General features: G+C 37.8%; 1 protein-coding gene and 3 long non-coding RNA genes across 5 annotated transcripts; 1 reads left to right on the plus strand and 3 right to left on the minus strand.

The window, feature by feature from the left end:
- Positions 1-30,041: 30,041 nt before the first annotated feature.
- LOC140845264 (uncharacterized) lies at positions 30,042-61,938 on the minus strand. Its single transcript, XR_012124076.1, has 4 exons — positions 61,827-61,938; positions 51,809-51,891; positions 45,966-46,096; positions 30,042-31,535 (listed from the first exon to the last, which is right to left on the minus strand). It is a non-coding gene; the product is annotated as an uncharacterized lncRNA (long non-coding RNA).
- Positions 61,939-93,042: 31,104 nt separating this feature from the next.
- Positions 93,043-102,338, minus strand: LOC140845265 (ankyrin repeat domain-containing protein 26-like). 2 transcript variants are annotated; one of them, XM_073219258.1, is made up of 3 exons: positions 102,235-102,298; positions 99,332-99,475; positions 93,043-93,373 (listed from the first exon to the last, which is right to left on the minus strand). In XM_073219258.1, exons 1-3 carry the CDS (start codon positions 102,283-102,285, stop codon positions 93,167-93,169), a joined length of 402 nt encoding a protein of 133 aa, XP_073075359.1. In that variant the 5' UTR covers positions 102,286-102,298; the 3' UTR covers positions 93,043-93,166. The 2 variants fall into 2 exon arrangements, with proteins under 2 accessions (XP_073075359.1, XP_073075351.1); XM_073219250.1 differs by lacking the exons at positions 93,043-93,373; positions 99,332-99,475 and adding an exon at positions 99,519-101,550 and having other exon boundaries at positions 102,235-102,338.
- A 2,287-nt stretch (positions 102,339-104,625) lies between these two features.
- On the plus strand, positions 104,626-114,896 carry LOC140845266 (uncharacterized). Its single transcript, XR_012124082.1, has 3 exons — positions 104,626-105,013; positions 106,429-106,596; positions 113,288-114,896. It is a non-coding gene; the product is annotated as an uncharacterized lncRNA (long non-coding RNA).
- A 12,613-nt stretch (positions 114,897-127,509) lies between these two features.
- LOC140847917 (uncharacterized) lies at positions 127,510-142,802 on the minus strand. The gene is made up of 4 exons (XR_012128194.1): positions 142,483-142,802; positions 142,147-142,320; positions 130,931-131,037; positions 127,510-129,690 (listed from the first exon to the last, which is right to left on the minus strand). It is a non-coding gene; the product is annotated as an uncharacterized lncRNA (long non-coding RNA).
- Positions 142,803-144,179: the final 1,377 nt, after the last annotated feature.

Raw genomic sequence — 144,179 nt, forward strand, 5'->3', positions numbered from 1 at the left:
GAAGAGGAGGGAATACTTCCTAACTCATTCTATGAAGCCAGCATCACTCTAATACCAAAACAAGGCAAAGACACCACAAAAAAAAAAAAAAGAGAAAACTACAGACCAATATCCCTGATGAACACAGATGCAAAAATACATAGCAAGATATTAGGAAAGTGAATTCAAAGATACATCAAGAGGATCATACACCATGATCAAGCGGGATTCATCTCAGGAATGCAAGGACAGTACTACATTAGAAAATCCATCATCAGCATCCACCAAATTAACAAAAAGAGGGACCAAAACCATACGATCTTTCCGTAGATGCTGAAAAAGGATTTAACAGTATTCAACATCCATTCATGATAAAAACTTTCAAGAAAATCGGTATAGGAGGGTGAGTTCCTCAATATAATAAAGGCCATATCTGACAAAACCACAGCCAACATCATACTTAACAGCAAGAAGCTGAAAGCTTTTCCTCTAAGATTGGGAACAAGACAAGGATTCCCACTCTCCATGCTTTTATTCATCATAGTACTGGAGGTCCTAGCCACAGCAATCACACAACACAAAGAAAGAAAATGCATCCAGATTGGTAAAGAAGAATTCAAACTGTCACTGTTTGCAGATGACATGATACTGTATGTAAAGAACCCTAAGGACTCCATTCCAAAACTACTAGAACTAATATCTGAATTCAGCAAAGTTGCAGGATACAAAATGAATACAGAGAAATCTGTTGCATTCCTATACGGTAATGATGAACTAGCAGAAAGAGAAATAAGGAAAACAATTCCATTCACAAAAGCAGCAAAAAGAATAAAATACCTAGGAATAAACCTAACCAAGGAAGTGAAAGACCTATACTCTGAAAACTACAAGAATCTCCTAAGGGAAATTAAAGAGGATACCTATAAATGGAAAATCACCCCATGCTCTTGGAGAGGAAGAATTAATATTGTTAAAATCGCCATCGTGCCTAATTGAATCTACAGATTTAACACAATCCCTAACAAAATACCGACAGCATTCTTCAATGAACTGGAAGAGTTCTAAAATTGATATGGAACCACAAAAGAACCCGAATAGCCAAAGCAATCCTGAGAAGGAAGAATAAAGCAGGGGGACCGCGCTTCCCAACCTCAAGCTCTACCTCAAACCACAGTAATCAAGACAATTTGGTACTGGCACAAGAACAGAGCCATAGACCAGTGGAACAGAATAGAGAGTCCAGATATTAACCCACGCATATGTGGTCAATTAATGTATGATAGAGGAGCCATTGATATACAATGGGGAAATGACAGCCTCTTCAACAGCTGATGTTAGAAAAACTGGACAGCTAAATGTAAGAGAATGAAACAGGATTATTGTGTAGCTCCATACACAAAAGTAAATTTGAAATGGATCAAAGACCTGAATGGAAGTCATGAAACCATAAAACTCTTAGACATAAGCAACTTCTTCATAAACATATCTCCGCAGGCAAGGGAAACAAAAGCAAAAATGAACAAGTGGGACTATATCAAACTAAAAAGCTTCTGTACAGCAAAGGACACCATCAGATTAACAAAAAGGCATCCTGCAGTATGGGAGAATATATTCATAAATGACAGATCCAATAATGGGTTGACCTCCAAAATACAGAAAGAGCTCAGGCACCTCAACAAACAAAAAGCAAATAACCCAATTAAAATGTGGGCACAGGATCTGAACAGACACTTCTCTAAAGAAGAAATTCAGATGCCCAACTGGCATGTGAAAAGATGCTCCACATCACACAAATCAGAGACATGCAAATTAAAACCTCAGTGAGATATCACCTCACACCAGTTAGGATGGCCAACATTGAAAGGACAAAACAACAACAAATGATGGTGAGGTTGTGGAGGAAAGGAAACCCTCCTACACTGCTGATGGGAATGTAAATTGGTTCAACCATTGTGGAAAGTAGTATGGAGGTTCCTCAGAAAACTAAAAATAGAAATACCATTTGACCCAGGAATTCCACTCCTGGGAATTTACCCTAAGGATGCAGGAACCCAGTTTGAAAAAGACATAGGTGCACCCCTATGTTTTTGGCAGCACTATTTACAATAGCCAAAAAATGGAAGCAATGTAAGGGTCCCTCAGTAGATGAATGGATAAAGAAGATGTGGTACATATACACAATGGAACACTATTCAGCCATAAGAAGAAAACAAATCCTACCATTTGCAACAACGTGGATGGAGCTAGAGGGTATTATGCTCAGTGAAATAAGCCAGGCAGAGAAAGACAAGTGTCAGATGATTTCACTCATCTGTGGAGTGTAAGATCAAAGCAAAAAGTTAAGGAACAAAACAGCAGCAGACTCACAGAACCCACGAATGGAGTCACAGTTACCAAAGGGAAACGGACTGAGGAGGACGGGTGGGAAGGGAGGGATAAGCGGAAAAAGGGGCATTATGATTAGCATACATAATGTGTGTGGTGGGGGGAGACACGGGAAAGGCAGTTTAACACAGATAAGTAGTGATTCTATAACATCTTACTACACTAGTGGAAAGTGACCTTAATGGGGTATGTGGTGGGGACTTGATAATGGGGGGAATCTAGTAACCACAATATTGTTCATGTAGGTGTATGTTAATGATGTATCAATAAATAAATGAATGAATAAATAAAAATAAGCAAATAAAAAGGGAATAAGTAAATATAAACCTCTTATAAATTCTAATTTAAGTCAAGCCTATTCCTGAGATTAATATATGACGTAAACTCTACATTGTAAATTAATACAAACCATCTCAAAAATCTTGAATATTTATCAAAAAATACTATAAAATAGTCTAACGTCAAATTGTAACCTCCAGTGTTTATAGAGGGCAAAGTAGGTGACTCAAGGAAGTAAAGACCCCAGGTGGGGACAGGGGAACAGAAAAAGGGGAAGCCCTCTGCACAGCACCACACCTCAGAGTAGGCATGATTCCACGTTGCAGATATGATCCTTTAAGAGAAGCCTGAAGCCCAGATTTCTACATGAGTCCCCTTCATTTTAAATATTGACTCAATTTATTGGGGCAAATTAAATGTATTCAGGGGCCACAGTTAGTCTATAGTTCACTTGTTTTACATTTTTCACATTTCCCAGTGGTTGTGTATAAAACAAATCGGTGTATGCAAAAATCTCCCCTTTTTTTAGTATCATATGGTTTACCAAAACACTGGGCCCAAACATGTAATAAAAATTGCTATTAAGATTCATAATACCCAGAAATAGGATCACTCCTACACTGTTGGTGGGACTGCAAGTTGGTACAACCACTGTGGAAAGCAGTATGGAGGTTCCTCAAAAGACTAAAAATAGAAATACTGTTTGACCCAGGAATTCCACTCCTGGAAATTTGCCTGAAGAAAACAAAATCCCTGCTTCAAAAACATATATGCACCCCTATGTTTATTGTCACACCGTTTACAATAGCCAAAATGTGGAAGCAACCTAAGCATCCATCAGTAGATGACTGGATAAAGATGTGGTACATATACAATGGAATATTATTTTGCTCTGAAAAGGAAATCCTGCCACTTGCAACAACATGAATGCATCTTGAGGGTATTATGATCAGGGAGATAAGCCAGGTGCAGAAAGACAAATACCATATGATTTCACTTATTTGTGGAATATAAAAAGAAGAAAAAGAAAAAGAACAAAACAGCATTAGACTCACAGACACTGAGAAGCGTCTAGTGGTTACAAAGGGGGAGCAAACTAGGCAGGGATGTTGGAGGGAGGAGGAGGGGTACTATAGAACCATCGTGCTGTACATTTGATAAAAACCAAAAATGATTCATAATACCACCTCAAAGAATTTTTCCAATGCTTATGAGAGCTACAATCTATTTTTATTTAATTCTCCCAGATTGTTAATCAAATGGATAACTAGTTCTTAGGACTGCTGAACCTAAACTATTAAAAAAATTCCCATCACTTTTGTCACTAACTACATGGATTTCGATATTTAAAATTGCAATTCTAATTATGCCAGGGATCTGTGAATTTAACAGACATACTGAGACACTCTATCACACGGCTTCAGCTAAAAAGAAGGTCCATGATTTACTACTATTGCCATCGGAGAACCCTGCTTGTGATAACCAATTTGTTGGCCTAATGACTTTAATGATACCAAAAGATGCAAAATCCTTCAAGGGTCAGCCTCTACTTATTAAGACTATCCAGAAGCAAATTACTAAAGACTCTTTGAGTGCTAGGGAATAACTGATGGCTGGAAGGAAAAACATGTTTTGTTTAGGCCAACAGATATCGCCAGTAATATTCTTTTTAAACTTCTCAGTCACAGAGGTAGGGCCAGATGGAAGTCAGGCTAAAATTGTCAGAAAGGAGAGAGCTGAAGGAAGTAGTAACCTATCAAACTCCAACTCTTCTAGGGATTTCTTAAGTTTGTGAGATCTGCAAATTTATATATTACACTTATCCATTCAGTAGTTGTTAAGCAAGAGCTGTATCAGTACCTCAAGGAAATATTTCCAAATATACATACATATCCAGGCCTTACTGGACTTGGTTTTTTAAAGTTTCCCAGGCAATTCGATTAACCAGCACAACCCTAGCTGAGCACTGGTGCACTGGACAATCACGTCATTCTCATCTCTCACATATGTGGTCAATTCCTGCTATCACTAGAGGATTTTATCAAAGAAAGGAAAGCACAAGAGATGAGTCACTTAGCAAAACTGCATTCAATTTTTCTCGGTGGGGGCAGAACAGGGACTTGTAAGGAAACCCAAAATGTAACTTGATTTCGTTATTCATAAACTCCTCCCTTCCCATCAAGATGTTCTAGATCTGAAGGCAGAGTTTAGCTCCCGTCTACATGGCTGTTTCTGAGAGAACGGGATATATCAGTTCATTACATCATCTTCCCTCGTTTCCCACCTCATCACCAACTGCTCCCTGCCAGTCTGGTTCCTCAGAGTCCTCCTAATGTTGATCTCTAAGCAAGTTTACAACCCATTCATCCTCTTTCCCAAACAAACAATTATTTTCCCTCAAGGCTGAAGACATCTTGCCTAAACAGAGAAAAGCAAGAAGGACAAAGCAAACACAAAACACCTCGTCTTGTTCTTTCCCTTCATGTGCCCAAATTCCAAATTGGCCTCCATATTTCTGATTGCACTCTCTCTCCTTTTCCCTTTCCTTTTTGCCTCTGAAACTTTAGCCAGTGAAAGAGGAATCGCTTTTACGTAAGTCAGTTTTTTTAATAAAATAGAAACTCGTCAAGAGTAGCCACAATTTCAGATGATAAAATGCATTTCTTTTGTTTTCTTTTTAGATAAAGCCTATTTCCAAAGCAAACTTGGCTTTCCTGTGTTGCTTGACACCAAGTAGAAAAAAACTTGGGTGCGGAAAAAATATTTGAAAGAAAAGCTGTACTTCAGCAAATTCAGTGTTTTCACAAACATCTGCCATGAACGCATGTAACAAAGCTGTACTCTAATGCTTTCTTAGAAGAGCCATTATTTTGAGTGAAATCTTAGTTATTTTAAAATATTTTCAGTCAGGAAATGCTTGATTTTCCAATTATGTATAATTGATCCTAACTATATTAACCTGTTGGGGCTGCCGCATGGGAGGTAACGTACGTCCAGAAGAAACAGCAGGCAGATCAGCTTCACCATCACCTGTTCCCTACATGCAGCTATAAGCTGGTGAGGAGCTGCATGAGGCTGAGCAGGAGCTACTTTGTGATATGAAAACCCTAAGGTGGTACATGGCTGGCAGAGCAGCTGCCAGTACAAGGGAATTGCCCTGCTGATGTCAAGATGTGACCCAAACCCCTCACTGGATCTTCAGAGCCCTGGGGTCCCAGAGTGCCCAGGTCCTGTGGTGTGCCGCTTCCACATCCCACATGCACTCACCCAGCTCCTCTGGCCTGGTACCAGTTCTCCACCTCTCCTTCCACCCATCCCCAGCAGCACCCATTTCCTAAGGCTCTGCAGAGCAGTCAGCCTCCACCATCACCTCACAGCCCCTCAGCCTTCAGTCCTTTGTGGGCTCTGAGCCTACCACCCCCTCCCAGGCAGTCAAGGGAAGGTCCTCCTCCTCGGGGAAAGCAGGGCCAGGAGACTGTTCTGCCCTCTGTATGGGCATCCTTTCTCTAGCCCTCCCTGACTTGGCTTTGGAGGTGTTTCCATGGTGACAGGGCCCGATGTCGAGTATGCAGTATATGTATGTGTCTACATATACACACACATACGGATGTATATGTAAAAGAATTTTATACATCAATGGCTACTAAAGAAATTAAAAACATGTTATTCAAATTTTTGTAGATAAAGGTGGTGGGTGCATACCTCATTGTTTGCCTCAATGTCTGCGTTGTGCGAGAGGAGCTGTGCCACTGTTGTTACACACTCACCACAAGCTGCATAGTGTAAAGCTGTGTTGCCATAGATGTCACTTACATTGGGATCGGCACCATGGTTTAAAAGAATATGTGCGCATTTCTCTTGCTGGCATTGCACGGCCTGTAGGTATTACACAAAGAAACACAGTATAAATTCTAGGATTTCAAAGTAGACACTCTACAGGTTTCACCAGTGAGTTATACTTAAATGAGAGAAATTGATTTATCTTCTCAGCTATTACATCAAATCCATCTCAGGCTGGCATCGACAGCTCCTACATACCTTGATCAGGGGTGTCCTCCCTAGGTTGTCACGGAGGTTAAGCTCACATTTTCTCTGTAGCAGAACAGTTACCACTTCTGCATGGCCGTTGGCACAGGCCAAATGCAGAGCAGTCCTAGGAAAGTGAGTGGACTTGTTAGGAACAATGCACTCTTCTCAAAACATACAATTATTCATGTAATTGTGAACATTAAAGAGCTAAGTCTTCAAAACAAGTCTACTTTTTCTGGAGAAGGTACAATATTTATCAGCCTTATTACTCACCACATTAATGAAAGTGCAGACTACTTGATAGAAATAGCATGACCTGGGGATTCAGCTCATCTTAGGTTTGAATCTTACACCTTAGTGATCAGTTGGCCTTTTGGTGCCTCAATTTCCTCATCAACATAATGGGGATAAAAGTAAGTTATCTCATGGGATACTACTGTTATATTTAAATAAGAATCTATGCTAAATGCTTTAGAACAGTTCCTAGCACAAACAGCAGGTCAGCAATTATTACACTATTGTTATAATTATTACTATTACTACTCCTTTATAAAGGGAATCCAATTTAGTAAAATGATATAATTGTGCCTACTTTACAAAAATGTTTTAATTAGAGCACTGTGTTTGAATCATTTTAAGATTCTCAGTCCCTCACATTTTAACATCTCACATTGGAATGCAGTATAATTCATAACGCCTGATAACTAATTGGCAGCATTTAAAACGTTTCTTATTGGTGCATAAAATAGTACAGCATCAGACAATCCACTGAATTACATTAAATGAAATAATGGTATACACAACAGATCTACTGCAGTTCACATACTTGGATTTAAATAAATTTTAGTTCTTAAAAGCATTATGATATTCATAAATGACAGATCTGATAAAGGGTTGACATCCAAAATATATAAAGAGCTCACACACCTCAACAAACAAAAAGCAAATAATGTGATTAAAAAATGGGCAGAGGAGCTGAATAGACAGTTCTCTAAAGAAGAAATTCAGATGGCCAACAGACACATGAAAAGATGCTCCACGTCGCTTGTCATCAGAGAAATGCAAATTAAAACCACAATGAGATATCATCTCACACCAGTAAGGATGGCTACCATCCAAAAGACAAACAACAACAAATGTTGGCGAGGTTGTGGAGAAAGGGAAACCCTCCTACACTACTGGTAGGAATGTAAATTAGTTCAACCATTGTGGAAAGCACTATGGAGGTTCCTCAAAATGCTCAAAATAGACATACCATTTGACCCAGGAATTCTACTTTTAGGTATTTACCCTAAGAATGCAGCACCCCAGTTTGAAAAAGACAGATACACCCCTATGTTCATCGCTGCACTATTTACAATAGCCAAGATATGGAAGCAACCTCAATGTCCATCAGTAGATGAATGGATAAAGAAGATGTGGTACATACACACAATGGAATATTACTCAGCTATAAGAAAAAAACAGATCCTACCATTTACAACAACATAGATGGAGCTAGAGGATATTATGCTGAGTGAAATAAGCCAGGCAGAGAAAGACAAGTAGCAAATGATTTCACTCATATGTGGAGTCTAAGAACAAAAGAAAACTGAAGGAACAAAACAGCAGCAGAAGCACAGAACCCAAGAATGGACTAACAGTTACCAAAGGGAAAGGGACTGGGGAGGACGGGTGGGAAGGGAGGGATAAGGGCGGGAAAAAAGAAAGGGGGCATTACTATTAACACGTATAGTGTGGGGGTGGGGGAGCGTGAGGAGGGCTGTGCAGCACAGAGAATACAAGTAGTGATTTTACAGCATCATAATATGTCGACGGACAGTGACTGTGAATGGGTATGTTGGGGGAACTTGGTGAAGCGGGGAGCCTAGTAAACATAATGTCCTTCATGTAATTGTAGATTAATGATACCAAAATAAAACTAATAAAAAAAGCATTATGAAATAGTGGTTCTTCTGAAATATCAAAACAGAAGCAGAAATTTTAAAAAAATAAGTATTTTGATTTTCATGAAACTTTAAGCCAAAGGAAATTCAGGATTCAGTGATAAGGATAGCTGGTTTTACTCAATATTTACATTTACAGGTTGTAAGAAAATTAGATATGTGCGATGATCAACTTAGGACTGAATACTATTATAAACATTCTAGAAGGCAGGCAAACATTATCTTTTACAATTTTGTATGATCAGAAGTGCTTTTGTTTGAAAGAGTAGGAAAAGCTTCAGTTGAGATTAGATCCTAACACTTCAACTTAAAAATTTTCATCTTGTTCACATGGGAAACATGAAGTTTTTAAGAAGGAAAGAATCCTGAGAAGAATTTGTTTGCTGTTGGAGAATTAAGTATTTTTTTTGGAGTTTTGTGTGTTTTATTTAACAATTTAGGCCATAATATTTGTAACTTAAAACTCTCTATATACTATGTGCATGTATCAAAGAAACCTGAAGTAAATGCTTGATAGGAATGTCTTTCCATGGCTTCTTTATAAAATCCTCAGTTATCTTCTCCTTTTTACATCAGGATTATATCTAAAGAGATCATCAGCAAGGGATTCTTCTTTTGCATGTTGATTTTGCACCTCCATTTCCTGCTTTAACCACTCTTCTAATTCACTATTCTTCCGAGTATGATGGGCTATTAGATCTGATCCTCCAATGATGTGTGGAAGTTTTCCTGCTCCAGGAAATGTGACCTTTCTGAATTTCTTGAAGTTCTTTAGTTGACCATAATCATCACTTCCACCAGTTGCATTTCTGGAGGTAGAGTTATTGACCACCAGTGATCTAAACTCAGTAACACCTTCCTTGGAAGCATCTGAGCATCATCCAGAAGTTCATCATTGTTAGAGAGTTCTTTAGTTGACCATAGTGAATCTTTCTTGAGCTCCCATTTCTTCCCAATTCCATCTCCTTCAGATACTTTGTTAGTTTCTGCTTTTACTTCATCATTAAAAATAAAATGCTATCTATACTCCGTTTTCCTATTAGTGATGTTTAGTTAAATGTCTGCCAAACTGTCCATAAGTGCTCTGTAATAATTATGAGTTAGTCTGAAATCACTTGTTTTTGTCTCTTCTTCTCATACTGTGGGCATGGGCACCAGGTACCCTTTGTCAGGCTTCCGGGACCCAGGTCCTGTGGGGCCTTGGTGCCAGGAGGCACGGCTCCCCAGGTGAGCCTGGAAGGTGAGCGCTTTCCCAGGTCCACCCACCTCCTCCCAGACCGCCTCTGGCCTCCCGGCCCCTCTTACCTATTCTTCTTGTCCGTGTCATTCAAGCCATTTTTCCCCATAAACAGAATCTGCTGCACTCTGGCTACTTTGCCCTTACTGGCAGCCATGTGGATCTTTCTGACATCTTTGCTTCGGATATGGTACTGGGCCTGAAAGTTGACTCCCCAGCAGTCAACCTCTGTGTTAGTGGAATGGTTTCTGAAGGAGCGCAAAGATGGCCAACACTTCAGGCCCTGGGATCCAAATATCCTCTCCATCATAACAAAGCCTCGGGCTTCAGGAGACCTCAGCTCCCCTGCTGCCGTCCGCTCCACAGCACTAGTGCTGTATAAGCCAACCTAGGGGCCACAACAGCCCAGACCCCTGTCAGCAGTTAGCACACAATAACTCCAGGCAACACAAGTGCCCCGCCCAGATGACATCACAGGGCAGGGCACTCAGAGACCAAGGGTGTGGAGAGTGTATGTGCTGGGCCCAGACAAGGCTCATTTCGGCTGATGCTTGAGAGGAGCATTGGGGGGCGGTGTGTGTGTGTGTGTGTGTGTGTGGCTGAGTTGGGAAATTGGCAGAAGGTAGACTAGTCCATACGGAAAAGCTGTGTATGGGGGCAAGAGCAGCGTGAAACTTCAGGATGGTGAAAGCCTCCTCCCCACAAAACTAGACCTAATATTGGAATTGAGCAAAGTTGCAGGATATAAAATTAATAGAAAGAAATCTGTGGCATTCCTATACACTAAAAATGAACTAGCAGAGAGAGAAATCAGGAAAACAATTATTCATGCCTCAGAGCACACATTATCCTGGATTATCTAGGTGGCCTCAATCTAATCACATACATCCTTCACAGTGGCAAATGGAGGCTGAAGAGCCCATCAGAATAATGTAGCACAAGAAAGAACAGAGATTCAAAGCATGAGAGGGGCCTCAAGCCACCATTCCGAGTTTTGAATATGTAGGAAGCCAGACAAGTAATACAGCAATCTGGACAGCTAGCAAGGAGCAGAGGATCTCGGATCTTTGACTGCAGGAACTGTCCTCCGCCTACACCTTGGAAAAGTTGGAGAAGGAAACAAATTCTCTTCCTGAGCTTTAGTCAATGAGACCATGTGAGACTGCTCACCTCCAGAAATGTGAGATAATATATCTGTATATTTAAGCAGCTAACTTTGCATCAATTTCCTATGGCAGCAATAGAAAACTAATACAACCATACTACATTTCTACAGACATACCTAGAAGGGAGGCTGATGAGTGTGAGTCACTACAGTTCAAGTAGGAAAGGGTTAAATCCAGGGCCCATGAAAAGAAAAAGATAAATGGGAGTTTAGTCAATGTCAACCGCCCAAGGAAATGCCCACTGTGAGCCATGTGTCTTATACTGGTCGCGAGATGAAGGCAGAGAGAGACCCTCCTGAATTGTAAGACTGCAACATCCTTTTTGGGACCCAGTTTTACTATTACTATCAAAAGAACTGATAATATTCATATGTGAAAATAAAAACACATTTCTAAAATACATTTAAATTCATATCTGAAACACTGAACAATTTGTATGAGCCATGATGTTTATTGGAGTGTTATTAGTGAGAGCACCATAGTGTTCTCATTAGAGCTCAGTAATAAAGAATCTGCATAATAGAGAATTGAAACATGCATATAATACAAAGTTTAAATTAATCCCTCTGTCTTTCCGATTCTACTAAAACTACTAAAAGGCACAAAGCTCTATGTGATGATTTCAAAATACAATATTAAGCGTTTATTTCCATTGTAAACTTTCTACAATGCCCATTATGTTTTCATTTGTGCTTTAGAAATTTAAAGGTAGCCCAAAAGTAAAAGAAATACATTTAGTATGGTGTAAAATGGAATACCATAGTCATTTATTTTATGCCTTTCTTCTAATAAATTTTCCAAAAAGTTGATTATCATGCTAGATGGAAACCAGTCAGATAGGAAGCTGCTTAAAAAGTATGCTGTATGAACCCCCAACAGAAAGGATCCAAGGAGGACAACACCAAGACACATAATAATTAAAATGGCAAGGATCAAGGACAAGGAAAGAGTTTTAAAGGCAGCTAGAGAGAAAAAGGTCACCTATAAAGGAAAACCAATCAGGCTAACATCAGACTTCTCAACAGAAACCCTACAGGCCAGAAGAGAATGGCATGATATACTTAATGCAATGAAACAGAAGGGCCTTGAACCAAGGATACTGTATCCAGCACGACTATCATTTAAATATGATGGTGGGATCAAACAATTCCCAGACAAGCAAAAGCTGAGGGAATTTGCTTCCCACAAACCACCTCTACAGGGCATCCTACAGGGACTGCTCTAGATGGGAGCACCCCTAAAAAGAGCACAGAACAAAACACACAACATATGAAGAAGGGAGGAGGAGGAATAAGAAGGGAGAGAAGAAAAGACTCTCCAGACAGTGTATATAACAGCTCAATAAGCGAGCTAAGTTAGGCAGTAAGATACTAAAGAAGCTAACCTTGAACCTTTGGTAACCACGAATCTAAAGCCTGCAATGGCAATAAGTACATATCTTTCAATAGTCACCCTAAATGTAACTGGACTTAATGCACCAATCAAAAGACATAGAGTAATAGAATGGATAAAAAAGCAAGACCCATCTATATGCTGCTTACAAGAAACTCACCTTAAACCCAAAGATAAGCATAGACTAAAAGTCAAGGGATGGAAAAACATATTTCAGGCAAACAACAGTGAGAAGAAAGCAGGGGTTGCAGTACTAATATCAGACAAAATAGACTTCAAAACAAAGAAAGTAACAAGAGATAAAGAAGGCCACTACATAATGATAAAGGGCTTAGTCCAACAAGAGGATATAACCATTCTAAATATATATGCACCCAATACAGGAGCACCAGCATATGTGAAGCAAATACTAACAGAACTAAAGAGGGAAATAGACTGCAATGCATTCATTGTAGGAGACTTCAACACACCACTCACCCCAAAGGATAGATCCACCGGGCAGAAAATAAGTAAAGACACACAGGCACTGAACAACACACTAGAACAGATGGACCTAATAGACATCTATAGAACTTTACATCCAAAAGCAACAGGATATACATTCTTCTCAAGTGCACATGGAACATTCTCCAGAATAGACCACATACTAGCTCACAAAAAGAGCCTCAGTAAATTCCACAATATTGAAATTCTACCAACCAATTTTTCAGACCACAAAGGTATGAAAGTAGAAATAAATTCTACAAAGAAAACAAAAAGGCTCACAAACACATGGAGGCTTAACAACATGCTACTAAATAATCAATGGATCAATGAACAAATCAAAATAGAGATCAAGGAATATATAGAAACAAATGACAACAACAACACTAAGCCCCAACTTCTGTGGGATGCAGCGAAAGCAGTCTTAAGAGGAAAGTATATAGCAATCCAGGCACACTTGAAGAAGGAAGAACAATCCCAAATGAATAGTCTAACATCACAATTATTAAAACTGGAAAAAGAAGAACAAATGAGGCCTAAAGTCAGCAGAAGGAGGGACATAATAAAGATCAGAGAAGAAATAAACAAAATTGAGAAGAATAAAACAATAGCAAAAATCAACGAAACCAAGAGCTGGTTCTTTGAGAAAATAAACAAAATAGATAAGCCTCTAGCCCAACTTATTAAGAGAAAAAGAGAGTCAACACAAATCAACATAATCAGAAATGAGAATGGAAAAATCACGACAGACTCCACAGAAATACAAAGAATTATTAAAGACTACTATGAAAACCTATATGCCAACAAGCTGGAAAACCTAGAAGAAATGGACAACTTCCTAGAAAAATACAACCTCCCAAGACTGACCAAGGAAGAAATACAAAAGTTAAACAAACCAATTACAAGCAAAGAAATTGAAACGGTAATCAAAAAACTACCCAAGAACAAAACCCCGGGGCCGGACGGATTTACCTCGGAATTTTATCAGACACACAGAGAAGACATAATACCCATTCTCCTTAAAGTGTTCCACAAAATAGAAGAAGAGGGAATACTCCCAAACTCATTCTATGAAGCCAACATCACCCTAATACCAAAACCAGGCAAAGACCCCACCAAAAAAGAAAATTACAGACCAATATCCCTGATGAACGTAGATGCAAAAATACTCAATAAAATATTAGCAAACAGAATTCAACAGTATATCAAAAGGATCATACACCATGACCAAGTGGGGTTCATCCCAGGGATGCAAGGATGGTACAACATTCGAAAATCCATCAACATCATCCACCACATCAACAAAAAGAAAGACAAAAACCACATGATCATCTCCATAGATGCTGAAAAAGCATTTGACAAAATTCAACATCCATTCATGATAAAAACTCTCAGCAAAATGGGAATAGAGGGCAAGTACCTCAACATAATAAAGGCCATATATGATAAACCCACAGCCAGCATTATACTGAACAGCGAGAAGCTGAAAGCATTTCCACTGAGATCGGGAACCAGACAGGGATGCCCACTCTCCCCACTGTTATTTAACATAGTACTGGAGGTCCTAGCCACGGCAATCAGACAAAACAAAGAAATACAAGGAATCCAGATTGGTAAAGAAGAAGTTAAACTGTCACTATTTGCAGATGATATGATACTGTACATAGAAAACCCTAAAGACTCCACTCCAAAACTACTAGAACTGATATCGGAATACAGCAAAGTTGCAGGATACAAAATCAACACACAGAAATCTGTAGCTTTCCTATACACTAACAACGAATCAATAGAAAGAGAAATCAGGAAAACAATTCCATTCACCATTGCATCAAAAAGAATAAAATACCTAGGAATAAACCTAACCAAGGAAGTGAAAGACTTATACTCTGAAAACTACAAGTCACTCTTAAGAGAAATTAAAGGGGACACTAATAAATGGAAACTCATCCCATGCTCATGGCTAGGAAGAATTAATATCGTCAAAATGGCCATCCTGCCGAAAGCAATATACAAATTTGATGCAATCCCTCTCAAATTACCAGCAACATTCTTCAATGAATTGGAACAAATAATTCAAAAATTCATATGGAAACACCAAAGACCCCGAATAGCCAAAGCAATCCTGAAAAAGAAGAATAAAGTAGGGGGGATCTCACTCCCCAACTTCAAGCTCTACTACAAAGCCATAGTAATCAAGACAATTTGGTACTGGCACAAGAACAGAGCCACAGACCAGTGGAACAGATTAGAGACCCCAGAAATTAACCCAAACATATATGGTCAATTAATATTTGATAAAGGAGCCATGGACATACAATGGCAAAATGACAGTCTCTTCAACAGATGGTGCTGGCAAAACTGGACAGCTACATGTAGGAGAATGAAACTGGACCATTGTCTAACCCCATATACAAAGGTAAACTCAAAATGGATCAAAGACCTGAATGTAAGTCACGAAACCATTAAACTCTTGGAAAAAAACATAGGCAAAAACCTCTTAGACATAAACATGAGTGATCTCTTCTTGAACATATCTCCCCGGGCAAGGAAAACAACAGCAAAAATGAGCAAGTGGGACTACATTAAGCTGAAAAGCTTCTGTACAGCGAAAGACACCATCAATAGAACAAAAAGGAACCCTACAGTATGGGAGAATATATTTGAAAATGACAGATCTGATAAAGGCTTGACGTCCAGAATATATAAAGAGCTCACACGCCTCAACAAACAAAAAACAAATAACCCAATTAAAAAATGGGCAGAGGAACTGAACAGACAGTTCTCCAAAAAAGAAATACAGATGGCCAAGAGACACATGAAAAGATGCTCCACATCGCTAATTATCAGAGAAATGCAAATTAAAACTACAATGAGGTATCACCTCACACCAGTAAGGATAGCTGCCATCCAAAAGACAAACAACAACAAATGTTGGCGAGGCTGTGGAGAAAGGGGAACCCTCCTACACTGCTGGTGGGAATGTAAATTAGTTCAACCATTGTGGAAAGCAGTATGGAGGTGCATCAAAATGCTCAAAACAGACCTACCATTTGACCCAGGAATTCCACTCCTAGGAATTTACCCTAAGAACGCAGCAATCAAGTTTGAGAAAGACAGATGCACTCCTATGTTTATCGCAGCACTATTTACAATAGCCAAGAATTGGAAGCAACCTAAATGTCCATCTGTAGATGAATGGATAAAGAAGATGTGGTACATATACACAATGGAATACTACTCAGCCATAAGAAGTGGAAAAATCCAACCATTTGCAGCAACATGGATGGAGCTGGAGAGTATTATGCTCAGTGAAATAAGCCAAGCGGAGAAAGAGAAATACCAAATGATTTCACTCATCTGAGGAGTATAGGAACAAAGGAAAAACTGAAGGAACAAAACAGCAGCAGAATTACAGAACCCAAAAATGGACTAACAGGTACCAAAGGGAAAGGAACTGGGGAGGATGGGTGGGCAGGGAGGGATAAGGGGGGGGAAGAAGAAGGGGGGTATTAAGATTAGCATGCATGGGGGGGAGGGAGAAAGGGGAGGGTGGGCTGCACAACACAGAGAGGACAAGTAGTGACTCTACAACATTTTGCTAAGCTGATGGACAGTAACCGTAATGTGGTTGTTAGGGGGGACCTGATATAGGGGAGAGCATAGTAAACATAGTATTCTTCAGGTAAGTGTAGATTAAAAATTTAAAAAAAAAAAAAAAGAAAGAAAGAAAGAAAAGGGGGATTACTCCTTAACAGGATAAAACTATTGGTAAATCAAAGATCAACGCATGCTTTAAATATCCTTAATGTTGATCACTTAAAGGGTGTCAGATGATCAGGTATGGAGGTACTCTTTTCTGATAATATTCCTTTCTCTTAATTAAAAAAAAAAAAAAAAAAGCAGTTACTGTGTGCTGACCTCCAATGAGTTCTGCACAGTGGTATAGAGGGCATGTCAAAGTGTGGGCAAAGGGTCTGTTTGTTTCTACGCAGAAGATCAAGGCCTAGCTTGGATACCCAGAAAATGAACTAAGATACGATATGAGGAGGAGCTTCCGGCATCAGCACTCTCTGGAGGACTCGTGCCGGGGGATGATCATCAAAAAGCCTCCACAGGGATCCGGACGATGCTGCGGTTGTGGCTGCATCCAGCCCACCATCTCCTGGACTTGCCATAAGAAGGAGGAGGGAGATGTCTAGGCTGGCATGTGCATACAGTGAGACAACGAATTTGACTGGATCTGTACTGTTGGAACTCAACCAGGAGTTGGGAGGGGTGCAAGTTGTAGCACCCCAAAATCTCATGACTATAGACTATCTATGGTTAAAAGAACATATGGGATGTGAACAGATCCCAGAAATGGGCTGCTTTAATTTGTCTGATGGTTCAAGTACAGTTGGAAAATATCCATCATATCATAGATAAATTTTCACAAATGCCTAGGGAGCCTAAATGGTTTTCTTGGCTTCACTGGAGATGGCTGGTAATTATAGATTTGCTTTGTTTATGTCACCGTATTCCTATTATGTCAATATGTGTGTGCAAATTAGTTAGTAGTTTAAAACCTATACATACTTAAGGTACTATACAAGAAGATATGTCAAAGAAATAATCAATCCTCCCAAGTTTCCTTCATATGCTACATCTATAGCTTTTCTTCTTCCTTCCTAATTACAAACTTTAAATAGAATTCGTGCCTCATATCGAATTTACCGAGTATCATAATTCCTCCAGGTGGTAAAGATACCTCGAGACAAGTGCTGGGCATAGAAGCCACAGGGCATAAATCTGCAAAGAAGTAAAAAGCTAACCTTTGCAAACAATATGGCTTCTCTCTCACTTACCAACTTTACATTTCCCTGTATGGCCCCGGAAGATGACTGGTTAGCCAGAGACGGGTAAGATTCCTCAAGGGAGGAACAACCTAAGACAGGCACAGTCGCAGGGGGGCCATCAGGTGAGAATTTGGGGATCAACAGAGGTGAGGCTCAGAAACTCACCCCCCCTGCTTTGAGAGAAATCTTCTGCATCCGTGGATGTCTTGCTGCCCTTGTCTAGCCTGGATTAATACTTAGTCCATAGGCACACACCTGATCATCTGATCATCTACATTTGCCTTCTTACAGCACTAAACTATGTTTTCTACCTTTATCTTGCATCTACCTACCACTTCAGCATTTTATTAAAAATAAAAATAATAATAATAATAGGAGAAATGTGGGATCAACATATAAATCAAGTACAAAAATCAAATGAATATTCATATTTGACCTGATGGTTTATAGGTCATATTGCATGATCAAAACCGAAAGTTTCTGTGATGACTGCCCTTGTACTGTTCACCATGTAAGAATTTATTCACTCTGTAAGAATTCGTTCACCATGTAAGAACTTGTTCGTTATGCTTCAGAAGATTGGAGACTGACGAGAATTAGGCTTGAGATGGATTAATGATTGTACATTGAGCATTGACCCCCCTATACTGAATTTTATTGTTGTTAACAACCATTTGATCAATAAATATGAGAGATGCCCTCTCAAAAAAAAAAAAAAAAAAAAAAAAAAAAAAGTATGCTGTATATCTACAGTTTCCCTGATAAGTCCTAATTTCCATCCTTCTGCAGTATGTTCTGTGACTGGAAGGCTGACTTACTCCATGAACATACTCTCTTGCCCTCTTGCTTTGTTCTGTGAGAGAAACTAATAAAAGAAAAGAGGGCAGAAAGTATACCAGGTGATTGTGTATATTTCCCAGCCCTGTCCTGGCAGAGGCTGCTAAGGGTTCACCAAGACCGGCTGCCAAAGCACGTCTTTGTCAGGCATCCTTATGCATATAAAGTGTCCTTCTCATGCCTCTTCAGGCCCAGGTATAGCGTACATATACTACATGCCTTTTAGGTTCTCAAAATCAGCCTTATGTTTTTGTGAATAGTTTATTTAGCTTTAATACCTCAAATTTCAAGTTTTATTTTTTACCATAACATCTACCAAAATTGTGCATGATACAAAAAAACATTTAATACTACTGATTTTTGAAAAGGTTAACAAGTGATAATTAGATCAAACAAGTCTAAAACTGGAAACGGTTGTCAAAAACAACCATTTCAGGTCTCTAGAGATTGAAGACAGATAAAAAACTGAAAAATGGTATTCTTCAAAGCCTGCTAGAATTTTGGGCATCTGTGGGATTGCTGCCTCAGTGCTTCCATCCTCCAACTCCATCCTCAGTGATCAGTGAAAATAATTACCTTAGTCAGGTAGGCCTGGAAATTAAACCCAGTATCTTTGATACCAGAAGCTTAGAATCAACTGGGGCTGGTAGCATAACTTCTGGCATTGACAGCTAAACTAGCAAACTTGGTAAAATACAAATGGGTGGATGTCATAGTTTGCCAGTATGACATCGTGATATCTGTTGAGGAAATTGTCAAATTGACAGATTTAACAGATTGACCCTGGAAAGGAGATAGTTAAATCAGCTCTCCATACATCCCTGGCTAACTGGGAAACTGTGGACAAGGAAGACCCACCAAAATGAAGTGGAAGAAAAGCCTAGGAAACTTGAGAGGAGGCTGAATTTCGACTCCATTTTCCAACCTAAACAGAATAATCAGGGTATAGTGGAAGCCTATGGGTTTGAGATGTCTTCACACAATCTCTTCCCAAATCATTCACTAGCCATTAAGATACAAAGATATAGAAGTTATCCCTTAGAAGTGAGGCAAAAAATAAAAATAAGAATTAAGGAAATAACTGAACAAAGATATCAGTGACTGCTCAGCATAGGGCAGACAGATTCTGCAGCCAGGCATACTGGAAAAAAATAAAAGAAATAAACCGTCAGAAAAAAAAAATCCAGAGCTGATAAAATGAATTATCTAAAGTGTCTAATTATCAACCAAAAATTATAAGACACACACACACACATACACACACACAAAGGAAAATATGGTCCATTCCAGTCAGGGAGCAGTCCACTGAAACTGACTCTGAATGAACAAAGTTGGTGATATATTTAGTTAGCAAAAAATTAAGAAGCTATTATAATATGTTCAAATTCTTTCTTAAGGAAAATATGGCAGTATCTCAACAAATAGGTAACCTCCATAGAGAAATTTAAATTAGAATGAAAGAGCCAGATGGAATTTGAAAAGTTGAGAAGAACTGAAAACAGAATTAATAAGAAAGAAATACACTCATAGATGAATAGAATTTATCAAAAAAATTATTATTGAAGAAAATTCAAAGGATATGGAGGCCTGTGTGACAATGATTAGCGTAGTGACATAAGTGGAGAAAGTTCAAGAAGGACAGAAGAGAAAGGGATGACATTATTCTAGGAAATAAAGGCTGAAAACTTAAAAAAATTCAAAGAAAACATTAACCTATTATTCAAGAAATTCAACAATCTTAAATAGAATAAACACAAAGAGATTTATGCCCAGATACATCATAAGTCAAACTTCTGAAAGACAAATATAAGAAAAAATATTAAAAGCCTCAAAACTTTCACTAAAAATCATCAGCATGCTTAGGAGCTAACTTTATATCAGAAATGATGTCAAATGACTGTGGAGTGACGTATTCAAAGTGTTAAAAGATACAAACAAAAAAGGTAAAAAAGGTCAAACAACATTTCTACAAAACTATCCTTCAAAGTAAAGACAAAATAAAAACTTTCCCAGGAAGGGGGTGGGAGCAGGGGAGGGGACAAAAAAAACAACAAAAAAAAAACGTTTCCCAGATAAGCAAGAAGTGAGAGAGAATTCATGGCTACCAACAGACCTTCCATCCATGAAAGATTCAAAGAAATCCTACAATATGGACAAAAATGCTATCAGACAGAAACCTGGTTCCATAGTAAAGACTAAAAAGCACCATAAATAGTAAATATGTTGGCAATTATAAACCCTTCTTCTTTCAGTAACTTATGAAATAATATGACTACTTAAACAATAAATATAATGCTGTATTTTTCAATTTATAACATATATGTAATGTATATCTGACAGAAAGAGCGGAAAGAAAGGAGGTTGAAATGGATCTATATTAAAATGAGGGAAAGTTTCTAAATAATACCAAAATTAAGTCACTATAAAGTTAAAGTGGACTGTGTTAATTTAAAGATGCCTAGTTCAATCCCAAGAGCAAATTCTAAAAAATAAAAACAAAAATAAAAGTGTACAGTTAAAAAAAATCAACATAGGTGTTAAAATACTACATTAAAAATACTTGATTAGCATAAGTAAGGCAATTAAAAGAAACAGAATAAAAAGACATGAACCCCCTACAAAAGAAGCAACAAAATGTCAGATGTACATCCAAGCACATCAATATATATTTTAAACGTGATTGTGTGGAAGAATTTAATCAAATGTAGATATTGTCAGACTGGATATAGGAACCATAAGAGAGGTGGAGCAGCAATATTAACATTAGAGAAAATAGACTTTAAGCCAAGAAATGTTATAGAGAGAAAAAACAGACATCTCATGATGATAAAAATGTCCATATCTTATGAATATTTAAGTTATAAATGTATATACACTTAACAAAAGAAACCTAATATATAATGGAGCAAATAACAGAACTAAAAGAAAAATATTTTTTTAATGACAGAGATTTAGATATTACTATCAGAATAATCGATATGACAATTAAAAGTCTGTAGAAATAAAGAAGTTCTAAATAGTACTATCAACCAGTTTTACACACCTGAGACTTGAAAATCATTGTCCACCCCAAAATAACAGAGTATATCCATATTCTTTATAAACACACATGTGATATATTCCAAGATAAACCATAACATAAACCTCAATGAAATTTAAAGATCTGGAATCACGTGAAATATATTCTTCGACTAAGTCAATATTAAATTAGAAATGAAAAACAGAAAGAAATAGGGAAGATCCATAAACATTTGAAAATTAAACAATATCACTTTTCTAAATATGTAATCACACATTCTTCTTTAAGATTACACTAATTTTCAATGAACCTTTTAGGACAGAATCATTCATATACATAGATATTTCTCTATTTATATATAATTCTCTTTACACATACACACACACACCAGTAATACATTTCAAGTAACACACTTCATTTCTATAAAGGAAATGCAAGTGTAGGGTATATTCATGAAGGACTTTAGAAGAGAAGAGGAGATCCCCTCATGTTTAGTAGGTAACCTTAGTAGAAGTGTCCAGTGAAATCCTGTTTGCCAATCATGATTTATTTCAGTGGTGTGGTAGTAAAGACTGACTGGGAAGGTTGGATTCATGAAACACTAGCTGAAAGACAGCCTCACATTTTATCTGCCTCCTCTGTCTCTTCTAAAGATGAGGGAACTGATTTTTGGCCAAAATCATAGGTACTTAATGGTGTAGTTAGTACTAGACATTTATTTTAATTCACTGTATCCAGTTTTATCAACAATCCATCCAAAAAAGTGCCTTTCAGGTCTCAGATAACAAAGATGTGCAACCTCAAATACAATAAACAAATCAATACTGCCATTTATTAATGGCTTGTGGATTAAGGCACATAGTATAGATTGCAACTGGAAAAAGGAAAAATTACAAGTGTTTCAACATCAGTTAAAGGGACAGAATTTTCCAAGTTCTTTATATTTTTTTATCTTAGCCTGCTAAAAGGCCCAGCTTATTCTTTCTTTTTTAAGGTATCACTGATGTACACTATTCTGAAGGTTTCACAAGAAAAAGTGTGGTTACTACATTCATCCTTATTATCGAGTCCCACCCCATACCTCAATGCAGTCACTGTCCATCAGAGTAGTAAGATGCCACAGAGTCCCTACTTGTCTTCTCTGTGCTGTACTGTCTTCCCTGTGACACCACACACACCATGTGCACTAATCATGATACCCCAAAATCTCCTTCTCCCTCCCTCCCCACCTGCTCTTCTCCACCCATCTCCTTTGATAACCCCTAGACCCATTTGTAGTCTGTGAGTCTGCTGCTACTTTGTTCCTTCAGTTTTGCTTTGTCGTTATACTCCACAAATGAGGAAATCATTTGGTATTTGTCTTTCTCTGCTTAACCTATTTCACTGAGCATACCTTCTAGCTCCATCCATGTTGTTGCAAATGGTAGGATTTGTTTCTTTCTTATGGCTGAGTAGTGTTCCATTGTGTATATGAACCACATCATCTTTATCCATTCATCTACTGATGGACACTTAGGTTGTTTCCATATCTTGGCTATTATAAATAGTGCTGCAATAAACATAGGGGTGCATATGTCCTTTTGAATATGAGAACTTTTTTCTTTGGGTAATTTTCTAGGGGTGGAATTCCTGGGTCAGATGGTATTTCTATTTTTAGTTTTTTGACGAACCTCAACATTGCTTTACACAATGAACTACTTTACATTCCCACCAGCAGTGTAGGAGGGTTACCCTTTCTACACGTCTTCACCAGCATTTGTTGTTTCTATTCTTTTCGATGTTGGCCATCCTAACTGATGTGACGTGATATCTCAGTGTGGTTTTAATTTTCATTTCCCTGATAATTAGTGATGTGGGGCATCTTTTCATGTTCCTGTTGGCCATCTGAATTTATTCTTTGGAAAATGGTCTGTTTATATACTCTGCCCATTTTTTAATCAGGTTATATACTTTTTGGATGTTGAGGCATCTGAGTTCTTTATGTATTTTGGATACTAACCCCTTGTCAGATATCTTGCTTACAAATATATTCTCCCATACTGTAGTATGCTTTTTGTTCTGCTGATGATGTTTTTTGCTGTACAGATGCTTTTTAGCTTGATATAGTCCCATTTGTCCATTTTTGCTTCTGTTTCCCTTGCCTGAGGAGATGCATTCAGGAAAAAGTTGCTCATGTTTATGTCCAAGACATTTTTGCCTATGTTTTTCTTCTAAGAGCTTTACAGTTTCATAACTTACATTCAGGTCTATGATCTATTTTGGGTTTACTTTTGTGTATGGGGTGAGACAATAATCCGGTTTCATTCTCTTGTATATAGCTGTCCAGTTTTGCCAACACCAGTTGTTGAAGAAGCTGTCATTTCCCCACTGTATATACATGGCTCCTTTATCATATGTTAATTGATCATATATGCTTCGGTTTATATCTGGGCTCTCTAGTCTGTTCCATTGGTCTATGGGTCTGTTTTTGTGCCAGTACTTAATTGTTTTGATTACTATGGCTTTGTAATAGAGCTTGAAGTTGGGGAACATAATCTCCACAGCTTTATTCTTCCTTCTCAGGATTTCTTTGGCTATTCAGGATCTTTTGTGGTTCCATATGAATTTTAGAACGATTTGCTCTAGTTCGTTGAAGAATGCTGTTGGTAGTTTGATAGGGATTACATTTAATCTGCAGATTGCTTTAGGCAGGGTGGCCATTTTGACAATATTAATTCTTCCTATCATGAACATGGGGTGTGTTTCCATTTATTGGTATGTTCTTTAATTTCTCTCATGAGTGTCTTGTAGTTTTCAGGGTACAGTTCTTTCATTTCCTTGGTTAGGTTTATTCCTAGGTATTTCATTCTTTTTGATGCAATTGTGAATGGAATTGTTTTCCTGATTTCTCTCTCTGCTAGTTCATTGTTAGTGTATAGGAATGCAGTAGATTTCTGTGCATTAATTTTGTATGCTGGAAGTTTGCTGAATTCACATATTAGTTCTAGAAGTTCCTGAGTGGATTCTTTAGGGTTTTTTATGTACAATATCATGTCATCTGCAAACAGTGACAGTTTAACTTCTTCCTCGCCATTCTGGATGCCTTTTATTTCTTTCTGTTGTCTGATTGCCATAGCTAGGACCTCCAGAACTATGTTGATTAAACGTGGGGAGAGTGGGTATTATTGTCTTGTTCCTGATCTTAAAGGAAAAGCTTTCAGCTTCTAACTGTTAAGTATGATGTTGGCTGTGGATTTGTAATATATAACCTTTAGTATGTTGAGGTACTAGCTCTCAATTCCCATTTTATTGAGTTTTTATCATGAAAGGATGTTGAAATTTGTCAAATGCTTTTTCAGCATCTATGGACATCATCATGTGGTTTTTGTCCTTTTTGTTGATGTGGTAGATGATGTTGATGGGTTTTTGAATATTGTATCATCTTTGCATCCCTGGAATAAATCCTTCTTGATCATGATGGATGATCTTTTTGATGCGTTTTTTAATTCAATTTGCTAATATTTTGTTGATTATTTTTGCTTCTATGTTCATCAGGGATATTGGTCTGTAATTTTTCTTTTTTTTAAGGTGTCTTTGCCTCATTTTGGTATTAGAGTGATACCAGCCTTGTAGAATGAGTTTGGGAGAATTACTTCTACTTTCTGGAAAACTTTAAGGAGGATAGGTATTATGTCTTCACTAAATGTTTGATAAAATTCATCAGTAAAACCATCTGGTCCTGGAGTTTTGTCTTTGGTAGTTTTTTGATTAGCAGTTCAATTTCATTGCTGGTTATTGGTTGGTTTAGATTTTCTGTTTCTTCATGGGTCAGTATTGGGAGGTTGTATTTTTCTAGAAAGATATCTTCTTCTTCCAGGTTATCCAGTTTATTAGCATATAATTTTTCATAGTATTCTCTAATAATTCTCTGCATTTCTGTGGTGTCCTTACTTAGCTGATATCAGCAAAGCTCCTATACCTTTTTTTATTGATTTCTCAGCACTTTTCTACACTTTTATTTTCATTCTTCTAATACCTTCATTTTATACTTTCTCTGGTAAGAAATATATGGACTTTACTATCTTTTTCCAGTCTGACAATCTTTATAACTGGATAATTGGGTCCATTTAGCTCAACTACAAATATTACATGTATATTTATTTAAATTGCTACTGTTTTATGTGCTTTCTACTTGTCCAACTTGTTCTATTTTATTTTTCTTCCCTTTTCTTTCCTTGTGGCCTTCTTTTACTATATTAATGTTATTTTTCCTCTTATTCTTTGTTAATTTGGAAGTTATACACTCTGACTATTATGTTAGGTCTTTCTGTAGTAAATAATACATCCATTTTTAACATATTAGAGTTCAATATTAACTACATTTGCCTCCTTTGCACATATATGTTACTTTTGTAATATAATGCAATTCAGTTCATCTAAATACCTCAAGAAAACCATTATTATTGTTTTATACAGAAAATTTCCACTGAGATTCATTCACATGCTTATCATTTTCCTCCCTATTCCTTGCTTCCCACATCTCCAAGCTCATATCTGGAATTATTTTTGTTTGCTTAAGAAAACACTCTTCAATATTTCTTTTATTAAAAGTCTATTCTTGTTGAATTCTCTGTATCTTTCTATTTGATTGAAAATTACTTAATTTTACCTGGATTCTTAAAAGATATTTATAAGATATGTCAAGATAGGATAGCCTTTATTTTTTTTCAGTACAGTGCAGATATTTTTCAACTGCCTTTCTGCTTACATTTATTTCTATTGCAAGTAGCCATTGCTTCCAGTTTTAACTGAGAAGAAATAAGCCCACTGTAGCCCATTTCTCCATCAGACCACAACTAAATGCACTGGGCAAAATATAAAAGGCAACTACCTGAAAAATCTTTAAGAAGATAACAACAAAGACTCTGGGGATAATAATTAATATAATTATAGTGGTTCTCTGGTTTTTGTTTTGTTTTGTTTTTGCTTCCTTTATCTCCCAGAGTTGACATGAGATCAAGACAAATTAGAACATGAACAACAAAACTGTGATACAAGCCCATCTTTCTCACCAGAGGCCTGAGAAGGGACCCTCTGTGAGTCAGGGGTACTGAAAAAAACACTTAAGACATTTTACTTTTTTTCGTTCCCTGCCCTGCTCCAAGGCCAGCCTGTGGAACAGCTGCTCATATGAATGTGGTGAGGAACTTGGAACCTGGGTCCCTGATATAGGAGAACCCCATATCATTTCCTCTCTCTTTTTACTGTGCCCTGAGGGGAGGTCACACCCACAAGGAAATGTACAACAATGCAGGAGGCTAAACTCTGAGAGAAACTCTGACTTTCTGGAAAGATCAAGGACAGATACTACCTGGGAGCCAGAGAGTGTGGGAGAACTCCTACAGAGAAGTGAGGTGGGGAAGGGGACACCTTAATTCCATGTGTGAACTGAGAGAAATTCTGGGTTCACCCCCTAGCAGTGTGGAATCAAAACTTGAAAACTCAACAGATAGCTTTCCCACCATGGAAGACAAGACAGAATTTAATGTATGAATCTAAGCATGTTTTTGTCTGCCCTATTCATTCTTACCGTAGTCCAAAAAAATGACTGCCCCTTTTCCACCCCCCAAAAAATATATATATTCAAGCCAAATCCCTGGAACTTTCAAACGTTTCCTTATTTGGAAATAGGATCTTTGTGGATGTAATTAATTACGTATCTTGGGGTGGGATTATCCTGGATTATCTATGTGGGCTCTAAATTCAATGAGTATCCTTATAAGAGACATGTGAAGGAAAACAGGCACACAGAGGGATGTGACTTAGACTTCAGTGCTGTGGCATGAGCCTCGGAAGTCAGGACACACTGACGGTTACCAGAAGATGGATGAGGAAAGGGAGGATTCTGTCTTGGAGCCTCCGGTGGGAAGCAGCAGGGGTGTGAACACAGTCCTTATGCTGCATAACAACTCCATTACTTAGTGACACAGCACATGTTCACTGCCTCTGTTTTTTGTAGGTCAGGAACCCAGGAGTGGCCAGCTGGTTGCCTCCAGATTTCTCATAAGGCTACAATCAAGTCCGTGGAAACTGCAGTCTCTTCTGAAATTTCAACAGGAGAGCATCTCCATCTAAGCTCAATATCCAGCCCCAGTGAGGACAGGATCCATAAGGGTGTGCCTCCCAGCAAGGGGAGCTAATTAGGAGTCATCGTAGAAACCAGCTTGTCAAAGCTGGCTGGTCTCTGGGTATCCAGGTTCCTGCCACACACAAAATACACTGCCCCTGACAGGTTCTCGAGTTTCATCCCATTACAGCACCAGCATACTTCAAGATCTTCAATTATTTCAAATGAGTTGGTCATGGAAAAAAAAAGGTAATGACTTCCTACAGATACTTGATCATGTATCTGGTGAAATAATAAAGAATGGAAAAACATTTTTTTGAAGTATTTACTTGAAGCAAGTCTTGTTTTCACAATTCAAGAATTTAATTTTTGCAAATATATTCAGGTCTACCTTACCCAAAATCATAGCAAATGCCCAATGGGAGCTGGCTTAGGCTTTAGCTGGAACCCAGCACACTAAACCATAGCTCCTGCCCTTCCTCCCTTCCCGTTGTGTGAGCATATAATTTAAATAAAATACATGAGCCCCTGTGCAAGTACAGCTTTAAGACAAGTCCCCAAAGCATCCTTTCCTACTGTATACCATTTACTAAATACATTGTAGATATCTTGGAGCCACCTTGAATAACAATGAACTTAAATTAAAACAGTGTGTCTGAATACTTGTAACTATTTTGTTCAATGATCGGCTGGAAAAAGAAAATTTTCAGATAGCCACTATGTTACAGAATTTCCACAAAAGTAGTTATGAAAATGTCCCTATTCCACAGAATTATTACTGCCAGACACCAGAAAAAAAGAATAGAAGGCGGTTGGCATATTGTTATAGTTACTCCAGTACAGTTTTTGTTTTCTTGTTTGCTTTCTTTTTAACTTTTCTTATATCTATTCTTCAACTGGTCCGTATAGTAAAATATGATTTATTATTAAAAAATGTTTCTATAATATTGAGATGTTAATATTCTTTTTTCCAAATCATGTGTACATATATGTTTTATATAATTTCAGTGAAATTATTTTTAAACTTTTTACCTTAATCTTTTATGTGCATTTTCCAGTTGATCTTTTTTTAAATGTATGTTTCTGCATGCTAATCTCCTGAATAGAATTCCCTCAGATGTTTATCTCAGTATTTTCCTTTTTACACTTATTAATAAGAGTCAGATTTATATAGGCCTACACATATATGCTTATACAAGATATTGTTTCTAGGTTCTTTTTTAGAGTGAAAATTAAGAGGACTAGAAAATATCCAGCTATCTAAACAAAACTTTTCTAGCTACTCTCAATCTAATTCTTTCTTTATACTAGTCAGCCTAGTCAGCTGTATCCGTTGTATCATCCGCACAGTCATTACACCTTCACTGAAGTCAGCACAACTTTTACATATTGTTATTATGCCTAATAACTCTTCAGCATTTATGTAGCACTATATGATTCCATATATATATATATGTGAGGCTATTTTGTAACCATTAGTACTTTTGAGTGAGGGCTGCTTACAAGGTCCAAGGACACTTACTTAACTTGTGATCACAGGGAGGAGAAAGAACAGCTAGGTAACTGTTAGTAGAGCAATGGCTCTATCATACTGCAGGGCTCTCCCAGCTGCTGAAACAACACTGGATGGGAGAATCGTCTGCTTTCTTAAGTTTCGTGATGAGCATTTCTCACAAGGTTGAAACGCAAGCAGTAAAATTTGACTTCTCCTTCTTGTTCTTCTTTATCCTTACAGATGATAGAGACATTTGCGTTATCACTTTTTTAAATATAGCATTGATTTTTCAAATGCTTGTCTTTTGGGTCACAGCATTCTAGCTGAACATATCTTCCAAGGAAACATAGTTTTCATAAGAGTATTCCTAGGATTATTTGGGGTCAATGCAAATTTGGATGTAGATAAATAGAAAAAAACTTTGAATTTAAAATTTAACTTTCTGTTCTTCTAATTTTTTATATAAATATAGGATCATAGCTCATTTTTAGGACTCTAATTATTGCATGTGATGAAATAAGAGGCAATACTTTCATGAGGTATTTTTCTGATTTCTTTAATCCTAGAAACAGCCCTAAAATGTAGGTAAAGCATGAGAGGGAGAGGAATGCTCCTTAGAGAAGTACTGTACTTTGGTGTTTTTGTCCTTGCCAGTCTGAAAACTCTCGCCATCTTCTATGACTTTAATATGATGACACAACCAGATTAGCAAAGACTGGGTTTTGGGGATCACTATTGTCCAAACTAGGCCTCCTTGTTAGTTGAGGTTCCCAGTTAAGTCTTGGTGTATTTGTACCAATCTGGCACCACTTTTTGGAAAAAAGTCATCTGCCTTTATTAATACCACAATGCAATATAATTTCACACATACCAAATAACCAAAAATTAAAAAGACTGGTGACACCAAGAGTTGAGGTGATCTGTGAAAAGAGAATGGTCAGCTACTGAGTAGAGAGTAAATTACACAGCCAATTGGAAAACGTTTGCATTACCAGGAAATGTGGAACAAGTACATACCCATGTCTATCAATTTCATTTCCGGACATCCACTTCCACATCCCCTTAGGAGATGGGGGCATAGCCATTTATGATGGCACTGCTGTGTTTAGTGGCTGCTGGTCCTTCTCATTTTAAGAAGAAATATTTGCTACACTCTTACTTAGATTTGGAAGCAAAGATGTTTATGTCTGGAGGGTCATATATGTGAGGAGAGCAATGACTTGAAAAGCATTCTGCTTGCAGATATGTCAGAACAGATCAGATCAAAACATCATCTCATTTACCTATTTGCATGAATGTTCATGAATTGGTGAAAGACTTACATATTTCTGCTAGACCATTTACATGTTAGACCTCTGAACTTTCCTTGGGATTTCTTAAACGCTCCAACAAGGCATATAAGAATTGTGGGCAGAAGAGAGTTTGACACAGGCATAGATGATATTTAGTATTTTTCAAAATAGAATAAACTTTAACTGATATCAAATAATCCTTAATGACCTACATCAAAACTCAATATGGTTTATGGTTTTGCATATTTTGTTACACTATACTTCCCCTAGAAGTAAGGGGGAGAAACGATTTGATTTGGTTATTAAAGAATAGTGATAATGAGAAGATAGAGATAATAAAGAAACAGACTGGGGAAAAAAGAAAAGCCTAGAGCAGGAGGAGAAAAAGTTGAGAAACCTTTCCTAGCAACGTAGACATGGCTCTAAGGTTTGATTTCTGGGCCCCACGATGACATCTAACTATTCTTGTGCCAGCACAGCCTCAGGTGAGAGCTTCCAGCTCCACGCTGACTCCTGTCACTCTCCTCTCCCAGCACGGCAAACATTTCCAGCTGCAATTCTAAGATCATTAAAGGAATATCAATAATGCTTTCTGAATTCAGTACTGCTTTAGTCCAGAATGACTTTACATATATATACACATTAGGGATTACATGCTAAATATTTATTTCTACTTATTTAACTAATGTAGATGTTTATGTTTGTGAATGGAAATGTATATGTGAAAGTATTCTTGAAGTGATAAATCAGGCTAAACTCTCAAGATAAAATGATTGCCCTTAGGTAAGTTTTCCAGAATAGCTTTCATGTCGGAAAAAAAAATGGCTCATTCTTAGATCAACCCCAGAAAGTTGATGCAAAATTACATATATACTGAATTTACCAAGGCTGCATAACTCCAAGTATTTCTTGAATCACTACTTACATTGTGCTTTGTGAGGTTTGAAATATTAGTTGCTATTGCTTGTAGCCAGTCAATACATTCTTCACCAGATAGGCACTGAATGATCCCACTGCAGACCCCATCCACAGCAATGACTTGAAAAGCATTCTGCCTGCAGATATGTCAGAACAGATCAGATCAAAACATCATCTCATTTACCTATTTGCAACTTGAAATATCTGTTGATAGCTCTTCCTTCACACAATATGAATACAGCTTCCAATTCACATTTGCTTACTTCTCTTTATGAATATTTCTGTGTTTAGATGGAACACTAAAGATGAACCCAGACAACATACAATTTCAAATATTAGACAAAATCTTGAAATGCAGATAAATTTGGAGCACCTTTGAGAGGTATTATGTAAATGGAAGTGTAAGAAATTTTAGAAAGGTTCTTTTCCCAGTTTACCATAAAATTATACATAGAAGTCTATCTATTAGTCTGGCTACAAACATCTCCTGTTGAATTTTTTTTCAATACATTTTCTGATTTATATTGGAAAGATTAAAAAAATCATACAAATATTAAACATCATATAAATAGCACTTTATGTCATAACCGGCAGCATTTTGTCAGTTGTTTAACCACTTTCAATCTCAGCTTATTCATCTTCTCAAAGACAGTTTGGGACAAGAAATTCATTGCTCACCTTTAAATCTGAATTTTCATGGTCTAAATTTATGTGAATGTTATACATTTTGTTAACAACCAACTTTTATTTAAAATGCAATAGCCAGTCTAAATATCCCTATGGCCTTCTGTTGATTTTTTATTGTTTGTTAGAGAAAAGTAGATTATGCCATCCTAAATTGTTTACCAAAGTGCTAGAGAATCTTAAGTGGCTCCCTATGGCTTTAAAGATTTACTTTTTTTTTCTTTATCAAGTTCTTGCACTTTTAGAAATAAGCTTAATGGACAAGTATAGATAGAAACCCCACATTAAATGGAATGCCTCATGCTTGAGAATTGCCTTGTTGTCCAATAGGATACACTTTAGAAAATGCACACATTATATTTAAATCCCAGTGAATTACAAAGCAATGGCGAAGTTCTGTAGTTCATTACTTAAAGGCTATGTAAACTGCATACATTTATATATTTTCCTTTAAGTTCATGCACTTACTGTCTTCTCTGAGCTTTACAACTAGGTATTTGTAGATATTATACATGTTTTCACTTCCGTAAAGTCAGCCACAGAGCATATGTCTGGCTCAACGTCATCATTAAGCCTGTGTCCCCACTCCCTTCTCGGAAGAGCAGTCTGTGCCTCAGAGCCGGGCACGCGGTAAAGCCTTTCAGTTCTAAGGCACTCTGCATCCAAATTAACGTTTTTGAGAAATTTACTTTCATATCCTTGACCACTTTCAACTGATAGCAGGGAAGTGTTCAAATATAATTATTTGTTTTATCTTAAAAACACATGAAAACATCTAAGAGGTACAACTACTGTCTGTCGCTATGAAATAACATTCTTTTGAATTTATGACAAAAAATATGTATAATAGCAAGAGTATTACAACTTCACATGACTTTGTAAGCTTTAATTTTGATATTCAGCAGTGAGCAAGACATTTAAAATATACAGACAGAAGCTCAACCATCCATGGAAAATGAGAGCTAATTTGAGTTTAGTAATATACATTTGTTTCCGCTCTCTGATTATCATAACCTTTGCTTCATGTACCATGAATTAAAGCATGTCTTGAACATATTTGTCCTCTGTGCCTTAAATTAATCATGACTGCTTGATATTTTTAGCTGATTAAAACACATAGATTTGAAATCTGAAATCTATGTAATCGTATATTTTACGTAGTCCCTATATGGAATAATTCTGAGTGACTATTCTTTTCTAAACCCAGGCTTATATATGAATATACATCACTTTTGACATTCTGTTTCAAAGGTTGATTTAATGGAAACCCTTCCATGAATGTAAGTGAAGTATTTGAACAGTTTCTTTGTCACATATGGCCTGTTATAAAATAAGGCTGATCATAAAGATTTCAGTCTGAGTATATTTCTGCCTTTACAATTGGATAAATGAGAGTACTGGCAAATTACTCCATTTAGATGTGCCTCAACATTCCGTATAGGAAAATGTAATAATGTGCTTTACAGCTTTAACAAGTATTTATAGAGTAAATGACAAGATCCAAATACTTTCACAAATAACTGGAGCTCTGAACAGTTTTCTTCTGAATAATCCATTAACGTGGTCTTGATTGCAATGTTTGAAGTGTTTAGTAAGAATGTCTCTTATTCTTTCATGGAGCACTTGGGATGAACTGAGGTGCTTTTGTTTTTATTTGTACTGTTTAGAAAATGTAATTCTTTGGAAATAATAATAGTAAAAAATTTTATTTGTTTCATCTTACTTGATGGTATAATTTCCATATCAATAGACTCCATTACCCATTGATTTAGAATTGTGAGACATTAAACTTTAATAGTATTTACAATGGTTTGAAGATATTCAGTCAAAATTATTATTCTTAGTACACACACACACACACACACACACACACACACACATTTGCCAAAAAAAGTTACAAAATTGAAGAGTTAGATGATCTGAAGTTTTAAATTCAGATTATTTTTTCTACTCCTTAGTCAATATTTTAAGTATGTTTCTAAGGATCCTTAATCATTACTCTGACAATGAAAATTATTTCTCAAAAGTTGCTGAATTTCAGTGTAGGTTTATTCATTTAAAATACAAACTTGGTTTTCCTTGGTATGAAAAATATTCACCTCACTATGAAAATTCATAAATAATTTTCAGTATTAACACAGGTAATAATTTGGGTTTAGATTCACTGTGGATTTTATACCACATGAAGAGATATGTAGGAAAATGTTATATGTGTGAGGAGTGAATAGGAAAAGGCAGAGACAGGAGGCATTCCAAGCACACGGAGCAAAAGTTGTGGAGACTAATGTATACACACTTGGAGTGGCTGGATTGGCACATCCAGGGGGAGTGTGGGATATCATCATGGAAAAGCAACAGGCTCAGAGTAAGAGGACTTTGTGTGTCACGCAAGGGTGTTTAAGTCCACGGAGAAACCCTGCTGACCTCTGCATACAGGTCAGATTTGTGGAGGGAGCGGTCCTCTTAGACCAGTTAGGACAGTATTGTAACTGGTCAAATATGAAATGACATAAAACTGAAATGAACACGAGTGAGAGTGAAATAGGTGAAGGGGATTAAAAGTATAAACTCCTAGTTATAAAGTAAATAGTTATGGGGATGTAACACATAGAATAGGGAATTTAGTTAATAACGTTCTAACAACTATGCATGGTGGCAGGGTTTCTAGTTTCATTACGGTGATCATTTCTTATGTATATAAGTGTTGAATCACTGTTTTGAACACCTAAAACTAATATAATGTATGTCAATAATACCCCAGTAAAAATGATGCAATGTTAAACCTTCTTTTAGGTGTATTTGTATGCAATTTCTAAAATCTGTTATGTCCTGTATAGTTTTATCCATCATGTTTTAAAATGTGTCATAGAAATAGCCAAATTTCCTTGTAAATTGCAGTATAATAAACTCTCATCAGATTTTTAACTATGGCCATTTTTGAGTCTTTGGCCATTTACAGATAGTTATTATTTTACTTCGATGCTTTTGCCAAAGTGTTCTTGTAAAAATGCCTCATTTTCAAGGAGATTCACGGAAAGACTGACAAGTACAGGTTTCTGATAATGAAGATCAATTTGGGAGAGGCAACAGTGGACCTTTGAGGTGCTTCCCAAGGCTACCTGCAGAGCCCCACAGTGTGTCATGGGATGTAGACCTGAGATCCGCCCCTTTTTCTCTTTCCCCGCATCAGTAAATGGGCCCTTTGCACTGATGGTAAAGCATTAACGTGTAGATGTGTCTCTGCTGCAGGACATTCTACAGACTTAGCTGGAGCATCTGCAATGGAGAGCATGGGCAGTGCATCCACAGAAAATTAAAGGTCCAGACGCTGCCATAAGGAGTCTGGGAGTCTGTCTGGGTGAGGTGTTAGTCATTATAGAAGCAGTGATTGATGAGGTACAAGCCTATCCAACCCCCTAAGAAGGTGAAAGAGGTGTAAGCCTTTGTAGGGACTTGGGGGTTTTGGAGGACTTCTATTCCCCATCCGGCACAATTTCTTTGCTCCTTACACTGCTTGGTAAAGAAAGGATATATATGGGAGTGGGATTAGAGCAGCAAATGGCCTTTGAGAAGACAAAGATACTAGGAACACAGATGAGTGCTCTGAGCATTTCCCAAGCAGGGCTCCCATTCGAGTTAGATGTGTCCATGACTCCAGAAGGTATGGCTGAGACAAGCAAAGGAGAGAACACCCCTGGATTTTGGTCCCAGCTCTAGAAGGGAATGGAAATGTGATATACCCCCATAGAGCAATCACTTCTTCAGTGTATATAGCACTTCAGATATAGCCTTTCAGGAAGGAGCATCATATCACAATAATATTTTACCTTCCTATCAAGGGGTGGGTTAATAGGTGGGTTGACTCCAACCCACATTTTGACTACGTGGCATCTCCCTCCTGCAGCAGGGGAGTACCCTGTCCAGAGCCACTGTCTCTAGAAATGCAGATGCTATGAGGCCTTGTAGAGCATGGAGATGCTCCAGCTGCCCCCACCCCTATTCCTATGGCAGCCCCTATGTCCTGTAAAGAGGGTTCTGGGGAAAATTCCTGCTAATTCCTCGTATACCCAAGGCTGGAAAGAGGAACAACCTACAGTGGGCAGTGGGCTGAACTCAGAGGAGTCTAGCTGCTGATCCCTTAGGAGCCCTGGCTGTTAACCCTTTGTATGCACACTTGGGATGTCCTACAGGAAGGAACCCAGGCTTGGAATGGGAAGCTGAGCAGTGGATGATCACAAATAAGTCCTTGTCGAGTCAGGATAGGTAGAAAGACATTTGGGTTTGCCTGTAAGCACTTGAGGCACCCTCACTGTCTTCTGTTCCCTGGCACACTCAGACAATTACGAAGCTTATACTCTAGTCCAGGAATGAGGCCTAACAACGGACCGTTCCATAGATACAGCTGATGGGGTGGACAGCAAGAGCAACCACTATGTGTCTGGGTGGGATGGCATATTGCCCAGGATGCCAGATTACCCTTGAAGTACAAATGACTTGGTTAATTCAGTAACATCATGTTATGTGTGTGCTAAACAATACCCAGGGCAGCTGCCAAAGAGTTCGGCCATTCACTGCCATTCCTAACTGGTAAGGGATTAGCAAATCACTTATATTGACCGCCTTCCTCCCCGAGAGGGTTCTATGTTTTGGTCTGTGTGGACACTACATCTAGCCTAACCAAGCTTTTTTTGTTTCTGAGCAAACTAGGCTGCTGTCACAGGGGATTAGAGAAGCTAAACACCATGTATGGATACTTTTGTCAAATAGACAATGACCAGGGATCATATTTCGGAGATCATGATGAGCAATACTGGGAAAAAGCACATAATGTTGAATGGAGATTCCATTTCCCCTATGACCCACAAGCAGCAGGGTTAGTGGAAAGGAAGAATGGAATAATACTGAAACAGCAGATTAAGTTACTGACAGGTAAAACCACCTTGCTCAGGAAAACTGAAGTAATGCCCCAGGCCTTGACACATTTGAATGATCAACAAGCAGGGTTCATTGTTCCACATGCCAGACTGGGGACACTACCAAAATACCCAGTACTGTAAAGACATGGAGACTGTGGAAAACAGCCACCGCCCCAGCTCTCACTGTGGACCCACATGCTATGCTGTTGAGAGCATCAAGCTCCACCATGGCTGGAAAGGAATTATCTGCTAGAATGTGCAGGGGGTTGTCCCACCCGATGGTGAGTTACATCACACCCCTGGGTGAGGGGAATTAGTCAGTCTCCACTGGGATCCCATTGTCCTGCTGCAAGCAAGACCCATGGAAAGGCATTATACCTGGGATGGAACATGTACCATTGAAGAAGGTAGAAGGTGGGGGACTAGCTGGCGTATCCCACACCTACTTACTCCATCTCCTTACATTGGACATTGCTTTCTTCCCTGGCCAACATGTGTGGTATGGATAACCAGGTGAGGTTCTTAAAGCTGCCAAACTCCCTCTCCTCAAGGCTATGTGGGCACATTCTGTTTTTCACTGGTAAAATCATTTGGCCACCATGTTTGTCCCCTCCTTTGGCCTGGAGGACATAACAGTGCACATAGAACTCCTTACTAACCTCACCCAACAAGCTTTGAATGACAGCTGACAAAGCCTGTCTTTATAGAGCACTGAATGTCTCTAATGAGAAAAGCTGTCTGTCCTCCAAAATAGGACAGAGTGGGAGCTGTTGCAAGGATGCAGCCCTGAGAGAGGAAGGCGGTGCTGAGACCATCTGGACGGTATATGTGACTGAGCCCAGGTAAGGCCTCTCCATAAACGTTAAGATTCTGGCAGGTGGGGGCAGACATCTACTGGTCTTGTGACTACCCAAGACGAGCCTTGTGAATAAGTTCCCTTGCTTATTCCATCTGCCATCTACCAACTAGAGTGGTCTTCCCCTTTCTTTGGCCTCTCCTTGTCCTCCATGTAAGGGAGCTAGTCTGTGATACAACAATGTGGAACAGGCAGAGTATATATGAAGACCATGCTAGAAAAAGACACACTTGCCACAGATTGTGGAGTAGGTGAAGCCAAGTAGGGTTTAATGCTGTATAATTAAATATTTTTTTGAAAATATTGACTGTTCTTGGTTTACATGGAGCACAGGCCTTGTGGACTTACTGGCCTACTGAGTAAATGGAAAACACCAATCAGTTGACCCACTCAGGAGCTGCATGCTTGGACCACATGTAAGAAGACAGAGATGGAAGAGCCAGGGTGTAGGACCCCCATGAAGGGAAGCTGCTCCTCCCCTGGCCTCTCCTTCCCCTCCACACCCGTGGCGTGATGTGCCTTGAATGTGGCGTCCCTTCTGTCCCATCACATTACAAGTAGCAGGTTCCTACACTTGGTTTCCTTTTCTTTCCTGCCAGGATCCTTGCAGCAAAACATTTCTCAGCTAATTCACTGCAGCAATTACTCTACCCAAATTCACCTCAAAACTAACCACTTTCTCAGTCCTCTCGGTATTTCTTTTCTGTAGTTGATCTGATCAAGCCCTCTTCTGCCCTTACAACCCTGGTGTCTCCGGTCAGGGTCAGTGCCTTTTCCTACTTACTTGTTTCTTCCTATTTCATACAATCACTGATTCTGCTTCCTCCTCAGATCCTGTAAAATATACATTCCTAAAAGTCCAATCCTTCAATGAGCAACAAAAATTGAGTACTTATTATAAGCCAGGGTCATAGTCTGTTCTGTCATTAGACACCCTTTTGATAAGACTCTTGATAACAGCACATTTTTCACAGCCACCACTCTTTCATACTGTTCAGATGTGAAACTTCATCCATAGCTGCCCACATATCCTCACACCTCAGCAGAAAAAGGCTAAGCACTCTTGGAAGGGCACTGGGAATTGTGCTATCACTGGAATTTTCCAAAATAACAGCACAAATCAGTAGACTTTATTTCAGTACTGTTGATTTTCAGAGTACTTGAGAAGCATGCAATAGATGATACTCTACTCAAAAAAAGAACCAGAGAGATGGCATTCTGCCTCAAAAAAACTCATTTAATTAATATTTATTGGGTGCTTTTGGGCCATAAAGCCTGATAACCACTGGACATACAGAGATAAATAACGATGTTTCTAAAACTAAAATACACACACACACACACACACACACACACACACACATATATAATACATATTTATAATTATATATATATATATATTATACACTCAACAATAGACATCCTCATATCCTTTTTTTCTACATAAGGAAAATAAAGCTTAGAAATAAAAAAAAACAGTCAAAGTCCCCCCAACTTCTATGCCCCATTCTAATACCCTGACACTGTAATGTCCTGCAGCATTATAACCCTTCAGCATTGAAATACATATTTCTAAATCACGGTCAGTGCCATATGATGAACATAAACTATCTCACACTAAAAAAAAAATACTGTGATGCTTTAATTTATATATGCAGAATAGTATATGACTGTAACAGCTCTGTTGGAATTCCATATGAGAAGTATTAAATCATTGAAATTAAAATCATGGGCCTTGGGCAAAACCCACTACCAAGTAAAATCCTCGATTTGGAACCAAGTAAACAATTTTCTGTATTTGTCCTCATGAATTAGTAATTTATACTTTCCTTTTTTTTCCCTCACTGCCCTGTGAGTTCCTTCAGGGAAAGAACCAAACACAATGCCTTCCAATTATAGATATTAAATCATTGTTTATTGAATGAACAAGTGCACAATAAATTAGCTCTCGACTCTGAATTGCTATGCAGTCCACTCTGAGCAGTGCTATACTTATAACTTCTTATTACTGTAATATTTATTTAGTGTAATTAATTCAATCGATAAAAGTTGTTGATGTGTTGAGATGTCATAAAAATAAAAATGTATAGTCATTTGGACAAACGCAAAGGATTTCTTTTTTATCATAAACTGACTTAGCTAAAGACTTTTGCATTATGTATCTGCATAATTTTTTTTTAAGTAAAAGCAAAACAAAACACAAACATACATGTTTTAAGAAAATATCATTAATGGAAATATCCAGAGAGTTCTTAAGGAGGATGGAAAATAGAACCAAAAGAAAGAAATAAAGAGAAAGAGAAGATACATTTAAATAAATACTTATGTGAAAAGAATATACATCTTGATGAATTTTTAAATATATATAATTCTAATCATATCAGAAATACACCCAGACAGAAAAGAAATTAAAGTGTTCTAAGTCTCTAGCTTTGTTGTAAGAAGTAAAATCAATAAATTATATTAAACTGTAATAAATCATGTATATATGGTGTTATGGTCTTAATGTTTGTGTCCCCCTCAGATTCATATGTAGACAGCATAAACACCAGTGTGATGGTAGTAGGAGGTGGGGCCTTTGAGAGATGCTTAAGCCATGAGCGTAGAGCTCTAATGAATGGGATTACTATTTTATTAGAGAGACCTCAGGGAGAACCTGGCCCCTTCCACCCTGTGAGGACACAGGGAGAAGACAGTAGATATGACTCAGGAAGACAGTCCTCATCAAAGAGTTTGACTGTGCTGGTGCCTTGATCTTCTAGCATCAAGAACTATGAAGTAAATTACTGTTGTTTATCCACTCAGACTGTGTTATTTTGTTATAGCAGTCTGAAAGGGCTGAGACATAAGGAGTAATATTTAGGCAATAACCAGAATAAAAGAATGTATATGTAGCAATATTATAGAAGGAATATTTAACAATAAAATCATTCAACTATCATAAAAAGTTTTAAAAAAAGGAGAATATAAAAAACTGGTGTGTTGAGACAAAAGGACATTTTCTTGAAATATACAAAATTCAAAGCTCAACAGTAAATAAAAAACAAAAAGTCAATCACAAAATGATCAAGAGACAAAGAGACATTTCACCAAAGATTTCATGTGACAAATAAGCACATGAAAAGATGTTCAATACATTAGGATATGCAAATTCAGGTCACAGTCTTATATTGCTACATACCTATCACAATGCTAAAATAAAAGATAGCAACAACACACCAAATACTGGCAAAAATATACAGAAACTGGATCATTTATACACTGCTGTTGGGACTGTAAAATTATACAGCCACTCTAAGAACAGTTTACTTGTTTCTTTAAAAATTAAATGTGCTATTATCAGACAACTCAGTAATTAAGCTCTTGAGCACTTGCCCAAAGAAATGAATGTATGTCGACACAATAATGTATGCATAAATATTTAGAATAGCCCAAAACTGGAACAACCCAAATGTCTTTCAAAGGGCAAATTTTTAAAATGTGCTACGTCTATACAATGGAACAATATCAGAAATAAAAATGAACTGGAAAATGCAACACCTTGGAAGGTTTAGCAGAGAATTATGCTGAGTGAGAGAATGCAATCCTATGAGGTTACATGATGTAGGTGTCCATTTGTATAACATTCTTAAAATGACCAAATTGCCAAGAAGAACAGATCAGTCTGTTGTCACAGGTTGGGGACATGGTAGGCCATGGCTATGGAAGGGCAACAGGAGGTCTTTGTGAGGATGGAACTGCGCATCGTGGCTGTGTTAGTGGACACAGGAAACGAACGTGCGACAAAGTTCTGTAGAACTGAACACACGCACACACACACTCACACATGTGAAATCTGAATGAGTAGTAGATTTAACAACATCAGTTTCCTGAATGTGGCATTGTATTGTAGTTTTGCATGGTGATACCCCCTGGGAAAATGGATAAAGGGTCAATGGAATCTCTCTGTAGTATTTTTTACAACTATATGAGAATCTACAGTTACATAGAGATAAAACATTTAATCATAAAAAAGATAGAGTACTGAATAGAGAATAAATACTAGAACATCAGATATAGTCCCAAATATACCAGTAATTACATTAAAATTTACTAGAATTAATGATCCAATTAAAAGACTAAGATTGTTACTTTGGATAAAAGAAGGAAAAAAAACCAAATATATATACAGCTCTGAAGAGACACATTTTATAGAAGTAGGACAAAGAAAAGTTGAAAATAAATGGATAAAATATACAATGTAAATATTAACCAATAGATATCATGTGCAATTCTTGAAGGCAAGAAGCAATTCCAAACTACAGAACATTTCATAATGATAAAAGGTCATGCATCAGAGGTTATAAAAATTCTAAATCAGCTTGTGTCTAAGAATGCAGAATTATATATATATATATACAGCAAATACTGACACACTAAAAGGAGTATCACAAAATAGATACAGCCATCATAGTGGGAGATATTAATACACCTTTCAATATCTGATAAAATTATCAGGCAAAAATATCATTGGTGATGAAGAGGATCTGAACCCCTTAATGAGAAATATGACCTTTTTATATAAATATATAGAACACTGCACTAAAGGAAAATGGCAATGCAGTCTTTCAAATGCATATATAACATTTGCCAGTTATTCATATACTGGATCAAATTAAATCTCAACAATCAAAGGATTTAAATCGTTCAGCATGAAACTGTCCTTAGTAACAGAAGAGATAATTAGAAAATCCAAAAATATTCTGAAACTTTGCAATTCACTTTTAAATAGTCTTTGTGTCAAATAAGTAATTATAACCCAAATTAGAAAATATCCTTAAATGAATACTAAAAAAAGATGTTAATATCTGTTCTTATGGATACCCAATTTTAGCCCAGTTCTAGCCCCGTTCCTCCCAAATTCTCCCTCATACAACTAAAGAACCTTGGACATAACCCAACAACAAAAACAGGCCGTCCCTGAAGGGTAAGATAATAATGTTGATTGCCTAGGGACTTTGGACTTAAGAAATGACAAAGTAGCAAGTGCCCTGGGTTTTCTGCCTGCCTCCGAAGTATCTTAGGCAGTGTTCTAGAAGCCTCCAATCCCAGGACCACCAATAGCAAGACAAAACAAGGCTCCATAGAAAACCCATTCTACCTTGCTAAAGGCCTAGGAAATCAGTAGTCTAAAAGTATTTGACCTTTTTGACAACTTTCTCTAGTCCCATCAAATGTCAATGGAATCACTGTCCCTCTCCCTAAGGTTTCAGCAAGCTGAATGGGGAACTGGTCTCCCACCCATCCTGATTCCACCACCTGGTGGTGTTTGAAGGGCCACGCAGGAAGCTGATCTTCTATCCCCTACCTGAAAGAAGCAGGCAGCACTCCAGTTCTACACAGGATAGAGTCAGTGGGGTCCAGGAGAGAGCTGAGCCTCCGTACCCAACCCCAGCAATGAGGCTGAGGGAGGTGGTAGGAAGTGGGGCTGGTCAGTGCTCTGCCTCGCCCATGCTGACCGCCACGGCGGAGCAGGGAGTTCAGCGTCTACCCACTGTCCTCACCAAGGAGGAGTAAGGGGGTGACAGGTGTGGCTGGTTGCCTCCAGTTCTCCCTCCACACTCCACCCCCCGTAAGCAGGATCTCGCCATGGAAAACTGAGCTTCTACCACCTCCTGTAACAACAAAGCAGTGGGCATCAGCCCTGCCCATCCACCCTCCAGGAGGCAGCAGGGAACCGAGCTGACACCCCATTCAAAGGCCCTGAGGTGATGGAGCTGGCCTCTGCCTGCCACCAGGATTCGGTAGGTGGGCCTGAGAGGTGGGCCACCTTACACCCTAGCCATCTGCCGAGAGGCAGTGTCAGTGGGCATTCCACTGCTTCTGGGATGGTGTCAGCAGGCAACTTGACACACACACCCATCCAGTCTCACACTTCACCTCCACAAAGGGATTGCCTGCTAAGAAAAGAAGATTACAACCCAGAGTCCTGTAATTTAATATCCAGAAAGTCCAAAAGGAAATTTAAAAAGTCACTTATTTTACCAATGCCAACTTGAAAGAGAGGAGACAATCCAAAGACACCAGTGCTGAGGAGAACAAGGTACTGAGATTGTCTGATGAAGATTTTAAGTTGCCATCATAAAAATACTTCAAGTAATTACAAATGCTCTTAAAACAAATGAAAAAAAGAGAATTTTTAGCAAAAAATATAAAGACAGGTTATAAAAGAGAACCAAGTGGACATGATAGAACTGAAAAACACATCAACAACAAAAAAAGTAAAATGCTGAATGGGCTCAGTGGCAGAGTAGAAATGACAGACGCTAGAATAAAAAATCTTGAAGACAGATCAATATAACTTACTGTCTGCATAACAGACAGAAAAGTGGTTTTTAAAAAAAGAATACATTTTCAGGGATCTGTGGAACAAGAATACAAATGCCAGCATTTGTATCAACAAAGTGCCAGAAGAAGAGAAGAAAGAATGTATTGGCAAAGTATTTGAAAGCACAGTGGCCAAAAACTTCCGTCATTTGGTGAAAGTCATAAACTTTTAGATTTAAGAAGCTAAGTGAAGCCCAGGGAGAATAAATCCAAAGAAATCCGTGCCAAGGAACAGCATAATTAAACTTCTGAAAACTAAAGAAGGGAAGAAAATTAAAACAAAACAAAACAAAGCAAAACGTTTTTTTTATGAGTGAGTGTGGAGATTCAAAGGCAGTGGGACAATATTTTTCAGGCACAAGAAAAGAACTGTCAACTCCAAATTCTATATCCAGGAAAATGATCCTTAAGAATAAAATAAAGATATTCTCAGACAAAGGAAAACCAAGAGAATTTGATATTAGCAAATTCACCTTTAAAGAATGGCTAAAATATATCCTCTAAATAGAATAGAAATGTTAACAGAAGGCTTGGAACTTCGAGAAGAAAGAATGTTGGGCTATGAAAGCCTTGGGTTAAATATAATAGATTATTGTTCTTTCTATGAGCTTTTTAAACCACTTCTGATGATTGAATCATAAATCATAATACCACTTGATACAATTCTTGATGTATATATAGGAAATTAAAATAATTTCATTTACCAGGTGGACAAGATAAAAGGGCCTAAATGGAAATAATGTTTCTGTATTTCATTCAAAGTGGTAAGTCATTAACAACAGTAGCGTGATAAGATATGTACACATATTGTAGTAGCTAGAGCAACCACTTCCTTTGTAAAACTATACACAGTGAAATACTCAAAAATTCTATAAATAAATCAAGATGTAATAGTAAAACTGTGGGTACTGCTAAAGCAGACTTTGATGGAAATATGTAGCTCTGATTACATATATTAGGAAAGAAAGTCTGAAAAATTAATGACCAAACTAGGGCTTGACAAACTATTGTCTATGGGCCAAATTCAGCCTGTTTCATAAATTATTATTAGAAAAGAGTCCTGCACATTCATTTATACATTGTCTATGCCTGTTTTCAAGATACAAAAGCAGAGTTCAATAGTTCAATAGTTCTGGCAGAGACATTAGGGCCTGCAGAGCCTAAAACGCTTTACAGAAACATTTCTGGACCCCTAGAACTTCCATCTCAAAAAACTCTAAGTACAAAAAGTCAAGCCAGAGAATTTAAGGAATGGAAACAAGAAACAGAAACTCATGATTTGTAATGTATGCACATATGAAGAGCTTCAACAAAGTCCAAAATTAGTCCTTTGAAAAAACAAACTGATAAAATTTATAATCCCTTAGTAAAACTGACCAGGATAAAAAGAGAAAAATTGAGTCTATCAACTATGAGAAAATAAATTTTGCTATTTCACTGAAATCTACCATTTCCTTGAGAGAAAAACAACTTACTGAACTAACACACGAAATAAAAAACAAAACAATAAAACCAGCACTGAATCCATTATGATAATTTAGGAATAGAGGCTGGGTTTTAGCTAAGGATGTTCACCGTCAGATTTGTAAGCGGCTTACTGTATTCTAACTCTTTTGTAGTTCTTCCTCCTACTAATAGAGATGTGCTGAAGGTAGGAATCATAATCATTACACTCAAGTTATAAGTTTGACTGTAGGTCTCATTTTCCATCAGCAGACAGTCAGAACACAGTAACACAAACTCACCGACACAAATCCGTCCCAGGCACATACTGAGAGAGGCGCGAGTGCAGCAGGGGGATCAGCCTCAGGTCGCACCACCGCTTCTCCCATCGCAGGCCCGGAGACGCTGGCCATGAGGAACATGACAATGTGTCCTGAAAAGATACAAACATTGGTAGTGTTTTCTTTCTTTCTTGTGTGTGTGTGTTTTATTTAAAGTTTCTGTAGTTTAAGTTTCTGTGTCACAATCCTTTTCATTTGGGGGATATTTTATCCCCTAGATACTCAGAAGGCATTTATAGAATACCACAAGAAATCCATGCGCATCAGCATACAGTTGTACTTGTTGACTTCTTTAGTAATGGAATTCTATAAGAAAAGTGAGGTTAAAAAGGGTAGTGAAAGCATATGAAAAATGTGGGGAGGGGAGAAAGAAGGAAAAATAAGGTATGACAGCACCTAATTCACTGAAGAACAGGACAGATGGGCCAGATGAAATGGCAATGAATTAGTGAGTGACAAAAACAAAATGGGTTGTAGTCCATTCAATTAGCCAAAATTTCCTGAGTATCTGCTCAGCACTAAACACTGGTATAAGTTTTTGTAATTTATCAGTAACTTGTACATACTTTAAGGTAGAATGAATATTCTTATACAACAACTTTTAAAAAGTACTGAAGGAAATGCATGTCCTTGGTTTTCATGTTAATTAAATATTTGTCTTTTCTCATATTGTTTTCATGTTATGTTGAATTAACTACTGCTGGTTTAAAATTACATGTATTTTAAGTTTCACTAGAAGTGTGGGGTTTTTCCCTCATGTATAGAGAAAACATATATTTGAATAAAATATGAGCTTTCACTTGATGACGATGTATGTTTCTTTCATTGTTATCAGCTTCACAGTTGAAATTTCTTCCTGGGACCAGTACCTGTATTTGTGTGGACATTTGTGACAACCCAGGGTATAAGGATTCCAAGGCTCAATTTGATCTGGGAACTGTTGACACTGACTTTTTCCTAATTTATAGATTCTTTAATTTTTGAGTGACGATGTCAAAGAAGGTCCTATTTTAGTCTAGATGTTGAAACCCTGTTAGTTGAAATATTAGCCTTCTCTTTCAGGTATTAATTCCTTCAAAATTGCTTGGGAGAAAAAAAAACTTCCATTATTTTCACAAAAGGTTGAGTGTCTTTGACACTGTGTTATTTGTCACCACTTGTGCTAGTAAAAACCTGCTAAATTCTGGGATTAGTTTAGAATACCCAGAAGGGTGACCTGGTGAAGACTGCTCAGTGGGGCCCTCCAGTGGTAATTAGCCTCTAAGACACCTATCGTTTGACACAAGACCGTTTTTTTTAATGCTTATCTGGTAATTACAAAGGCACAACCTAGTTCCATGTTTATGTTTCTCTTGGTTTTCATGTTATAGATGGTCAGCATGTGACATGGGGTCAGCTGAGTGGCAGTACAAAGGGTGGTAAGGGCTCGGGCTCTGAATCAGAATCAGATCACGTGGGCTCAAGATCCACCTTTCCCAGTGAACTAATCCTTCCACCTAGCAGCAAGTTATTTAAACTCTTTGTGCCATACTGTGCCTATCTCCAGAAATAAGGCTATCATAAGGCTCTTCTAACAAAGGAAAAACATAATGCTCTTTAAGAAGCATTAAGTTATTGCTTCCCCACCTTTTCTGCATGAAAGCCATGAAGAAACAATAATCCTGTGTGACTAGGACACTGGGGTTAACAGACTACGTTCCTAAGGAGGGAACAGAACTGACCACAGGGTGTCTAAGTGCCCAGGTCTCACCAAGCTGCCCTATAACCAAGCCCATGTCAGCTACAGGAGGAACTTGCTCACAGGATCCAGGGCCCAGGGGCTTCTGCAGAGGTGTACAGTAGAGAATTTACCCAGGTCATCCAGCCTGCAAATGATAGTGCCTGGGGCACTCAGACCTACATCTTTCTGATTCCAGGGACCTATCATAACACAACATTAAACAGTCATGATCGGAGGCAAAAACATGCAAAGAATAACTGAGAGCTCTCTCTTGAATATTTCACAATTTCACTATGTAATTTTAGGCAAATTATTTAAAGATGTTTCCTGATCTGTCTTGAAAAGCACAGAGAGTTCCCCTTACTTTATACGTTCTATAAAGAAATGGGATAGAAAATGTAAAAGAATATTAAAGACATGGGCAATGGAACATTGGAGAGTATGATGTTTTACAAATTGTATTTTACAGACTTTATAGACTGGCTGATATGGAAACACCTGTGATCTTTGACATTCCTCTAAGATAGCATCTCAGCTTGATGTCTTTGTGTATCAGAGTTATAAAACATCACTTTCAGCTTCTGAACTGATCCAGCTTAATGTATTTCACTTTACAGATATGCTATTTACAGTGGAATACCTAGTATCCTTTGAAGGTTATCCTTATTTATTTGAATTATGAAAATAGAATATAAATTTGCTTTCTAGTCTTCTTTCTGTAATAGTCCTAGAGTTATTTTTAAATGGAAAAAAGATGATCTAAGAACATAATGATTTTTATGGTTTTAAGGCCCTCAACAGCTATTTTCCAAGAAATTTGTTCCTTGATGCCAAAAACGTTGTTTCCTACAATATTAATAAATGAATGGGAAAGATAGCATTTACATAGTCTCTGCTTTAAAACAGACTCTTTTCCCAAGACTTAACACATTTCAAGGTATACTGTCACACAATAACTTCAAGAACAATCATGTTACCAAAATACAATTGCATACAGGGCAAAATACTAATGTAAATTTTGTTGAGGACCTGGCATAGAAAGTATTCATTGAAGTTATACACTTAGGAAAAATGTTTCTCAGAATCTGGCTAGCTGATTATCTGAATGTAAGTCTCCCAGTGAGCACAAAGCAAATTCCTTTTCTCCTTGGCTGGGAAACCAGATATTCATATACCCTAAAATTTGGTGATCTCAAGTCCTTAGAAAGATAGACTATATTTTTATACAAGACAGTGGAGTGATGTTAATATGAATTATTTTCCCATATGTTTAAAATGCTGTTTCAGAAAACTAAAATAGTGCCTACTTTACTCAAAATTGGCTTCAGAGAATAACTGAGGCATAGGTATTAAAAAATGGAGTTTCCTGGGTCCAGGAGAGAACTCAGGATTTAGACATAGATTAGGGGACTGAATGTTTCTCTGAAGGAGACTTTCTATAATATGCACATATTCTTTGGAAAATATGTGTCACAATGCATACTTCCTTCCAGGTTCCCACTGTTCTTTGTTACTTAGTGATAGGTCAGAAGAAAACATGCCTTTGCTCCTAATTTTACAAACTTGTGAGTAGAAATGTCCTCCACTCTCCACCTCATCAGAGCCTACTCAAGATAGGAAGAGAAAGAGAACAGCGCCATCTGTGGGAGTCTGTGCGACCCCATCAGGACCAAAGACTTTCCCCTATGGGTGACAGGGCCAATATTTTGTTCATGGTCCCTCAATCAAGTCATATGTTCAAAGTCTCTAGCAGCCCTTTTCTCCAGTATTAGAATGTTGGTATCCTGGTATCCAGTGTTCCTATCCTACTTGTATTACTTACAGTTCACTTTATGCATTTGTCTGTAGATCTGAATTTTAAATTTTTTGAGTCAGGAACCTTAATTAACTTTTCTCCATGGTACCTAGAGGAGTATTTCTACAGAGTAGGTTCTCAGTAAATACTCATTTAATTAAAATGCATTGAGATTATTTTCTTATTTTTAATGTGCTTTATTTGAATTTTCTTACATCATGGATCTTATTCTCTATAATCATAAGTATCATTAATTCCCTTGGACTTAGATATCTTCAGCAAGTCAAAAGAATGTTCAATCTTCATGCTAAAAAAGGAAATAAAATGTTTCTCTTAAAAATAGAAAGACATAACTCCAGTAAGAAAAATGTATGAATAATTGGTTAAAATTTTATATGGCTGGATTTATGTAGAACAGTCTTGTACAGAATTACTGAGTGATTTTCTTGCTTTAACTATGTCTTTCTGAAAGAGGACATTATATCAAGCAAACACACAGAGACACAATTCATAAATCAATTACATAGGTGTTTTTGTGTATGTCAATGGAATGAGTTAAAAACAAATGTGAGTTCTTCTTACTCATAGACCTCTACTCTGACTTCTCTACTAATTATTATTACAAAGAGTGCAAGGATGAGAATTAGAATAAAAATGTTACCAAACACTCTCACAGAAATTAGCTCTTCCTTCTTGTCTTAGGAGCAGAGGTGAGATGGGGATTCTTGTGTGAGTAACATGTGGAGGGAGAGTTCTCAGGAGAAACCTATGGGGACGAGGGAAGCAATAAATGAGGCAGGAGCAACCTGGCGAGTGAGATAGACCTATGGGAGGCTCTGTGCCATCTGCCAAGGCCCTGCCTTGGGGGGGGTCTGCCTTTCCATTCCATCAAGTTCTTGGCTGCAGCCACTGCAGGGGAGGCACGTGGGTCCTGAGTCTCAGGCAGAAGCTCCTTAAGGGAGGGGCAGCTGGGGATGGGGTGGCCACACTCAGCAGCTGAAGGCAGAGGCACCAGCCCAGCAAAGACACCGGAGGGGCATCAAAAGTATCAAAGCATCTACATTGCAAGGAGAAAGGTGAGAAAAGCCATTGCTAACATAAGAGGTGAAGATCTGGTCGGAGCCTGTAAGAAGATTGTAGAATTGAGAAGGAAGCTGAGGGCAGCACTAATTCAGTCATTAGGATCTTGCCATCTTCTGAAGATCAGTGCTTTAAACATCCTCTATAATGACAATTATTTCTCTGGCAACGAAAAGAAGGCGGCCAGATGAAATACACCCAGGTGGTTGGCTTACGCTGTACAGGTTACTTGGTCTGGGGGATCTGCGGCACAAGGTGAGGGACAGAAGTGGAGCAATGAAGGCCATGCAGGCCTGAAGATGTTCAAGTGCAGCATTTGAAGTAAAATACACAATTAGGTCAAGAATTTCAACTGGAGGATGAATCATACAAGTCAGAAAAAACTATATGTCTCATATATACTAGTTTGTAGAAGAGAAAAATAAAATTCTACTTAAAGCCAGCTCTGCTGCTCTTCACATTTGTGAGCACAGGGGACAACTGTTAGGCTTAACATATGACCAGAGAGAACTGTTTTGTCCTTAAGTGTGGGAACATTTTGAAGGGTAAAATACAAGGGGTTTCATAGGAGAAGATATTTATTTAAAAAAAAACTTGTTTACTCTAAAATCCAAATGAAAAAGATAATTGAATATTTATAAGACATATAGAAAATGAGCATGCCAACTTTATCAATTATGAAATACCTGTATAATTTAATATTCATTACATTTTGACATAATGAGAAGGTTAGATATCCTCACTTTGCATTAATTCCTTGGTATACTTGACAATTGCTAAGAAACCTTAGCAAGAAGATTGCTAAGAAATTGCTAACAAGTAGCACATTAAATTGCTACTTTAAACCATCTGATTTTGAAAGAAAAATGATAAAAGTAATGTCAAATCATTTAGAGCATGAAATTACATGGAATATGCAATGTTACAAAATGATTATATGACATTGTATGTGACCTCTCAAAAGTCTCTATAGCTTACAAAGGGCTAAATATAGATATGAGAGGAGAAAAATGATATAAAAAAAAACCTGACCTACTTATTTTTTCCTTCCTGGCTTTATCGTAATACTCAAATGATGAAGCAACCAAAAATTTCAAATATATCTGAGAAAGCAGGATTAAGGGCAGTTTTGCACACTACAACTATATATGTTCTCTTAGGCTTTCTTTGTTTTACATCCTTACTAATCTGAACTGTGGCTCATCTTACTGTATTGTTGGGATGGTAGTTGAGGTGTAAGCCACTGTCACAGAGAGGGGAAGAAGTTCCGCTGCTCTGGTCACTGGGAGCACCTGTGGGGAGAAAAAAACAGCCCGCTGGTTAGAATGTTCCTGACTGACGCATTCCACATTAAATATTTTAGTATACTCCATATAGCAAGCAAAGCAGGTAGTAAAAATACATTTTCATTTCACTTACATCAAAGCTAGAATTTTGACTGTAGGCTAAGTGACTAAAATGAGGCCCTAAAAGAGACTTGCCAATATTTACTATTAATTTCAGAAAAACATACAACCTTATAAAGTATTACTTTATTTCATTATCTGGAGTGACCTCCACTTATGAGCCATACTTATAATAGTGTGGAATTTTGTTTGTCTATCAAATGCTATTTATTGTCATGTTTCAACCTACTAACTAATACTATATTTAAATACCATCATTTTCCATGATGCAAAAAACATTTGCACATACTCTGTCTTTACAAGTGTTCTTGGCATATTCTATAATTGGAAGTGCTCTTATTGATGCTATCCAGTTTTGTGAAATTGCAACTAAAAAGCTTATTAGATCCTCATGAGATACCTACTAAGATCTAATTTTTTAAGATGAGTAATGTGTCTTAACGATTTGCAATTTTCTAAGATTTCAGTTATTTAATAATTTTTATGGCCAGGATTAGAATACATATTTCTTGATTTCTGTTTCATTGATTTTTTGAAAAACATTATTTTTTGGAGTTTAATGTTGATAAATATGAGCTACTGATGTAATTGACCCCCAATTTTTATTTAAAATATTATGCTTAAATACAAGCATCAGAGGTCATGATAACACTCAACATATGAACCAATGAGCTCAAGGAAGTAAATTAATTTTTTCTTCTCTTTTATTACTCTAAAGTTTCATACATTTCTTGGTGTTAAGGAGATTATAGGCTTTTTTTGCTACACTAGCTTGAATATAGTTTTTCTACTCTTTAAATCTTAATAATTTCATACTTTGTTTTAGCTACTTTTTCTTTTGATGTTTAACAGCATTTCTCTCTTTTGAGACAATGTTTTTAATACATACACATATTACTTTAAAACATCCATTTTGAACTGAATAAAGTGAAACCCCAGTATGTCAAATTCTGTGACAGTGTCTAAAGCAGTCTTTTGAGTGAAATTTAAAGATTTAAAAAATTTAAATATTTAAGTGAAATTTAAAATTTAAAGATTTATTAAAAAATGTAAAGGTTTAGTGTACAAAATAAAGCATGTGTAAGCTCATTTATGTTTCAATTTTAAGAAAGTAGAAATGGAAGAGCATATTAAAACACAGTAAATGGGAGACAGAAAATGTAAAAATAAATGTGGAAAGCAGTGAGATTGAAAACAAAATAATTGACAAAATTAACTAAGATAAAAATGGGTCTTTTGGAAACAATAATAAAACCTATAGCAAAAATATTCTAGCAAAAGAGTGAGAAAATACAAATTATAGATACAAGGAATGAAGGAGGTGGCATTTCTGCAAGTCAATACATATGAAAAATAATAATGAAAGGATATGGTTAATAACTTCATGTAAATAAATTGACAACTTGTTTGATATGGAAAAACCCTTGAAAATTTTACCAAAAGTTACGAAAGGAGAAAAGAGACTATCAGGGAAGTCTCATATCCATTCAAGAGATTAACTCATACAAAATAAAATACTCTAGGCTCCCATTACTTCTGGTGAATTTATTCAATTATTTTTTTAAAAAAGTTTTTGTCACTGTAAAATATATTTTTTCTGGAAATAGAGGAGTTCTAACTTCACAACTTATATGATGGCATAAAAACCCTGGCTCCAAAATCCCACTTAAACATCACAAGAAAAGTACATATGGGTATCCCTCATGAACACAGATTTGAGAAAAAAAATGTTTTAACAATTTATTAGCAAATTAAAACCAGCAATATACAAAAAAACATAACACTTCATGACCATGTAGTGTTTATCCTAAGCACAAAAGCTTGTTTTGACATTCAAAATCAATTGTTAAAAATTCACCATATCAAGGATTCAAGATGGTGGCATGAGACGTGAGACGGAGAATTCCTCCCAAAACCACAGATAGTATGAAAATGTAGTTAATTGATACAACTAACCCTAAAACAACAAGAAGAAAGAAGGCTGAACCAGACTGCATACAGACCTTACGAACAGAGCAGACCTCACAAAATAGGCTGAAGTACGAGAGCCTTAATCCCGCGGGACCCAAGCCCTTCCCCCACCCCAGCTCGCTGGCAGGAGGAAGAGAAACGGAGCAGGGTAGGGGGTGGAAGCTAGAACTGTTGAACACCAACCCTGGAGGTCTGCTTTGGGAGCAGAAACCTACACTGTGTGGTGCTCTGGACGTTGGGAAGCTCAGACAGGTGGAGAGCTTGAGAGACAGAGATTCCAGCCATTTGTGGAAGAGGGGTTCTACACCCGGCCTCTCTGGGACAAGGGAAAGGCAGGCAGTCTGAGAGGCTTCCTCCCAGCGAGAGGGCTGCTGATGGGGCAGGGTTTGCACAGGGCTTCCTGCGCGGGGGAGGGGAGAGCTGGACAAGGTTGTCTGGGCACGTTCTGCCCAGCAGGTTGGGAACTTGCAGCAGCTTCAGGTGCCCCATCCCCCTGGCTGCCTACTCAGCTCTGAGTCCCCCCACTGTGATATGCAGCCTGCTGCACCTTCCTTCTGGCCTGCCAGCACTGCTCACAAACCTGCAGTCACTGTGCTGGCATCAGGCCAGCCAGAGGGAGGCCCCACCTACAAAAGCTAGAGACGGGAAGCACAGAGACTTACACATGCATGATGGCCCACTGGCTCTGACACTGGAGACAGGCTCCTCAGACAGAAATCAGGAAACAGATCTTTCCTCCCCCCAGGCACCAGCTCTGCTCCCCTATGACCCCCAACCTCACTCTAGGGGCTGAGCAGCTCCAGGGACTGGAGCTCCTGGGCACTAGTGGGCACCACACAGAAATATGCAACGTCAAAAGCATATGGTTCAGACCAAAATCTCACAAACCCCAGAAAAAGGGTCAAGTGAAACTGAACTCACCAATCTCCCTGAAAGAGAGTTTAATATAAAAATCATAAACATGCTTACAGAGGTACAGAAAAATATTCAAGAACTCAGGAATGAGTTTAAGTCAGAGATTCAACCTTTAAGAAATTCCATATCTGAAATGAAACATACAATGGAGGGATTTAAAAGCAGATTAGATGTAGTAGAAGAGACAGTAAATGGAATAGAAATTAGAGAAGAGGAATACAAAGAAGCTGAGGCACAAAGAGAAAAAAGAATCTCTAGGAATGAAAGAATATTGAGAGAACTGTGTGATGAATCCAAACGGAACAATATTCATATTATAGGGGTACCAGAAGAAGAAGAGAGAGAAAAAGGGATAGAAAGTGTCATTGAGGAGGTAATTGGTGAAAACTTCCCCAATCTGGGGAAGGAGATAGTCTCTCAGGCCATGGAGATCCACAGATCTCCCAACACAAGGGACCCAAGGAAGACAACACCAAGACATATAATAATTAAAATGGCAAAGATCAAGAATAAAGACAGACTTTTAAAAGCAGCTAGAGAGAGAAAAAAGATCACATACAAAGGAAAACCCATCAGGCTATCAGCAGACTTCTCAACAGAAACCTTATAGGCCAGAAGGGAGTGACAAGATTTATTTAATGCAATGAGGCAGAAGGGCCTTGAACCAAGAATACTATAGCTGGCAAGGTTATCATTTAAATTTGAAGGAGGGATTAAACAATTTTCAGATAAGAAAAAGTTGATAGAAAAAGTTGATAGAATTTACCTCCCACAAACCACCTCTACAGTGCATTTTGGAGGGACTCCTATAGATGGAAGTATTCCCAAGGCTAAATAGATGTCACCCAAGGGAAAGACAAAGAGTACAGAATATGATTCATAAAATGCAAAGAATGGAGGAGGAAGAAAAGGAGGAAAATCAAAAAGAGAAACTTAAGGTTGTGTCTGTAACAGCACACAAAGTGAATTAAATTAGACTGTTAGATAGTAAGGGAATTAACCTTGAACCTTTGGTAACCACAAATCTAAAGCCTGCAATGACAATATGTACATACCTATCGATAATCACCCTAAATGTAAATGGTTTGAATGCACCAATCAAAACACACAGAGTCATTGAATGGATTAAAAAATAAGATCCATCTATATGCTGCCTACAAGAGACTCACTTCAAACCCAAAGACATACACAGACTGAAAGTAAAGGGATGGACAAAGACATTTCAAGCAACTAACAGGGAGAAAACAGCAGCAGTTGCAGTACTTGTAACAGACAAAATAGACTTCAAAACAAAGAAAGTAACAAGAGACAAAGAAGGACATTACATAATGATAAAGAGGATATAACTGTTAGAAATATCCATGCACCCAACACAGGACCACCTACATATATGAAACAAATACTGACAGAATTAAAGGGGGAAATAGAATGCAATGCACTCATTTCAGGAGACTTCAACACACCACCCACTCCAAAGGACAGATCAACCAGACTGAAAATAAGTAAAGAGACAGAGGCACTGAACAGTGTATTAGAACAGTTGGACCTAATGGACATCTACAGAACACTCCATCCAAAAGCAACAGGATACACATTCTTCTCAAGTACATATGGAACATTTTGAAGAATAGATCATATAGTAGGCCACAAAAAGAACCTCAGCAAATTCAAAAAGATTGAAATTGTACCAACATCACTGTAATACGAAAACCAGGCAAAAACACCACAAAAAAAGAAAATTACAGACCAATATCCCTGATGAACATAGATGCAAAAATACTCAACAAAATATTAGCAAACCAAATTAAAAAATATATCAAAAAGATCATTCATCATGATCAAGTGGGATTCATCCCAGGGATGCAAGGATGGTACAGCATTCGAAAATCCATCAACATCATCCACTACATCAACAAAAAGAAGGACAAAACCCACATTTTCATCTCCATAGATGCTGAAAAAGCATTTGACAAAATTCAACATCCATTCATGATAAAAACTCTCAACAAAATGGGTAGAGAGAGCGAATACCTCAACATAATAAAGGCCATATATGATAAACCCACAGCCAACATTATACTTAACAGCGAGAAGCTGAAAGCTATTCCTTTAAGATTAGGAACAAGACAAGGGTGCCCACTCTTCCCACTTGTATTCAACATAGTACTGGAGGTCCTAGCCATGGCAATCAGACAACACAAAGAAATAAAAGGCATCCAGATTGGCAAGGAAGAAGTGAAACTGTCCCCCTTTGCAGATGACATGATATTGTACATAAAAAACCCTAAAGAATTCACTCCAAAACTACTAGATCTAATTTCTGAATTCAGCCAAGTTGTGGGATACAAACTTAATACACAGAAATCTGTTGCATTCCTATACACTAATGATGAACAAGCAGAAAGAGAAATCAGGAAAAGAATTTCATTCACAACTGCATCAAAAAGAATAAAATACTTAGGAATAAACCTAACCAAGGAAGTGAAAGATCTGTACCCTGGAAACTATGGGACACTCTTAAGAGAAATTCAAGAGGACACTAATAAATGGAAATTCATCCCATGCTCTTGGCTAGGAAGAATTAATATTGTCAAAATGGCCATACTGCCTAAAGCAATCTACAGATTCAATGCAATCCTTATCAAAATACCAACAGCATTCTTCAATGAACTAGAGCAAATAGTTCTAAAATTCATATGGAATGACAAAAGACCCCGAATAACTAAAGCAATCCTGAAAAGGAAGAGTAAAGCAGGGTGAATTATGCTCCCTGACTGCAAGCTCTACTACAAAGCCACAGTAATCAAGACAATTTGGTACTGGCACAAGAACAGACTAATAGATGAGTGGAACAGAATAGAGATTTTAGACATAAACTCAAGCATATATGGTCAATTAATATACAATAAAGGAGCCATGGATATACAATGGGGAAATCACAGCATCTTCAACAGCTGGTGTTGGCAAAACTGGACAGCTACATGCACAGGAATGAAACTGGATTATTGTCTAGCCCTGCACACAAAAATTAACTCAAAATGGATCAAAGACAGAAAACTCTTAGAAAAAAATATAGACAAATATCTCTTGGACATAAACATGAGCAACTTCTTCATGAACATATCTCCCTGGGCAAGGGAAACAAAAGAAAAATGAACAAGTGGGATGATATCAAAGTAAAAAGCTTCTGTACAGCAAAGGATACCATCAGCAGAATAAAAAGATATCCTACAGTATGGGAGAATATATTCATAAGTGACATATCTAATAAGGGGTTGACATCCAAATTATATAAAGAGCTCAGGCACCTCAACAAACAAAAAGCAAATAAGCCAATTAAAAATATGGGTAGAGGAGCTGAACAGACACTTCTCCAAAGAAGAAATTGAGATGGTTAACAGGCACATGAAAAGATTCTCCACATCGCTAATCGTCAGAGAAATGGAAATTAAAACCACAATGAGATATCACCTCACACCAGTTACGATGGCCAACATCCAAAAGACAAACAACAACAAATATTGGTGAGGATGAGGAGAAAGGGGAGTCCTCCTACACTGCTGGTGGGAATGTAAACTAGTTCAACCATAGTGGAAAGCAGTATGGAGGTTCCTCAAAAAACTCAAAATAGAAATACCATTTGACCCAGGAATTCCACTCCTAGGAATGTACCCTAAGAATGCAGCAGCCCAGTTTGAAAAAGACAGATGCACCTGTACGTTTATCGCAGCACTATTTACAATAGCCAAGAAATGGAAGCAACCTAAGTGTCCATTAGCAGATTAATGGATAAAGAAGATGTGGTGCATATACACAATGGAATATTATTCAGCCATAAGAAGAAAACAAATCCTACCATTTGCAACAACATGGATGGAGCTAGAGGGTATTATGCTAAGTGAAATAAGCCAGGCAGAGAAAGACAAGTATCAAATGATTTCACTTATCTGTGAGTATAACAACAAAGCAAAAACTGAAGGAAAAAAACAGCAGTAGACTCACAGACCCCAAGAATGGACTATGGACTAACAGTTACCAAAAGGAAGGGCACTGGGGAGGGTGCGTGGGAAGGGAGGAATAAGGGGGAAAATGGGGCATTACTATTAGCACACATAATGTGGGGGTGGGCATGGGAAAGGCAGTATATACACAGAAGACAAGCAGTGATTCTATAGCATCTTACTACACTGATGGACAGTGACTGTAATGGGGTATGTGGTGGGGACTTGATAATGGGGGGAGTCTACTAACCATAACGTTGTTCAAGTAATTGTACATTAATGATAACAAAATACAAAAATTAAAAAAAGAAATTTGCCATATCAACAGAATAAGAAAATATATATTTCAATGGCTATAAAATAATTTGAGACAACTCCCTGAAATTTATGTTAAAATGAAAAAAAAATTACATAACCAAGATTTGAAGTCACCTCCTAGATCTAACAAAGTGTTTCTGTGAACACCTACAGCTAATATACTTAATGGTAAAAGAGTGGAAATTTCTCCCCTAACACCTTGAGCAACAGAAGGAAGTCTGCTCTCAATACTCAACATTTTATTGGTGATCCTTGCCATTGCTTTAGGCTAGAAAAAGGAATTACGGAAATATACGTTGGAAAGGAAGAAGCAAAACTTGTTACTTGCATTTGAAATAATTGTACATGTAGAAAAACTTAAAAGAGTGTACAAATAAATCCTACTGGAAAAAATTAAACTATGATGTAGAATATGTCAATACATAAAAGTAAATTTTATTTCTATGTGTTAGCAACAGATAATTGGAGAATGAAATTTTAAAAACATCATTTATAGTAGAGTAGAATAGAAACATAAAATACTTAAATTTAATAAAGATATGCAAGGCACTGAAAACAAAATGTTGCTGAGAAAAATCAAAACATAAATGGAAATTTATCATGTTCATGGATTGAAAGACTAAAAGTTGTTAATTTGTTAATTCCCCAAATTGTCTATAAATTCAACTTAGTCCCGTTCATAAGCACAATAGGTTTTTATAGAAATTGATGGTATTTTCTAAATGTATGCAGTAATGCAAATGATCTAGAATAGCAAATCTTGTAAAATTGCAAAGTTGGAGAACCTATCCTAGGTGACTGTTTAAAGACATTATAATTCTACAATAATCAACACTTTGGTTTTAGTGGAAGAATAGGCATACAGATTAATGAAAATAAAAAAGCTATTTCTTGATTCTTAATTCCTACCTTAGATACATACACACACACACACACACACAAAAGTAACTAATATAAGAGATTATAAACTTAAACATAAAGCCAATGTCACAAAATTTCTAGGAAAAATGTAGGGGATTCTCTTTCCAACCTCGATGTAGGCTAATATTTCTTAGAGAAGATAAAGCAATAATCATAAGTGCCAAAAACAACCATAAAATGATAAATTACGCACTATCAAAATTAAAAACTGCAAGCATACAACACCTTTAGGTCAAACATAGGTAGCCACAGACTGAAAGATATTTGTTATACATAGCTGACAAAAGGCTTATATCCATAATATTTTTTAAAACTCCTGCAATGTGAAAATATAAAGACATACCAGTGGAAATGGGCAAAACTGGAGCAGACACATTACAAAATAAGATATGCAAATTGCCAATAATATACCCAAATGAAACATGATAAGGAGCTTATCATTATTAGTCTTCAGAGAGATGTAAATTTAAACTACCATGAAATACCACTACACATACAGCCGAATGGGTAAAAAAGAACTTTTACCATCACATACTAGAATAACCACAGAGCAACCAGAAGTCTTATACACTGTTGGAGTAGACAGTGAAAGATCTTTAAAATATGTCCACTTGAGAAGTAGGGTTGGCAGTTTGTTAACAGGTTCATTATACAGCTCTCCTGTGACTCAGCAATTCCACTCTTAAGTACTAACGGTAGTGACATAAAATTATAAGACTTCCAAAAGCTTTGTACAAGAATGTTCCTGGTAGCTTTACTTAAGTAGCAAAATACCAGAAACTGCTGTTGTTAATCAATAGGATAATGTGTTAATAAACTTTAGTACCTTCATACAATTGAATATTACACAGCAATATAAATGAGGAAACTACTGAAATATGTGTGATTGCTCATAATGAAAGAAACCAGACATATGAGACTAAATACAATATGATTCCACTCTAACATGTTGTAGAAGAAGAAAAAATATCTGATGACAAGAAATTAAACTGATGATTGTTTCTGGGTTGTTATTTATTGGGATGACGCACAGAGGAAACATGCAAATGTGTGCATTTTTCAGAATCCTTCCAATTGTGCCTTTAAAGATATTTACACTTGCTTGCATGCAAATTATACCTCAGTATAATTATATTGAGGTAAAATATTAAAAAAATATATTCTTCTTTGATTTTTTTAGCAAAAATGGTAGATAATATACATTTCGTTTCATAATCCAAAAATTGATACAGAAATTCTTAAGTAGCTCTTAGGAAACTCATTTTATTTCTACATAGACTGGAGCTTCTTTCAGTCTCCCTGTTCCCATCTGGACAACTTACGTGTAAATGCCTATTTAAAAAGTCTAGTGGACAAATAAGAGCATATCATTTTCTAGTGAGAGTAAATACATTAATCAAATATTCTGAATGAAATTTGATACAAAATATCTATGTTTGATATGATACTTATTTTTAAAATGTGTCCCCAATTGCAGGTTGGAAAATAACTGTAAATGCGGTGAATACATTCTAAAACAAAAATAACATCTGTTCCTTTTGCATAAGGGTTAAAAGAATGCTTTATGAGATAAAAATGTAATTCAGGCAGAAATCCCAACTTTAAAAACAAATTACCAATTGCTGTCAGGAAGTAATGGTTTAGAAAATAAATACGCTGATGTGGCCATTTTACCTATTCTTCAAAAATGCTTACATGTACAATCTTCTTTTAGTGGGAGTTTGAGGAAAGCAGGTGCCCTTTTTAAAAATGACACTGTTTGGGTCACTTCTTCTCCAGCATTCCGAAGAACCTGAACCTAAAGTAACAGAGAATGAAAATGATACCATTATCAGTATGTTCACAAAATTTTATATGATCACAAAACCTTTAAGTGATTGGTTCCTTTCCCACTTCTCTTTTTTCCCTGCTGGTCAGAAACATTTTATGAAAGAGGGAACAAATTATCCAAATTATTGTCAAGATACAGTCATCACCTTCTTATTCTGCCCGTTATTCTATAGTCCCCTGTTCATACACTATGTCATCATCTTCCATTCATATTTTTGATCCCTCTTGAGTTGATGGACATTATGAGGGACGTGGTATTAATAACTATTTATTGATCATTTATTACACACCAATTTGAGAAATAAGAATAAATTATCCTGCAGATGTTCAACAGAGAGCTAATTCAAATTAAAGTGCCCAATTCACTCAAACTCTTTTGTAAAACAAATAGGTATTACTTTCCTATTATATTATTATGTATCTTTTTTTCCTTTCCCTGAAAACTTGTAATAATCATGGAGACTGTCAATAACTCTCAACACCTTCCAAATTACAGAATTTATAGATCTGGTTAAAATAATGCCAATTTCTTCAAAAATGATTCAAGAGAAAAGAAAGAAATACTAAAAGAAGTATAAGAAGTTGAGTAATTATTTATATCAAACATACCTAGAAAAGATATAAGTACATTTATAATTTTTGATCTCACATAAACTAAGAGGAGCATTATAAATATCTAACAAAGAGGTAGTTAATAGACATGGGAACATAAGCTGCTTTTAAACATCTAAAAAAAGGCTCAACCTCAGGTCATTAAAGAATTTGCTATCAAACCGATTTAGAAAAACTTCTGGTCCCAATAAGATGGCATAGATGCATCTCTCCCTGCTACCACCCAAAAAGTACAACTATAAACCCTAAAAAAAAAAAAATGCAGGAGACAATGAACAGTGATACTACCCAACAGAACTATCTACTCACTGTGGGGCAAAGCATTTCTTTCCCGTGAGTGGCACCAGGGGACCCAACCTAGTAAAAACCTCCCGCCTTCTCAAAGGGCAGCAGCAGGGACCAGGGGGAGCCCCAAAGACACAAGGTAAGCCAGTCGAGACCAAAGTAACACCAAACAAACAGGCACAAAAAATTATGCTGTCCACAGAATCAACAGACTAGGACCTGTATTCTAAACAGATTGAATTCCTGATTAACAGAAAAAGAAAATCTTAAATAAGGGCCAGTCTCTGAATATAAAGAGCAAAGTGACTGGGATGCAGTCAAATAGCATTTACACTAAGCACCATGAAAGTCATAATTTGAATGAGGAAAAGCCATCAACTAACACCAACTAGATGAATCACATACTGGAATTATCTGAGAAGGACTGTACAGCCACCAACAAGAAACTACAAATTACCAGACCAAATGAAAAATTACAAAATATCAGTAAAGAAATACAAATTTTAAGGAAGAATTAAGTGAAATTGTAGAACCAAAAATTACAATAACAAATTTAATAACTTTCTGGATTGGTTCAGTAACACAGTGAAGATGGCAGGGGATAAAATTAGTGCACTTGAAGACAGAACAATACAATTAACCCAGTCTTAGCAACAGAAAAAAACAGACACACACAAAAAGCAATGTATTTCATCACATTAAAAGTAGGGAAAATCTTTTAAAATGAATGAAGCATATAATCATTTCAATAGATGCAAAGAAGCATTTGATAAGCTCCATTTGATAAAAACTTAGAGAAAACTGAGTGTACAAAGTAGTATCTTTGATATTATAAAGGACATATACAAAAAATAATGTAAGAACCATCTTAGTTAATGGTGAATTGTTGAGACACCTCTCTTTGAGATCAGAAATGAGGCAACAATGTCCATTATGTCCACTTCTCCTTAGTCTTTTTTGAAGTCTTTCTTCAACAAGGCAAGAAAAGAGTTGATGAAATGTGTTAAGAACTAGAAGAAGAAATAAAACTGTCATTTAGAGGTAACCCTATTTTGAATAGAGAAAATCCTTGACAACCTATAGACATTGTTACATGAGACATTACCAAGTAAGGTATTAAGGAAGTTTAGTGTGGAATAGCATAGATACTAAATAATATGCAAATATCAATTGACTTTAATATCAATAACAAATACAACATAAATTTTTAAATAAATGGGAGGATATACTGTGTCATAGATTGCTAGACTTAATAGCATGAATAAATTTGTTCTCTCCTACTTTTCTATAGATACAAGAGAATACCATTTAAGCAAGTCCCATTTTTTTTTTTTCATTTGGTTTTGGCTTAGTATGAACTCATCAACTTGTCTTCTGTTTTCCCTTGACATTTAATATTGTTATGATCATTATTTTAAAACTGTATTGGAAGTTTACATGCCAGGGAAATATATGGGGTGGCAGAATGCAATAAATACTCATGTTCTATAGTAAGTGTACAATAGGTGATATCTAGTGCTAACGAATAACAGTATGACAGTCTTAAGTGTAAACATAATAAATTAGACATCTACAAATTAAATATGTTAAATATGGTTGCCTCAACAATAGGCAATGGGCAACTGTTTTTCTTTCAAAGCTTTAGATTTGTACCTCAGTCTTGAATTTTTGTTCAAGTGTAACAGAAAGATAGATAGTTTTGTTTTATTTTTAATAAAAGGTCAATTAAGGTTATCTAGGTAATCAGAATTTCAAGTCTTTGATGCATACACATTTTTAAGATAATATTTTCATTGGAATATAGTTGATATACAGTATTGATTTCAGATGTACAACAGTGATTTGATACTTATATGCATTACTAAATGCTCACCACAGTAAGTGTAGTTATCCCAATTACCATACTAAGATATTACAATATTATTGGTTGTGTCTCTCTGCTGCACTTCCATTCCTGTAACTTATTAACTTTACAGTTTGAAATTTTTATTTAATTAATGCAGGCATATCATCTTTTCAGTGCATATTTCACCAGCCTGATATTGTCAGGTTGGGAAATGTTGGGTCTACAGTATAAATAGTGATGAATGTCATCTTCCTACAAAATCAGAAATCTGCACCAATAAATCCAGTTCTTTTTCATTTTTGTTCACATTTTATGATGTGAATCAAATGTCTATATTTTAATCTGACAATGTATGAGCAGAATTATTCTATCATGTTGCCTTGGGTGAGTATGTGAGCAAAGTGGCAGAGACTGGTAAACGATGACAATCAGTAAGAACAGAAAAGAGAAATGGAATTAAATAAATACTTACAAGTTTATTAAACCATGAAAAACCTAACATGAACTGACTGTTCTGAAGTTCCATTTATCTGTTAAAAGAATCATTGAATCGTTTTGTTTTCTTGACCCTTTTCTCCTTCCCCTTGGAGGCCACTCTGTCTTACATGAGATTTTAAAGAGGAATTCAGCTCTCTGCCACTGCTTTGGTGTATAAGGTCAAAATGCTCATATCAGGGGATTGCTTTATATTTTTACTTATAAAGGCTTTATTTTTGTAGAATAGTTTTAGACTCATGGCAAATTGAGGGGAAAGTGCAGGGAGTTCCCACAGACCCCCTGCCCTGACAGGCACAGGCTCCCTATCATCATCATCCTCACCAGAGTGGGCTGTTTATTGTAACTGATGAGGTGACACGGACACGTCATTGTCACCCAGAGTCCACAGTTTACATAGGGCTCACTCTTAGTGGTGAACATTCCTAGGTCTGGATGAATGTATAGTGACACGTATCAACCATTATTGTATCATACACAGTATTTTCACTACCCTAAAATCCTCTGGGCTCTGCTAGTCTTCCCGGACCCCCAATCCAACCTTGGGGATTGTTTGTAATTGATGAAAAGAGGGACTTGTGTTTGCCAGCACGTATTTTTAAGCACACGTCTGGAAACACATGTATACACACTCATCTTCAGGGCAATAAGAACAGACTCAGCTTGTGAGGGTCACAGTTCCTCAGCAGCTTAGCATGAAGTCAGAATGACCAAATAGGATTGAGAGCTCAAGAAAGAAGGTAGGCACTGCTGCTCATGGACAACCACAAGGGAAAACCGTCACCCAGAATTTGATATCACCTTGGACTCATCCCTCTTGACGTTGTTAAGTGCAGTAAATCACTTTCTTAAAGTGCTCACTCCTGGACAAAAAGATTAAGCACGACCTTGAGGAATATTTTTAAACAGGTGGCTTTACAGATACAACAACTAGACTAACTTTAGATACAGTAATATGCTTTACTCTTCATGTTAATGGAGTGGCTCCATGCACACACTGAATAAAAAAAGCCTTTCATTACATAATTGTGGGAAAAAAGGACTTGACTTATTACATGTATTATAGGGTAAGAGTTTGAGATGAAACTGGAATTTAAAGGCTTTCCTCAGTGGGTTTAGAGGGTCCTCTGGCCATTGTGTGTTTCACACCCTGGTGTTCAGAGGAATCTGCAGGAGCAGAGGAGGCAACATGCTGCCCTTCCTGGGGTTCAGGTACAGGTGTGTATGTTCACACGTAAAGGTTACACATAGGGTCAGAGTGGCTGCCAGTTCTCAGGGCAGAAGGTTAGGCCTTCTTAAGAGAGAATTGTTTGACCAAGGAAGGGGTCTACAATATTCACAAGACCTGGTGCTTTTGGGCTGGATATTAAATTAAGTGTAAAAGTAGAAATTACCCAACTGGAAAACAAGGCATAGAACCATATCTAGGAAAATCATATTGCATCACCATTGGAAAGAGGGGTAAATCAATTGTGAAAAATCAAATATAGTGTAGAATGTGGAGGAAGCAATGCAAAAGAAGAAAGCAATTTGGAATGATTTAGAAATATCATCTCTCACTTTGAATTGCTACCACCAAGGCATATAGAACAATGCTGAAAAAGCTAGGAATAGATGGAATATTGGATGGGTTTAGGACTATCATGCACATAACAGCTCAAGAAAGGTAATGTGACATTCCAAAGAATATATTTCATGCATTTTTTCATTTCATCATCTTTCCTGCATTTTTGTTTGTATAAAACACTCCATACATAAAAAAGTAGAATAAAAGGCCTATGGGCAATAATAGTCTAAGTGTTATGTTGTTTTGAAATGAAAAGTCACAGCAAAAATGTATATCTGGTTATGTGTTGAAAAGAATCAATAATATTTTAATATTTCTGAATTACTAAAATTTCAGCCTAAAACTGTTCAAGTATGCAGTAATTTCTGGGTTTTGGTAACACAACTAAGAATGAAGGTTGACTAATACATTTCAGTACTAATAATCAAGATATAATAATGATATAAGTATATATATATATTAATTTTAATATGAAAAAGAACCAGTTACTTGAGCAAAGCAAGAGTGTTGAAACAGTCGATCAAATTTTATTGGAATATTTAAAGCTAAAATATTGACTAAAATGACTAAAAGCAATTCCAACACTTTAAAAGACCCCATTAGAACAAGGTTCTATGCAATAAAAGTGGGTGAAAAGTTATATTCTAAGTGAGCTGAACTTTAACTCAACAAGTAAAATCCATTGTTAGCTAGCTCCCATGGCTATAGATCTGCCTTCCAGCATTTGTTTTAATTCTAAGGTGACTTCCTCAATGATTCAAGCAATATTTTACTTTGTTTTCTTATTGTTGTATGGCCAATTAACTAGTTTAAATCCTATTAACAAGTTAAAATAAATTTTAAAGTTGATAAAAGCTTTACTTTAAAAAAGATGTCAGTAACAGATGGGTTCAACACTGTTTCCTCTAATTCTTGAAGAAGAAATCATTCTAGCATTAAATTATTAAAGTGTCTTTTATTCATTGATTAAGTCAAACTAGAGTTAGAATTAATAAGAAAGACTGGCATAAACAGTATGAGGAACAGAGACAAGAGACTGTAGGATCTGAAGAATCAAAAGTTAGCATAAGTACAGCCATCTTAAGGCCTAAATACCGCCCCCTAACCCAGAAGAAAGAAAATCATTAGAATCTTGAAAAACAAGTTAGTTAGCCTGTGTCAATTGTAGTGACCTTTAGCTAGCCAACCATAAATCAGTTAATCATACATGCCTAGCTTATCTTGCTAGAACCACCCTAGACATTCTGAAGGTGATCTCATCTAACCAGACCCCAGGATGTGGCGCCAGCAAAAGATTTATGAGCCTATAGAAAAAACCCTGTATTGTAATTATGGAAAATTTTACCCCTTTTGAAAATGCTATAAAACCTTCTGGCTTTGTGTGCTCTGGGTCCTCGTTGAGACCCGCTGCGACGGGCTGACTTGGACCCCAACTAGTTGGCTTCCGAATAAATTCCTCTTGCTTGTTGCATCAAGAAACGTCTTTGGTGAGTGATTTGGGGCGGCGCCTTCCTCAGGGGAATCCAACATTTGGGGGCTCGTCCGGGATCATGCGCTCACCCCGCTTCACTCCCGAAGTCGCTCTTGGAGGAAGAGGTAAGATTAGTGGCGCCTTGGTTTGTCTGTGTTCTGTTTTCTGTTTTTCAGTGAGACCGGTCAGAATTCTGAAAAGGGGTACCCACTGTCTGGCAGCTGTCCCGATCCCGTAAAGGGGTCGAGACTGCGGTCGGTAGACGTACTAGGAGCACCGCAGGCTGCAACCCTGGGGGACGCCTCGGGGAGGTTGGGAGGCCAGGGACGCCTGGTAGCCTCCCGTCTGTTTTTCTGGCAAGGTGAATCTGATGAGATAGGGTTGATTTTCAGGCGCCAGGAATATCAACCCTCTGATTCCTTTCGGTTTCTGTTTGAAAATCTGAGAAAAAACAAAAAGCGGCTGCTGTGTGTCTAATCTGTGTGTGTCTCTGTTTTTTGTGTCTTTCATGTGCCTAATAATTGTTATACTGACAATGGGACAGACTCAGACAAGCCCCTAAGTGTGTAAATGAATATATCTTTCTACCTCCGGATGGTATTAATGAAATTGATTTAAAGACAAGCGCTTGTGAAAATTGAGTGTTCTAAAACTTCCAGAAAACCTGATAAAAAAGTGTTAAGCATTAATGCTAATTTGAGTTTGCCTGAGGCGGGCATGTCCTGGTAGTTGTCGGCTGCCTGAGTTTACCTAGAGTCATTTGAGTCATGTTATCTGCTAAATCTTTTAAGAATAGAATGCTTAGAAGCTTGGCTTTGTCTAGTGTTCAGTGGGGGTCTTGTGAGTAGGCTAGCATAGTTGTTGCAGGTAGGTGAACTGGATAAGTGTGGCAAGTGAACACCTTTTTAATTGTGTGTTGCAGTGTGTATGCCTACCTGCAGCCTGAGAATCTTTGTAGTAACTTACGGCCTTAGAGTTTTGTTAAGTTGAGAAGATGTGCTCTGTGTTTGCTGGGAGATTGTGCTGTGAAGCTCATGGTTGCAGAAATTGTAGAATGTGTTCGTAAGTTTGTCAGTCTAGGAAATGTTGGTTTGACAGTTTGCAGTGTCCTGCTTCTCAGTGTTCACTGGAGGTTGAAGTTTCTAATAGTTTTGAGTTCTGGTTAGAACTGATGGAGAGGGCATTTCTCTATGCTGGAGGATGTATGTTTTAATGAGAGAAAGTGTAAAGAACGGAAATTCGTTTTGTTGAAAGTAAAAGAGAGAGTGATTGTTCTGAAGTGCAGCTATTTGTTTAAAGAGAGAACACTGAATGTAAAAAGAAAGTTGTAGAAGGCTTGTGGAAGAGTTAGTATAGTCATGCTATGTGAAACTGAAGCGAGTAAGTCTTGGTATCGAGTGCACAGCAAAATTAGAATCTCGTTTCCAGTTAAACAGTTTTCTTTAACTGTTAGTCTGCTCTTAATGTTGAAAGATCACAGCAGTTTCTCATGCTTAAAGTCTCAGTGAGTTGCCATGAAATCGTAATGTTAAAGGGACTAAAAGCTAAAGTTTGTTAACAACTGTGTAACCTTTATTTGCCTTTGAAATATTTTGTTATTAAAAATGATTGCATGGCCTGAGAAATTGAATTATTTATTCCATATATTTTTATAAGTGGAAAAATCTCTAACCAACAAATGATTAAAGTTGTTACTGATTATTTGTTTTCTTAATTTATCCTAAGCAGAATAGTAACAAAGCTTTTTTCAGCTGATTAAATGCACTTAGTTAACAAACCAAAATTTATTCTTAAAAATTAAACTGTAGAATCTGGACAAGATTATGTTTCTCCCAGAAAAACAGGTTTCACTGTAAAAGTTTAGATGGACAAACGTGTGACCACTTTTGAGAAAGGTTGTAATAGATTTTTTTGAGAACCACCAAGTCTTCTTTAATTTATATGCTGTATGTTTTAAAAAAAAACATGGGGGACTCTCCATATTTTTTAATGCAAATAATCTTAGAGCTTTTAATAGAATTTGCATAGCAGCTTATATCTACTATTAAAGAGTAAAACATTCTTGAAGCTTTCAGGGAAGACCTGTAAACTTAAGCACTTTCTCTGCTTTTTTGTATCTAGTCTTAGACACTTATGCTGAGTTATGTTCTTATTATTTTCACTGTTTGTAAGCTATTGATTGTAAGCCAAAAGTCATCATTTCTCAGTCCCTAAATGAAGAAGTAAAATGCCTGATCTCTTTCATCTCAAATCATATTTCTGGTCATATCTGAATATCTGTGTGAAAGAAAGAGACATTTAAATTTGAGATTCTGCTTAAACTTTTAAGTTGAATTTGACTATAGCCATATTCATTCTTTGTATGTATCTCTAACAGGTCTTTTGTATGCCTGGTGATATTATACTCTGCCTTGAGTTTAGACAGTTCTTTCAGCTAAATATGAATTCTTATTGTAGCTTTTTTCCCCTCCTGAAGATGAAAGCAGAAGAATCTACCATCTGCTACCATTCTCTCAAGAATGCTTAGTAACCTAGAATTAGTTTGACTTTCTGTATGTTGTCTTTAAAAATTGACAGCAGCAGTCTCCCCTGCTGCCCCACTTTTTAAGATATCTCGTTTACTGTGCTGAGTATATAGACAATAAATGTGTAATGATAGTTCTAAAAAAATTAAATGCAAAAAGGTGCTTTTACCTCTAGTTAACTCTGATATTTTCCAGAGGGCCCCTGGAACATGTCAGAAGAATTTTTTCTCACTAGAGAAAGTATTTGACTAATTTGGCTTATTTATCTGATATATATATATTTATTTACCAGGAAAGCACTGTCAAAGAGAATGATGCTAAACTTTGTTACTGAATGTTTTGTATTACAGAAATATCAGAATTTCCTTATGTCAACTGTTTTACAGTAAGCTCTCATCAGATCTTTAACCATTGTCATTTGTAAGTCTTTTGTCATTTATAGTATTATCCCTAAACTGGTAAAGAACTAGATTTCAGCAGAACAGGTATTAGTTACATAAGATTACATAAACTAAAGAAAATGATTTTGTGTCTTTTTGTTTCAAACGTTGCTGGTAAAGTGTTTTAACCTTGTTCTCTTAAACTGACAACAGTTTAGTAAATGACTATCTTTATGAGCAGAATTGAAACATCCTTCTCTCTACTTGATCCCTCCAGAGTTTAAAAACTTTCAGTGACTGTTTTTGTATTCCATGGCAGTATGTTTATTTGCACGAGTTCAATAAGAATCTGCTTTCCTTGTGAGAACACTGGTTATACTACCAGGGCTTTGACTGGAATGTCGTACCTGAGAGACATGTGTATAGACTCAGATGTGAACAACTTTAAGGAACTAAGATTGACTTTATAAAGCCAACAAAGCCCCTTGGAAGAACTGGCCTGGTACCTTGCTTACAGAGTTCCCAGCAGCCTTACCAGGTGAGTAAAGAAGGTCACTTCCTGGCAGGTGCAGAGACCTCGAGAAGAGAAGAATTCATCCAAATCTACAGGTACTGCAGGCAAAGCCTGATGGCAAGTCTGGCTTGGCTGTCTGGCCTCAAGAGGCCTTTAAAAGTTCAATCTGAAATTCCTTACAAAAAGTTCCAGCAAAGCATATTTAAAAGAGCCTGTGTAATCAATTGCTCTTCTTGCTGCACCTGTGCAAATAATCAAGCCAGCTGTTAATTATTTTCTTAACCTAGTTACTTCTAGTAAAAATGAGAGTGATTTTAGAGAGAAGTATCGTTTCAATAATGTAGCCTCCTTCCAGAATAAAAAATCCAACTCCAGATGTTGCTACATAACCTAATAACACAATTTGTTTTATCTTGCCTAGAAGCCACAAAACTGCAAATAGTAATAAAAATAAAACCCAGAATAGAAGCACCAGCCTTCTGAAGCCCTCTCAACTGACCAGTGATGGAGACCTAGCTGCACCCTTTACTGCGCCCCCTTCTCAGCACGAAGCAGCCAGAGCGGTCATCGCCCCTTTTCCCTAGCAGCAGCTAGAGTCTCTATCTGTAGAAGAAAGAATGAGACCATACCCATAGCCTTCCCTGGTAAAAACAGGTATTTAATCCCTCCTCCCAAGGGATGGTGGGCTTGTAACACTGGAGTGACCCTATGTGTCTCTACTTCTGCCTTCAACTCCTCCCGTGATTTCTGTATCATGGTCCAGTTAGTACCCAGACTAATGTATCATGATGACTTATCATTCGTGGCAGAATTAGAACCTAAACTAAAGTATAAAAAAGAGCCAGTCTCACTCACTCTAGCTGTATTACTAAGAGTAAGAGTCGCAGCCGGAGTAGGACCAGGGGCAGCTGCAATTATACAAGGAAACCAACATTACGAAGGACTAAGAATAGCTATCGATGAAGATTTGAGAACTATAGAACAGTCTATTTCTAAACTTGAAAAGTCCCTAATCTCTCTCTCTGAAGTAGTGCTGCAAAATAGACGAAGGTTAGATTTACTGTTTCTAAAAGAAAGTAGATTGTGTGCAGCTCTAAAAAAAGAGTGCTGCTTCTATGCAGACCATACTAGAGTAGTAAGAGACTCAATGTCTAAATTTAGAGAAGGGCTAGACCAGAGAAAAAAAGAATGAGAAGCCGGCCAAGGGCTATTTAAATCCTGGTTCACTAGGTCCCCGTAGTTTACAACCCTGATATCCACTCTGGCTGGGCCCCTACTCATCCTTGTGTTGCTCCTAACTTTAAGACCCTGCATATTAAACCGGTTAATAACTTTTGTTAGAGAAAGAGTGAGTGCCGTTCATGTACTGATGTTGAAGCAACAATACCACTCACTCAACTCACAAGAAGATACAAACATTCCATGATTGGAATGCCCCAAAAAGAGAAGTGGGGAAATGTAGGATCTGAAGAATCAAAAGATAGCATAAGTACAGCCATCTTAAGGCCTAAATACCACCCCCTAACCCAGAAGAAAGAAAATCATTAGAATCTTGAAAAACAAGTTAGTTAGCCTGTGTCAATTGTAGTGACCTTTAGTTAGCCAACCGTAAATCAGTTAATCATACATGCCTAGCTTATCTTGCTAGAACCACCCTAGACATTCTGAAGGTGATCTCATCTAACCAGACCCCAGGATGTGGCGCCAGCAAAAGATTTATGAGCCTATAGAAAAAACCCTGTATTGTAATTATGGAAAATTTTACCCCTTTTGAAAATGCTATAAAACCTTCTGGCTTTGTGTGCTCTGGGTCCTCGTTGAGACCCGCTGCGACGGGCTGACTTGGACCCCAACTAGTTGGCTTCCGAATAAATTCCTCTTGCTTGTTGCATCAAGAAACGTCTTTGGTGAGTGATTTGGGGCGGCGCCTTCCTCAGGGGAATCCAACATTTGGGGGCTCGTCCGGGATCATGCGCTCACCCCGCTTCACTCCCGAAGTCGCTCTTGGAGGAAGAGGTAAGATTAGTGGCGCCTTGGTTTGTCTGTGTTCTGTTTTCTGTTTTTCAGTGAGACCGGTCAGAATTCTGAAAAGGGGTACCCACTGTCTGGCAGCTGTCCCGATCCCGTAAAGGGGTCGAGACTGCGGTCGGTAGACGTACTAGGAGCACCGCAGGCTGCAACCCTGGGGGACGCCTCGGGGAGGTTGGGAGGCCAGGGACGCCTGGTAGCCTCCCGTCTGTTTTTCTGGCAAGGTGAATCTGATGAGATAGGGTTGATTTTCAGGCGCCAGGAATATCAACCCTCTGATTCCTTTCGGTTTCTGTTTGAAAATCTGAGAAAAAACAAAAAGCGGCCGCTGTGTGTCTAATCTGTGTGTGTCTCTGTTTTTTGTGTCTTTCATGTGCCTAATAATTGTTATACTGACAATGGGACAGACTCAGACAACCCCCTAAGTGTGTAAATGAATATATCTTTCTACCTCCGGATGGTATTAATGAAATTGATTTAAAGACAAGCGCTTGTGAAAATTGAGTGTTCTAAAACTTCCAGAAAACCTGATAAAAAAGTGTTAAGCATTAATGCTAATTTGAGTTTGCCTGAGGCGGGCATGTCCTGGTAGTTGTCGGCTGCCTGAGTTTACCTAGAGTCATTTGAGTCATGTTATCTGCTAAATCTTTTAAGAATAGAATGCTTAGAAGCTTGGCTTTGTCTAGTGTTCAGTGGGGGTCTTGTGAGTAGGCTAGCATAGTTGTTGCAGGTAGGTGAACTGGATAAGTGTGGCAAGTGAACACCTTTTTAATTGTGTGTTGCAGTGTGTATGCCTACCTGCAGCCTGAGAATCTTTGTAGTAACTTACGGCCTTAGAGTTTTGTTAAGTTGAGAAGATGTGCTCTGTGTTTGCTGGGAGATTGTGCTGTGAAGCTCATGGTTGCAGAAATTGTAGAATGTGTTCGTAAGTTTGTCAGTCTAGGAAATGTTGGTTTGACAGTTTGCAGTGTCCTGCTTCTCAGTGTTCACTGGAGGTTGAAGTTTCTAATAGTTTTGAGTTCTGGTTAGAACTGATGGAGAGGGCATTTCTCTATGCTGGAGGATGTATGTTTTAATGAGAGAAAGTGTAAAGAACGGAAATTCGTTTTGTTGAAAGTAAAAGAGAGAGTGATTGTTCTGAAGTGCAGCTATTTGTTTAAAGAGAGAACACTGAATGTAAAAAGAAAGTTGTAGAAGGCTTGTGGAAGAGTTAGTATAGTCATGCTATGTGAAACTGAAGCGAGTAAGTCTTGGTATCGAGTGCACAGCAAAATTAGAATCTCGTTTCCAGTTAAACAGTTTTCTTTAACTGTTAGTCTGCTCTTAATGTTGAAAGATCACAGCAGTTTCTCATGCTTAAAGTCTCAGTGAGTTGCCATGAAATCGTAATGTTAAAGGGACTAAAAGCTAAAGTTTGTTAACAACTGTGTAACCTTTATTTGCCTTTGAAATATTTTGTTATTAAAAATGATTGCATGGCCTGAGAAATTGAATTATTTATTCCATATATTTTTATAAGTGGAAAAATCTCTAACCAACAAATGATTAAAGTTGTTACTGATTATTTGTTTTCTTAATTTATCCTAAGCAGAATAGTAACAAAGCTTTTTTCAGCTGATTAAATGCACTTAGTTAACAAACCAAAATTTATTCTTAAAAATTAAACTGTAGAATCTGGACAAGATTATGTTTCTCCCAGAAAAACAGGTTTCACTGTAAAAGTTTAGATGGACAAACGTGTGACCACTTTTGAGAAAGGTTGTAATAGATTTTTTTGAGAACCACCAAGTCTTCTTTAATTTATATGCTGTATGTTTTAAAAAAAAACATGGGGGACTCTCCATATTTTTTAATGCAAATAATCTTAGAGCTTTTAATAGAATTTGCATAGCAGCTTATATCTACTATTAAAGAGTAAAACATTCTTGAAGCTTTCAGGGAAGACCTGTAAACTTAAGCACTTTCTCTGCTTTTTTGTATCTAGTCTTAGACACTTATGCTGAGTTATGTTCTTATTATTTTCACTGTTTGTAAGCTATTGATTGTAAGCCAAAAGTCATCATTTCTCAGTCCCTAAATGAAGAAGTAAAATGCCTGATCTCTTTCATCTCAAATCATATTTCTGGTCATATCTGAATATCTGTGTGAAAGAAAGAGACATTTAAATTTGAGATTCTGCTTAAACTTTTAAGTTGAATTTGACTATAGCCATATTCATTCTTTGTATGTATCTCTAACAGGTCTTTTGTATGCCTGGTGATATTATACTCTGCCTTGAGTTTAGACAGTTCTTTCAGCTAAATATGAATTCTTATTGTAGCTTTTTTCCCCTCCTGAAGATGAAAGCAGAAGAATCTACCATCTGCTACCATTCTCTCAAGAATGCTTAGTAACCTAGAATTAGTTTGACTTTCTGTATGTTGTCTTTAAAAATTGACAGCAGCAGTCTCCCCTGCTGCCCCACTTTTTAAGATATCTCGTTTACTGTGCTGAGTATATAGACAATAAATGTGTAATGATAGTTCTAAAAAAATTAAATGCAAAAAGGTGCTTTTACCTCTAGTTAACTCTGATATTTTCCAGAGGGCCCCTGGAACATGTCAGAAGAATTTTTTCTCACTAGAGAAAGTATTTGACTAATTTGGCTTATTTATCTGATATATATATATTTATTTACCAGGAAAGCACTGTCAAAGAGAATGATGCTAAACTTTGTTACTGAATGTTTTGTATTACAGAAATATCAGAATTTCCTTATGTCAACTGTTTTACAGTAAGCTCTCATCAGATCTTTAACCATTGTCATTTGTAAGTCTTTTGTCATTTATAGTATTATCCCTAAACTGGTAAAGAACTAGATTTCAGCAGAACAGGTATTAGTTACATAAGATTACATAAACTAAAGAAAATGATTTTGTGTCTTTTTGTTTCAAACGTTGCTGGTAAAGTGTTTTAACCTTGTTCTCTTAAACTGACAACAGTTTAGTAAATGACTATCTTTATGAGCAGAATTGAAACATCCTTCTCTCTACTTGATCCCTCCAGAGTTTAAAAACTTTCAGTGACTGTTTTTGTATTCCATGGCAGTATGTTTATTTGCACGAGTTCAATAAGAATCTGCTTTCCTTGTGAGAACACTGGTTATACTACCAGGGCTTTGACTGGAATGTCGTACCTGAGAGACATGTGTATAGACTCAGATGTGAACAACTTTAAGGAACTAAGATTGACTTTATAAAGCCAACAAAGCCCCTTGGAAGAACTGGCCTGGTACCTTGCTTACAGAGTTCCCAGCAGCCTTACCAGGTGAGTAAAGAAGGTCACTTCCTGGCAGGTGCAGAGACCTCGAGAAGAGAAGAATTCATCCAAATCTACAGGTACTGCAGGCAAAGCCTGATGGCAAGTCTGGCTTGGCTGTCTGGCCTCAAGAGGCCTTTAAAAGTTCAATCTGAAATTCCTTACAAAAAGTTCCAGCAAAGCATATTTAAAAGAGCCTGTGTAATCAATTGCTCTTCTTGCTGCACCTGTGCAAATAATCAAGCCAGCTGTTAATTATTTTCTTAACCTAGTTACTTCTAGTAAAAATGAGAGTGATTTTAGAGAGAAGTATCGTTTCAATAATGTAGCCTCCTTCCAGAATAAAAAATCCAACTCCAGATGTTGCTACATAACCTAATAACACAATTTGTTTTATCTTGCCTAGAAGCCACAAAACTGCAAATAGTAATAAAAATAAAACCCAGAATAGAAGCACCAGCCTTCTGAAGCCCTCTCAACTGACCAGTGATGGAGACCTAGCTGCACCCTTTACTGCGCCCCCTTCTCAGCACGAAGCAGCCAGAGCGGTCATCGCCCCTTTTCCCTAGCAGCAGCTAGAGTCTCTATCTGTAGAAGAAAGAATGAGACCATACCCATAGCCTTCCCTGGTAAAAACAGGTATTTAATCCCTCCTCCCAAGGGATGGTGGGCTTGTAACACTGGAGTGACCCTATGTGTCTCTACTTCTGCCTTCAACTCCTCCCGTGATTTCTGTATCATGGTCCAGTTAGTACCCAGACTAATGTATCATGATGACTTATCATTCGTGGCAGAATTAGAACCTAAACTAAAGTATAAAAAAGAGCCAGTCTCACTCACTCTAGCTGTATTACTAAGAGTAAGAGTCGCAGCCGGAGTAGGACCAGGGGCAGCTGCAATTATACAAGGAAACCAACATTACGAAGGACTAAGAATAGCTATCGATGAAGATTTGAGAACTATAGAACAGTCTATTTCTAAACTTGAAAAGTCCCTAATCTCTCTCTCTGAAGTAGTGCTGCAAAATAGACGAAGGTTAGATTTACTGTTTCTAAAAGAAAGTAGATTGTGTGCAGCTCTAAAAAAAGAGTGCTGCTTCTATGCAGACCATACTAGAGTAGTAAGAGACTCAATGTCTAAATTTAGAGAAGGGCTAGACCAGAGAAAAAAAGAATGAGAAGCCGGCCAAGGGCTATTTAAATCCTGGTTCACTAGGTCCCCGTAGTTTACAACCCTGATATCCACTCTGGCTGGGCCCCTACTCATCCTTGTGTTGCTCCTAACTTTAAGACCCTGCATATTAAACCGGTTAATAACTTTTGTTAGAGAAAGAGTGAGTGCCGTTCATGTACTGATGTTGAAGCAACAATACCACTCACTCAACTCACAAGAAGATACAAACATTCCATGATTGGAATGCCCCAAAAAGAGAAGTGGGGAAATGTAGGATCTGAAGAATCAAAAGATAGCATAAGTACAGCCATCTTAAGGCCTAAATACCACCCCCTAACCCAGAAGAAAGAAAATCATTAGAATCTTGAAAAACAAGTTAGTTAGCCTGTGTCAATTGTAGTGACCTTTAGTTAGCCAACCGTAAATCAGTTAATCATACATGCCTAGCTTATCTTGCTAGAACCACCCTAGACATTCTGAAGGTGATCTCATCTAACCAGACCCCAGGATGTGGCGCCAGCAAAAGATTTATGAGCCTATAGAAAAAACCCTGTATTGTAATTATGGAAAATTTTACCCCTTTTGAAAATGCTATAAAACCTTCTGGCTTTGTGTGCTCTGGGTCCTCGTTGAGACCCGCTGCGACGGGCTGACTTGGACCCCAACTAGTTGGCTTCCGAATAAATTCCTCTTGCTTGTTGCATCAAGAAACGTCTTTGGTGAGTGATTTGGGGCGGCGCCTTCCTCAGGGGAATCCAACAAGACCATTATTAATGTGAACATGGATATTATAATTTTAAATACTCTAGTAATATTTGGAATCCAACAAGCGACAAATAAAATTGTACTATGACCAACTAGGTTTTATTTCAAAATAGCAAACCTGGATAAATAACAAGAAGTTAATATCAATGTAATTAATTTCATCAAGAAGTTAAATATATACATTATCTATCTATTAATACATAGCAGATAGATGATGATAGTGTGATAGGAGACAGAGAGAGAGAATTTGAGTTTTTAATCCTATTAGAGATTCTGAAAGGACATTTGGTCTAATTGAGCCACAATTCCTAACAAAAACTTTAATAAAAATAGGAATAGAAGAACACCTAGTGGTATTTCCTGAATGTGCCTGGCTGTTCCCTGGGCCTAGCATGGTCTTTCCCTAAATATTTACATGGCTAAACATCCTTACCTCTTTCTACAAATGAAAAGATGCTCCACATCGCTAGTCATCAGAGAAATGCAAATTAAAACCACTATGAGATATCACCTCACACCAGTAAGGATCTCCACCATCCAAAAGACAAACAACAAATGTTGGTGAGGCTGTGGAGAAAGGGGAACCCTCCTACACTGCTGGTGGGAATGTAAATTAGTTCAACCATTGTGGAAAGCAGTATGGAGGTATCAAAATGCTCAAAACAGACCTGCCATTTGACCCAGGAATTCCCCTCCTAAGAATTTACCCTAAGAATGCAGCAATCAAGTTTGAGAAAGACAGATTCACCCCTATGTTTATCGCAGCACTATTTACAATAGCCAAGAATTGTAAGCAACCTAAATGTCCATCGGTAGATGAATGGATAAAGAAGATGTGGTACATATACACAATGGAATACTACTCAGCCATTAGAAGCGGAAAAATCCTGTGAAATAAGCCAGGTGGAGAAAGACAAGTACCATATGATTTCCCTCATCTGTGGAGTACAACAACAAAGCAAAAACTCCAGGAACAAAAGAGCAGCAGACTCACAGAACCCAAGAATGGACTAGGTATGGTGGGTGGGAAGGGAGGGATAAGGGGATTAACGGGCATCATGATTATTGTCACACATAATATAGGGGGAGCATGAGGAAGGCAGTATATATAGCACACAGAAGACAAGCAGTGACTCTATAGCATTTGACTATGCTGATGGACAGTGACTATAATGGGGTATGTGGTGGGGACTTGATAATAAGGGGAAGGTAGTAACCACAATATTTCTCATGTGAAACCTGAGCATAAGATTGTATATCAGTGATACAATAAAAACATAAATAAATAAATAATTTTAAAAAATGGCACAGAGGTCATAAAAGGCCTCAGGAAAAAAAAGGTGTGCTTTTTGAAAGGCCTCTAGCTATTGAGGACCATTTGAAGCCTTGATAAGCAATATTTAGTGCTTTAAATGAAGAATTAAAAAACACTCTCTCAAAACACTTGTAAGATCTTTATTCCAATTCTAAGTAAAACCCAATTCAGCTTTAGATAAGGAGCATTATGAAGTGTGGTTTTTTTTTTTTTGTCTTGGAATAATTTCTGGTTTCATACCTTTGTGGTCTGAGAAGCTGGTTGGCATGTTTTTAATCTTCTCAATTTACTGAGGCTCTTTTTGTGGCCTAGTATGTGATCTGTTCTGGAAAGTGTTCCATGTGCACTTGAGAAAGCTGTGTATCCTGCTGCTTTTGGGTGGAGTGTCCTTAGATGTCTGTTAGGCCCATCTGTTAGGTCCATCTGTTCTAATGTGTTCAGTGCCTCTGTCTCCTCACTTATTTTCTGTCTGGTTGATCTGTCCTTTGGAGTGAGTGGAGTGTTGAAATCTTCTAAAATGAATGCATTGCATTCTATTTCAGCCTCTAATTCTGTTAGGAACATGCAAATACATGAAACAAATACTATGTTGAGTACATAGATATCTGTAGTGGTTATATCTTATTGTTGGACTGACCTCTTTGTCACTACATAATGTCCATCTTTGTCTCTTGTTACTTTTTTTGTTTTTGAAGTCTATTTTTTTGATACAAGTACTGCAACTCATGCTTTTTTTCTCCCTATTATTTTCATGAAATATCTTTTTCCATTCCTTCACTTTTAGTCTGTGTGTGTCTTTGGGTTTGAAGCGAGTCTCTTGTAGGTAGCATATAGATGGGTCTTGCTTGTTTATCCATTCTGTAACTCTGTGTCTTTTGATTGGTGCAGTCAATTTACATTTAGGGTTATTATCAATAGATATGTACTTACTGCCACTGCAGTTACCGAAGGTTCAAGGGCAGCTTCTTTACTATCTAACAGTCTAAGTTTAACTTGCTCATTACAGTAGTTCAAACATAATCTAAAGGTTCTTTTATTCCCCCTCTTTTTCATCCTCCTCCACTCTGTTTATTTTAGGTGTCATATCCTGTATTCTTTGTGTATCCCTTGACTGACCTTTTGGGTAACTGATATAATTTTGCATTTGCTTAGTAATTACTTGGTCTACTACCTTTACTATGGTTTTATTTTCTCTCGTGACAGCTATTTAGCCTTTGGAGCAGTCCCTTTAAAATACTCTGTAGAGATGGTTTGTGGAAGGTAAATTCCCTCAACTTTTTCTTATCTGAATATTGTTTAATCCCTGCTTCAAATTTAAGTGATAATCTTTCCAAGGAGAGTATTCTTGGTTGGAAGCCTTGTTTCATTTCATTAAATATGTCATGCCACTCCTTTCTGGCATGTAAGTTTGCTGCTGAGACGTCTGCTGATATCCTGATGGGCCTTCCTTTGTATGTGATCTTTTTTCTCTCTCTGGCTTCTTTTAATACTCTGTCCATGTCCTTGATCTTTGCCATTTTAATTATTATATGGCTTGGTGGTGTCTTCCTAGGGTCCCTTGAGTTGGGAGATCTTTGCACTTGCATGGCTTGAGCGACTCTTTCCTTTCCTAGACTGGGAAAGTTTTCAGTATTTCCTCAAAGCTGCATTTTCTTCTTTTCTCTTCTTCTTCTTTTGATAGCCCTGTAATGTGAATATTACTCCATTGGGATTGGTTGCAGAGTTGTCTTATTATTCTTTCATTCCTAGAACCTTTTTTCTCTCTGTGCCTCAACTTCTTTATATTCCTGTTCTCTAATTCCTGTTCCATTGACCATCTCCTCTTCTAATCTGCTTTTAAATCCCTCAAGTGTGTGTTTTATTTCAGATACTGTATTTTTCATATTTCTCTCTCTCTTGAAGTTGTCCCTGAGATCTTGAATATTCTTCTGTAACTATGTGAGCATGTTTATGATTTTTATTTTGAAATCTTTATCAAGAAGATTGGTGACTTCAGTTTCACTGAGCCCTCTTTCAGGTGTTTGAGGTATCCTGGTTTTACCAAATTCTTTTGCTGTTTCATCATTCTGATGATGACTATGGAACAATACCTTTGTGTAGGTGGCACCCTCTAGTGCCCAGCTCTACTCTCTGGAGCTATCCAACACCTGGAGGGTTGGTGGGGTCACAGGTGCACAGCGCTGGTGCCTGCCAGGAGGAAAAGTTCTTTTGGTAGCATGAAAATGCTACCTGGCTGCAGTGTCTGTATCCTCTGCCAGGTCCAGTAGGCTGAGAATGGAGGTAGGAACCTCTGTGTTATGCCCCTGTGTTATGTACCCTAGGTGGGGCTGCCCTCCACGTGACCTGGTGCAATGGTGGTAGCATCAGCTGTGCGGACTCATGCCTGCTGGGAAGAATGAGTGTCAGGCTGCATATCACAGTGAGGGGGGTCTCAGCACTGCACTGCCAGCCAGGGGAATGGAGCATCTGATGGTCCTGAATGTTCCTAATCTGCTGGGCTGAGTTTGCTACTTTACCCTTTTTTTTAAGGTCTTTTCTTTTCTGCAGAGGTAGGCAGTGTGTTGCTGTCTTTTGGGTCACTCTTTTAGGGTTACTGGTATTTGCTGTATTTTCATTACATGTGGTTTTGGGAGGTGGTTTCTGCCTCAGTTCTCTCACTGTCAGCCATCTTTTTCCCCTCCATGAGACAAGTACATTTTACATTTCTTTCAGATCATATAGTTTTTCCTCAAAATCTGTGCATATTCCTGTGACGTCTTCAAAAGTAGAGCTTGAGTGGGAGTTAACCCATCCATAGATCCTAGAGGAGCAGCTATAGAGGATTCAAATTCAAATTTAGCAGCATCTGGAAAGAAACAGAAACAATTAAACTCTTCATATAAAATACTTTAGAGTTAACATGTATGAGTTAATAAAAAGAAGTTGGGGCCTTTAAGAGTGTTAAAAATGAAAAAAATCTCTACACAACTGCGGTACAAAATACAAGACTACTAGGAAATATAACTTGCCCATAGTTACACACAATTAATTCCAATTGTGGCTAAGTATCAGAGCTTCTGGTTTTCTTATTACAAGATGGAACTATAGAAGATAAAGATGACACAGTTCACCGTGACAACCATATTCTGTAAACGGGAAAAACAGACCGACAGCCAGTTCCCACACAGTCAGGTATACCATGACAGGTATAAAACAGGGTGCTGTTAGAAAACACAGAGGGGACATCCAAACTGATATTGCAGGAAAAGGGAAAGATGTGCCAGATAGAGGGAAGAAGCATCTGCAAAGAGCTGGAGGTGAGGAAGAACATTTGTGGAACTGTAAGTAGTCTAGTTCAGTGAAATGCTAGAGCAAATGTGCAGAGTAGGGTAAGTAGCAAGAGATGAGACTGAAGGACTTGGCAAGCACCAAATTTTATTTGGGTGTTTTTATTCCTTGCTAAGGTATTTGTAATTTTTCGTGAGAGTAGAAAGACAAAACCAATGACCAAGTCAATGGCTAGAGATTTAAATGTCATCCTTCAAGTGACACTTAAAATTGCCTATTAGTAGGTGCATCTTGGTTTTTTGGCCTTAAATCACTGCCAGAAACATGAGAAGCTGACAAAGCCCATGTGTTCTGAGAAGTGCAGGATAAGAGTTCTAAAGGAATAGCAGAAGTAAAAGAAAAGGTATAGCCAAAAATAAGAACAGACTGATGGATGTGTTGAGATTTTAAAAAATCTATGGAACATGCTGAATAAATGAGGAAGAAGTATATTCTTCACTATGAATGGCTGTGCCCTCACATTTTCTTATTAGATATGTATAAGAAACAAATATTTACATAATACCTATTATCTGAACAATGGAAAGAGCTGCTATTTACTATTCAGCGTTCATTTCAGAAAGCAGTGACATCTAAATTTAATTAATACATTTTGGCAACATACCTTCTTTTTGTGCTCTAGTTATATTTTTGTCAAATTCTTGCTCCATCTGAAATAAGTCAAATATTATTTGTCATTTTTAAGTTAAGCAAGACATTATCATGGGAGTGACACATAGCTGATGAAGTATGGCCTTTAACTAATAGTTTTAGAGACTAGACTTACCTTAGGGATTGCTTACACAGAAAAATAATCACATGAATAAAATAAATTCCTACTTAATTTTAGATAACATATCTGCAATGTTATTTTGATTAATCTGATAAAAAGTACAATATTGGTGTGTGTTAAATACATGATTTCAGAAAGGTGATATTTGATCTTACTATTAAGAAGAAATTTAAACAATTCAAGTCATATTATACACTGACTGCATTACTTTGCCAGACTTAGAAAAACTATCCTGTATGCAAGCTTTACCAGTTTTTTTACTCTAATGAATTTTTCCTTCAAAAGGGCTTTCTATTATTGTACTTTTAGATAAGGTATAATCTGTGCTATTAATTTTTCAGCACAGGATCTAAAATACATAAAATGAAGAAAGCGGGAGTGTCATAACAATGTCATGTAAAAATTCCTGCAAAAAGTTAAGTGAAATCATTTTTCTATCTGTGCTATGACTACAAAATCTCTCTCTACTGCACATGGACACAAAGATTTCAGAATGTCTGCTTGAAGACAGGAAAAATAGAGGCTAGAGCCAGTTTTCAAACTTAATTTCTGATTCATAACTTTCTAGAATTAGAAACAAGGCAAATAATACTCAATTCTTTAATGACGATTTTGTTGCCTTTCTGGAAAGTAGGAGTTTTGATGCATCTTTTTCAATATGCAGCTTTTCACGAAATTTAAAATGTGTCAGTTTAGTTTCACTTACTGAATAGAGTTAAGATTAGGTATCTCTTGAAAATGAGAAATCCAACAACTTTAAAAAATAAAATTTCTGTCTCCTTTCTCAGAAGCACAAAGAATTATGACTTTTAAATAGTGAGCACTAATCAGTTAAACAACTAGAATTTCAACAAATTAAGAACAAGAATTACATCACAAATTTGAAACCTGGGGGAAAAAGGATAGTATAACTAACCTTGGCAAAGAATGTGTCCATTTCCTTCTCTCTATGTTTGCTATTGATCTCTGCTAACTTCACAGTAATCCTGTGGAGAGTGGTGTAAACAAATGCTTATTATTTCATTTTTCCCTAAGTGATACCTAAATGCCTTGCATTAAAAAGTTACCACAATAGTAAATTGAATTTCTTACAAAACAGTGTTTCAGCATTGAAAATCTGCTGAAGATCTATTGTATACAATTAAGTACATGTTTTTCTAGGGTGACTAGTAGCTAACAAGTAATTCAAAGTAGGGAAGGGAGAGAAACGGCTATTCATGATATAGAGGGCTTACAAGTAGAACTTCCTGCCTTCTGGAATGGCTGTATTTACAAGATTCATGAGGAGACACTTAAACCTATTTAGTAAACCAGTTTAGAGATAAAAGATAAAGCATCCATCGAAGACATTTTCAAGCATTTGCTTTTACCACCCTTTATGTCTCACTCATTATCTCAGAGAAATTAGGCATTAGGCACTGAGGCATAATTGAGAGCAACAATCTCTAGGGGAGGAAAAAGGGTGTGGGTGACCAAAGAATAAAATAGCTCTGGAGGCAGTTAGCATGTAACATCGTCACCAAGGTATCCATCCTTTCTGTTTTCCATGTACTCCCTCAGGCAGACCACAGTGTTGTTATTATTTTTTTATTTTGGTATCATTAATCTGCAATTACATGAGGAACATTATGTTTACTAGGAACCCCCTGCACCAAGTACCCCCCACAAACCCCATTACAGTCACTGTCCATCAGCATAGTAAGATGCTGTAGAAACACTACTTTTCTTCTCTGTGATGCATAGCCCTCCTTGTGCGTCCCCTACATTATACATGCTAATTGTAATGTCCCCTTTCTTTTCCCGCTCCTTATCCCTCCCTTCCCACCCATCCTCCCCAGTCCCTTTCCCTTGGGAACTGTTAGTCCATTCTTGGGTTCTGTGATTCTGTTGCTGTTTTTCTCCTTCAGATTTTTTTTTGTTCTTTTACTCCACATATGGGTGAAATCATTTGGTACTTGTCTTTCTCCACCTGGCTTATTTCTCTGAGCATAATACCCTCTAGCTCCATCCATGTTGCTGCAAATGGTAGGATTTTTTTTCTTCTTATGGCTGAATAATATTCCATTGTGTATACGCACCACATCTTCTTTATCCATTCATCTACTGATGGACAGTTAGGTTGTTTCCATTTCTTGGCTATTCTAAAGAGTGCTGTGAGAAACACAGGGGTGCATCTGTATTTTTGAAACTGGACTACTGTGTTTTAGGGTAAATTCCTAGGAGTGGAATTCTTGGGTCAAATGGTATTTCCATTTTGAGCATTTTGAGGAACCTCCATACTGCTTTCCACAATGGTTGAATTAATTTACATTCCCACCAACAGTGTAGGAGGGTTCCCCTTTTCTCCACAACCTTGCCAACATTTGTTGTTGTTTGTCTTTTGGATGGTGGAGATCCTTACTGGTGTGAGGTGATATCTCATAGTGGTTTTAATTTGCATTTCTCTGATGACTAGCGATGTGGAGCATCTTTTCATGTGTCTGTTGGTCATTTGAACTTCTTCTTTGGAGAAGTGTCTATTCAGCTCCTCTGCCCATTTTTTAATTGGATTATTTGCTTTTTGTTTGTAGAGGTGTGTGAGCTCTTTAGATATTTTGGATGTCAACCCTTTATCCGATCTGTCCTATATGAACTTCTCCCATACTGTAGGATGCCTTTTTGTTCTATTGATGGTGTCCTTTGCTGTACAGCAGCTATTCAGCTTTATATAGTCCCACTTTTTCATTTTTGCTTTAGTTTCCTTTGCCTGGGGACATATGTTCATGAAGACGTTGCTCATGTTTATATCCAAGAGATTTTTGCCTATGATTTTTTCTAAGAGCTTTATGGTTTCATGACTTACATTCGCGTCTGTGATCCATTTTGAATTTACTTTTGTGTATGGGGTTTGACAATGATCCGGTTTCATTTTCTTACATGTAGCTGTCCAGTTTTGCTAATACCAGGTGTTGAAGAGGCTGTCGTTTTCCCATTCTGTGTCCATGGCTCCTTTATCATATATTAATGGACCATATATGTTTATGTTAATATCTGGAGTTTCTATTCTGTTCCACTGGTCTGTGGCTCTGAACTTGTGCTGTTACCAAATTGTATTGTTTATGTGGCTTTGTAGTAGAGCTTGAAGTTGGGGAGTGAGATCCCCCCACACTTTATTTTTCCTCGTCAGTATTGCTTTGGCCATTTGGTGTCTTACGTGGCACCATATGTATTTTAGAACTATTTGTTCCAGTTTGTTGAAGAATGCTGTTGGTATTTTGATAGGGATTACATTGAATCTATAGATTGCTTTGGGCAGGATGGCCATTTTGACAATATTAATTCTTCCTAGCCAAGAGCATTGCACGAGTTTACATTTGTTAGTGTCTTCTTTAAGTTCTTGTAAGAGTGTCTTGTAGTTTTCAGGGTATAGGTCTTTTATACTTCCTTGGTTAGGTTTATTCTTAGGTATTTTATTCTGTTTGATGCAATTGTGAATGGAATTGTTTTCCTGATTTCTCTTTCTGTTAGTTCATTGTCAATGTATAGGAAAGCCACAGATTTCTGCATATTAATTTTGTATCCTGCAACTTTGCTGAATTGTGATATCAGTTCTTGTAGTTTTGGAGTGGAGTCTTTAGGGTTTTTTATGTACAGTATCATGTCATCTGCAAATAGTGACAGCTTAAGTTCTTCTTTACCAATTTGGATTGGTTGTATTTTGTTGTTTTGTCTAATTGCCATGCCTAGGACCTCCAGTACTATGTTGAATAACAGTGGGGAGAGTGGGCATCCCTGTCTTGTTCCTGATCTCAGAGGAAAAGCTTTCAGCTTCTTGCTTTTCAGTATGATGTTGGCTGTGGGCTTATCATATATGGCCTTTATTATGTTGAGGTACTTGCCCTCTATACCCATTTTGCTGAGAGTTGTTATCATGAATGGATGTTGAATTCTGTCAAATGCTTTTGCAGCATGTATGGTGATTATCATGTGGTTTTTGTCTTTCTTTTTATTTATGTGGTGGATTATGTTGATGGATTTTCAGATGTTGTACCATCCTTGCATCCCTGGGATGAATCCCACTTGGTCATGGTGTATGATCCTCTTGACATATTTCTGAATTCGATTTGCTAATATTTTGTTGAGTATTTTTGCATCTATGTTCCATCCCTTGATATTGGTGTGTAATTTTCTTTTTTGGTGGGGTCTTTTCCTGGTTTTGGTATTAGGGTGATGCTGGCTTCATAGAATGAGTTTGGGAGTATTCCTTCCACTCAATTTTTTTTAGAAATCTTTAAGAAGAATGGGTATTATATCTTCTCTGTATGTCTGATAAAATTCCGTGGTAAATCCATCTGGCCCGGGGGTTTTGCCCTTGGGTAGTTTTTTGATTACCACCTCAATTTTGTTGCTGGTAATAGGTCCGTTTAGATTTTCTGTTTCTTCCTTGGTCAGTCTTGGAAGGTTGTATTTTTCTAGGAAGTAGTCCATTTCCTCTAGGTTTTCCAGCTTGTTCGCATATTGGTTTTCACAGTATTCTCTAATAATTCTTTGTATTTCTGTGGGGGTCCGTTGTGATTTTTCCTTTCTCATTTCTGATTCTGTTAATGGGTGTTGATTCTCTTTTTCTCTTAATAAGTCTGGCTAGGGGCTTATCTATTTTGTTTATTTTCTCAGAGAATCAGCTCTTGGTTTCATTGATATTTTCTCTTGTTTTATTCTTCTCAGTTTTATTGATTTCTTCTCTTACCTTTATTATGTCCCTCCTTCTACTGACCTTAGGCCTCATGTGTTCTTTTTTTTCCAATTTCAATAATTGTCACTTTACACTATTCATTTGGGATTGTTCTTTAAATATGCCTGGATTGCTATATACTTTCCTTTTAGAATTTATAATGGTTATATTCTCTTGTACTGACCCCTTTATCATTCTGTAATGTCCTTCTTTATCTCTTGTTACTTTGTTTTGAATTCTGTTTTGTCTGATACTAAAACTGCAATACCTGCTTTTTTCTCCCTGTTGTTTGCATGAAATGTCTTTTTCCATCCCTCTACTTTTAGTCTGTGCATGTCTTTGGGTTTGAGGCAAGTCTCTTGTAAGCAGCATATAGATGGGTGTTGCTTTTTTATCCATTGTATTACTCTGTTTCTTTTGATTGGTGCATTCAGTCCATTGACATTTAGGGGTGATTATTGAAATATATGTACTTATTGCCATTGCAGGCTTTAGATTCGTGGTTACCAAAGGTTCAAGGTTAGCTTCTTTACTATCTTACCATCTAACTTAACTCACTTATTGAGCTATTATAAACACTGTCTGATGTTTCTGTATTTTTCTACCTTCCTATTCCTCGTACTCCATTCTTTATATGTTGGGTGTTTTATTCTGTGCTCTTTTGTGTTTCCTTTGATTGCTTTTGTGAGTAGTTGATTTTATTTTTTGCCTTTAGTTAGTATTTGGTTGGTCTGCTTTCTTCGCTGTGATTTTATTTTCTCTGGTGACATCTAATTAGTCTTTGGAGTGCTTCCATCTAGAGCAGTCCCTCTAAAAGACCCTGTAGAGGTGGTTTGTGGGAAGCAAATTCCCTCAACTGTTGCTTGTCTGGGCATTGTTTAATCCCTCCTTCATATTTAAATGATAATCCTGCTGGATACAGTATTCTTGGTTCAAGGCCTTTCTGTTTAATTGCATTAAATATATCATGCCATTCTCTTCTGTCCTGTAAGGTTTCTGTTGAGGTCTGATGATAGCCTGCTGGATTTTCCTTTGTAGGTGATCTTTTTTTCTCTCTCTGGCTGCCTTTAATAGTCTGTCCTTGTCCTTGATCTTTGCCATTTTAATTATTGTGTGTCTTGGTGTTGTCCTTCTTGGGTCTCTTCTGTTGGGTGTTCTGTGGGCTTCCGTCATCTGAGAGACTATTTCCTCCCCCAGTTTGAGGAAGTTTTCAGCATTTATTTTTTCAAAGACAGTTTCTATTCCTTTTTCTCTCTCTTCTTTTTCTGGTACCCTTCTAATGCGAATATTGTTCCATTTGTATTGGTCACACAGTTCTCTTCATTATCTTTCATTCCTGGAGATCCTTTTATCTCTCTCTGCATCAACTTCTCTGTGTTGCTGTTCTCTGATTCTGATTATATTAATGGCCTCTTGCACCTCATCCAGTCTGCTCTTAAGTCCTTCCAGAGATCGTTTTATTTCTGTATTGTCCTTCCCATCCTTATCCATTAGCTCCTGCACATTTCTCTGTAGCTCCATCAGCATGGTTATGACCTTTATTTTGAATTCTTTTTTAGGAAGATTGGTTAAATCTATGTCGCCAGGTTCCCTCTTGGGGTATGTCAGGGTTATTCTTGTCTGGATCAAATTCTTCTGCCTTTTCATGGCGATAGAAGTAGTCTTCGGCAGTTGGTGTGTATTTCAGCTGGGAGAACAAAGTCCTTTCACCTTCCTTTCCTGTGAGAACAGCGACCCCTAGCAGCTTGTGCTGGGCAGTTGTGCACAGATGGTGCCTCTGAGTCTTCCCCTGATGGCTGCAGAGTAGGCTCTGGGCAGTTGCTGTGGGTTTGGCCTCTCCCAAGCTACTCGCTGCCATGCCGGGGCTGCACCGGAGGGGGGATGGACGGGAGGCTGTTTATCGCCGTGAGAGGCCTTAGAGCTGTGCTGCCTTACAGGGGGTAGGGTACCCAGAGTTCTCTGGGGTTCCCAGCTGCTGATCTGAGTGTGCCAGGATCCTTCCATCCAGCTGTGAGGCCCCTGTCTCTTTAAGACTTTTGAAAAAGCACTCACTTTTCTTTTGTCCAATGGGCACTGTTTGCGGGGACCTGCTCATGGATTTTACTGTTCCGTTTCCCTAATTTCCAGTGCACTACGTACCGTGTGTTTTCACTCCTGGTGTGGTTGACTAGGGCTGCGTGTTTAGCAGTCCTGGGCTCCCACTCCTTCCCCGTTACAACTCCTTTTCTCCCACTCGGGAGCTGGGGTTGTGGGGGTGCTCGGGTCCCAGCAGGCTGCAGCTTGTATCTTAACCCTCTTCGTGAGATGCTGAGTTCTCACAAATGTAGATGCAGCCTGGCTGTTGTACTGTATCTTCTGGTCTCTCTTTTATGAATAGTTGTATTTGTTTTTATTTTAAAAAATATGTATGGTTTTGGGAGGAGATTTCCACTGCCTTACTCATGCTGTCATCTTGTCTCCTCCTCCCCCCACAGTGTTATTTTTAACCACTTTGTGAATTATAGTGCTGTTAATCCCTATGTCAGTCTTTATTTCACACGAATGCCTTTATGTAGAGTAGAAAAATTATGATAGTTTGTTCCATGAAGCCCTCTAGTGATAACACCAAAGATTACAATCAGGAAAACAAAACTTCCATGCAGCGGATGTGCTAATGTGAGGAAAATGGAAGTTACTATTGCCAGGATCCTCACCAGAACCTAAACTGGTCAATTTAATTGTCCTGCTGCTGGGCCACTGCTTCCACACCCATAGGCAATAAGCTATTAATGGCTGAGTCATTATATAAAGAACCCTTTCCAGAGGCAGAGATGTGGGTTACGGACCTGCAGAGTTTTGGGTGCATGTGATTCTAGTGTCCAACCACTGATGGGAGAATAAAGCCAGGTAGAAACCTTTTAACCCCAGGAACGTTCCCTTGTCATTTCTCCATCTCACTGAATTCATAGTGAACTTGCCTGGGGCTGAAGCCCTCAGGCAAGACAGCTGAGTAGTAGTACTTGTCCCTTTGAGTTTAAGATGTAATCTTCCAAAAAATAGTTAAACTCATTAATATTTCTATTTAGTGGAATTCTTTAGGAAGTCATTTTATAATAATATCACTGTCTAAGTTAGAAAGCTTCAAAAACAATGAGCTTCAAGACTAGTAGATCAGGTTAACTATGAAAATATTAAAAGGAAAAAATAAAGTCATTTAAAACCAAGAAAGGGGAGAGGGGTACAAAAACTGTCTTGAAGGAATATTTTAAATGTAAGTTCATTTACAAATATCATTTTCCAGAATATACTATCCAGTTAGCTTTCATTCCTACTAATCTTATAAACCTGGCTCCATAGAAATAATGCTTTAGAGGCAAACTAATGAGCTTAATTTATTTTCTATGATTCTGTTTTGACTTACTTGTCTAGTTGCTTTGCCAATGACAGGGTGGTATTTACTTCTTCTTGGTGTAATTGTTTATATTTCTCCAATTCAGCTCTAATGGAATCTTCTTGAGAAATTTTTTTGGAGAGTTGAAGTTCCAGATCTTTAATTCTGAATTCCATTTGCATTCTAAACGAAGAATTATCCTTCTCTCTCCACTGCTGTAATCTCTTTTGTGATTCATCCTTTAAAACAAATTAAAAGAATGCGTTTTTTAAGTAAGTATAATCTGAATAATTATAGCATATTTGTTTCCCTTAGTTTTGACTCAGTGTTTCAGAAAGCAATTTTAAATGTGAAAAAAAAGACTTGGAGTTTAATATATTTACCTTAACCTCATCTGAATTAAATGTGCATTATAAAAATAAGGTTGAATCATTCTTATTTTAGTACTCATATAATCTGACATTTCAAAGAATAACAATCTATAGTTAAAATATTTAAACAATATAATCCAAGAATATGGTATACTTTTTAAATCACAATTTCCTTTTCCTCTTGTCAACCAGTCTTAAAAGTTCTGATTGTCTAATGAGAATGATTCTGAAAGATGGATTTTGTGATAATGATGGAAACTGAAATATTTAGGAGAAACACATGCTCCCATGCTCCCAGAAATATATGAAACCAACTGGCATAAAAGTAGAGGAAACAGAGATAAATGTATATATCAAAAATGTAATCTGCAGGGAGATGAATTAAGGTACATTACAGATTAATAAATTAACCTGTAAAAACCAATCAACTTCTTTTAATTTTTCTACTGCTTTCGGTCTTGCTCTTTCTTCAGTGTCCCGTCTGTACTGTTCCATCTTACTGTGTTCTAGTGACATCCTTGCCATGTGAGTTTTAAGGTTTCTGACTTCTGAAGATGAAAGTTCCAGTTTTCTTGAAAGATCAACAACCTACATGAATGAAATAAGTGAGCTTTGTAATGAAGGTAGACAGAGAATAGCCCAAGTCAAAGCCAGTATCAACTAAAATAAATTAAGTTATAAAATGTTACTCATACCATAGTAGAATCTTAGAACACTGAACCTTGAATTACTCAGACAATCAAGAACAAAATTAAAACTAGCAGGAGTCAAAATAATACACCCTTTGCTGTCATTTTTGCCATTACAACATTTGCACTTGGTTTAATGCTCTTATTCCCATGTTGTTTCTCCATAAAGTTATTATATGCCACCTCTCAGTAGGAAAGGTCCTCCATCCTAACACTTCATAATTAAAAAAAAGTTTCAGAACTATCACATTGAGTTATTTAGCCCTAAGTCAATAAATGCCTCCCAAAATAAGACTCTAATGATCTATAAATATGTATTCTAATGCCATAAGCCTTTTTCTCAACTACAAATGTTTTATGCTAATTCAAATCAGTTTCCAAGGAAAGGGTTGTCACAGTTAAGGAGAATTCATATCTCGCAATATGGAATTTTAGGGAGATGATCCATACATTTTTCTGAACAATACCACAACTCCATAGTGCTATCTTGTCATCTTTTGTTTCTTGCCACCAAATAAGAAAACATAATTAACAAAAAGAAAACCTGTTGTAATTTCAGCGATACCGAGCTGGGAAGAACTACTTTTGTTTAGATACAGTGGTTATTTGGTAAGACAAGGTGAGTGGATGTGGTTTTTACAAATTCTTACAAATTTTACATTTCCTGTGAAATTCCCTACTCTTTCATATGTGTGGCCTTACTACCTGGTTTCTAGTGAAGAGCATATGGTGGAACTGCTGTGTGAACCCATGGCTTGGTTAGAAAGTGTAAATACAGCTTCCATCTGATATTCTCTATTCTCTCTCTAGGGAGGCTTACCCTAGGAACCCAGCCCCCTTGCTGTGAAGCACCCAGGGCACCTAGTGAATCCTCACAGAGATGTGCCAACTGAGACTGATGTAGCTTCTGTGCCAGCCAAAAGCTGACTTCAACTGCCAAACAAGTGCATGTGGCACCTTTAGGTGATGCTAGTCCCCAGTGGTGTATCATCCCAGATGATGCCAAGTGGAGAAGAAAGAAGCTCGCCTCACTGAGCCTTGCCTAAACTGTAGATTTGTGAACAAAATAAGTACTGTCTTGAGCCACTAGGTTTTGAGGTGGTTCATCATGCAGCAATAAATAACTGGCACAGATACTGATATTAAAAATGGGGTGCTGCCATTAAAAAACAAAACAAAACAACTAAAACACAAAAAGAGTGCCTTTGAACAGGGCAATAGATGGAACCTCAAAGGAGGTGGAGAAGAGTCAGAATGAAAACCAGCAGGGCCTCCGGGAGCATGTTAGTGGAAGCCTGACGGCCCCTGAAGAGGCTGACAGCAAGGGCTTCTAGGCAGGGAAAGACAGTGACACTGGAACCTGGAGGAAAGGGGACTCTTGCTCCAAAGCAGCTGGAAGTAAAGATCGGTGAGCAAGATAAGCTGAAGAATTTTACACATAAAGGAACTAGGGCTTACTCGGGTCAGATATCTGTTTCCCAATTACAGCCTTTCCTCATGTCTAATTGCCAAATAATTCTAAAAGAAATGACTTCTGAACTGAGATAAAATCCAGGGTGCTGCCAGGAGAAAACACAACCAAACGTTGCAGCCAAGACTGTAAAATCCTTTGTTAGGATCTCAGAAAGATGTATGGTGGTGCCTCAACTTCTTCTAAGGATCTTCAGAGTTTATACATTTTAAGGCACCATCCTACAACAGCTTCACAGGAAGCCCAAAGTGAAGAGCTTATCTCAAAATGACTCATGAGGGTCCCTTTCCTATTGGCATGAACCCCAATAAAATTCACAGGAAACTGTTTAAAAACAGTATTAGCAAAAACACTGCCTGGTAGCCTGGACTGAGAGATGGAGAGAATACAAATGAAAAGAGGCCTTTGGGTCTTAGAAGTTCTACAGGGAGGAAGCAGGCTGAAAAAACAGATGCAAACACAGGTCCTCTCTTATGAACAAGACAGAACTGAGAGCTCAGAGGCACAGCAAAGGGCCACGGAGAGGCATTCCCATGATTAGGACTAAGTCTTCCTCAGAGAACTAGCAGCCTGCAGCAGGCTGCCTTTCAGAATTGCTATGGACTAATGTGTCTCCCATTTTCCATTCTGAATGAGAGTCTTGAGCAGGTCAGCAGAATGTTGGCTCTGTGGGTGGTGGTAGATGACTTGGCTCTTCAGTTCTCAATCTTTGTATTGAGAGGAATTGTACTCCAAGGGCTAAACTGTAGAAACCACAGCCCAGGCTCCTGTCCCATCTGCACCTGATGAAGATGTAAGATCTCAGACTCCAGCCTGAACTGGATGCCATCGTCACTGAGGCTTGGCATGCAGGTATAGGGTACGGGTGAGTGTGTGTTTTTTGCCTTTTCCTTTTTTATGGAAATGTTTTATATATCTTGACCAGTGTTTTGGCTACATGGATATATATTTTGTTGTTGTCTCTTTGGCTTTTTTATTTTAAGTATAGGTGACATATGATATTACACTGGTTTCAAGTATATAACATAGTGATTGGAGTATGTTTTTCATGTGGGAGGGTAATTAAAAATTGTGCTTTTTAAATGTGTCTCTACTTTTAAAACATCCATTAATTTCTTTTAAAAAGGAAGGTTATGGGCCAACCTTACTGACTTTCTCCCAGTGAACAGAATATGGTGAAGGTGATGCTGTATGAATTCCAAGGCTGGTTGGCCTGGATAGGCCAGGTGTTCCAGCTGCCCAGCCCAACTAAAGTCCCAGCCAGGGCCTGGCACCAACAATCGGACATGTGAGTGAAACAGCCTCCAAATGATTCCAGCCTCAGCCTTCGAGCTGTCCCAGCTAAAGCTGAAGGAAGCAGAGACAAGCTGTCCTGGCCACACTTCCCTGATGGAGGTTTGTGAATAAGATAATGTTATTTAAGCTACTGAACCTGGGAGTTTATTAGGGTAAAACAGATAAGCAGAAAAGTGCTGAAAAAAGGGATAATATGAAAACTAACTTATTTGTGGTGAACTGATTTTCAACAAGGGTGCCAAACAGTAGAAATGAGTCCCCTTTAAAATGGGTTATAATAAATGTTGAGATTAATTTATTAATGGAAAACAATGCTAATGAGAAGAAGCAGATGACTAGAAGACCTAAGAAGTTTTTCTAGGGTTCCTTTCAATTACAAATTCTTACCCCTAGGCATACATGCCTCTTCAGAATTTTTCCTCAAGTTAGGGGATAGGGAAGACTGGTAAGCAAGGAGAGACATAGGATTTAAAGAATAACAACTGAAATACTTTCGTAGCCAAAAATGACGCCTTTTGTCCGATTTTAATTAACTGAAATTCTAATAGACAGCATGGAGTATTTATTAGTCAGTCTAGCACTCAATCTTCATTTTACTTTCCTCAGTGAGGAAATAAAGAGAACATTAAGGAATCATTTTTAATCTCAGTAGTAAAATAAATGCAGTGTCCTTTGGACTATTTAAGTACAATTTCTCCTTTATCTTACCTCAAGGTTGTCAGTATGGGGAGGTAAGACCATCTCATCTTTATGTTGCACCGTAGTACTTCTGCCTATCATACAGTTTAGCTTTGAAATTCTGATAAAGTCAATTGTTTATTCAATGACTTGGTTGAATAATTACCTCACTTTTAAGAATTGTACTCTTGACGTTCTTTTTTTCTTGGGATAGGAAGAAATAGGATTCTGTCAATTATGCACTGAGCTATAAAGTATAGCTATCCATCTCTTTCGATTTAAGTAAAAGGAGGTGGATACGGAGAACTGAGGTTTCTGAGAACATAGGATCAGCACCAAGAACAAGGTTGGCCTCAGGATTACACACAAGAACCAGGTCAAAAGAAGATTTAATTGTGAATTGCAAGATGACAGATTAGCAAGACTTCCAAAGAGAAAGCCAAAAGCCCAGACTTCATCTCTTCCTTCCTAGATGGTGAAATCTATGGATCAGTCTATGCCGTACAGTGAGTTGCCGAAACATAATGAACTACACAGACTGAGTCAGCAGATCCTGCGACCCAGACATGCAAATGGGAGTGAGGTGGAGGAACACTGGTGAGAGACTAAAGGTGTGAATGGAGAAAAGAAAGGGAATGGGCTCTACCTTTGTTGTTAGCCTGACTTCCCATCATGGCACAGCCAGCAGGGCACAAGCTGGACAAAGGCTCTCTGAAGCTGAAAGTGTCTGCATGAGCTGAGAGAAGCAAGTGGTAATATTCAAGATGACCGTGAAAGAGTCCTCACAATATTTGATTTGGTACTGGCATAAGGATAGACATGCTGCAACCGTATTAGAATTGGGAATACAAAATAAACTCTGGTGAACTGATTTTCAACGAGGGTGCCAAAAGGTTAAATGGGTCAAGAATAATCTTTTTAACCCATGGTACTGGGGCCACTGAATATCCATATACAGAAGAATAAAATCAGACCTCTACTTTGTAGCAAATATACAAAGTCAACTCAACATGTAAGCGCAAAAATTATAAAACCCAAGGGAAAAAACAAAGGTGTGTATCTTTGTGACTGGATTTGGCAATGGTTACTTAGATGACACCAAAGGAGAAAAGCAGATTAACTGGATTCATCAGGACAGTGAAAAGGCAAGCTATAGAATAGGAGAAAATACTTGAAAACTCTTTATCTGATAAGGGATCTGTATCTAGAATATAGAAATAACTCTTTTAATTCACTTATAAGAAGACAGTCCAATATTAAAATAGGCAAAGGAATCAAACAGCCAGTTCTTCAAAGAAGATACCTGAATGGATAATAAGCATAGGAAAAGATGCTCAAAAACATTATTCATCAGAAAAATGCAAATCAAAACCACAGTGAGATGCCATTTCATACCCACTATAGGATGGTTACAATAAAAAAGACAGATGATGACAGATATGGTAAGAATGTAGAAAAGCATCAGAACCCTCAAGTACCACTTGGGAAAGAGTAAGATAAGAATCTTACTTAACTTCCTGCCTTTTACTGTGCTGTTTACAGCTGGGCCTGCATGCTAAATTAGTTGCCTGGGTTGCAAGTTATTTGATTAGTGGTGAAGGAGAAACAGACCAGCAGATAGGTAAAGTGAAAAAATAAATTGGGCCTGCATAATTAACACAATAAAGACATGGGCTATGCTGAGGTGCCCTCCTTTATCTGGGGAATATTCAAACATTCCAGGCCAAGTTGTTCCTGGCCTTTTGAGCGTTAACTGATTAACTCTGGGTCTTTTTCAGTGGGCTTTTTCCTGTCCTTACTCTTTTTCCACCTCACTCATATCTATTTTTCTGACTAACAGCTGGATGTAGATAATTTTCTTAATTCTCTATGTTTGGATACATACTATACATGATCTGAATCTTTCCACATTTTTACGGAATATGTAAAGGGGAAGGAAATGACGGAAGTATCTCATTTCAAATGGTTTATATAATGACCTTTTGTACAATTAACCTGAAATCCACAAAATAAATGTATTCTACATCTGCAATAGTGAAGGTAACAAAAATTACAACTTTCTGAAACATTCCATTAAACTTTATGCTGTGATTTTATTTGGATTGCCTCATCATGGCAAAAGAGAGATCTGTAAAAAAAAACAATGGATGGAACTAACAAATAAAGCCTCAACTGATGTGAGGAGTGATGCGTAATTCTGTTTTCCTAAGGATAAATATTGTAAGAAAAAATGCATAATATAAATGGCAGAACTAAAGTCAGAGTTTAATAAGTGCATTGTAAAGACAGAATTGTAATAAATTTGTTGTAATGAAAATGTAAAAGCTGTCCACAGAAATTAATATTCTAAAACACTGTGTATTATTTCATTAGCTATAGATTAACTGTTGGTATGTTAAATTTTACACATACCTGACTTAGGGCTTGATTTAATTTCTTCTTTAAGTCCTGTCTCTCATTGGTATAGTAGGAGGCAGCTTCTAGCAAACTCTCTGACTCAAATCGTTGTATTTCCACATCAGCCCATTCTTGTTGGAGTTTGTGTCTCACAAGTACCTAATAACATATTTGTTGTTAATATGTAACTCTAACATACGTGTTTTGAAAAATGTTACTGCATTCATCAATTCACCTTTTCCTCATGCATACACATTCCTGTTTACTGAATTTTGTGTGATCCTCCTGCCTAATCAGTATTGTATACTTAAGACAATGAATTCGGCCCCACTATCCACTCCCCCTAAGAATTTGCAGAGCTTTACCACCTAGGGAAGTCTCAAAAAAAAAACAAAAACCATATACGTGAGACTTGGAGGTGGTAAATTATATGTTGTGAAAGGTTTTCCCTCTTTTTTCCTAGTAACTTAAACTGACTTCAGAGTTCCTCACATACTGAATCCTCTGTGTGAGTCCTTGCAACAGATCCTCATCTGAGAATAAATGTGAAGTCATGTCAGTGGGACTCAGGCCCTAGGTAACCAGGCCTCTACCTGCCTCCCTGACCTTGGCTCCTATAATGCACTCCATTCCTGCTATAGACAAATCCTGCTGCCACTGCACATTAGTCTGAAAAAGAGCTCCAATCACAGACAGTTACAGTTCTCTTTGTACTGGACACACTTATTATATCCAGTAAGTTTGTTATGTACTAACCTACATTTCTCCTTGAAATGAGAATTGTGAGCAAACTCTTTGTAAATATGTTTGAAGTAGATTTTAAATAGCAATGGGAAAAATCAAATATGTTTTTTTGCTATATGTCACCACATTTGTCTTAAAATATGATGTTTTGGAGAGCAGATGCCTTTGAAAAGGTCATAATACACGATTTGAGACTAAAATGTTTCCAAATTTAATTCAAATTGACATGAATCACAATAAAATTACACCAACTGAAAATGTATAAAAGCTACTGAAGGAAAAGGACTGTGACATACAGCATCGGCCCTTCATCTCATCTGGGAAATCTGGAATAACTGTCAAGGTGATCCACTTGATTGAATCTAGAGTTTCATTTTAAGTATGAGCATTTCCACTTATCTGCTTCATCACAGTATTAAAATGTGATGACACAAAGACTAAAATTATTATTTAAGCAGTATAAGACTAAATTATAAATGAACATAGTCAACACAAATGTCTTTCTTCAAAATAAAGCACCTGCCAAATTAATTTTTTTGCTGGCTACAAGCATGCCTTTAAGATATTTATAGTCTATATCCTTTTTATATTCAATAGACTCAACACTTTTCCATAATCAAATATTACTTTGAATTTTCTTTCAGGAATTTTGAAAAATGTTTATTTTCCTGGATACTTACTTCTAGTTCTCTTTTCTCATTTTCACCTTGTTTCATTCTTTCTTTGAGACGATTAAAATCATCGAGTAATTCTTTATTCTTTACTTCTAGGGTAAGACATTTTTCCCTTTCAGTTTGGAGTTCATTTTTAGCTTTGTTCTGAGCAGTATTCAGTTGCTGTCGGAGCAACTCATTTTCACTTTGTAGTTGAGATAATCTGTTTTCTAAGAACTCCTGCTTTCTGATGTATTTATTCAGTTTATCTTGTTTGTTCTCATACTTGTGTTCACTGTTCTTCTTTTGACAGGGTATGTGGCTTAGGTCTGTTTGCACACTTTCTAAGTCCAAAGTCTTTTCTCTAAGGGCATCTCTGGTGTGACTCAGCTCAATTTCCAGGCTACTGACTTTACGTTCAGCTTTAGAAAGCTGTTGAGAAAGAATGCTCATGTTTTCTTCCTGACTAGACAGAAACCACTCATTTCTTGCTCTAAGACTATGGAAAGCAAATCCTAGTTCTCTTTCTGATGCCTGACTTTGCTCATGATCACGGGTAGCAGTAGACAGTCTAGAATTGTCTGATACAACTTCTGTCTCCAATCTTTCTTTGCTTGCTTTTTCATTCTGCAACTTAGAATGTAGCATTGTATTCTCAGATGTCAGGAAGTCAAGCCGTCCACCATACTGGAACATTACTTTTGTAGATGTTTCCTTAATCACTGTTTTCTTTTGAAGATCATCTTTTTCTTTTATAATTTCAGTGTCCTCAAGATATTTCTTTTCTTTCTGATTTTTCATTGCTTGTGTTTCTGGTTTTAGCATGGCAATTTTATCCTGCAACATGTAGATTTTAAGCAATAGATGTTCATGACTATCAGAAATCTAAGTAAAAGGAGACTTTCAGCTAGCACTCAATTAAAAGACTTATCATGATTTCCTCTGAAAATAGGGGACAAGCTGAATGTTTATACAATGAAAAATTTTGTGATTAATGGATATCCAACTGAAAAAAAACTAAGTTGGATCCAAATCTCAAACTTTACTCAAAATTTAACTGAAGAATTACGACTCAGAAGGCATAAACTAGAATAATAATGAATCTAGCTACACTGAAAAATTGACTTCAAAGTCTGAAATCTAACCAATTCAGTTACCCTAGAGTAAGAGCCTTAGATCGGCATATATTTGGGCATATTTTATTTCCTAAAATTCTTTTTCCTAAAGATCACCAAACTTCTGCTTTAACTCATTTGTGATGAGTTTTAAATTATTTTTTTTACTCAATTTGCCTAGTTTGATCCACATTTCCTCACACTTTTGCATGAGGAAGACCTGAATATATAGATGTATTCTATGACATTTCTCATTCATTTTTGCAAGTAGTAAAATTTTAGACTTCCTATGAAGTGATCTATTGACTCTGAAGGACTAGTTGAAAAGGTAATTTCATTTAAACTATGTTACAACATTAAAGAATAGTCAACAATATTAAACCAGAAATTAAAATTTTTTATATACCTGTTGGTGGTTATAGTCACTTCCATCAGGCCGTTCTTTCTTTGACATCATTATGACGTCTTGTTCTGCTGACAAATTGATATATTCAGTTAAATTGAACTACAACAGAATGGTTCAATAAAAGCCATACTCTTAAACAAAGAGAAAATAACATTTTATCAATTGAGAGTTTAAATTAAGCTTCATCTTTATCTGAATACTTATTTAGGAAATATTTCTAACTTATGTACAACTTCAACAAACACTTGGGAAATACTAGAAATTGCCAGGATAAATGCATACAAACATGTAAAAGCCTCATTCAAAAATCCATCCGACATCAAACAAAATAATCAGAAAAAAACCCAAAATTTAAAAATGCAGAAGAAACATATAAAGCCACAAGATACTCTATTTTCTACCTCAAAAGTGTACGATCTTAACAACATGCTAGGCTTCAGCTACATTATTCAGGAACCAAAATTATTACTTTCTATGACTTTATTGGGGTATACACCACCCCTCCTTTACCTGAAATGTTTGGCTGCACTATTATTGACAAACTCCTCTTCCTCTTACAAGATTCAGACTGCTGTACAAAGCCCTCCCCTACTATGGCTGTCTTTCCCCCTATGAATAGGTGTTTCTTTGGGCCTACCTTAGTGTTTTATAGATTTCTCTTGTATGTCTTTACCATAAGAACCATAAATTATCATCTACGTGTTTGTCCCTTTGCTCCGAAACTATAGGGGACAGTCTTGTAAATCATCTTTGTATAAATAGTCATTAGTTACTTTACTCAACTGTTATTTATTGAGATCCAGCTAAATACTTAAAGGTTTAAAGAAGACCGTGGACAACAGGAATCAGGAACGGGTTTTTAGACATAATGCCTGTGCTGCCTTAAACAGTGAGGTTAGCCAGAACCAAATGGGTAGAGGGCAGAAATGCGGAGAGCATGCAGGACCACTGCAAGACAGGCAGAGCAGCACATAATGGGGTGACTATCTGACTGAAATACAGGGATTGGTTAGGCTGGCATGCCCAGCAGTTCAGAATGCCAGAGAAGAGGGTGGGCAGTAGAAAAGGCTGATGGTAGGGAGTTAGGTAGGACTCAGATTACCAAAGCCTTCCTTATATGTAATTTTGGATGCCTGGACGTAAATGTGTTTTAGGGTGCTTCATGGTTGTTACTTGTAGCTGAGATAGGTCACTCTAAGAACTGAGGGGAGGGATGAATATGGTTGGAGAGCAAGGGAATAAATGGAAGCAGACATATTATAAAGCAGTAATGTAAAATAAAGATGATACAGGCCTGAACTGAGAAGATTCTGGAAATATATTTAGGATACAAATTTACCACGGCTCATCATAAAATTAAGGTCCCTGGAAAACTAACTCTGCTCATTACTTTGTAAAAGGTATTAGCTAAGAAGAGCAATGGTCCACATGAACTGGTCTAAGTTGCTTATATTTAAATCTGTAGTATTTCTATCTCACATCTTCCAATGCAGCAGGAACTTGTGTAGCTGTTTTGTTTTAAATGTCCTGCTTTTTGGGTCTGCCCAACTTGCGAGGAAATAGAGCAAACGAGTCTGTTGTACAGGTAAATAACTGGGCTGACAGCTCAATGTCATCACTACTCTCAGATATAACTAAAAATCTTTTCTAAACTACATTGTTAATTCTAAAGGTAAAAAGAAAAAGAAGATAAAACTATAGGGGTAGGAAAAATATTATATAATATTTTAGTACATACCTGAGCCTATGACTGATAAAGAGCACTGAATTAACTGGTGCATAAAGTTAGAATACACATTACATGTGGTTAATCAGCACACACGTTACATGTGGTTCATAACAGGCTGTTATCCTAGCAGTATTAAAATTGGTTTTCTGTATTTTAGTTTTAAATGATTCATTCCTCAAAATAACCAACACTCCTTGTGAATTATTTATTCATTAAAAAATTGTAAGACAAGTTGACAGACTATGTGTACATATCGGAGGCGGCACTGTGTAGTAAATTCCCAATAATTCCCATTACTCCTGGGAAAGCCAACTCTAAATTACATAAAGTCATAGAAAATACAAGGAATATTTTAATTTTTGGCTTTGAAAGGTGCTCTTTTAGTTACACTTAATGTAGCTGTAACTAATACTTGTGAATTCAGGGCTATAAAAATAAAGCTAGGAGACTACGTTTGGTCTGAGTAGCAATCTTTACCTATCTACCTAGTTTCCCAAACAGTCCCTAAACTCTAAACTCAATCCTGTTACACACTCTTAAGTATATGCTCAATAGTAGCCTAGAAGAAATTACTCTTTCTCCTAATTCTCTGTTATTTATATGTTGTTTTGGGAGAGAAAGAATGCCAATTTTTGCTAAAAGATATTCTGTTTGCTTGTAGGTTGCCACAAAGAGTTTGTCACAAAATGATTTTTGAAAAATCAAAACTACACGAAGCCATGCAGAGGTGATCAGGGGTTGAATTCCCTGTGCTTTTTTTCTTACCTTCTGTGCTTTCTCTGTCTTCTGGAAGCTGTGATTCACAAAGGTCAGAGTTTATAATCCTCTAACAGAAACACAGCTCCAATATTAATCTTTCCTTTATCTCTGTGAGTCATCTGTCCAAATTCTGTGGTTGCTGACTGATTTTTGTTCCTTGACAGTGACACAAATGGACACTTACCTTCAGTTTTCAGATCCCGAGGTGTTTGACTGGACACATCACTGACAGTGATACCAGGAGAGTTCGAACCTGAAAAATCGGAAAACAAGGTTTCCACGTGTTAGTCTGTAAGTAATGATACAAATTTGGCTAACTTATGCAACGTGTTTATCAGAGAAGCTCTCCCACATCCTCCCCTCCCCACTGAGACACACTGCTCACTCACCGCTTACATGGGCATTTTATATGCTCTGTATTGCCATTCACGAAGGCAAGCCTAATTAACCACGGTCCGTCATTTTTTCTACTTTTATGTTTTCTACTATCACTTTGACTTGCTCATCAATCTCTATTACCTATTCTATATTCTGTAGAGCTTTGTTTATCAGGAATTAAGACTCTTCAAGGTATGAATTTTGTTCGTATTAATGAAATTTATGGGTGACCACTTATTTTAAACATGCATAAAAGGTACTGGGTGCTCTTGAGACATAGATTTCAAAAAAGCTTCAGTGAATGGCATCACTTTAATTACATACAGTATGCACCAGTATTTTCAGAATTCACTTGTTAACCTGGGTAAACACAGTCAATTTATGTGAGAAAAGAGCCTTGAGTGACCTGTTTCCATGTTAAAAGAGGGCTAGTCGAGGCCAGAGTGCCATGAGATAGGAAATGAATAACAACACTTTCTTTTTAAGACAAAATCATCAAATTTAAACTTTTCTAAACAAGTGAGCAAAGAAAAAGAAATTTGGATGGAAACTTTGAAGCCCTTCCATCACAAGGACTGCTAAAAGTTTCATCCATAGGCCCAGCCAGGCTTAAAGTGGTGGTTGTGAAGCATCACCTGGGAGTCCCTGGAGTCCCAAAATCCATCTGCTCATGGGGTCCAAGAGGTCTGAGTATGTTTGCTATAAAGTTCAATGTTACATGCCATTTCCATTCTCATTCTCTTTACAAGCACACAGTGTAATGCTCCAGAGAAATGGTATGGTATGTGAAACATCAGAGCTCTAATGGCTAATGTGATGTATGATCATGTACATTTGTATTTAAACATTTTCAGTTTTAACTTCTAATGTTGTTACTATCAATAGATACAACCCATTTAACTAAAAGTTCCTAGGAATTCTCAGTAATTTTTAATAATGCAGAGGAGTCCTAAGACCAAAACATTTCAGAATTACTGTTTTAAAAATCTACCAAATATTTATTAGGGTATAATTACACTGTCCATTTTTAATAATCAAAGACTTCTCGCTCTCTCACACACACACACATACTGCTAATTGGAACGTCTGGGTGGCTTAATATCATTAGTGTTAAGATGTGATAAAAACAATTGAGATGTAAGAAAGAAGTTTTACACTAGGTACATGAAGCATAGAATTCAAATAAGCTTTCTAAAACACTGGAAAACTCTCAGAGTCTAATAATTAACCTCTGGGAATTCCCTAAGATATACAGGGATTTTAAACTGGGAATGTCAGGGTATCAAAACATAAAAGTAGAAACTTCTGAATTAAAGGTTTTATTTTAGAGGCGCAGCCAGGATGGCGGCGTAAGTAAAGCAGTGGAAATCTACTCCCAAAAACACATAGATCTATGAAAATAGCAAAGAAAACTCTTCCTAAAATAGAGACCAGAGGACACAGGACAACATCCAGACCACATCCACACCTGCAAGACCCAGCGCCTTGCGAAGGGGGTAAGATACAAAGCCCCGGCCCGGCGGGATCCGAGAGCCCCTTCCCCCGGATACCTGTGGGTGGAAAGAAACTGGAGAGGTTTTTATTTTTGGCAAGTGCTTTTTGTAAGCCTTAAAGGGACAGGGACCCCGGTGCTAGGGAGGCAGGGCAACAGGACCGGTGAGCAGGTGTCTGGGACCGGCTCCTGAGGACAAAGAATGTCGTGCGTTTTTCCCTTTATTTTTTTTTGGCGAGTGCTTTTTGGAAGCCTTAAAGGGACGGGGACCCGGATGCCAGGGAGGCAGGGTGGCGGGACTGGTGGGCGGGTGACTGAGACTGGTGCCTGGGGACAAAGAAAATCGCGCGTTTTTCCCAATACTAGGTAGGCAGTGCGGCGGGACTGGTGGGTGGGGGCTGGGATCCGGCGCCTGAGGACAAAGAAAATCGCGCATTTCTCCCTTTTTTTTCTTTTTGGCGAGTGCTTTTTGGAGGCCTTAGTGGTACAGGGATCCCAGTGCCAGTGAGGCAGGGTGGCATGGCCGGTGAGCGGGTGCCTGGGACCAGCGCCTGGGGATGGAGATGGTCGCGCGATTTTTGCTTTTTTTTTGGCGAGTGGTTTTTGTGGCGTTGCAGGGATGGGGACCCTGGTGCTAGGGAGGCAGGGCAGCAGGACCGGTGAGCGGGTGCCTGGGACCGGCGCCTGAGGACAAAGTAAATCGCGCATTTTTTTCCTTTTTTTTTTTTCTCTTTTCTTTTTCCTCTTTCGTTGTTGCTGTTGTTGTTTCGGTTTGGAGAGTGCTTTTTGGAAGACTTAAAGGGGCAGGACAGGACACTTAGACCAGAGGCAGGGAATCTGGGGATCTCTGGGCACTCTAACCCCCTGGGCAACAGGGAGCACAGAGGCCCCTTACGGAGATAAATAGCCTCCTGGCCGCTCCCTCTCCAACGGGGCTCCACCACTTTGGAGGAGCAGCCCCAGCCAGGACACACCCACAGCAACAGCGGAATAAACTCCATAGCAAACGGTCAGGTAGCAGAAGCCCTGTCTGCGCACAGCTGCCAAGCATAAGCCACTAGAGGTCGCTATTAACCCAGGAGAGGAAGGCCACAAACCAACAAGAAGGGAAGCTCTTCCAGCGGTCACTCGTACCAGCTCTGCAAACTATCTCTATCACCATGAAAAGGCAAAACTACAGGCAGACAAAGATCACAGAGACAACACCTGAGAAGGAGACAGACCTAACCAGTCCTCCTGAAAAAGAATTCAAAATAAAAATTATGAACATGCTGACAGAGATGCAGAGAAAAATGCAAGAGCAATGGGATGAGATGCAGAGAAAAATGCAAGAGCAATGGGATGAAGTCCAGAGGGAGAGCACAGATGTCTGGAAGGAGATCACAGAAGTGAAACAAGCCCTGGTAGGATTTATAAGCAGAATGGATAAGATGCAAGAGGCCATTGAAGGAAAAGAAACCAGAGAACAGGAACGTATAGAAGCTGACAAAGAGAGAGATAAAAGGACCTCCAGGAATGAAACAACACCAGGAGAACTATGTGACCAATCCAGAAGGAATAATATTCGTATTATATGGGTACCAGAAGAAGAAAAAAGAGGAAAAGGGATAGAAAGTCTCTTTGAAGAAATAGTTGCTGGAAACTTCCCCAAACTGGGAGAGGAAATAATCGAACAGACCACGGAATTACACAGAACCCTCAACAGAAAGGATCCAAGGAGGACAACACCAAGACACATAATAATTAAAATGGCAAGGATCAAGGACAAGGAAAGAGTTTTAAAGGCAGCTAGAGAGAAAAAGGACACCTATAGAAGAAAACCCATCAGGCCAACATCAGACTTCTCGACAGAAACCCTACAGGCCAGAAGAGAATGGCATGATTTATTTAATGCAATGAAACAGAAGGGCCTTGAACTAAGGATACTGTATCCAGCACGACTATCATTTAAATATGATGGCGGGATTAAACAATTCCCAGACAAGCAAAAGCTGAGGGAATTTGCTTCCCATAAATCACCTCTACAGGGCATCCTACAGGGACTGCTCTAGATGGGAGCACTCCTAAAAAGTGCACAGAACAAAACACACAACATAGGAAGAATGGAGGAGGAGGAATAAGAAGGGAGAGAAGAAAAGAATCTCCAGACAGTGTATATAACAGCTCAATAAGCGAGCTAAGTTAGGCAGTAAGATACTAAAGAAGCTAACCTTGAACCTTTGGTAACCACGAATCTAAAGCCTGCAATGGCAATAAGTACATATCTCTCAATAGTCACCATAAATGTAAATGGACTTAATGCACCAATCAGAAGACACAGAGTAATAGAATGGATAAAAAAGCAAGACCCATCTATATGCTGCTTACAAGAAACTCACCTTAAACACAAAGACAAGCACAGACAAAAAGTCAAGGGATGGAAAAACATATTTCAGGCAAACAACAGTGAGAAGAAAGCAGGGGTTGCAGTACCAATATCAGACAAAATAGACTTCAAAACAAAAAAAGTAACAAGAGATAAAGAAGGACACTACATAATGATCAAGGGCTCAGTCCAACAAGAGGATATAACCATTCTAAATATATATACACCCAATACAGGAGCACCAGCATATGTGAAAAAAATACTAACAGAACTAAAGAGGGAAATAGACTGCAATGCATTCATTTTAGGAGACTTCAACACATCACTCAACCCAAAGGATAGATCCACTGGGCAGAAAATAAGTAAGGACACACAGGCACTGAACAACACACTAGAACAGGTGGACCTAATAGACATCTAGAGAACTCTACATCCAAAAGCAATAGGATATACATTCTTCTCAAGTGCACATTGAACCTTCTACAGAATAGACCACATACTAGCTCACAAAAAGAGCCTCAGTAAATTCCACAATATTGAAATTCTACCAACCAATTTTTCAGACCACAAAGGTATAAAAGTAGAAATAAATTCTACAAAGAAAACAAAAAGGCTCACAAACACATGGAGGCTTAACAACAAGCTACTAAATAATCAATGGATCAATGAACAAATCAAAATAGAGATCAAGGATCATATAGAAACAAATGACAACAACAACACAAAGGCCCAACTTCTGTGGGACGCAGCAAAAGCAGTCTTAAGAGGAAAGTATATAGCGATCCAGGCACACTTGAAGAAGGAAGAACAATCCCAAATGAATAGTCTAACATCACAATGATCGAAACTGGAAAAATAAGAACAAATGAGGCCTAAAGTCAGCAGAAGGAGGGACATAATAAAGATCAGAGAAGAAATAAACAAAATTGAGAAGAATAAAACAATAGCAAAAATCAACGAAACCAAGAGCTGGTTCATCGAGAAAATAAACAAAATAGGTAAGCCTCCAGCCAAACTTATTAAGAGAAAAAGAAAATCAACACAAATCAACATAATCAGAAATGAGAATGGAAAAATCACGACAGACTCCACAGAAATACAAAGAATTATTAAAGACTACTATGAAAACCTATATGCCAACAAGCTGGAAAACCTAGAAGAAATGGACAACTTCCTAGAAAAATACAACCTCCCAAGACTGACCAAGGAAGAAACACAAAAGTTAAACAAACCAATTATGAGCAAAGAAATTGAAACGGTAATCAAAAAACTACCCAAGAACAAAACCCCGGGGCCGGACGGATTTACCTCGGAATTTTATCAGACACACAGAGAAGACATAATACCCATTCTCCTTAAAGTGTTCCAAAAAATAGAAGAGGACGGAATACTCCCAAACTCATTCTATGAAGCCAACATCACCCTAATACCAAAACCCGGCAAACACCCCACCAAAAAAGAAAATTACAGACCAATATCCCTGATGAATGTAGATGCAAAAATACTCAATAAAATATTAGCAAACAGAATTCAACAGTATATCAAAAGGATCATACACCATGACGAAGTGGGATTCATCCCAGGGATGCAAGGATGGTACAACATTCGAAAATCCATCAACATCATCCACCACATCAACAAAAAGAAAGACAAGAACCACATGATCATCTCCATAGATGCTGAAAAAGCATTTGACAAAATTCAACATCCATTCATGATAAAAACTCTCAGCAAAATGGGAATAGAGGGCAGGTACCTCAACATAATAAAGGCCATATATGATAAACCCAGAGCCAGCATTATACTGAACAGCGAGAAGCTGAAAGCATTTCCTCTGAGATCGGAAACCAGACAGGGATGCCCACTCTACCCACTGTTATTTAACATAGTACTGGAGGTCCTAGCCACGGCAATCAGACAAAACAAAGAAATACAAGGAATCCAGATTGGTAAAGAAGAAGTTAAACTGTCACTATTTGCAGATGATATGATACTGTACATAAAAAACCCTAACGACTCCACTCCAAAACTACTAGAACTGATATCGGAATACAGCAAAGTTGCAGGATACAAAATTAACACACAGAAATCTGTAGCTTTCCTATACACTAATAATGAACCAATAGAAAGGGAAATCAGGAAAACAATTCCATTCACCATTGCATCAAAAAGAATAAAATACCTAGGAATAAACCTAACCAAAGTGAAAGACTTATACTCTGAAAACTACAAGTCACTCTTAAGAGAAATTAAAGGGGACACTAATAAATGGAAACTCAACCTATGCTCATGGCTAGGAAGAATTAATATCGTCAAAATGGCCATCCTGCCCAAAGCAATATACAAATTTGATGCAATCCCTCTAAAATTACCAGCAACATTTTTCAATGAATAGGATCAAATAATTCAAAAATTCATATGGAAACACCAAAGACCCCGAATAGCCAAAGCAATCCTGAAAATGAAGAATAAAGTGGGGGGATCTCACTCCCCAACTTCAAGCTCTACTACAAAGCCATACTAATCAAGACAACTTGGTACTGGCACAAGAACAGAGCCACAGTCCAGTGGAACCGATTAGAGACTCCAGAAATTAACCCAAACATATATGGTCAATTAATATTTGATAAAGGAGCTATGGACATACAATGGCAAAATGACAGTCTCTTCAACAGATGGTTCTGGCAAAACTGGACAGCTACATGTAGGAGAATGAAACTGGACCATTGTCTAACCCCATATACAAAGGTAAACTCAAAATGGATCAAAGACCTGAATATAAGTCATGAAACCATTAAACTCTTGGAAAAAAACATAGGCAAAAACCTCTTAGACATAAACATGAGTGACCTCTTCTTGAACATATCTCCCCGGGCAAGGAAAACAACAGCAAAAATGAGCAAGTGGGACTACATTAAGCTGAAAAGCTTCTGTATAGCGTAGGACACCATCAATAGAACAAAAAGGAACCCTACAGTATGGGAGAATATATTTGAAAATGACAGATCCGATAAAGGCTTGACATCCAGAATATATAAAGAGCTCACACACCTCAACAAAGAAAAAACAAATAACCCAATTAAAAAATGGGCAGAGGAACTGAACAGACAGTTCTCTAAAAAAGAAATACAGATGGCCAACAGACACATGAAAAGATGCTCCACATCGCTAATTATCAGAGAAATGCAAATTAAAACTACAATGAGGTATCACCTCACTCCAGTAAGGATAGCTGCCATCCAAAAGACAAACAACAACAAATGTTGGCGAGGCTGTGGAGAAAGGGGAACCCTCCTACACTGCTGGTGGGAATATAAATTAGTCCAACCATTGTGGAAAGCAGTATGGAGGTTCATTAAAATGCTCAAAATGGACCTACCATTTGACCCAGGAATTCCACTCCTAGGAATTTATCCTAAAAATGCAGCAATTAAGTCTGAGAAAGACCGATGCACCCCTATGTTTATCGCAGCACTATTTACAATAGCCAAGAATTGGAAGCAACCTAAATGTCCATCAGTAGATGAATGGATAAAGAAGATGTGGTACATATACACAATGGACTACTACTCAGCCATAAGAAGTGGAAAAATCCAACCATTTGCAGCAACATGGATGGAGCTGGAGAGTATTATGCTCAGTGAAATAAGCCAAGTGGAGAAAGAGAAATACCAAATGATTTCACTCAGCTGAGAAGTATAAGAACAAAGGAAAAACTGAAGGAAGAAAACAGCAGCGGAATTACAGAACCGAAAAATGGACAAACAGGTACCAAAGGGAAAGGAACTGGGGAGGATGGGTGGGCAGGGAGGGATAAGGGGTGGAAGAAGAAAGGGGGTATTAAGATTAGCATGCATGGGGGGGTAGGGAGAAAGGGGAGCGTGGGCTGTACAACACAGAGAGGACAAGTAGTGATTCTACAACATTTTGCTAAGCTGATGGACAGTAACCGTAATGTGGTTTTTAGGGGGGACCTGATATAGGGGAGAGCATAGTAAACATAGTATTCTTCATGTAAGTGTAGATTAAAGATTTTTAGAAAAATTTAAAAAAATAAAGAAAAAAGAAAGAAAGAAAAGGGGGATTACTCCTTGATAGGATAAAACTATTGGCAAATCAAAGATCAACGCATGCTTCAAATATCCTTAATGTTGATCACTTAAAGGGTGTCAGATGATCAGCTATGGAGGTACTCTTTTCTGATAATATTCCTTTCTCTTAATTAAAAAAAAAAAAAGCAGTTCCTGTGTGCTGACCTCCAATGATTTGTACACAGTGGTATAGAGGGCATGTCAAAGTGTGGGCAAAGGGTCTGTTTGTTTCTATGCAGAAGATCTAGGCCTAGCTTGGCTACCCAGGAAATGAACTAAGATACGATATGAGGAGGAGCTTTCGGCATCAGCACTCTCTGGAGGACTTGTACCGGGGGATGATCATCAAAAAGCCTCCACAGGGATCCGGGCGATGCTGCGGTTGTGGCTGCGCCCACCCCACCGTTTCCTGGACTTGCCATTGGAATGAGGAGGGAGATGTCTAGGCTGGCATGTGCATACAGTAAGACAACGAATTTGACCGGATCTGTACTGTTGGAACTCAACCAGGAGTTGGGAGGGGTGCAAGTTGTAGCACTCCAAAATCTTATGACTATAGACTATCTACGGTTAAAAGAACATATGGGATGTGAACAGATCCCAGAAATGGGTTGCTTTAATTTGTCTGATTTCTCTCAGACTGTTCAAGTACAGTTGGACAATATCCATCATATCATAGACAAATTTTCACAAATGCCTAGGGTGCCAAAATGGTTTTCTTGGCTTCACTGGAGATGGATGGTAATTATAGATATGCTTTGTTTATGTCACCGTATTCCTATTATGTTAATATGTGAGCGCAAGTTAGGTAGTAGTTTAAAACCTATACATGCTTAAGGTACTCTACAAGAAGATATGTCAAAGAATCAATCCTCCCATGTTTTCTTCCATATGCTACCTCTATAGCTTTTCTTCTTCCTTCCAAATTACACCCTTAAATAGAATTCTTGCCTCATATCGAATTTACCGAGTATCATAATTCCTCCAGGTGGTAAAGATACCTCGAGACAAGTGCTTGGCCTAGAAGCCACAGGGCATAAATCTGCAAAGAAGTAAAAAGCTAACCTTTTCAAACAATATGGCTTCTCTCTTACTTACCAACTTTACATTTCCCTGTATGGCCCCGGAAGATGACTGGTTAGCCAGAGACGGGTAAGATTCCTCAAGGGAGGAACAACCTAAGACAGGCACAGTCGCAGGGGTGCCATCAGGTGAGAAATTGGGGATCAACAGAGGTGAGGCTCAGAACCTCACCCCCCCCCCCTGTTTTGAGAGAAATCTTCTGCATCCGTGGATGTTTTGCTGCCCTTGTCTAGCTTGGATTAATACTTAGTCCATAGGCACACACCTGATCATCTACATTTGCCCTCTTACAGCACTAAACTATGTTTTCTACCTTTATCTTGCATCTACCTACCACTTCAGTATTTTATTAAAAATAATAATAATAATAAAGGGAGAAATGTGGGATCTACATATAAATCAAGTATAAAAATCAAACGAATATTCATATTTGACCTGATTGTTTATAGTTCATAATGCGTGATCAAACCCGAAAGTTTCTGTGATGAATGCCCTTGTACTGTTCACCATGTAAGAATTTATTCACTATGTAAGAATTCGTTCACCATATAAAAACTTGTTCGTTATGCTTCAGAAGATTGGAGACTGATGAGAATTAGGCTTGAGATGGATTAATGATTGTGCATTGAGCTTTGACCCCCCTATACAGAATTTTATTGTTGTTAACAACTATTTGATCAATAAATATGAGAGATGCCCTCTCAAAAAAAAAATTTCCTTTTCAAATGGTTAGAAGCCTTTTTTTTTAAACACGGATACGAACAATAACATCTGCCATATTTATGTACAGCCCTTCAATTAAACTTAAAAAAAAAAGAAACAATTAGGAATAAGAACACTGTGAGCATTCAATTATTTTAGTGTACTTCTTTTCAGAGTTAAACATGTATTACAAACTTTACCTGCTGTGGATGTTTGTGTTGCCTTCTCTGCTACTCTTTTATGGCCGACAGAGTCTTTTGCTTCCGTGGCAGGCTGAATGGGTTTTGAAACAAGGTGAATAATAAATAACTTACTTTTCATACAATCTGTGGTTATTAAATCAAGATAAAAATATGTAAATTTTACCTCGATGTGATATTTTTCATGAGAACCTAAAAAGCAAAAGGGATATGTAATCAATGATACATTAACAAGAAAGCCAACTATATATTCATGGCAGATATAGTGCTAAGCTGAATCATCATGCTTGGCTATGAAAATTATTACATTAGGATTTGGTGCTTTGTGCTATTTGAGTGTTTAGGACAGAAATAAGATAGAAATATGAATCCAGTGTAAATGCTGAAGAAAAACATAGGACTATATAGGTTTAACAAAACATGCAGTTAAGATTTCAAAAGTAAAACTATGTTTCACATGAGTATAACTAACACAGAAAAATGCACATACGTGAAAGTGAACATGCTGACTGATGGAAATAAAAGTGATCATTAGTCAGAGGAACAAATCATGACCCTGAGGGGATAAATGTGAAAAGCTGATGGTAGAATGCAATGATGTGTCTTTAATGCAATATAGCTGAATCATTTGTAGGGTTATGATCCAAGTATTTGTAAATTTCTTCCATTTGTTCTGAAATTCAGGAAGTACAGAGTTGTGATGGAAATTCAGGGATTGGATGTCTTTCTCATCAGAGAGAGTGTTATGAATTGATCAGTTGGATATGCAGGTTGTAGTGTAATAGTTTAAAAAATACTCTCTTTTTTTAAAAATACCTGTGTGGCCTACTGATATGCCTACATTTCTTGCATCCTCTAGTTTAGCCATCTTTAAATTTCTTGATCCGCTCATGTGAGAAGGTATATAAAAAACACTTCTAAGAGATAATGTATAATGTATAATAAGGTCTCAATATGAAATATGGCTACTGAAAAGGAAGAAAGAAATTTAATTGCCACTGAATTTTTAGATATCAAAAATTTTTATATTTCAAAATCAGTGTAACATTTGCTAAAAATCAGAATTTTAGTATTTAGAGAATGAACTCCCTCATTTCTCATTTCCCAAGTTAGTTTGGCTTGGTGTACAATGATAGCCCTTAAAGAATTTTTGTGAAGCAACTATCTTACCAAAAAGATTATCTTAAGAAAAGACAGCCAGTGCTTCCCTTTCAAATTACATAAATAACCTGATTAAAAAATGGGCAGAGGATCTGAACAGACCCTTCTCCAAAGAAGAAATTTAGATGGCCAATAGGCACATGAAAAGATGCTACACACCGCTAATTATCAGGGAAGTGCAAATTAAAACCACAATGAGATATCACCTTATGCCAGTTAGGATGGCCCACATCGAAAAGACAAGGAACAACAAATGCTGGAGGATGCGGAGAAAGGGGAACCCTCCTACACTGCTGGTGGAAATGTACATTTGTTCAACCATTGTGGAATGCAATATGGAGGTTCCTCAAAAAACAAAAAATAGAAATATCATTTGACCCAGGGATTCCACTCCTAGGAATTTACCCAAAGAAAACGGGTTTTTGGATTCAAAAAGACATATGCACCCCTATGTTTTTCGCAACACTGTTTACAATAGGCAAGATACAGAAGCAACATAAGTGTCCATCAGTAGGTGGATGGATAAAGAAGATGCCGTACTTATACACAATGCGGCTTCTTCTCAGCCATAAGAAGAGGACAAATCCTAACCATTTGCAACAACATGGATGGAGCCAGAGGGAATTATTCTCAGTGAAATAAGCCAGGTGGAGAAAGACAAGTTCCAAATGATTTCACTCATTTGTGGAGTGTAACAATGAAGCAAAACTGAAGGAACAAAACAGCAGCAGGCTCACAGACTCCAAGAAAGGACTAGTAGTTACCAAAGGGGAGGGGTGGGTAGGAGTGGAGAGGGAGGGAGAAGGGGATTGAGGGGTATTATGATTAGCACATATGGTGTGTGTGGAGTCACGGGAAACAGCACAGCACAGAGAAGACTAGCAACTCAGTGGCATCTTACTACACTGATGGACAGTGACTTCAATGCGGTATTGGGGGGAACTTGATAATATGGGTGAATGTAGTAACCACATTGTTTTTCATGTGAAACCTTCAGAAGAGTGTATATCAATGATAACAGAAAAAGGGGACACATGTGGAGGGGGGAGGTAAAGGATTCAGACTGCTATGTAAAGTACTCCCTTAGTATGGCTGTCTTTCCTCCCCAGATGATTAGGTGTCTCTTTCTTTGGGCCTACCTTAGTGCTTTAAAGATTTTTCTTGTATGTCTTTACCATACGAGCTATGAATCATCATCAACGTGTTTATCCCCTTTTGCTCCAAAACTAGGCGACAGTCTCCTATATCATCTTTGTAAAAATATTCTTTATTTACTTTACTCAATTGTTATTTATTGAGTTCCAGCTAAATACTTAAAGTTTTAAAGAAGACCGTGGACAACAGGAATCAGGAACGGGTTTTTAGAGACAATGCCTGTGCTGACTTAAACAGTGAGGTTAGCCAGAACCAAATCGGTAGTGGGCAGGAATGTGGAGGGCATGCAGTACCATTGCAAGACAGGCAGAGCAGCACATGATGGGGTGACTATCTGACTGAACTACACGGATTGGTTAGGCTGGCATGCCCAGCAGTTCAGAATGCCAGAGAAGAGGGTGGGCAGTAGAAAAGGCTGATGGTAGGGAGTTAGGTAGGAGTCAGATTACCAAAGCCTTCCTTATATGTAATTTTGGATGCCTGGACATAAATGTGTTTTAGGGTGCTTCATGGTTGTTATTTATAGCTGCAATAGGTCACTCTAAGTCCTGAGGGGAAGGATGAATATGGGTGGGAGAGCAAGCAAATAAATGGAAGCAGACATATTATAAAGCAGTAATGTAAAATAGAGATGATACAGGCTTGAACTGAGAAGATTCTGGAAATATATTTAGGATACAAATTTACCACGGCTCATCATAAAATTAAGGATCCTGGAAAACTAACTCTGCTCATTACTTTGTAAAAGGTGTTAGCTAAGAAGAGCAATGGTCCACATGAACTGGTCTAAGTTGCTTATATGTAATTCTGTAGTATTTCGATCTCACATCTTCCCGTGCAGCAGGAACTTCTGTAGCTGTTTTGTTTTAAATGTCCTGCTCTTTGGGTCTGCCCAACTTGTGAGGAAACAGAGCAAACAAGTCAGTTGTACAGGTAAATAACTGGGCTGACAGCTCAAAGTTATCACTGCTCTAGGATATTACTGAAAACCTTTTGTGAACTACATTGCTAATTGTAAAGGTAAAAAGAAAAAGAAGATAAAACTAAAGGGTGTGAAAAATATTATATAACATTTTAGTGGATACCTGAGCCTATGACTTATAAAGGGCTCTGAATTAACTGGTGCATAAAGTTAGAATACACATTACGTGTGGTTAATCAGCAGACATATTACATGTGGTTAATAACAGACTGTTATCCTAGCAGTATTAAAATTGGTTTTCTGTATTTTAGTTTTAAATGATTCAATCCTCAAAATAACCAACACTCCTTGTGTATTATTTGTTCGTTAAAAAATTGTAAGACAAGTTCACAGACTCTGTGTACATATCAGAGGCAGCACTGTGTAGTAAATTCCCAATAATTCCTATTACTCCTGGGAAAGCCAACTCTAAATTACATAAAGTCATAGAAAATACAAGGAATATTTTAATTTTTGGCTTTGGAAGGTGCTCTTTTAGTTACACGTAATGTAGCTGCAACTAATACTTGTGAATTCAGGGCTATAAAAATAAAGATAGGAGACTACGTTTGGTCTCAGTAGGCAATCTTTACCTATCTACCTAGTTTCTCAAACAGTCCCTAAAGTCTAAACTCAATCCTGTTACACACTCTTAAGTATATTCTCAATACTAGCCTAGAAGAAATTACTCTTTCTCCTACTTCTGTTGTTTATATATTGTTTAGGGAGAGACAGAATGCCAATCATTGCTAAAAGGTATTATGTTTGCTTGTAGGTTGCATAGAAAGAGTAACCACAAAGATTTTGTCACAAAATGATTTTTGAAAAATCAAAACTACATGAAGCCATGCAGAGGTGATCAGGGGTTGAATTCCCTATGCTTTTTTTCTTACCTTCTGTGCTCTCTCTGTCCTCTGGAAGCTGTGATTCACAAAGGTCAGAGTTTATAATCCTCTAACAGAAACACAGCTCCAATATTAATCTTTCCTTTATCTCTGTGGGTCATCTGTCCAAATTCTGTGGATGCTGACTGATTTTTGTTCATTGACAGTGACACAAATGGACACTTACCTTCAGTTTTCAGTTCCCCAGGTGTCTGATTGGACACATCACTGACCGTGATACCAGGAGAGACCGAACCTGAAAAATTGGAAAACAAGATTTCCATGTATTAGTCTGTAAGTAATGATACAAATTTGGCTAACTTATGCAACGTGTTTATCAGAGAAGCACTCCCACGTCCTCCCCTCCCCACTGAGACACACTGCTCCCTCACCGCTTAAATGCCCTGTACTGCCATTCACGTAGGTAAGCCTAATTAACTAACCCCGTCTTCGCACAGTTGTCCAGCACAAGCCACTAGTGGTTGCCATTCTCCCAGGAGACGAAGGCCACCTACCAGCAAGAAGGGATGTTCTCGCAGCCACCACATGTGCCAGTTCCCCACAACTACCTCTATCGCCATGAAAAGGCAGAAGAATTTGACACAGGTAAGTCCAACCCAGACATCCTCCCCTGAGAAGGAATCTGGGGAGATAGACCTAACCAATCTCTCTGAAAAAGAATTCAAAATAAAGTTTATAACCGTGATAATGGAGCTGCAGAGAAACATGCAGGAGCTAAGGGATGATGTCTGGAAGGAGATAACACAAATGAAACAATCTCTGGAAGGATTTATTAGCAGAATGGAAGAGATGCAAGAGGCCATTGATGGAATACAAACCAGAGAACAGGAATGCATAGAAGCTGATGCAGAGAGAGATAAAATGATCTCCAGGAATGAAACAATATTAAGAGAGCTGTGTAACCAATCCAAAAGGAACAATATCCGCATTATTTGGATACCAGAAGAAGAGAGAAAAATGGATAGAAAGTGTATTTGAAGAAATAATTGCTGATAACTTACCCAAACTGGGGGAGGAAATAATCATTCAGAGCACAGAAGTACCCAGAACGTCCAACAGAAGGCACCCAAGGAGGACAACACCAAGACACATAATAATTAAAATGGCAAAGATGAAGGACAAGGACAGAGTTTTAAAAGCAGCTAGAGAGAGGAAAAAGGTCACCTACAAAGGAAAAACCATCAGGTTAACATCAGACTTCTCAACAGAAACCTTACAGTCCAGAAGAGAACGGCACAACATATTTAACGCAATGAAACAGAAGGGCTTTGAACCAAGGGTACTGTATCCAGCAAGATTTTCATTTAAATATGAAGGTGGGATTAAAAAATTCCCAAACAAGCAAAAGTTTAGAGAATTTGCCTCACACAAACCACCTCTAAAGGGTATTTTAGAGGGACTGCTCTAGAAGGAAGCACTCCTAAGGCTAAACAGATGTCACCAGAGAAAATAAAATCAGACCTAAGAAAGCAGAACTATCAAATATTAACTAAAGGCAAAAAATGAAATCAACTACCCCCAAAAGCAGTCAAATGAAACAAAAAAGAGCACACAAATAAACCACCTAACGTACAAAGAATGGAGGAGGAGGAATAAGAAGGGAGAGAAATAAAGAATCATTAGACTGTGTTTATAATAGCTCAATAAGTGAGTGAAGTTAGACAGTAAGATAGTAAAGAACGTAACCATGAACCCTTGGTAACCACGAACCTAAAGCCTGCAATAGCAGTAAGTACATATCTTTCAATAATCACCATACATGCAAATGGAATGAATGCACCAATCAAAAGACACAGAGTAATAGAATGGATAAAAAAGCAAGACCCATCTACATGTTGCTTACAAGAGACTCACCTCAAACCCAAACACATGCACAGACTAAAACTCAAGGGATGGAAAAAGATATTTCATGCAAACAACACAGAGGAAAAAGTAGGTGTTGCAGTACTAGTATCAGAAAAAATAGACTTCAAAACATGGAAAGTCACAAGAGATAAAGAAGGACATTATATAATGATAAATGGGTCATTCCAACAAGAGGACATAACCATTATAAATATATATGCAACCAATACAGGAGCACCAACATATGCGAAACAAATATAGAATTAAAGGAGGAAATAGAATGCAATGCATTTATTTTAAGAGACTTCAACACACCACTGACTCCCAAGGACAGATCTACCAGAGAGAAATTAAGTAAGGACACAGAGGCATTGAACAACACACTAGAAAAGATGGACTGAATAGACATCTATAGAACTCAACACCCAAAAAGGACAGGATACACATTCTTCTCAAGTGCACATGGAACATTCTCCAAAATAGACCATATACTAGGCCACAAAAAGAGCCTCAGTAAATTAAAAATGATTGAAATTCTACCAACCAACTTCTCAGACCCAAAGGTATAAAACTAGAAATAAATTGTACAAAGAAAGCAAAACAGCTCATAAACACATGGAGGCTAAACAACAAGCTCCTAAATAATCAGTGGATCAATGACCAAATCAAAATACAGATCAAGAAATATATGGGAAGAATTGACAACAACACAAAGCCCCAACTTCTGTGGGAAAGCAATTTTAAGAGGAAATTATATAGCAACCTAGGCATATTTAAAGAAAGAAGAACAATCCCAAATGAATAGTCTAAGGACACAATTATCAAAATTGGAAAAAGAGGAAGAGATGAGACCTAAAGTTAGCAGAAGGAGGGACATACTAAAGATCAGAGAAGAAATAAATAAAATTGAGAAGAATAAAACAATAGCAAAAGTCAATGAAACCAAGAGCTGGTTCTTTGAGAAAATAAATAAAATAGATACACCTCTAGCCAGACTTATTAAGAGAAAAAGAGAATCAACACACATCAACAGAATCAGAAACAAGAAAGGAAAACTCACGACGGAGCCCACAGAAATACAAATAATTATTAGAGAATACTATGAAAATGTATGCGCTAAGAAGCTGGAAAACCTAGGACAAATGGACAATTTCCTAGAGATACACAACCTTCCAAGAGTGACCAAGGAAGAAACACCAAATCTAAACAAACCAATTACCAGCAATTTAATTGAAGTGGTAATCAAAAAACTACCCAGGAACAAAACCCCCAGCCCAGATGAATTTACCTCGGAATTTTATCAGACATACAGAGAAGACATAATACCCATTCTCCTTAAAGTTTTCCAGAAAATAGAAGAGGAGTGAATACTTCCAAACTCATTCTATGAAGCCAAAGACCCCACCAAAAAAAAAATTACAGACCAATATCCCTGATGAGCACAGATGCAAAAATACTCAACAAAATATTTGCAAACCGAATTGAAAAATACATCAAAAGGATCATACACCATGACTAAGTGGGATTCATCCCAGAGATGCAAGGATGGTACAACATCTGAAAATCCATCAACATTATCCACCACATAAATAAAAAGAAAGACAAAAACCACATGATCATCTCCATAGGTACTGTAAAAGCATTCGACATAATTCAACATCCATTTATGATAAAAACTCTCAGCAAAATGGGTATAGAGGGCAAGTACCTCAACACAATAAAGGCCATATATGATAAGCCCACAGCCAACATCATACTGAACAGCGAGAAGCTGAAAGCTTTTCCTCTGAGATCGGGAACAAGAAAGGTATGCCCACTCTCCCCACTGTTATTCAACATAGCAGTGGAGGTTCCAGCCACGGCAATTAGACAAAACAACGAAATACAACCAATCCAAATTGGTAAAGAAGAACTTAAGCTGTCACTATTTGCAGATAACATGATACTGTATATAAAAATCCCTAACGACTCCACTCCAAAATTAACACACAGAAATCTGTAGCTTTCCTATACAGTAACAATGAACTAATAGAAAGAGAAATCAGGAAAACATTTCCATTTACAATTGCATCAAAAAAAATAAAATACCTAGGAATAAACCTAACCAAGTAAGTGAAAGACCTATACCTTGAAAACTACAAGACACTCTTAAGAGAAATTAAAGGGGACACTAACAAATTGAAACTCATCCCATGCTCTTGGCTAGGAAGAAATAATATCATCAAAATGGCCATCCTGCACAAAGCAATATACAGATTTGATGCAATCCCTATCAAATTACCAAAAGCATACTTCAACGAACTGGACCAAATAGTTCAAAAATTCATATGGAATACCCAAAGACCCCGAATAGCCAAAGCAATCCTGAGAAGGAAGAATGAATTGGGGGGGCAGCTCACTCCCCAACTTCAAGCTCTACTACAAAGCCACAGTAATCAACATAATTTGGTACTGGCACAAGAACAGAGCCACAGACCAGTGGAACAGAATAGAGACTCCAGACATTAACCCAAACTTATATGGTCAATTAATATATGATAAAGGAGCCATGGACATACAATGGGGAAATGGCATTCTCTTCAAAAGATGGTGCTGGCAAAACTGGACAACTAGATGTAAGAGAATGAAACTGGTCACTGTCTAACCCCATACACACAAGTAAATTAGAAATGGATCAAAGACCTGAATGTAAGTCATGAAATCATAAAACTCCTAGAAAAAAACATTGGCAAAAATCTCTTGGACATAAACATGAGCAACATCTTCATGGACATATCTCCCCAGGGAAGGGAAACAAAAGTAAAAATGAATTAGTGGGACTATATTAAGCTGAAAAGCTTCTGTACAGCAAAGGACACCATCAATAGAACAAAAAGGTACCCTACAGTATGGGAAAATATATTCATAAATGACAGTTCCAATAAAGGGTTGACATCCAAAATATATAAAGAGCTCAGGCACCTCAACAAAAAAAAAGCAAATAATTCAATTAACAATTGGTCAGAAGAGCTGAATAGACAGTTCTCCAAAGAAATTCAGATGGCCAACAGAAACATGAAAAGGTGCTCCACATCGCTAGTGATCAGAGAAATGCGAATTAAAACCACAATGAGATATCACCTCACACCAGTAAGGATCGTCACCATCCAAAAGACAAACAACAACAAATGTTGGCAAGGTTGTGGAGAAAGATGAACCCTCCTACACTGCAGGTGGAAATGTAAATTAGTACAACCATTGTGGAAAGCAGTATGGAGGTTCCTCAAAAAGCTCAAAATAGACATACCACTTGACCCAGGAATTCCACTTCTAGGAATTTACCCTAAGAATGCAGTAGACCAGTTTGAAAAAGACAGATGCACCCCTGTGTTTATCGCAGCACTATTTAGAATAGCCAAGAAATGGAAACAACCTAACTGTCCATCAGTAGATGAATGGATAAGGAAGATGTGGTACACAATGGAATATTATTCAGCCATAAGAAGAAAACAACTCCTTTCATTTGGAATAACATGGATGGAACTAGAGCATATTATTCCCAGTGAAATAAGCCAGGTGGAGAAAGACAAGTATCAAATGATTTCACTCATATGTGGAGTATAAGAACAAAGAAAAACTGAAGGAACAAAACAGCAGCAGAATCACAGAACCCAAGAATGGACTAACAGTTACCAAAGGGAAAGGGATTAGGAAGGATGTGTGGGAAGGGAGGGATAAGTGTGGGGATAAAGAAAGGGGGCCTTACGATTAGCATGTATAATGTAGGGCGGGCATGGGGACGGCTGTGCAACACAGTGAAGACCAGTAGTGATTATATAGCATCTTACTATGCTGGTGGACTGACTGTAATGGGGTATGGGGAGGGGTGTCTTGGTGAAGGGGGGCGCCTAGTAAACATAATGTTCTTCACGTAATTGTAGATTAATGATAAGAAAAAAAGTGTAAGACAAGTTGATAGACTGTGTACATATCAGAGGCGGCACTGTGTAGTCAATCCCAATATTTTCCATTACTCCTGGTCGAGCCAACTCTAAATTACATAAAGTCATAGAAAATACAAGGAATATTTTAATTTTTGGCTTTGGAAGGTGCTCTTTTAGTTACACTTAATGTAGCTGTAACTAATACTTGTGAATTCAGGGGTATAAAAAATAAAACTAGGAGACTAAGTTTGGTCTTTGGCTATCTACCTAGTTTCCCAAACAGTCTCTAAACTCTAAACACAATCCTGCTATACACTCTTAGGTATATTCTCAATACTAGCCTAGAAGAAATTACTCTTTCTCCTAATTCCCATTTTACATGCCCTGTACTGCTATCCACGTAGGGAAGCCTAATTAACCACGGTCCCTCATTTTTTCTACTTTTATATTTTCTACTATCACTTACTTTGACTTGCTCATCAATCTCTGTTACCTATTCTATATTCTGTAGAGCTTAATGAGGAATTAAGATTCTTCAAGGTATGAATTTTATTATTAATGACATTTATGGGTAACCACTTATTTTATGTTTAAGCGTGCATACTGGTTATTGGGTGCTGTAAAGACATAGGTTTCATAAAAGTTGTCAGTGAGTGGCATCACTTTAATTACAGTATGCACCAGGATCTTCAGAATTCACTTGTTAAACCTGGAATAAGCACAGTCAGTTATGTGAGAAAAGACAGCCTTGAGTGGCCTGTTTTCCAAGTTAAAAGAGGGCAAGTTGACTCCAGAGTATAGAGTGCCATGAGTTAGGAAATGAATATATAACAAAATTATTTTCTTTAAGACAAAATCATCAGATTTAAACTCTAAATTTTAAGCAAGTGAGCAAAAAAAAAAACCCAAAATTTGGATGGAAACTTTGAAGCCCTTCCATCACAAGAACTGCTAAAAGTTTCATCCATGAGCCCCGCCTGGCTTAAAGTGGTGGTTGTGAAACATCACCTGGGAGTCCCTGGAGTCCCAAGATCCATCTGCTCATGGGGTCCAAGAGGTCCAAGTATTTTTGCTATAAAGCTCAATGTTACTTGCCATTTCCATTCTCATTCTCTTTACAAGCATACAGTGTAATGTTCCAGAGATATGGTATGTGATAACATCAGAGCTCTAATAGTTAATGCGATGTATGATCATGTACATTTGTATTTAGAATGTTTCAGTTTTAACTTCTAATGTCATGACTATCAATAGATACAACCCATTTAACTAAAACTTCCTAGGAATTCTCAGCAATTTTTAATAATACAGAGGAATCCTAAGACCAAAACATTTCAGAATTACTGTTTTAAAAGTCTCCCAATATTTATCAGGGTATAATTACTTTTCGCCGTTTTAATAATGAAAGAGCTCTCTCCCTCTCTCTCTCTGTCACAAATGGCCAACATTGGAAGTTGAATAAATTGAGCACCCGGACTGTGTTCATTTCAGTACCATTGGGTGAACACCTCAAGATGGGCTGATATGAGTCCAAAGAAACAAAAACTTCCTTTGGCTGTGTCACCTTCTGTGTTTTCCTTCACTGTGTCCTCTATATGAAGGGTCATCAACTGTGGCCCGCAGGCCAAATCCAGTCTACCATCTGGCTTCGGAACAGTCGTCTGGGAGCAGTCATGCTTATTCACTTATGTCTTGTCTACGACTGCTTTCAAACTATTATGGCCCCACTTAGCAGATGTGACAGCACCTGGCCTCTCTCATTCAGGTTTGACTTAATGAGGTATGAAGCTGGTAACAGGCCATGTTAGTGTAACAGTATGTAAAATAAGCTGTGTTTCTCAACGAGGCATGGCTTTTCTGACTCCTGTACTTCCAGCAGGAGTCTTTAAGAGCCTGTCTCAGCAGTACTGCTGCACACCAGTGAAGTTCTGAGTGTCTGCCATTTATGTATGGTTCTTCCAGGAAGGTATTGCTGTGTTCCCAGTTTTAAAGACAGTTATTATTATTAGTGAGATAAATCAGTATGTAATAAGAAACATTCATGTACTAAATGTAATTCACTGTTATAAAATATTCTATTTTTATTTATCATATTTTACCTTATTTTCTACTTTATTATGACAAGTTCAATTTGTTATAATGTGATTACAGAGGAAAGATACAACATTTAACTTAAAAATCTTTTATGTACACAAAGATATATGGGATTTTAGGGGTCAGGACTAAATGAATTCCTTTTCAGACTATTGAAATAAACACCATCTCAAATTTTAAGTTACTTACATTAGCTTTAAGAATAATTCTGAATATTGAACTATTAAGAAAGAAATTAAGAAAGAACAAATATACATGTAACTTATACACCGTTTTTCTTCATTGGTCTTTCATTATCAAAACTCCCTTATTCTTACTTTATCTATGGTAGACCACCAAGGGCAATTCAGTATCTCAACTCTTACCTGGAGAAGAGTTTCGATTATTTTGAGAAGAATTTTTAATTCCCTTGTCCACTTTGTAAACATCAATTAGTTGGCAAATGCTATGTGTAAAGAAAGGTTACAAATAATATTACTACTTTAGTACTGATTTGAAAAACATTTATCAAATAACATTCCTAAGAATATTTTGGATAATAACAGCTAATACAAAGCCTTAATTAGCCCATATACTCCAAATTTCTAAGTGTTACAAACTTTTTATCAAGCAAATAATTAAATATGACAAGCGGTAAGATAGTAAGGTGGACCAGTCATGAACTGAGGGCACTATAGCTCAGTAAATGAGTCAGACTTAGCGTGCCATAATGGATGGATGTGTCTTGAACTCAGAAGGCCTAGCTCTATAACCAACAGCTTTTTGTTATTGGACAAGCTGCTTCTCTTCAATTCAAAGTCTTGCTCTAGAAATTAGGGATCTTGCTCTAGAAAGTAGGGATCTTGCCGCCTCATTTTACAAAGTTGTTGCAAGGGTTTCATAAGCTACTATACCCCCAAAATGCTCACAGGAACACTCAAGGAATGGAATGATTTGCTCTTCAACTTGAAACTATTTTGGAATACCAAATAAAACCCAGTGGGTTTTCACATGTTCTAACAAGTTAGCTGCCGTGTTCAGAAGACGTAATTATTTTCGGTTAACTGTTCTTTCTTTTTGGTAATTTAGGTGATAAGTAACTTATAAATATACTACCTCATTAAGTTGGATGACAGCATTGTCCCCTATCACTGTAGCTAATCACACCGACGGCACAAACCAATAGAAGTCAAAACCTGGCGCCGACTGCTACTTTTTCCTCTCCATCTACTCAAACTTTGAACTAGCAGGTCTTTATCTGAATGATGTTTCATCTCCATGTCATCTCCAGTTGACTTGAAAGACTTACCCCTACTCTTGTACATGTGGACATGGATGGGGCTTAGCTCTCCTAATGCCAAGTAACCTACTTGAGATTCAGAGATTCCTGTTGAGTGGCTGGCTTTCTTGTGAGGCAGAATCTGAAAGTATTTTGAAACCTGAACTCCACTCAAGGCACTTTGGAAATTTTCATCATTATGGAAAACAGACCACTTAAGGGGTGAACCTTAATTATGGAATCTCAGGCAAACTGGTCCCACTATTTAGGTCAGGGCAATATGGGGTGTTCCATGACCTAAGAAACCCTCTACCCTGTGGGTACAGAACATCCTACGAGAAGGCAAGTCTAATCTCTTCCTGCAGCCTTATCTGAACCTCTCTGCTAATATCTGCAGCTAATGGTCCCACCTAATATCGGCAAACAGGACAGACAATATCCTCAAAGGGTGAGTCATTGTGAGGGTCTCAGGCTAGGGTGCAGGCTCTCCATAAGGCTTTTGAGGGTGTGCAGAAAAGTGTGTTGCTGAAGCTAGCAGGCCCAGCTGCCAGAACAGGGAGCTCATGCTCTGAAATAGTGGCTGAACATACAAGCATATGTATGTGAACTGAGAAAAGGTGTGGCTTTTCCAGTCTAGTGTGGATCACCATGAAGACAGGAATCTAGAAAGGCAAGGACATCCTGGGAGCAAAGGTCAATCAGCACTGCCTGTAGGGCCATTTCAGTAGCAATGCTGCAGCAGTACAAGCAGTGGAAACAAACAGAACATAGAGTGTCCTTTCCCGCCCCCTCCAAGGGACTTATGAAAGAGCACTGTCTCTTTGGTCTTAGGGAAACCCTTGGGTTCTTGGAAAATTCAGGGGGGAGAGTATAGGGGTAGTACCCAGGGAAAAAAGCAGGATTTTCTGCTATTGTGAACATGTCCAGGTAACAGTAGAAAATTCGGAGATGTGACATTATTTGTGCCTCATGCATAGCTGATATACATAGAATTAAATGGATAATGTTATATCTTAAAAAAAGTCCTGTGATAAAGAACTGGGCACCATTGCTACCAGTCTAGCTTTTTGCAGGGTTTCTGGCTGATGATGTGCCCTATGTGTAGTGCCAGTCCAAAACTGACTGAACCAAACTACGAAATCACCTGTTACATATTGAGTAACAGTTATTTTAAACATTAGTTCAGTGGTAGCTAGCATTTTAATGTAAATACTTACGTATTCAAACCTCTCTTATAAGCATAATTTTCTGCAGTCCATCCAAGGGTATCTTCCGAAAAGACATCAATATCTTGCTGAAGAAGCAGCCTGGCTATAACTGTTGATCCATTATCTATAGCAAGCATGAGTGTTGTTCTAAAATGACAGAGAAATAACTTCACCCTTAGGAACTTTGTTACTTAAATAGCTAACTTGATACACTTTACCAAGTTAAAATCTTGCCTGTCTGTGTAGAACTGACCATTCTCATGGTCAAGGGTTCATCTTTGTAAATTACCTCCAAGACTAAAAGGAATGGACAAAAAGGAAGCCTTTTGTCCCACTTGGCTATTATGTAGTAGAAGTTGCTACTTTCAAGTCCTCTGGTGGACAAGAAACTATAGTGAGGTCACTTTTCTGAAATCGGTGAAGATTTAAATGAAGAATCCCCCATTTCTTCCTTAGTCCAGTATATTATACTTGAAAAAGACTGAAGTCTGATACATTAAAGCTATTTGCAGGCTTATAACAATATTAGTAATAATGGTAGTACTCATAGTTGCAGTTAAGATGCTAAGTATGTGCTAGGCACTAAACTAAATGATGTATCTATAATCTTATACACAACCATTCTTGAAGGATATATTATAATCCTATTTTATATCAAACATATTGGTGCTGATAAGTAATGTTCCCAAGGTCACACGCCTAACAAGCAGGAAAGTGAGGTATCACACCCAGTCTTGTGAGAACCTAAAGCCCACCTCCTTTCTCTTTATCACCCACCTATGACTTGTCTTCAGTAAATGGAAAGTTTGTTCAACTAAAGCTATCTTTCTTCCTTCTACCATACCAATGAAAAATAAAAACATCAAAATATATTAGAAGTGAAAAAGGATAAAAACTCATGAGCCCATAGTATCTGGTAATAGTCATTAACAGTCACTTAGGAATAACCTAGTAACGTCATTATTCTTTAAAGAAAGCAACTTAAAGCAAAGACACTTCCAAAAGACAAAAATCAATTCCTTTTTATGCTCAAGAGGCATCTTTTAGGAAAAAATGTATGTAAAGTAGAGGTAAAAAAAATACTATAAAAGCATTAAGAAGTCCAAAATTGTGTCCTTAAAAAGCCTGTAGTTTATAAAAACCAATATGAAACCCACCCTTTAGCTAATCTAAAAATCATGAGCAAAAAAGTCAGATTGCAAATGTCATCAGCTAATATTGTAAAAGAACCCTGCTGTACAGACTGTTGCCTAGTCAGAATCATTGCTTTTCTACTAATGATGTGTTGATATTTTCCACTACGTAATTATCAATTAATCCTACACTTAATCTTCTGATGTGTTTATCACGACGCTAGAGAAATACAAGGTTTAAGAAAATACTGTACCTTTTTTTCTTATCAACAGCATGTACATTTGCTCCTTTAGTTAACAAATACTTTGTCATTTCACACTTTCTTTGCCTTATAGCAAGCAAAAGTGGTGTGAAGCCTTCCTGTAAATCAGCAAAAACAATTTACAATTTAGAAAATCATATATTTCTAAACTGAATAAAAAAGTTATGAAAGATCCTCTGCCCTTAAACATATAATATAGAAGGAAAATAAAAAGTGGCCCCTTCCTTCTCAGCCCTCAGTTTTCACCTGCTGCTCCTTCTCTGGCAATGCCCTTCCTCTACACCTCTTCGACAGACTACCTGCAAAGGCATTCTCCACAACTCACTGCAAATACTGAAGTCTTCCAGGAAGTCTTTGCTTCCCTTCACAGTATTGACCATGGTGTGCTGTACTTGCCTTACTGCTTCCCCTCTAAACCAAGAGTTTCTTGAGGACAGGGGCTATTTCTTAATCTCTCTGTATCTCCAAGCTTTAAGATGTAGTAGGAAGTGCTTTAACTATTTTTACTGAGTTAACCGAAGTGAGTCTCTCTAGGGTACTGTTTCTTACAACAATTATTCCAAAGAATATGTACTTTACCAAAAGTTAATGACTATGCCACAGTGAGAATTCCATGTTCTGTATTTGAGAAATATTTTAAAGCTGTGCTTTATATGTCTAGTACTAAGGAAATCTGTTTAACTTTGCTTACTCCCTATCTGCCCAATACTTCTTTGTTGCAAACATTAACATTTGAGGAATTAAGTGTTTCAGGGATAGTTCTGACAGCTTTCCAGTAAAAATGAGGGTTTTTCCCATGTGTACAAAATTGCTTGATTCTTCTATCAATGGTGTCAGGTTCCAAGATGTCAATGTCAGGCACTACTGCTTCGAATGGGTCACTAGAAAATGGACTCTGAATTAAAAACGACACGCTTCGAATGAAAGGATTGCTTATAACCAAATGGTCCATGGGTTTTGTCCTATAAGAAGATAGTTTTGTTTTACCTTTGCTGTTAGTAAGCTCAATATGAAATTTTAATCCCAATTGTAATGATAACCCTGGGCCCACTAAAAAATCTTTTTATTTAGGATTCCATTTTAATTGCCACTTAAAATTGTATTCCATGCAAAATATGAATCAAATAAAAATATAATGGCTTATCAATAAAACTTCTAATACTGATCTACATGGATTATTTGTAGCATAATGGAAGTTAACTAAATCACTTGCATTTTTAAGGAACAATGCTGAGGGAAAAGATATAATATTGTCTACACTAAACAGATAACCTAAATGACTGTAACCATGATCAACCTCATTAGGTTTATAGACATTCCAGTGGGGATAGGATTACCAATAATACATGTAAAAAAAAGTCATTTAAAAAACCACTTATAGAAAAGATGGCAGCATAAGAGGTGAGACAGAGAACTCCTAAAATGACACATAATATGAAAATATAATTAATACAACTAATCCTGAAAGAGCAACAGGAAAGAAGGCTGCACCAGACTGCATACACATGGAGCAAAGAGCAGACCTCACAGAATATGGTAACATACCTGACCTGGTGGGACCCAACCCTTTCCCCTACCCCAGCCCAGCAGAAGAGGAAGAAACAGAGCAGGGGGTGAGTGGACGCCTGGGACTCCTGAACACCTAGCCCTGGATATCTGCTCTGGGAGCACGAACCTACATTGCACGCTGCTCTGATTTAGTGCGGTTGGAAAGCTAAGACAGGCTGAATACCTGCAGAGATGGAAATTCCAGCTGCTTGTGGAAAACAGGGATTCATATCTGGCTGATGTGGGTGGGCAGTCTGAGAGACTTCCTAAAAGTGAGAGGGCTGCTAAAGGGACAAGGATTGTGCAGAGCTTACTGCTCAGGAGAATGGACAGGTAGCCAAAATTGTCTGGGTGCACTCTTCCCAGCAGGTTGGGAGCTTAAACTATCTTTAGGCACTCCATTCCCCTGGCTACATACACAGCTCCAAGGCCCCCACCACCACTATGATACACAGCCTGCTGTGTCTTACTCCTGCCTGGCTAGCGTGCAGCTGGCTCGGGATCACAAACCAGCAAAACTTGCCCTGCCATCAGGCCAGCCAGAGGGAAGCTCCGCCTACGGCAGCTACAAACACACAGCATAGAGGCTTACACCTGTGTGTTTGGCCCACTGGTTTGGGCAGTGGAGACAGGCATAGCAGCCCGGAAGCAGGAAACAGCTCTTTCCTCCACCAAGGCACCAACACAGCTCTGCTGCGACCCCCGACATTGCTCCAGGCGCTAAACAGCTCCAGAGAGTAGAGCTTCTGGGCACTACAGGGCACCACAGACAAACTATGAACTGTCAAAGGAACTTGGTTGAAAGCAAAATGATGAATACACTTGAGAAAGATTGAAATGAAATCGACCTCATGAATCTTCCTGAAAGATATTTCAAAATAAAAATCATTGACATACTCATGGAGGTATAGAAAAATATTCAAGATCTCAGGAATGAATTTAGGACAGAGATCAAATAGTTGAAGAACACAATGGAGGGTATTAAAAGCAGATTAGATACAGTGGAGACAATAAATGAAATAGAAATTAGGGATATGGAAGAGAAATACAAAGAAGCTGAGGCACAAAGACTGGAAGAATACTGAGAGAACTGTGTGACCAACACAAATGGAACAATATTTGATTATAGGGGTACCAGAAGAAAAAGATAGAAGGTGTCTTTTAGGAAATAATTGCTGAAAACTTCCCCAATCTGGGGAAGGAGATAGTCTCTCAGGCCATGGAGGTGCACAGATCTCCCAACACAGGGACCCAAGGACAAAAACACCAAAACATATAATAATTAAAATGGCAAAGATCAAGGATAAGGACAGACTAGTAAAAGAAGCCAGAGACAGAAATAAGATAATATACAAAGGAAAACCCATCAGGCTTTCATCAGATTTCTCAGCAGAAACCTTACATGCCAGAAATGAGTGGAATGATATATTTAATGCAATGAAGAAGAAGGGCCTCAAACCAAGAAAACTTTATCCAGCAAGATTATCTTTTCAATTTGAAGGAGGGATCAAAGAATAACCAGATAAGGAAAAGCAGAGAGAATTTAGCTCCCAGAAACCATCTCTACAGTGTATTTTGGAGGGACTGCTACAGATGGAAGTGCTCCTAAGGTTTAATAGCTGTCACCAGAGGTAATAAAAAGGGATAGACAAAAAGTACAGAATCTGATATATAATATATAAGGAATGGAGGAGGAAGAAAAGGAGGGAAAAAGAAAAAAAAGAACCTTTAGATTGTATTTGTAATAGCATACTAAGTGAGTTAAGTTAGAGTCTTAGATAGTAAGAAAGTTACCCTTGAACATTTGGTAAACACAGATCTAAACCCTGCAATGGCAATAAGTACATACCTATTGATAATCACCCTTAAAGTAAATGGTCTGAAAGCACGAATCAAAAGACATAGTCACTGAACGGACAAAAAACAAGACCCATCTATATGCTGCCTACAAGAGACTCACTTCAAAATCAAAGACATGCACAGACTAAATGTGAAGGGATGGAAAAAGGTAGTTCATGCAACTAATAGGGAGAAAAAATCAGGTGTTGTAGTACTAGTATCAGACAAAATAGACTTTAAAGAAAGTCACAAGAGAAAAAGAAGGACATTACATAATGATAAAGGGATCAATCCAACAAGAATATATAACCATTATAAATATCTATGCTCTGAACACAGAAGCACCTACATATGTGAAAGAAATACTAACTGAATTAAAAGGGAAAATAGAATGCAATGCATTCATTCTAGGAGACTTCAACACTCCACTCACTCTGAAGGACAGATCAATCAGACAGAAAGTAAGTAAGGACACAGAGGCATGAACAAAACATTAGAATAGATGGACCTAATGGACATCTACACTACTCTACACCCAAAAGCAGCAGGACACACATTGTTTTCAAGTGCACATGGAACATTTTCCAGAATAGACCACATACTAGGCCACAAAAAGAGACTCAGTAAATTAGAAAAGATAGAAATTGTGCCAACCAACTTTTCATATCATAAGGGTATAAAACTAGATACAAACTGTACAAAGAAAACTAAAAGGCTCACAAATACATGGAGGATTAACAACATGCTCCTAATCAATCAATGGATCAATGACTAAAGTAAAGCAGAGATCAAGCAATATATGGAGACAAATGAAAACACCACCACAACGCAACTACTTCTGTGGGATGCAGTGAAAACAGTTCTAAAAGGGAAGTATATAGCCATTCAGGCCTATTTAAAGAAGGTAGAACAATCCAAGATGAATTGTCTAAATTCACAATTATTGAAACTGTTCAAAGAACAAATGAGTCCCAAAATCAGTAACAGGAGGGACATAATAAAGATCAGAGAAGAAATAAATAAAACTGAGGAGAATAAAACAATAGAAAAAATTAATGAAACCACTAGCTGGTTCATTGAAAAGTAAACAAAGCTGATAAACCCCTAGCAAGACTTATTAAGAAAAAAAGAGAATCTACACAAATAAACAGAATCAGAAATGAGGAAGGAAAAATCACTACAGACCCCACAGAAATACAAAGAATTATCAGAGAATGCTATGAAAATCTGTATGCTAACAAACTGGATAACCTAGAAGAAATGGACAACTTTCTAAAAAAATACAACCTGCCAAGACTGACCCAGGAAGAAACAGAAAATCTAAACAAATCAATTGCCAGCAATGAAATTGAATTGGTGATCAAAATACTACCCCAGAACAAAAGCCCCATACCAGAGGGATTCATTGCTGAATTTTATCAGACATTTAGAGAAGACATAATACCCATTTTCTCCTTAAAGTTTTCCAAAAAATAGAAGAGGAGGGAATACTTCCTAACTCATTCTATGAAGCCAGCATCACTCTAATACCAAAACAAGGCAAAGACACCACAAAAAAAAAAAAAAGAGAAAACTACAGACCAATATCCCTGATGAACACAGATGCAAAAATACATAGCAAGATATTAGGAAAGTGAATTCAAAGATACATCAAGAGGATCATACACCATGATCAAGCGGGATTCATCTCAGGAATGCAAGGACAGTACTACATTAGAAAATCCATCATCAGCATCCACCAAATTAACAAAAAGAGGGACCAAAACCATACGATCTTTCCGTAGATGCTGAAAAAGGATTTAACAGTATTCAACATCCATTCATGATAAAAACTTTCAAGAAAATCGGTATAGGAGGGTGAGTTCCTCAATATAATAAAGGCCATATCTGACAAAACCACAGCCAACATCATACTTAACAGCAAGAAGCTGAAAGCTTTTCCTCTAAGATTGGGAACAAGACAAGGATTCCCACTCTCCATGCTTTTATTCATCATAGTACTGGAGGTCCTAGCCACAGCAATCACACAACACAAAGAAAGAAAATGCATCCAGATTGGTAAAGAAGAATTCAAACTGTCACTGTTTGCAGATGACATGATACTGTATGTAAAGAACCCTAAGGACTCCATTCCAAAACTACTAGAACTAATATCTGAATTCAGCAAAGTTGCAGGATACAAAATGAATACAGAGAAATCTGTTGCATTCCTATACGGTAATGATGAACTAGCAGAAAGAGAAATAAGGAAAACAATTCCATTCACAAAAGCAGCAAAAAGAATAAAATACCTAGGAATAAACCTAACCAAGGAAGTGAAAGACCTATACTCTGAAAACTACAAGAATCTCCTAAGGGAAATTAAAGAGGATACCTATAAATGGAAAATCACCCCATGCTCTTGGAGAGGAAGAATTAATATTGTTAAAATCGCCATCGTGCCTAATTGAATCTACAGATTTAACACAATCCCTAACAAAATACCGACAGCATTCTTCAATGAACTGGAAGAGTTCTAAAATTGATATGGAACCACAAAAGAACCCGAATAGCCAAAGCAATCCTGAGAAGGAAGAATAAAGCAGGGGGACCGCGCTTCCCAACCTCAAGCTCTACCTCAAACCACAGTAATCAAGACAATTTGGTACTGGCACAAGAACAGAGCCATAGACCAGTGGAACAGAATAGAGAGTCCAGATATTAACCCACGCATATGTGGTCAATTAATGTATGATAGAGGAGCCATTGATATACAATGGGGAAATGACAGCCTCTTCAACAGCTGATGTTAGAAAAACTGGACAGCTAAATGTAAGAGAATGAAACAGGATTATTGTGTAGCTCCATACACAAAAGTAAATTTGAAATGGATCAAAGACCTGAATGGAAGTCATGAAACCATAAAACTCTTAGACATAAGCAACTTCTTCATAAACATATCTCCGCAGGCAAGGGAAACAAAAGCAAAAATGAACAAGTGGGACTATATCAAACTAAAAAGCTTCTGTACAGCAAAGGACACCATCAGATTAACAAAAAGGCATCCTGCAGTATGGGAGAATATATTCATAAATGACAGATCCAATAATGGGTTGACCTCCAAAATACAGAAAGAGCTCAGGCACCTCAACAAACAAAAAGCAAATAACCCAATTAAAATGTGGGCACAGGATCTGAACAGACACTTCTCTAAAGAAGAAATTCAGATGCCCAACTGGCATGTGAAAAGATGCTCCACATCACACAAATCAGAGACATGCAAATTAAAACCTCAGTGAGATATCACCTCACACCAGTTAGGATGGCCAACATTGAAAGGACAAAACAACAACAAATGATGGTGAGGTTGTGGAGGAAAGGAAACCCTCCTACACTGCTGATGGGAATGTAAATTGGTTCAACCATTGTGGAAAGTAGTATGGAGGTTCCTCAGAAAACTAAAAATAGAAATACCATTTGACCCAGGAATTCCACTCCTGGGAATTTACCCTAAGGATGCAGGAACCCAGTTTGAAAAAGACATAGGTGCACCCCTATGTTTTTGGCAGCACTATTTACAATAGCCAAAAAATGGAAGCAATGTAAGGGTCCCTCAGTAGATGAATGGATAAAGAAGATGTGGTACATATACACAATGGAACACTATTCAGCCATAAGAAGAAAACAAATCCTACCATTTGCAACAACGTGGATGGAGCTAGAGGGTATTATGCTCAGTGAAATAAGCCAGGCAGAGAAAGACAAGTGTCAGATGATTTCACTCATCTGTGGAGTGTAAGATCAAAGCAAAAAGTTAAGGAACAAAACAGCAGCAGACTCACAGAACCCACGAATGGAGTCACAGTTACCAAAGGGAAACGGACTGAGGAGGACGGGTGGGAAGGGAGGGATAAGCGGAAAAAGGGGCATTATGATTAGCATACATAATGTGTGTGGTGGGGGGAGACACGGGAAAGGCAGTTTAACACAGATAAGTAGTGATTCTATAACATCTTACTACACTAGTGGAAAGTGACCTTAATGGGGTATGTGGTGGGGACTTGATAATGGGGGGAATCTAGTAACCACAATATTGTTCATGTAGGTGTATGTTAATGATGTATCAATAAATAAATGAATGAATAAATAAAAATAAGCAAATAAAAAGGGAATAAGTAAATATAAACCTCTTATAAATTCTAATTTAAGTCAAGCCTATTCCTGAGATTAATATATGACGTAAACTCTACATTGTAAATTAATACAAACCATCTCAAAAATCTTGAATATTTATCAAATAATACTATAAAATAGTCTAACGTCAAATTGTAACCTCCAGTGTTTATAGAGGGCAAAGTAGGTGACTCAAGGAAGTAAAGACCCCAGGTGGGGACAGGGGAACAGAAAAAGGGGAAGCCCTCTGCACAGCACCACACCTCAGAGTAGGCATGATTCCACGTTGCAGATATGATCCTTTAAGAGAAGCCTGAAGCCCAGATTTCTACATGAGTCCCCTTCATTTTAAATATTGACTCAATTTATTGGGGCAAATTAAATGTATTCAGGGGCCACAGTTAGTCTATAGTTCACTTGTTTTACATTTTTCACATTTCCCAGTGGTTGTGTATAAAACAAATCGGTGTATGCAAAAATCTCCCCTTTTTTTAGTATCATATGGTTTACCAAAACACTGGGCCCCAACATGTAATAAAAATTGCTATTAAGATTCATAATACCCAGAAATAGGATCACTCCTACACTGTTGGTGGGACTGCAAGTTGGTACAACCACTGTGGAAAGCAGTATGGAGGTTCCTCAAAAGACTAAAAATAGAAATACTGTTTGACCCAGGAATTCCACTCCTGGAAATTTGCCTGAAGAAAACAAAATCCCTGCTTCAAAAACATATATGCACCCCTATGTTTATTGTCACACCGTTTACAATAGCCAAAATGTGGAAGCAACCTAAGCATCCATCAGTAGATGACTGGATAAAGATGTGGTACATATACAATGGAATATTATTTTGCTCTGAAAAGGAAATCCTGCCACTTGCAACAACATGAATGCATCTTGAGGGTATTATGATCAGGGAGATAAGCCAGGTGCAGAAAGACAAATACCATATGATTTCACTTATTTGTGGAATATAAAAAGAAGAAAAAGAAAAAGAACAAAACAGCATTAGACTCACAGACACTGAGAAGCGTCTAGTGGTTACAAAGGGGGAGCAAACTAGGCAGGGATGTTGGAGGGAGGAGGAGGGGTACTATAGAACCATCGTGCTGTACATTTGATAAAAACCAAAAATGATTCATAATACCACCTCAAAGAATTTTTCCAATGCTTATGAAAGCTACAATCTATTTTTATTTAATTCTCCCAGATTGTTAATCAAATGGATAACTAGTTCTTAGGACTGCTGAACCTAAACTATTAAAAAAATTCCCATCACTTTTGTCACTAACTACATGGATTTCGATATTTAAAATTGCAATTCTAATTATGCCAGGGATCTGTGAATTTAACAGACATACTGAGACACTCTATCACACGGCTTCAGCTAAAAAGAAGGTCCATGATTTACTACTATTGCCATCGGAGAACCCTGCTTGTGATAACCAATTTGTTGGCCTAATGACTTTAATGATACCAAAAGATGCAAAATCCTTCAAGGGTCAGCCTCTACTTATTAAGACTATCCAGAAGCAAATTACTAAAGACTCTTTGAGTGCTAGGGAATAACTGATGGCTGGAAGGAAAAACATGTTTTGTTTAGGCCAACAGATATCGCCAGTAATATTCTTTTTAAACTTCTCAGTCACAGAGGTAGGGCCAGATGGAAGTCAGGCTAAAATTGTCAGAAAGGAGAGAGCTGAAGGAAGTAGTAACCTATCAAACTCCAACTCTTCTAGGGATTTCTTAAGTTTGTGAGATCTGCAAATTTATATATTACACTTATCCATTCAGTAGTTGTTAAGCAAGAGCTGTATCAGTACCTCAAGGAAATATTTCCAAATATACATACATATCCAGGCCTTACTGGACTTGGTTTTTTAAAGTTTCCCAGGCAATTCGATTAACCAGCACAACCCTAGCTGAGCACTGGTGCACTGGACAATCACGTCATTCTCATCTCTCACATATGTGGTCAATTCCTGCTATCACTAGAGGATTTTATCAAAGAAAGGAAAGCACAAGAGATGAGTCACTTAGCAAAACTGCATTCAATTTTTCTCGGTGGGGGCAGAACAGGGACTTGTAAGGAAACCCAAAATGTAACTTGATTTCGTTATTCATAAACTCCTCCCTTCCCATCAAGATGTTCTAGATCTGAAGGCAGAGTTTAGCTCCCGTCTACGTGGCTGTTTCTGAGAGAACGGGATATATCAGTTCATTACATCATCTTCCCTCGTTTCCCACCTCATCACCAACTGCTCCCTGCCAGTCTGGTTCCTCAGAGTCCTCCTAATGTTGATCTCTAAGCAAGTTTACAACCCATTCATCCTCTTTCCCAAACAAACAATTATTTTCCCTCAAGGCTGAAGACATCTTGCCTAAACAGAGAAAAGCAAGAAGGACAAAGCAAACACAAAACACCTCGTCTTGTTCTTTCCCTTCATGTGCCCAAATTCCAAATTGGCCTCCATATTTCTGATTGCACTCTCTCTCCTTTTCCCTTTCCTTTTTGCCTCTGAAACTTTAGCCAGTGAAAGAGGAATCGCTTTTACGTAAGTCAGTTTTTTTAATAAAATAGAAACTCGTCAAGAGTAGCCACAATTTCAGATGATAAAATGCATTTCTTTTGTTTTCTTTTTAGATAAAGCCTATTTCCAAAGCAAACTTGGCTTTCCTGTGTTGCTTGACACCAATTAGAAAAAAACTTGGGTGCGGAAAAAATATTTGAAAGAAAAGCTGTACTTCAGCAAATTCAGTGTTTTCACAAACATCTGCCATGAACGCATGTAACAAAGCTGTACTCTAATGCTTTCTTAGAAGAGCCATTATTTTGAGTGAAATCTTAGTTATTTTAAAATATTTTCAGTCAGGAAATGCTTGATTTTCCAAATATGTAAAATTGATCCTAACTATATTAACCTGTTGGGGCTGCCGCATGGGAGGTAACGTACGTCCAGAAGAAACAGCAGGCAGATCAGCTTCACCATCACCTGTTCCCTACATGCAGCTATAAGCTGGTGAGGAGCTGCATGAGGCTGAGCAGGAGCTACTTTGTGATATGAAAACCCTAAGGTGGTACATGGCTGGCAGAGCAGCTGCCAGTACAAGGGAATTGCCCTGCTGATGTCAAGATGTGACCCAAACCCCTCACTGGATCTTCAGAGCCCTGGGGTCCCAGAGTGCCCAGGTCCTGTGGTGTGCCGCTTCCACATCCCACATGCACTCACCCAGCTCCTCTGGCCTGGTACCAGTTCTCCACCTCTCCTTCCACCCATCCCCAGCAGCACCCATTTCCTAAGGCTCTGCAGAGCAGTCAGCCTCCACCATCACCTCACAGCCCCTCAGCCTTCAGTCCTTTGTGGGCTCTGAGCCTACCACCCCCTCCCAGGCAGTCAAGGGAAGGTCCTCCTCCTCGGGGAAAGCAGGGCCAGGAGACTGTTCTGCCCTCTGTATGGGCATCCTTTCTCTAGCCCTCCCTGACTTGGCTTTGGAGGTGTTTCCATGGTGACAGGGCCCGATGTCGAGTATGCAGTATATGTATGTGTCTACATATACACACACATACGGATGTATATGTAAAAGAATTTTATACATCAATGGCTACTAAAGAAATTAAAAACATGTTATTCAAATTTTTGTAGATAAAGGTGGTGGGTGCATACCTCATTGTTTGCCTCAATGTCTGCGTTGTGCGAAAGGAGCTGTGCCACTGTTGTTACACACTCACCACAAGCTGCATAGTGTAAAGCTGTGTTGCCATAGATGTCACTTACATTGGGATCGGCACCATGGTTTAAAAGAATATGTGCGCATTTCTCTTGCTGGCATTGCACGGCCTGTAGGTATTACACAAAGAAACACAGTATAAATTCTAGGATTTCAAAGTAGACACTCTACAGGTTTCACCAGTGAGTTATACTTAAATGAGAGAAATTGATTTATCTTCTCAGCTATTACATCAAATCCATCTCAGGCTGGCATCGACAGCTCCTACATACCTTGATCAGGGGTGTCCTCTCTAGGTTGTCACGGAGGTTAAGCTCACATTTTCTCTGTAGCAGAACAGTTACCACTTCTGCATGGCCGTTGGCACAGGCCAAATGCAGAGCAGTCCTAGGAAAGTGAGTGGACTTGTTAGGAACAATGCACTCTTCTCAAAACATACAATTATTCATGTAATTGTGAACATTAAAGAGCTAAGTCTTCAAAACAAGTCTACTTTTTCTGGAGAAGGTACAATATTTATCAGCCTTATTACTCACCACATTAATGAAAGTGCAGACTACTTGATAGAAATAGCATGACCTGGGGATTCAGCTCATCTTAGGTTTGAATCTTACACCTTAGTGATCAGTTGGCCTTTTGGTGCCTCAATTTCCTCATCAACATAATGGGGATAAAAGTAAGTTATCTCATGGGATACTACTGTTATATTTAAATAAGAATCTATGCTAAATGCTTTAGAACAGTTCCTAGCACAAACAGCAGGTCAGCAATTATTACACTATTGTTATAATTATTACTATTACTACTCCTTTATAAAGGGAATCCAATTTAGTAAAATGATATAATTGTGCCTACTTTACAAAAATGTTTTAATTAGAGCACTGTGTTTGAATCATTTTAAGATTCTCATTCCCTCACATTTTAACATCTCACATTGGAATGCAGCTATAATTCATAACGCCTGATAACTAATTGGCAGCATTTAAAACGTTTCTTATTGGTGCATAAAATAGTACAGCATCAGACAATCCACTGAATTACATTAAATGAAATAATGGTATACACAACAGATCTACTGCAGTTCACATACTTGGATTTAAATAAATTTTAGTTCTTAAAAGCATTATGATATTCATAAATGACAGATCTGATAAAGGGTTGACATCCAAAATATATAAAGAGCTCACACACCTCAACAAACAAAAAGCAAATAATGTGATTAAAAAATGGGCAGAGGAGCTGAATAGACAGTTCTCTAAAGAAGAAATTCAGATGGCCAACAGACACATGAAAAGATGCTCCACATCGCTTGTCATCAGAGAAATGCAAATTAAAACCACAATGAGATATCATCTCACACCAGTAAGGATGGCTACCATCCAAAAGACAAACAACAACAAATGTTGGCGAGGTTGTGGAGAAAGGGAAACCCTCCTACACTACTGGTAGGAATGTAAATTAGTTCAACCATTGTGGAAAGCACTATGGAGGTTCCTCAAAATGCTCAAAATAGACATACCATTTGACCCAGGAATTCTACTTTTAGGTATTTACCCTAAGAATGCAGCACCCCAGTTTGAAAAAGACAGATACACCCCTATGTTCATCGCTGCACTATTTACAATAGCCAAGATATGGAAGCAACCTCAATGTCCATCAGTAGATGAATGGATAAAGAAGATGTGGTACATACACACAATGGAATATTACTCAGCTATAAGAAAAAAACAGATCCTACCATTTGCAACAACATGGATGGAGCTAGAGGATATTATGCTGAGTGAAATAAGCCAGGCAGAGAAAGACAAGTAGCAAATGATTTCACTCATATGTGGAGTCTAAGAACAAAAGAAAACTGAAGGAACAAAACAGCAGCAGAAGCACAGAACCCAAGAATGGACTAACAGTTACCAAAGGGAAAGGGACTGGGGAGGACGGGTGGGAAGGGAGGGATAAGGGCGGGAAAAAA

The sequence above is a fragment of the Manis javanica genome, chromosome 2, assembly GCF_040802235.1.
Source record: "Manis javanica isolate MJ-LG chromosome 2, MJ_LKY, whole genome shotgun sequence".
NCBI lineage: Eukaryota > Metazoa > Chordata > Mammalia > Pholidota > Manidae > Manis > Manis javanica.

What these genes read in the sequence shown, in the direction of transcription:
- LOC140845265 (XM_073219250.1), bottom strand. Translation starts at nt 102,285, where the DNA reads ATGATGTCAAAGAAAGAACGGCCTGATGGAAGTGACTATAACCACCAA. An exon ending in GTGACTATAACCACCAACAG is followed by an intron (nt 101,551 to 102,234) that starts GTATATAAAAAA and finishes TACATGTTGCAG; the next exon opens with GATAAAATTGCCATGCTAAA.